A 104,577-nucleotide genomic window follows, 5' to 3' on the forward strand; every position below is an offset into this window, starting at 1 on the left:
AAACAAACCGGATGAACAACTCCAGCCTCCCTGTTGTGTGTGTCGGTGACGGGTGGTTGGTGGGGGCTGACCTGAAGTTTCTGGACAGATGTTCAGGCAGTCCAGTGGTTGTGCTGGGAGCACACCTCTGTCAGGGGGTGCAGCTGCAGCAGGTTTTTCAGTCTAGGTCATGATAATTGGGTCAGATGATTCTAAAAGAAACTGCTGAGGTTCTCTACTGTTTATGTTCTTTATCCTAGCTTCCTGAATTCACGTGGTTCAGGCAGTCATCTAGTTAACTGTATACGCAGAGCCCAGCATGCTGAGGCAGCAGCGTGTCTGTGGCGTCCTCAGTGAAGCCTGGGATCTTCCTGCAGCAGCTGTCTGAGGTGTGTATCTTTTGAACCGCACTGATGTGATTTTCACTCCCGCTCATTAGCACAGGCCCAAACAGCCTCCTGTCAGATAGACCCGGCAGAGCCTCACAGCACAGATTGAAGGAGTGATGTAGCATCCATCAGCTGCACAGACAGAGACAGAACCCCTGCTGGGTCACATGCGAACATTCACAAAGTGTGCTGTGGGCCAGAGAATGGGGGGTGACAGCTGTGATGTTAAATGTGTCACCACCTACTTGTTTGACTCACAGTGCGCACACACAGGCAGCTGAGCTCAGCGGCAGAGTGGCGCACTATTTACTGATGGTGCAGAGCAGGGTGAGGGTTTCTCCAACATGAAGAGCCAGGCAGAGAGAGAGCATTCGATGGGCTTCACGCATAATAAGCACTGGAACATAACTTTGACTCACTATCCACTGGACATCAAAATTTTGGACTTGAATAATCTTTATTGTTAACATATTTAATCAGAACAGAGAAAGACAGGACACATAGGCCTATTACCTCCTCTAATTACTATGTTGCACATTTATTTGTGTATTCTCTCATCTTCATTTAAAATCAAGGGAACTTCAGCTGCATCCACTCCATCAGCAGCAAAGAATGTGAACATGATATCTGCTGAGGATGTGGGTTGGAAGTTCACAAAGGCAAACGGAAAATGTCCAGCTCACAAGGTCTAATCAGACAGCTGTTTTCTGACTCCTCTCCCAGTCTAACTGCATCTGATATGAGCCCCAACGTGGCTGAAGATGATTTCTCAAATACTTTCCTGTGATCACTGGCTGGAAAAGTCATTTCAACTCAACATGTTCATTGAAACATTAGAGTAATTATTTTGTGATACAGTGTCTTGTTAATAATATTGAATAATATAATTTATTTTCTTTTTATATTTTCTTCAATTAAACAGTCATTTACCTTTGTTTGAAAGGTGTTACAGGTACATTTCCAGTTAAATTATTTGGAATGTAGCAGCCAAGAATACTGTGGTCCATGAAAGCTGCTGGGATATTTTTAACTTAAAGCGCCATCCAGTCTAAAGGTAGATGTCCATGTGTTTGTGATTATAAAGCAGGTCTAGGTTCTATATTAATACTGTGAAAGTATCAAAGCCTCAGTCCACAGAGAAATGCACACAGCCTGTATTCAGAAACTGAGCCTTAAAACCAGCCGTCAGGACTTCTGGAACTTTGTGATGTCACAACAAAGCAGTCACTGCCCTCAGCCATGCCCCAAGCCACGCCCACCTTGACCTACCATCCAACCTTGCAGGATTTGGTTTCTTTGAGTGAAATCTGCTTTATTTCTATTGGGTCACTTAGAAAACAGTCAGCCAATCAGAAGAGACTCTTCTGAAGCCTGAGAGAGGAGATGCAAAACTACACTGAGAAGGTTTTGGTTCTTAAAACTTCTGATGGATATCAACACCTCAGAGAAAACACAGGAAAATATGGGACCTTTAAGCAAAACTCCAACACACTTTCCTTTACTTAATCTAAATGCTTAATGTTAAGGGGGTCATTAGTTTTGCTACTATCATGCAATCATTAGCTCAGGACAGTAGCATTGTTGTGCACATTAAGCAAACTCAAATGTGAAAATCAGAGACATAAACCAGGCAATAACATGCAAACTCCACACAGAGAGGACCAGGCCCATGTCCTTCAGCTCTGGATAACGATTTCATCTCAATGGGAGTTGGTTGTTGATGATTTCACATGATGCTGAATTTCTACAGGATCACATTTATGTGGATCTGCTGGCAAAGAAACAAAGCCAGGTAATATATTTGTAAAATATAAAACACATTAATGTTCTTTAGAAAGGTGTCATATTTACTTTAACAAAAATAACCCTGTGTATTCATGTGCTGCATGAATGTGGACCCCCTCAGTGCTGCTTGAGCAGTTACAGACCTGACTTAGCCCAACCTGATGGTTGTTGCTTTGATGAAAACAGCTCTCAGTGATGAATAGAAAACGTGCGCTGTGATGTGCACTGCTGAGCAGTGTTGATGAGCTGATACATGAGCCTGCTGTGCCCTCTGGTGGTCACTGCTGAGGAGCACGATGTGGTTTGACCTCGTGTCCCCTGTGGAGAAAATAAACCAGACTTCCCAGTGAACCCCACACACCAGTCACAGCGAGTCAGTGTTTTCAATCATCTTTATTAAGTAAACTCTACACTTTTAGTATTGCTTTTAATTTTTTATTTATTCATTTCACTCTAAATTAGAACCTTTTGCAATCAGCACATATATAACTTTTCAATCAAGCTACACTTTTTGAGGAATACAAAAATATCACAGTACATTTTCTACTAAGTCATCTTCACCTGTGAGGTCCAGAGCCAATCAGAGAGGCAGGTTCAGGACCACAGCAGCTGCCTGGACAGAGATGGAACGTCAACATGTCTTAAAGTAACAGCACCACGGTCTATGAGCTAACCACACTGAAGAAAAGGGGCCACTCCACGACACTTCTGCGTCTCACTGACAGTTCCAGGTCACAGAGCTCAGTGAAGCAGGGCTTTCCACGGCCAAAACACCGCCTCTCATTTCAATACATCAACATGTTGTGAAAAAAAAAAAAAGAGACACTATCTTATTCACAGTGTGTGACAGCCCCACATGCCACTGAAAAACCAAACACTATGACCCCAACCATCTTTTCTCCCCTGTAAAACCCAAACCATCCTCGTAAACCACAGAGCATAAACCTCAACTGTGGCCACAATGGTCACTGCCCCCTGTGACCAATAAGGGACTTGGTTTTACAAGAGGGAAAACCTGGACAGACATTGAGGACTAGCTGATTAGTTTGGCAAATGTAGGTCGGGTTAACTTCACCACATCAGAGCACAGCTGCTTCCATGCACTTTTAAAGGAAAGTGTGTGGGACTGTCAACCACACCAGCTACTGCTGTCTCTGTGTTTGAACCAGTCAGTGATGTGAATGCATCACAGAAGGGCTGGGTATGGAATCTCAGTACTTTAGGAGATGATCAAAACCTGGATGGTACTGAATGCGTGCTTTCATGTAAAGTTGTTCTCTGACCATATAATGTAAATCCTTATTTTGTTGTTTTCTTTGAGCTGAGATTTTGTACAGTTATATTACGACAGCATCACAGACTGAATCTGACCAATTTGTGGTTTTGGAAATCTTTTGTATTTAGAAAAAAAAGGATTGAAATTTGAGTTTGATAATGTGTGGAGCCCCTAATGGGAAAAAAGTTAATCAGATCTGAAAAAATACATCATCAAAAAAAAAAAAAAAAAAAAAAGATAAACAGCCCTGTCAGGTAATAACACAGGCCTGATCCAGATGTTCTAACACGGATCCAGAGTGATGCTGGAGAAGCCCTTAGTGACCCTGCTTGGCCCAGTAGCGGTTAGGCGGCCTCTGCTTTTGGTCTGGAGCTGTGCTCATGTCACTCCTCAGGCAGGCCGAAATGTAAATATGGATCCCACACGACAACAACACCTTTAACACTCTCATTCTCTTCCCATTCCTCTCTGCTTACATGTCATATTCTATACAAAGTATCAAAAAAGATTAAACAAAATACTGAAAAATCCTCACCCGTACTGACAATATAATTTCTCATATTAAACCTTTTTTTTTCTTGCAAATCTTCTTTTTCTCCTGCAAAGATTCAGATCCATAGTGACGAGCTTTTGGTGAACGAGGCCTCACAACAGCTACCACTCTGGACAGGAATGTTGCAGCGTGAAAATGACTCACACTCACTCATTCAGAACAAAACTAAACAAAACTACAAAACACTGGAAATGAAGTGAAGATGGAGGGTGAAAGATCCCCATCAATATCTTCAGTTTAGGGGAAATGGAAGAGACAAGTTAGATGCAGAAACAAAGGAGTACACTTTAATTCCACAGTTACACAAACAGGAACCATGATAAAACAAGAGTGAGGAGTCAGTCAAGACCAGAGGAGAGCAGGGAGGTGACCTGGCTCCTCTTCTGAGCTCTGGGTTTACAAACACCCATAAAAAAGGAAGTCTCTGTGGGTCAGGGGTACGGGAGCTGATTGTACTGCCTGTGTGCTGTGTTTGCTGAATCCACATCACAAGGAGCAGGCTCCCTGACAGAGCCAGACAGCAGAAATGTGGCCGGCTCAGTGCAGTGGCAGTAGAAATGCTGGAGGCTGAGTAGGTGCTAGATGGGACTCCTCAGGGCCCCGGCCCAGCACGCCCTCGCTCAGCGTGCTGCTCAGGGAGAGAAGGTGGCCATCTCCAGGGAAATGCGCTGCCACAGCTCCTTGGTCTGCTTGCCTCTCTTCAGGTTCTGCAGCACATCGTTAAACTGCATCATACCCACGGGCGTCAGGCAGAAAGCCCCCCGAGCGCTGCGGATGATGTTGACAAAGTCGTCGTAATCAGCAGGTGTCAGGTGGATGAGCCGGTGGTGGATGTACTGCGGGGATAGAGAGGGAGTTGTGAATCTACACTGATCACAGAGCACTGAGACACAGCAGCAGGAGTCAAGAAAGATGTTGCAGGAGAAAACATGGCAGGTCATTGATTAATTCCCCCACCCCCACTCATGCACATCCCGTTTCTGCCCGTAATCAATGAGCATTTGAGTCTTTATTATTGTTACTATCCAGATACTGATTTGTTTGCATTCAAATATAGTTTGGATCCAATAGTTCAGTCATCAAACAAGGATGTGCTACACAAATGTGGTTTAGCTGTTGATGTTGTTCCTGTTCAGTCTAAAGTAAACTAGAAAAATGTCTCAGGCAGTAGCTGGTCCCAGGTGTCTCAGTCGCTGCTCACATCCCTGATTGTTTCATGGATTCTGATTGGTCTGATGTGCTCACTGACAGTTGTTTCTGAGCCAATCAGAGCTTTGTAGGCCAGATTTAGAAGAGCAACATCATCCTTCTTTGTTAGAGAGCAAGAACTGACGGAGAATTTTATCCATGCTTTTACATCGACTACTGTACCTCCCTGTGCTCTGGACTCAGTCAGCTGTCATCGACTCGCCTGCAACTCATCCAGAACGCTGCAGCCTGGTTTTAGACCAGGGGGGAGGGATCACATTACCCCTCCCTCCACTGGCTCCAGGTTCGTTTTAGGACTGATTATAAGGTTCTACTGTTTGTTTTTAAAGCCGCCGCCGCCGTGATGGCTGGTCCTGACAGCTCACGACAGCTCTGTGATGCCTTCACTCTCTGATGCTTTCTACCTGATCTAAGGACGTTAACTGGTTTATTGACAGATCAAACTGCACTGAAGTCTGTACATTTACTCCATTTACTCCATCATGAATGCAGGCGGGGCTGCAGCGTGGGTGCAGTGGTGTTGTACCTGCAGGTAGGCCTGCTGGCAGCGCTGGACGAGCTGGTGGAAAGCAGGTGTTCGGAGGTGAGCATGGATGTGGGCGGGGTTCAGCCTCTGCAGAGCCTCCATGATGATCTCCTGCAGGACAAACGGACTGAGGACACCTTTTGCTGCTCCGACACAGAACTGGTACACGTAGTTGACTCCTGACAGGATGGACACGCAGAGAGGAGACAGAGAAAGGACTGGATTAGATACATAGACAGAGAAATGAGGAAGCGACAGTTAAGGAGGAGGAGACACTTTCAGAGGTGTATTTTGTGTGTCTAGGAAAATATAAATTGAACTTGAAGCTAATTCTGAAGTACAGCACACAGAGTGTACTGATGGGCCTTTATGAAGAGAAAGTGAGACAAACACACACACACTCACACTCATCTGTGTGTGAGCATAACTCAGCTATGCACATGCACGTGCATCCTGCGACTGCATGTGCATGTACGTGCACACGTATGACTCTCGTCCACTACAGTGCTCGTCTTTACCACTGGCAGGTTGAGATTGTTATAATAAGTCTCTGCGTACATTATGGAAATGGTTCCTACAGAGTCTGACCTTTGTGTGAAACAGAAACAGACATTTTATCACTTGGCTCCGAGCCACCAGACTCCAGTGACAGAAACACAGGATTTGCAGGTCCAGTGCTGCCTCCATCAGTTAGTGTACTGTGTGTTGTGGTGTAAAAGAGCCTCTGTCTACTGCTCATGGTGCAGTCTTGTGATAATGACAGTTATAAACTTTTCTGTTACATCAGTTCTCTTTTTGTTCATTGTTGTTGTAGCTGTCTGCTACAGCAGCCATACTCAAGTATGTACCTGGTGCCTCAACAATCCTTTAACCAGTCTAACTAATAAATTCCTGCATCAGCCAATAAAATCCTCCTGAGCTCACCTAGCCTCGCAGCCAGTCCCAGCAGCCATTTGACGTCCTCAGTGTAAGGAGGGCTCCTGGAGAAGTTGTTGGGGTGGTCGTTGTGAGCCCTCCTGCCCAGCATCTCTAACGCCAGCATGCCTTCACACAGAGGAACGACAGAGATCAGGTGTGTTCAGTTAACCTCCTGTACTATATGTTCTCTGGTTAAAGGAAAACACAACTGTAGGTCACAAACTCCTCACCAACTCTGTAGGCAGAATGCAGGTAGTGCAGGCCCTGCTGGCTGATTGGCTGGCTGTGCTGCTCATCCTCTGCTGGGAAAGGAGTGCTGACCAGTGAGCCTGGCTGGGAGGAGAGGGAGGGCAATGATGCTCCCTGGATGGCCTGGATGGTGGGGCCTGCATGGACGCTGCCAACTGTCAATCATGACAAGGACATGATACGTTCACCACTGATTAACAAACTCATCCCATGGCACTGTAACATTTACCAGTGTCAGTATCTGAGGTGATTACATGTAGAAGAACATGTAACTGCTGGACTGCAACACAGTTAGTCCTGACCTGCTACAGTGGTGCTGAGGGGCAGGCCAGTCTCAGTGTGGTAGGGATGGACGGCGATCTGAGTCATGGACGGTACGGGGACACCAGGAAAGGTCACAGCTGTGGCTGCCATGGGTGGCTGGGGGCCAGTGGCCACCGAGAACGGGTACTGGGCCCCGATAAAGGCTGGGTGCATTCCCTGAGGAGGAACACACACAAACACATGCATGTGCACAGACAGTTAGGCTGAGTGACCTGCACTCCACTGTACCATGAAGAATAGGAGATGACTGAGAATGTTTGCGGAGCACAAAGTTTATATCAAGGCATCAACAGATTTAAAGATTTATCGGTAACTAAGTTAGAATAACAAACCTAGAAACTGTATGAGCTCTTCCACTAGTGATAAGGACACGTGTAGTTACTTAAGTTTTAGGTAAATTTCAAGTATTTTCACTATCAATTATCCTAACACTTATTTTCTCAATTCAATGATTCATTCACAGAAAATAGTTCAAATCACAGTTTCCCTGAGCTGCAGCAGACAGGTCGTCTCAGACAACATCCTTGGCCTTATGAAAGTCACTTAGTGATGAATTGTTCATTAAATTTGTTAATGTTCTGTTGATTTACTTATCGATTAATCAACTAATCAGCTCAGCTCTAATGCATGTATGGTCAGACACTGTGTCCACCAACCACTGCCACATCTTCTCTTCTCTTTTCCACCTCAGCTGAACAACACATTGCAACATTTAGGCAGATTTCCAATCTGGTTTTCTTATGAACAAATAGAGAAACAGGAGTTAATTAATTAACACTCTGAAAACCAATCAATCATTAAAGTTAATCATTTAAGTCATCAATATCAAACCTTCTCTGGTTCCAGCTTCTCCAGTGTGAGGATCTGATGCTTTTCTATCACAGTAATGTTTAGTAAAGTCAACAACAGCAGTCGTAGTGAATCTCTTTGGGGTTTGGACAAAACAACTTTAACTCTAGGAAACCAGATCACCAATCAATCAATTCAATCAAGAAAATAATTAGCAGATCAACTGATGAAGGAAATAATCATTACTTGCAGGAGCACGGCTGAGTTTGGTATTCTGAAACTTGATGATGTGTATCAGGTCACGTGCACCGACTGCCTCCTGCCGTTCATGTAACATTGCAACTGTACTTCCCAGCTTTGATGTTTCTCAGTAAAACAGAAATTCCAGAAAAAGCCCAGTGACTGTGAGAAGGTGAGTTCTGACCTGTGGATATGCAGCCCCAGTTACAGGGAAGACGGTGGGTCGGGGGACATGCTGCAGAGGGTGTCCTAGGTACTGAGGGGTGCAGACGGTGGGGAGATGGGCCTGAATGGTGGTGTAGGGGTGGAGGCCCTGGCTGTGCGGGTGAGCCATGGCCTGTCCAGGCATGGTGTGGGACTGGTATATGGTGGAGCCCACAGAGATGACGGGGACGACGGCCGCTGCGGTGACCGAGGCTGTGACTGTTGCCACCCCTGGAGATTCTATGTTGACCCCGCTGTCAAGGACACCGCAGCTGGATTCTGGGGGCCTCCTGCCTGAACCCCCATTTGCCCCACAGCGTCCAGAGGTCTCCCGTTGCTGGCCTGAGCCCCCGCCCACTGATTGCTCATACAGCCAGTACCACTGATGAGCCACCTCAAACAGAACCTCAGGGTACACACCTCCACCCTTGGCTGCTTCCTCCACTGCCATGCAGGCCTTCTCTAGCATCACATTGTCCTGGAGGGAGAAAGGGACAGACAGGGACAGATGAGGACAGACAGGAACAGGGTGGGACAAATGAGAGGGTAGATGGGAGGACGGAGATATATAATGAGTGAAGAGGAAATAACTATGGGTCATTCATTTACTTTATTTACCACAATAAATCATTGGTTTCTTCATCAGCAGGTTCTGGAGAGCTAAATATCTTCACAGACCAATTGAACAGATGTTCAGCTACAATTCAACCAAATTTACTAAACTCGATTAAAGTTCATATTGTGGTGCCACAACTCATTTTAAAGTCTAGTCTTCATGCTAGATTTTACTTTCTGACACTCACAAGTCATTCAATGGAAACGTGCCATGTCACATTATGTTCCCTTTTGTCCTTGTTTGCTTTCCTAAGCTGAAACTCTTCTTTATGATGCTACAACTATTTGAACATAGGTTTTATTCATCTGAATGGTAAAAGTCTCAGGGGTCAAAAAACACACATTTTTTATGACTGTCCCACATGAGATGACATGACCACAAGAAGAGTAAAAAGACTTTATGTCTCTTCTGACCCACAGATACCGTTATGTGCCATCAAAGCAGAAATTCAGACTCAATTTTTTTTGCACTTTCCCCATTTTCTTCCCAATCTAGAACAACTTGTTCCACATCTGCTGTTGGCACTTTGCTCACTTAGAAGGTGAACCTGTGGATTCCAGTCTGATGAAAATTAGCTCAGTCAGACTTAAACTGCGAATGTTTTCTCTTATATATTTTAAAGAAAAATGAATTATCTTGGAATCATGTTGGAACTGAGCATATTTGCAAACACAACATGCTGATCAATTGTTGTGAAGAGTAAACCCACTCCCACAGTACCTGCTCTTTGCACTGCACCAAGGCTCTCTGGATTTCATTAGGATTCAAGGCGTGAGCGTGTGGTAAGCAGCTCAGGGCCAGCTCCGCTGCTGCCCGAACCATGTTGGGGTCCCTGGCCCGTGATGCTCGGTCTGCAAGGGACGCCACCTCTGGAGGGGTGAGGTGACCGTCCCAACACTCCACCAAAATGTTGAGGGCAGCGCTGCCGATCTCCATGGCCTGGCCTGAGAGATGAGGAAAAACTGGATCAGAAAATGTGGGAATCTTACAAACTTTGTCTGTCTCTCTCTCTCTCACACTCCTCCTCACCAGTGATCCAGGACACATGGGAAGAGTAGGTCCTGGACAGCCAGTTGGGTGAGACAAAGTTGTGGAGGCCAAGAGCATACAAGCCAATCTCAAAGGCACACAGGTGCAGGTTTCTGTGGGGCCCCTGGTGGCCCCCGCTGGCTGAGGGCTGGGTAAAAATGGAGGTGGAGGAGTTTCCTCCAGCTTTGATCAGCACTGTCTTGGCCAGCTCAAAGTAAAAGTGGGCTGCTGCCTCCGATGGCTGGTTGGGCACGTGGGGGGCGTGGCACTCTGGACGTCGCCCTTTGTACCTGAACAGGGCAAAGTATGACATGTTAATTGGAATAAATCAGGTCTGCTCCTCCTCAGCTTCAGCTCATCTCTGACCTCTGTTTTATTGTTGTATGTTCTGCTCTCTAAGGTGATTGAATTTTCTGTTGCCCTCTTGCTCTTGTTAGCCAGGTTGCTGTGGTAACTGGTTAAAAAAGTTGTGTTTTCATAATTTCTGCTCCCTTCAAACATGAGGTACATAAGTAGACATCAAATTCAACAGTTTACTGAACGAATTAAAGCAGCAGATGGACCGTTTGAAGAGCATTTAAATGTTGGATGGCAAGATTGACCAGATTTCCTGCAGACATGGCAAAGTGGGGCCCCTGCCTGTACCTCAGTATAACACTGATCATCATTGTGCTGTCATAGTGGGTAATATCTGTTTCAGTCTTTGTCATTGTTAAGTGTTGGGATCTGTGTGTGTGTCTGAATATATATATGCTTGTATGTAAGAGACGCAGCCTCTTTACAGTATCACTGACCTGATGAGGAGGATGTGTCTTTACCTGCTGGTGTCAGTGCTCTTGGCTCTGGCCCCGCCCCCTGCCCTGCGAGAGCCGCTGGAGGAGGAGGAGCCCAGTGAATCGGATGATGAACTACTGATGCTGTCACTGTCCTGGCCCCGCCCCCAGGATGTTGCTGCCCAGCTGCCCCGGAGTGGCCGGCGGCTGAGGGTGGGGGAACTGTCCGAGGTTGTCTCCGGAGCGCTGCTGTCGATACTCGCCATACCTGTTCGAACACCATCCACATCATGTTTCGTGTCACGATTATGTGTGTTGATGTGAAGGTGTTCTAGTACACAGTACGTTTGTACAGAAATACCATACACAGGATTTAAATACTGCCTGTCTGATGCTGTGGGTGTAAGTTCAGTTGATTCTCTGAACAGGTGGAGGCAGTGATGGAGTAAATTTAGTGTTTTCACAAAGATATCATTGCTTTTACAACATTGCTTGCATGCAGAAGAAAACTGTTACATGGAAATCAAGAAATCCACCCAAAGCGTCCTTATGGTCAAGTGACCTGATGCAATTTATGCAGTGAGAGAAGATGAAGGACTTACTCAGGGGGTCCAGAGACAAAGTCTCTTCCATCTGGGTTCCAGTTTTGACATACTTGGGTAAACTTAAATCTATGCCCTTAACTCTTTCGTAGCTTTTTCCAGTTACTATGCTTATCACTTTTATTTTTGCTCTGCAGTTCATATAAATGATAGGGCCCAGATACGGAATCATTCAGGGGTTCTATTTGGTTTCAAATGCACCCCCCAGGTAATTTTAATTTTTCCTGAGGGCACACTCATAACACAGGTATACTGTATTCACTGTGTATGTAATATACCATGTACATCCAGCTTATATGTATATACAGATATTTACAAGTACTCACACAAGGACCTTGACCTCGTTTTATTTCTACTTTTAATTTTAATTTTGTATTTTTATTTAACTAATTTACTTAATCATTTTGTTTCTCTCTTCCTTTGTTCTACGTGAGTGTACCCCATGTTAGGGTGGGTGGGTATGCAGGTATTTGTTGATTGTTTTTAAAAAAAAACAAAAAAAAACAAAAAAAAAGGGGAATACTTTGTTCTTACTGTACTGTATTTTATAACTGTCAATATTTCCAAATAAAAAAAAGATATAAAAAAAATAATTCAGGGTTTTCTCTCTAACTGCCACATCAATCCAAATAGAGATGTTATTGCCACAGTGTGTACCGGTGTGTTTCTTCTTCTGGCGGACAGGCGAGCCCCAGCAGCGCTGGCTGTATCCACAGCGTGCCCCCAGTGCCAGCCGACTGGGCACTGTGGCCTCCAGCTTAAACGGAGCCGTTTCGTTCTGCTGGTCACTCGATGACGGAGGCCTGTCTGATACTGCGAGGACAGAAAACGAACAGAGGTCTATCTCTATCTAACAACACTGTGTTATGTAGCACAGGGAATCTACCAAGGGAGTCTCCCAGGGAGTCTCCCAGCAGTAACAACAGGTTTGGGTTTCTCACCATGCTCCCTGGTCTCAGCAGTACTCTCCCCTGCTGTACTGTTCTGCACTGGGTTTAGTTCAGCCTGATGCGCCACCTCTTCTCCAGCCAGTGTCACAGCAGAGGAGGAGCTGGAGGACGAGGCTGCCACAGTGGTTGCAGAGGAAGATGAGGGGGCGTGTTTGGAGACCCCCCCAGCTGCTCCGCTCACCCCACTGTGGCCGGGGGCGGTATGTTTGGATGGGCTGCGCTGGCTTCCAGCTGCTGGCTTACTGGAGTAGAAGGAGCTCAAAGTCTGGGGCTTATGAGTCTGACTCTCCCTGTCCAACAATTTATCCAGTATCTGGGGATGGGGATGGGGATGGGGGTGGGGGTGGGGGTGGGGGTGGGGGCAGAGAGACACAGAGAGAGAGATACAGACAGAGGAAAGGAGAAAAAAGTCTTCATTAGAGAAACAGAGGAAGAGAAACTTAACTATGTTACACTCCCACAGCTTTCTTTAATTCTTGGTATTCTGTTCAAACTTTCAGTTGAACCTCCTGGCTCATTTTTAACTGCAGTCCTTTAGCAAGATGAACTAAAACCAATGAAGTGACCAATGAAGAAATAAAATGAATAAAAATACTACATTATACAGTTATAGAGTATACAGTGATAAACGGTTGAATGCTCCACTGTATTCACCAGCTGCTCTCTGACTGTGTACTGCCGAGCAGGACATGGACAGTGAAACCCACTGAGCTTTTTCGCTAACAACAGCTGTTGGCTGCAGCTTGAAATGAGCAGAAAGATGCTAAGATGCTTGACAGAGCTGAAGGAAGCTACAGAGTTCATCATTATGATTAACTCTTTAATGCTAAGTGTGCTTTTTTCTATTCTATGACCAGAGTGACCACAGTACTGATGGTAACCTTCTTCAGCTTGCTCTGGTCATCCTTATAGGTGATCATGAGAGCCAGAGCCAGGTCGCCCTTCACCCGTCTGGTTCCTTCACACAGCAGAGGATGCTCGGCCTCGCTGACTGTGGTCTTCATACCTGCAGACACACAGAGGTTGGAGACATGAAGAAGGACAGGAGAAGGTACAGTAGACAGCAGAGAAAAAGACAGGGACGTAAGAGAAGTGGTGAGGAGACAACACCAGATACTGAGAGAGAGAAAAATCTAACCCAGACAGAAATGAAGGAAAGGGAAAATCTACCGAGTGCAGCGACAGCAGCCTCGAAGCCCAGCTCCTCATCACCAGGCATCTCGTTGTTCCGGTTGCGGCTTGGGGGACGGGAACCCGTTGGGGACACAACTGCACAAACAATATGGAGAAAAGTGGGAAAGGATGTTAATTCTTGAAGTTCCCGTATAAAATGTCGTAGTTTAGGCCTTCAAAATCATTTCTTCAATCATTATTCTTCAAGTATATTATATAATTATAGAATATTATATATACTGACTCACTAACTAATTAACTAGAGATATCCATCCTCAACATTCAGTATCAGACAATATTGAAACTAGACAAAAGAAAAAAAAATCTGAATTGTTCAACCTTAGGTTTAAAATGTTGAGCTCCAGTTTAACAACAATAGATCCTTACCTGGGGTACACAGGACATCAAAGATGAAGCTGGCTAACATGAGAGGCAGCACAGGTCTGTAGTCACAGAAGTTTCCATCTCTGAGCTGCTCGGCTCTCTCTCTGATGGCTGACATCTCTACCAGGCCCAGAGGAATCTTCTTCAACAGAGCCACCACCTCTGACTCCTGGTAGGCCAGCTTCACCTGGTCAGCCCACACACAGGCAGTCAGTATGTGTGGTACATGTAACTCATTGCTTGGATATACCATATACAATACACATACATGGAGTTTATACAGGAATAAGGAAGCTCATTCCAAAATGACAACTCTGTTCAACTACACTCATAGCATTTGGCAAACACTCCTCTAAGGTCGAGTAGCAGAGCAGAGTCCTGCTCTGGGTTTCTTTTGATGATAAGATGCAAAAAGTGGATGCATTGGATAAAAAAAATATTCAGTTCTTCATTTGTGGGAAGGAAAGAATGAATTTAATGTTGGGGCCTAGAAATGAAGAGGCTTTGTTGTGCATCATTCTCCATCACTGCACCATCTCTCTCTCTCCCCTCATTTCCTGTCTTCTCTCCTCTGGTCTTAACTGTGGAGCAGCCCACCAACGTGTACAAAGGTAAAGAAGCTCAATTAGTCATTGACATCAATTCAATCAGGTATCGACACTGTGCCAGCTGTGTGTAAAACACACCACACTTTGGAGAGGTGCGATGCTGTCTGATGCTGTGCACTTCTGCCTGAGCAATCTGGACGTATCACTGAACGTTCCTTTTTTCTTTCCTTTTTTTTTTCTATCACTCATTTAACTGCACCAGATTAGATTATTGACAACAGCTAGAAATGTGCATGATTACATAAAAAGCAAGTTAGTACACCTACATCAGGCCAAATCAATGCTACAGGCCTGGGATTGTTTATTTTAGGGTTAAAATTGAATGAAATTAGGATTAAGAAATGATTAATCAAATAATAGAGAATTCAGCAATTTAATTAATTGATTAATTAATTAATTAATTAATCTGATTGCCTTCATTTGAATGCCTCAATGATTTGTCAAGAAAAAATAGTGAAAAAAATGTTTACATGTGATGATTGACATCATTATATCACCACAGACATCAAGACATGTCTCCTTTGTCTCTGAGAAGTTGCACTGGGCAGTTTTTAATTTAATAGCTCAAATAACTATAAAAAAAAAATAATAATAATAATCAGCAGATTCATTGATAACAACTTCATGAAACTGGGCTTATAAAGATTCTGGGGTCTTATAGTGGCAGGAACCCTCTCAACAAACGACCAGTCACCTACAGCAGGCAGCAGATCCTGCCTTGCACACACAATTTCATTCACCTTGATTTACAGTTAAGCATTAGATTATAATGAATGAACAAAACCGGTGTTTCATAGTGCAAGTACTTTGATACCAGATCAAATAAGTGTGTTTGTATGTGTGAGTGAGAGACCTCCAGAGCTTTGGTAGATGCTGGTGGTCTCTGGAGCTCCAGGGAGAACATGCCGGTGCTGAAGGCCAGGTTGTGGAGCTCCAGTCGTTCACTGAGAACCGTGAGGAGGAAGGCGGCTTTAGACAGCGTGTTGGTGGCTACCTGCGTCTGACGGCTTGTTGACACCTTGCTCTTCTTACCCTGCATCCAACAACAAGGGAAATAATGATGATGGAACATGAAAAACTTACACCTAAGAAGCAGATTTCCACTGAAATTCTTTCCTTATTTATAGTTATTATTATTACCAATGGACGTAGTAACACTGCCAATATATAACAGATATCAGAAGAACCTTGTGGCTTCCCTTCATGAAGAAAGGCTCAATATGGTACAACACAGTTCAAGAGACAGAAGTAGAGAAGAGAAGAATGTGACTTGTGACTGACTACCTTCGTCTGTGGCTGCTCCACTTTCAGGTCTGGAGGGTTGGCTAACAGGTCTCTAGCCAGCTCCACAGCCAGCCGGCACGCCTCATTACTGTAGCCATGAGCATGGAGGGCCTCGGCACACGCAAACAGCACCTGCACATACACACACAGATACAGTATTCAGGTCAATGAGAGGAGCAGCGGGGTTTCATCTCTGTGCTGCTGTGTCAGAGCCAGTCAGGTGTAAACACTATGCCAGTAGATGTACAATGAGCAAAGCAGTGGATTCTCCAGCAGTAGATCTGAACGGCCTCATCACTTTGATTTAAAAATCACAGATTCTGTTCGCTTGTGGAAAATACATTTGCATTTTCTACAACCTGGATCTTAATTGGAGTTTGGTCGATCCTTCCCATCACTTCAAATAACATTTTACTCACAAGCTTTGCTGTGAAGACAGATGCACACAGAGCAAGCCACTGGCAGGAATGCAGATTTTAATCTGATTGATTTTAACTCAGTTATCTGAACCACTTATTTGGCAGCAATGCACAACAGTCCAAATTCAAACTTCCATGTGAGCCAGCTGTGAACGGTTTAACCAACACTGGGTCTTCTTCCTTACCTCCATGCGTCCCTCCTGATCCAGCGGTTTGATCCCTGCAAAGATGTCTGGCTCCTCCTCCTGGTGATTGTCTGTCAGCTGTCTGTCGGCTCCCTCCTCTGAGGCAGCACTCAGGTAGTACGCCTGATAGTCGTCCTCACCCACGGCTTCTCCTCCTGCAGCTGCACCTGCCGCCTCTGCTCCTTGGATGGCTGGTCCACTTGGAGCTGCGGCACCGCTCCCTGCTGCTGTTGCTCCAGCAGACGCAGCCTCTCTGCGGCCCCTCGGTGCCTTGGCAGATGTTTGAGTGGTACCTGATCTTGCTGTAGTGCTGGAGGTGGAGGGCTGGTTACTGCCAGCTGAGTCTACATCTTCATCTCTGTTCTGGACGGACTCCATCTCCAACTCTGCTTCCTTTTCTGCAGTGCTGGGCATGTCCATCACACCCACCACTGTCTCCTTGGCAGGGAAGCAAAGTGGAGCAGGCTCTGCAACAGGAAGTGCGGCAGAGGTATGGCTGACACGCTTTGCTTCAAACGCCTTGCTCCCCCCACTGCCGCTGCTGTACTTGCGAGAGTCTCTGAGCAATGGGCTCGGGGAGGGCAGCATCTCTGGTGGCGGGGGGAGGAACTCAAAAGTGTTGCTGGCCTCAGCCCCCAGAGCCAGACTGCACCCATCATCCAGGCTGAGCTCAGCCATGTCAGGCTCCAGGGAGCTGTCCTCACTGCTGGTTCTCCTCTTGGTGCTGGCATGCTTACCACTGGCTAACCCTCCACTTCCTCCAGGGCCTCCTACAGAGGCCCCCTTTCCACCTCCCTGCGTCAGCTTCAGCTTCCCTCCAGAGGAGGAGCCTGGCCCTTTGTACATGCACTTCCCTCCTCCATCTTCCAGGGAAAGAGAGACGCTCCCCCCAAGACGGACCAACATCCCTCCCCCTCCGCTCACTGACAGACCCTTCCTCTTGGTCAGAATGGTCTCCTTGGGTCGCACTGCCACCTCCTGTTGAGACAATCCACTTCCTCTTCCTTTAAAATCTCCCCCAGCTATGCCCTCAGCTCTCCCCCCTCCCCCTGGTTCAGGAGGTTCTCCACCCCCTCCTGCAGCAGCTTTGAGTCCCCTCTGATTCTGCACTGCCCTGGACCAGCAAAATGTGGCACTCTTCTTATCGGCACTACAGTAGGTGATGCCCTCCAGTGGGTAGGCAACCTCCCAGTTAAAGTAGCAGGACTCCACAGCAGGCTTGAAGCCCTGGAACAGTTTGTCCAGGGACTTGCGATGTTGCCCCCGCTTCACGATCTCGATAACCTTGAGGTGCCACTGCTTCAGCTGGCCTGCCAGTTCCAGACGCCTGGAGGAGAGCATACACAGCCTTTATTTATCACTCCAGTCCCTACTTAATATTCACTGCCATCTTAACTGTGTTAATTGATAAATGTACTAATATTACAAAACCTTTCCATGGGTTTTATCATATTTCATATTTTATCATATTATGACCAAATAAAAAGTCCATAACCAGAGCCTGGTGTCTGACCTGCAGGGGCTCATCGTGGGGTCGAGCACCGCCAGCCTCCAGAGCACCACCATCTCATCACACATGCTGGCACAGGCGTGAGCCGCCACCTCCGACTGGCCATTGCTGCGCCCGGTGTGACCACTGGCGCTGCTGTGGGACGCTGACGTCCGAACACTGTACCACCAGCTGATTATCTGAACACACACAGTCAGACAACTCAGTGAGGTGTGTGTCTGTGTGTGTGTCTATGTGTGTGTGTTAAAGAGTGTACAGCACACAGCTGAGGTCACCACGTTTCCAGACCCAGATCAACAACCTATAAATTATTGAGAATTTGACGGAGCGTTATGGCTTCATGGTACTGGTCATGTGACGCTACTCAGCCAATCACTGCGACGCTGGTCAGTGAATGAGATACACACAAAGGTTGGGAGAAAAGATGAGAGTCAAAGAAATAAGTGGGGAAAGGTGGGGGTGTGGGGTACACAGTAAGAGAAAATGAGGTCAAAGCTGTTCAGTTATTCAGTTGCTGTGTTGAGACTGTTTATCATGAAAATGGCTGCAACTGGTAAGATGGAAAATGGAGTTAATGAAGCAGAAACAGGGAAACTGAAGCTACAAGTTTTATTTAATTTTTGGAAAATTAAGCATGTTACTTTGAGATGAGCTCTGTTATGATGTAAATGGCAAATAGACTCGCTTATACAGCTGTTTACTCAAGCCCTTTACATTACAAGCCACATTCACAGAGCAATTTCTTCCTGGTGTTTGTAATATTTTCCCACAGATTTTAAACATAAGCCTCAAAAATCACAGAAAAGACTGCAACATGTATTACAATCCTAAATGTGAGGACTATTCACATGTGCTGGGTGGGTTCTGTACTCTCCCACATTAACAGCAACATGTCGTGCCTGGAGATGTTTAATCTTCTCAGTGGATTACTCTCAGCAGCTGGAGCTCGTGTCATGTTGGGTTCGTACCTGCTCGTAGGTGAGGCACTGCTCCGTGAGGATCTCGAGCAGCGGGGCCGCGTTGCTGTCTCGTCTCTTGAACATCTCTCTGACGATGGACAGAAGGTTCCAGATTCCTTCTGGCTCTCGGCCCCTAAGGGGTCGCAGCAGACACGCCCACTCGGCAGCAGCTGGCGGCTCCGTGGACGACAGGTACATGGAGTTTACATCACTGTGAATAAAAAACACACAAAACACAGATTTTAGTCAAGTAACGCCGAGATGAATTAGCCAGAAAGAAAGAGTGAGTGAAAGTAAAACAGAGTTAAAATAAAGTGATAATAAACTACATTTGTTCAGATATGTCATTCAGGATAAGGGTTTAGCTATTTCCTGTCTTTCTGATGCTCTATGGCACAGAGGTTTGAATGCACAGACAATATTTCTTAACAGAATAACAAGTACTCCTATAGCCTTCCCTCAGTGTGACTGCATTCAATTCAGATTCCAGGAAGTGTTATGGATAAGTTAGCTGAGACAGCAGCAGTTTGAGAGCTGTCTGTCTACCCAGGCTGCACTGAGACACACGGCCTGTAAACAACTGGAAAACACAGCTGCAGTACTTCCTTCCTTTTACTCTGGGTCTGTGTCTTATTTAAACAAAAGGCTGACATGTAAAACTAGCTCCATATTTAGAGACTGAAGTGAATGTGTGGAAGGGGTTAGAGGAGTGTTTGAGAATAGGTCTGAAGAAAAGTTTAGCTAAAGCCTTTGAGAAATGTGTTTACTGTGTTGGACACGTACCTGAAGACAACAGGTGAAGGCCCACAGAACTTGTGCAGAGTTTTTTTGATGTTGTCGCTGAGGGTGGATTCATCCAAATACCAGGTGCTCTGGTCAGACGCTGAAGGGCCTGCTGTTGGGTCTACACACACACACAAGATTAAGTCTAGAGGTGAACAAACTTAAAATCAGCTGTGGTTTTAAGGAAAATTCTCTCTTTTCTCCAATTAAAGAAACATTTTGTAGTTAGACAGAGGCTCTGAGAGGTGAATTACATCTCCTGCCACAACAATAGCATTCCTCTCTCCATGGACACAACACTAGAGTAAACACATCCTCCTTGCAAGAACAAAGGGACAGTGTACAGGAAACATCACTGCCACCTAGCTGCAGAAATATGGAATAATACAGAGTGAAACTGATCCACTGCTCTCCTGTGGGCATCATGTTAGGCTGTGTATATCAGGAACAGACATGCACAGAGAGAACAAGTTAATGCTTGGACAACCAACTGCATATGTTCATTACTGTTACCGTACCTGGAGCTCCACACACTGTGTTGATGGCAGTAGACTGAGAAGACAGCAGCTCGTCCAGCAGCCGTTGGGCTGTAGGTAGGATCTGGAATACAAATCTGAATTAATACCCAACTTGCTTTGTCAGATATATGAGATGTCAATCACATACATGTGTCCTTGGTTTTTCATCAATGGTTTGGTTTATAAAGAGAACAACTGGTTCAGGACATGGACTTTACCTGCTGAGGCAGCTCACTGATGAGGTACTGGGCGAACTTTTGGAGCTGGTCCCGCTGCAGCCTGGACAAAGACTCAGAGACTGGTGCCCTCAGACACACTGCTGATGCCTGCACACACACACATGCACACACACACGCACACACGTGCACTGCAATTAGCACCAACATTAAATTCACAGTTAACAAGTAATATATCCACAGATTGCAAAGTATGTGTCTTCAAGTTGCTTATTTTTTCTGAACCAACAGTACAAAACCCCAAGCTGTGCAATTTACAGTGATATCAAAAAGAAAAGTAAGAAAACATCTGCATTTAAGAAACTGTGATTGCTTTTGCCATATTTCATGACAATATCTTAAAAGAACTGTGGTTGTTAGACAACTGATCAGTTTGACACCCCTCGCCCTCATCTGATGATGATGCGCCTCATACATCATGTGATCTGTCAGTATGTTTCTATGGTTTTCTCTTGATCAGATCATTCGATTTGATAAAATTCCTTTGTGTCGACACAAACTCACATTGTGGATCCTGAAGAGGCAGAGCGCCACCACGTGGGCGCACCATTTGGCCCCAGCGCCGCAGGTGCAGCTACAGGAAGTGATGCGGCAGCGATCAAACATGACCGCCACATTGTAGGCTCCTTTAGACTGACCGGCCTGGCTGGTCACCACTGTAGCACTGAGATGGAAGCCTGATGAAAGAGAGACAAACAGACAATCAAAGAATTACAGAAGAGAACAAAACAAAACCACGGTCTTCCTTCTGTGATGCATTTCATTTAACTCACTCAATTTCATGTTTTTCATCATACAATTTACCCAAACTGCACATGTCATCATTATAAGCTCAAGTCTAGTTAATTATTAACTACACTGTATAAACTACACTGTATAAAGTTACAGTTTAAAGTAGGAATGAAAACTGTCTCTATGGTAAACGACAACCCAACCCACCGATCTGCAGGGGGTCTTTGACAGCTCTGATCCTGTAGAGCTGCTCTCCACGTTGGAATTCATCTGGACTCCCATTAGCCAGGCAGGAATATAACCTGAGGCAGGAGGAGGACAGAGACAGGTGGAGGGACAGCAGAGCCACGGGAGGGGTGAGAGAGACAAGGGGAAAAGATGTGAGGGAAAGAGATTAGTAGGAAAAAGTGGATCATAAAGTATGAGGTATATCTACACTGATGAGCCTTGTTCATCCATCTGTCTGATTTCTAAACCATGTTCAGGGCTGTGGTGGGTTGAAGCCTATTCCAGAACACAGTGGGCAAGAGGTAAGGTACACCCAGGACAGACTGGCTCAGGTGCAGATATCCCCCACTGCCATTCAAGAAAACAGGAGTTACTTCTTGGGAGGAAGTTGACACTTTTAGATAGTAAGACTGTCCAGGAGGAAACATCAGAAGCTTCGTCCTTCGCACGCAGCACGCCATCTTACAGCATCAACGAAATGGAAGAAGAAGGCCTACCCAGCATCTCTTAACATTCTGGCCTCATCTTCTGTGTTTGAGGGGAAGTTGGATTCTGACTAACAGACTCTCAACCTGTTCAGGTTTGTGCAAATGTGTGTGATGAATATGAGGGAAATTAATGATAACGCACATTCAATGCAAAATGCAAAGTGAGGGTTGAGTTCTGAGACTCACTTCCACTTTGTATTTGGTTCCTGTTTAGCTCACACTTATGTAGCCTTTTATGTCAAAACTCTTTTAAAGCAGAAAAGAACAATGTATGAGACATTGAGATAATGTTAGCAGGTCTTCACTTTCAACTGCTGCTGACTGTCACTTTCATGTATCACTCGTCAGTAGCTGACATTCAGGCCATCAGTAACTTCACAACAGGCCAAATGAAATCTTTGTCTGTGGTCTGGTTGATGTTCTCTCTGCAGATCATCTGTGATGGAAAATCAACATAACTATGAAACAACACTGTAAGACAGGAGCGGGCTGTACGTTTTGATGCATTAAAAATTAACAGTCAACTGTTACTAACTACAGGCTTTTGTTTACAACCATTTTGTGCTTAAGAGATTCAAGCCAGACTGGCTGTGAGTCTTGTGGCTCCCTGGACACACACATCCTGGACAGAACAGCAGCAGAGTTAGAAAGCGATGGAGACACTTGCTGTGGACATTTCCTGTAAGGCTTTATTTATATCGAGTTTCCTAGGAGCACAAACATAAACATCTCTTATGGTCCTCAGGGGGATGCCTTTGTTCACAGTACATAATACACAGGACTGGTTAAGTGCAGCTGGTCAGCATCACTGTTATCATTATGTTAGTCTAACATCCTGATTACCCAGACAGACTGTGTTTTTATTGGATTATTTACAAGTGTCACAGCTCAGCAAGCGTAGCTGGCACTTGAGGAAACTGTCTGGCAAAATAAAAAGTTCCTTTATATTTCAGGCATGCAGTATGGGATTTTTGTCTCCCCCATCAGGCAAATAGACACAAATGGCACTGTCCAACAAGGAAAAGCCACACAAGTGTGTTTGTAACCACCCATTACTGTGATCCTTCCTCTGAATGCTGAGTTTCTTTTTTATCTGGAGCATCACAAACTATTCTTTCACCACACCCCTCGTGGCTGAAGCCTACTCCACCTCTGTTGTTAGGGTGGCTCTGCTATTCAGCTCTGGCAAACCAATTATTGCTGGTTAACATAAAACGCATCACTACTGGTGTGCCAACGTGGGAACTTAATCAGCAATGTGTGAACTTGTTTGGCAGCAGCTTGAATATAAAACAGTCAACAGTCATCTATACAGTTATCCATACACCTTGACATCACACCTACATTTTGTTATGTTGCATAGGGGTAGATTTCAGAAAATTAGCTACCGCAGGATGGAAGGTGTCTTTAGGCCCATTTTCACATGAGACAAACAACAATGAACAAGATATATCAGAAATATTTAAAAAATCTCTTTTCTTAGGAAATAGGGAACACACAGCTGACTGGGCATCAGCAAGCTGTACTTGTCTCTTCACCTGTCAGTAGTTTACAGGATGCCAGCAACAGATCTGTAATCAGAGGTGAAGAAAAAACTTTTTTCTGTGATCTCACCTGATGTCCTCTTCGTTTTCGGGGAAGCTCCAGTAGGCGATGCGAAGTTGGAGCTGTTCTGGGACGGGGGGGTAGACCTTCTCCACCACCTCAAATGGGATGTGGAACGCTACCTGCTTCGCTGACAGCTCCACCAGTGGTATCACCTGACCATCTGAGGAAGACCACAGAGGAGAGGAAGATCAGCTCAGTCAGCCGGACGGCAGTGGAGGTTCAGGTACAATGTGTATTTACAGTCCTTCGCTCTGGTGTCACATTATTTAAAGCTGCAAGCTGAAAAGTGTCTCTCTGTGCACAGCCAGCACCACTGCCAGATGTGGTTTGGTGTGATCAGAGGTGTGTGCTGTTGCACCTGTAACCATGCCCAGCAGTGATATCACCATGTACAAAAAGAACTGGAGGTCCAACCATGGACCTGTGTCAGGTTTATATCATATTCAGACACCTGGTTTTGCAGGGTCACCTTGTATTGTATCTCAGGCCTGTAAGTCAGTATGTCTAATACTCAGGTATTAGACATACAGGGACTCTAGCAGCTCTGATCAATGTGTTTTTTGAGGCAGAATGTGTGAGCTGTGCTGCTCTGTTAGTTGTTTGAGGATCATGCTGCTCAACGGACAGCTTTTCACTCCAGCCTGTTCAGACTGGGTTTGTTTGGGTTTTTTTGTTTTTTTAATGTATGAATATACATATCAAGCAGGACCCGATCACATCTGTTCACCAATCATCAATCTGTTTCAGATTGGTTCCAAGGGTTATAATGACACTCATAATCTTTCCTCTGGCACCAGCCTGTGGACAAAGCATGTTGGGCTGAATTTGTGTGAAAACAAAGAAACCAAACCAGTGTGAAAGTTGGAACTTTGTACACCAAAGCAGCACCTTGAAAAACTTGTAGAGAAAGTGATCCAATGCACAATCTGCTACTACACCAGCTTGAAGCCAGAGGACTTGGCTTTGTCAATGACAGATTTCAACATGATCAATATTTGTAAAAAGTGTGACTTATGAAGAAATCTAAATCATTGTGTGTGTGTGTCTACTGAAAAAAGAGCAGCATAAGCACAATGACAGGAGTCTTACTGAGTGCACAGTGGTCTGCCACTGAGAGAAGAAAAAGTGATGGGTCTCAGATTACAGACCTCATTTCCAAGCCACTACTTGTGCTGCTGTTTACCATATATGGAGGAAAGCACTCCGTTCATATGATGCCATCATTGGTGTAAAGGCTCAGGGGCTGATGGTTACAGGCCATGGGAAACTCATCAAGGCAAGAAAACTAGCATCACTCATATGTGTGTGTAATCAGTGAGCTAAGCCATAGTGTGACAAAAAGCCCACACAAGTTTAAACCCAGCTGTTTGCTCAAGTGCATTAGTTGAAAAAAATGACTGCTCATTTTGTCAGTTCCCTCGTGACAGGGACAGGTTAGCTTAAACAACACCTTCTATGCTGTAGACGACAAAAGACAAAAGTATAAAATATAGAAACCTGCATTGTGACAAGCAGCAAAATGCTGTGTCAAAAATCATCATGTTGATGTGAGTGTATCCAAGCAAATCTTGTACTTTCATCAGAGAACTGAGACTGCTCTCATCTCAGTCCTAATCCTACTGAATCTGGGTAATGACTCTGACATGATTGACTATACAGAGCTACTATAGAGAGTGAAAAGCTGCAGTGTCCTGCAGTGGATCAAGTCCTGTTTCACGACAGAAGTCCTTATATTCAATGAACATAATGAGCTCATCTCTGGGCCTCTGTCATTTAAGGTTTGCTTACTTCCTTTTGGCCATAGAACTAAGCATGAATGGCTAATTTGCCTCCTTATAGTAGTCTATAGCCTACAAATTAATAATTCACTATTTTAAAAAGAAAATCCCATAATTCTCACTGGCAGCTTTAACGGTTCATGTCAGCAGTGCCATTCAATAATCAAAGTAGCCAGCTGTAATTAAAAGTCAATAATGAAACCTTTCTTTGGTGATACAGTGGAAGAAGGGAGCTGACAGACAGTCCTGACTGACAGTCCTGTACTTTTCCAACAGCTTGAGGAGGATAAACTTTATCCAGCTGCATTTACCACTCAACATACAAATAAACAATGTTTGTATGGGAATGTTTTTAACTTTCTGCGGATTTTGTGAACTCATTAGACAGTTCAGCCTTTTCCTTTGTTTTTCACAGTTAAATCAAACAATTCATGTTAAAATTACATACATCTTACTAGAGCGGCAATCGAGCGATTAGTTAATTGCTCACAACTTTGACAATCAACTAATCATTTAAATCAATGATTCCAGATTCTCCAATGTGAGGATTAACTGCTGGTCTCCGTTTTATATCATAAAAGTAATCTCATCTTTAGGTCTATTGAAAAACTTTTTCTGGAGCTTTCAATCACATCTCAGTGATGGAGTTTGTGGGTTTTTGTTTTTACCATTTTCTGTCGATTCATCAATTAAACAATGAATTGCAGAAATAATCATTTAGAGCCCTACATGTTCTTTTAAACAGCTGCATTGTTGGTGTTTTTACCTCAGAGCAGTATTGTATCTATATTTATGCAGCATATGTTATGTTTCAGCCTCAGTATAATGTGCAGTAATCTCTGTACTGCTGAAGCAGATTTTCTGTAAGTAATTCAAGAAATAAATGTCAACAACATTAATCTTTTTGTAAAATAGTCTTTTTTTTATTGTGACTAACAATAACATTACTCTTGTATTACTGCTCATTTTTCTAAAAGGCTGAAAGGTGCCACATAATGCAATGATTTCCTTTTGTGAAACAGCACAAGGATTACAAGTAAACTACTAAATCTGCAGGACTGTATTTAAGTCACTATCTTCTGAAATTGGTGACAGTCCTGTCAAACTCCAGCCTGACTGACCAGATGCCTTAATTCAATTCCTGCTAATCAGTCCTCCAAGAACGTGCTGACATCATGTCTCTGTTGTGTATATTACAATATCAGTTCATAGTAAGAAACTGGGACAGTCTGGCTGTCTGTCAGTGAAGAACTCAAGCCTGAAGAGAGAGAGGTGGCTGGGTAGTAACAGAGTTCATGTGGCCAGCCTGTGATTGGCTGTTGTGGGTGAATGGCAGCTTGCTGTCCACCAATCAGCTCCCCCCACAGAGAGACACCACTACAACAGCTGTTCCTTTGTAGCTGGCCCAGCGAAGAGCTGAGGTCTCATTCACTCTTTTCACTGGTTCACTGGCTCTCTCACTGCCTTCCTCCCCCCCGTCCATTTCTCTCCAGAGGGTGCACTCCATTAGTAGGCTGACGAACACCTGTGGTGCGCTGGATGGGACATTCTGCTCACTATTTAAAAGCTGCCTCTGCTGTTACACACACCGGATCCTCTGCTCTGGTCAAGTGGTGTGGAGGTTTATTTTGACCACTCAGCTGATACAAAAACACCAAACTGATCTACAAGCCCTCCTCGGTCGATGAATTATTGATTGATCTATCTATCTATATTTTGGTCTGTGACTTAAGTAAATGAACAAAGCAGGGATATCTACTTCTGTTGTGAATCTCCCACGAACAGTTTCTGCCACATGAAGCTAATTGGATTGGTGTAACAGCCATGCTGTCTTTCCCCCCCTCCTCTCACCGGTAAAGGTTTCCCCTCCATTTCAAACACACACTCAGGCTGCTCTGAACAGCCTCTGTCCTGGTGGGAGGAAATGGAGTTAACCCACTCTCTTCAAAGGAAGAGTTTAGTTACAAAATATGCTTCTGTGTCAAAGTGTCTGATATTTTTTTTTAAATAAAACTACGACTTTGGTATCACAGATATCCTCTGTGCAGCACTGCCTGATAGCAGGTTTGTGATTTGCTTTTGTTTTTTTTGTTTTTAAACCATTGCTTTTATTTTAGTGTGTGACAGATTAGGTTCTTATTTTTCAGCATGATGATGCAGTGGTAAGCACTGTCATCTCACAGCAACAAGGGTCTGCAAACAGTAGCTGATATATCGTTATCTGATAACTTTAAGCCTCAAATATCGACATCAGTCTCAAAAATTCAGCACTGAGCTCTAATGCCTGTATTATAATAATAATAATATATAGCCCCTTTCACACTGGACAAAAGACCCACTAACACTTGCTAACCTGGCTTTAGTCATCATTGTCAAAGTTTGCAATCAGCATCCAGTCCCGGGTCAGAGTTGGCTCCAGCTCCCACCAGCAGTGATAGAAAGGTGACACCAGCACCATACCAACAGGTGAACACACTGAACACACCTGTCACCTGCCCAGCATGGGGCTGTTAGGCTACACACAGCACCGCATGGCTATGCTAATGGTGCCAGCCATGCAGGCCCACTGTGACAAGGATGAGCATTTCACCTGATTTCACACAGTACATACCTGCCCGTACCATACTTGTTCCCCTCCCCCTGTGCACACACCTGTCCCTGAACATGTGGATATGCTCCTTTTTCGTCATGGCAATTGATGTGATAGAGCAATTCTCTTCTAATCTTTTTTCTTCTCAGCTTTGAGAAGGTGAACCTTCAGTTCTATTTGGCATAGATGACCAGTCTCTTTACAAACTGACTGCGGCCAAATACTTCAGCCTGACAGCTACCACACATCCCTCTGGACATTAACCCAAGTATCAAAAAAATTCATGTTAACTCTGAGAAAGTCACGACACTTACAGCAATAACCTTTAAAAAGCAGTGGGCTGACTGCTGGAACTCGATGAGAGGAATCAGAGAGATGCATCATTATTGCAGTAAGGCACTGCCTCACAACAGCCACCTATCAGAGGGCTTCACTAACCAATATTGTTAGAAATATTATGTCAAATGATTACTTGTAATGTGAAAGTGACTAACCTACAGACAATTCTCACCAACTCTATATAAACTGAGCCTCTGAGTCTCTCTCTAAGTCCGGTTTGATTGTGTCTGTACTGTCATCATTGTTTTCAGCAGCAGTTGTTACTCTGAAAAAGCCACTGAACACTACAGCACCAAGCAGCCAGTTAGAGAGCCGCTGGTGAACATAGTGGAGCGTTCAGCAGCTGAGGAGCCTGACATCCTTCTCCGGGGCTGGTGGAGACCAAACTAGAGTTAAAACGAGAGTGAATGTTGAACTTAGATTCATCAGGTGGACATAAACACCACTCTCCAATCGGAATCTAAAACTGACTTGAATCTGATGGTGGTGGAAGTAGAGAATCTGTTTGCTTCCACCCCTTCACCAGCTATTCATGAGATCAGTATCTGAATGCATTATCTACATAATGACTCTGGTCACAGGCTTTGACATTAACACCTGCTATTAATACACATCCTCATTATCTTTATTCCAGCCAGTGTGATTATGTGGGCAGAGCTGGCAGATTGGTCAACACAGACAGTGGTGTATCAGGTCAAGGGAAGTGATCTAGATCAGTCTTGAGGGACTGCTATGACAGTGAAGTAATAGTAATGGTGATGTGACAGAGTCATACACACAACCAAAGGCACTCCTAAGCTATTTATTAGTAGCCTTGCTAACTGGGCTAATGACCTCGTCCAGGTGTCTGGCCAATCACATTCTGATCGCAAAGCATTCATCGTACATTTGCACCAGATGAGATATCCAGATACAGATCTTATGTTAGTACCTGACGGAAATGTGCTCTGTAAAACGATAATATGTCAGATGTTATGAATGTTTGTCTCTTCCCTCCTTCCTTTGTACCTCACTAAGAAGCCAGTAAGAAATGATCAATAATATCCTGCACATTTTGATGAAGGTGTCTTGAATCTTTGATACAGTAGGAGAGCTGTGATGCCTTACAACAGTCATATCACTATTTATTACTGCAGCCTGTGCAGGATAAAGACTTAGCTCTCGCTCCCCCATCACAACATCAACTATACATGTGAACTAAAACACACAATTCACCAAAGCAGTATTTGTTTCCTTGTCTTGAGCAACGGAATTTTTCTTGTTTCCTGTTGTTGTGTCTCACCGAATGTTTCCAAGTTCTAAAATCCACTAAATGTACACACGTGACCATCTCAAACCCAAAGCGAATCTAAAGTACAACTTTACCAGTCGCAGAGGTTAGTGACAGACGGAGAAGTTCTTGGTGCAACATTTTCTGAACGTTTTGTCAGTGGGTAGTTTTAAATATTGCAGGGAGGAGGCTGTTAAGATGAGGAGCTGCAGGCAACAGTTTGGGTAAATCTCAAACCTTCAAGTGTGCTTCTGGTATGAACAGCCAGTCTGAACCTGACGTCATGGGTGCAGATGTCGGTAAACTGGCCGCTGCGGTTCTCATTGTCATTATCTAGCTAGCTACAGACAGGGAGCGAGTGTATACAGAGCTGCTCTTTTTCTGGAGTGGCAGGCAAATTTAAACGCAACTTTCAGGGCTCAACAAATGTCACCTGACACACAAGCAACTTGGCTATCTGTCTTGCTAGCTACCAGTATAGTGCGGTGGGGAGTTATTTTTAGGTGAGTCATTTTTTCCCCACTGCACCACAAGAACAGACCTTAGGTTTCCCCCAACTGTCACTTTCAGCCATTCTTATAACCTGCTTCAAAATGTTAGCAGAAACTTTGGTGCAGTGTAATTCATAAACGTCACTGAGAAACCACAGAATCATATCAAATAATTTCAGTTCATATGCACACCCCCCTCTCCTCTGATCACTCACTTGCTTTCAGACTCTCACCCTCCTCATTGTTCCTCACTTTCTCTTTCTTTTTTCAGGATATTGGTTAAATGACATTGTCAGTGTCACTCAATAGTAATAATCAAGTAATTTGCTCATCTGCTCAAAGTAGCAAAACACCATTTCACCCAAGTCATGCAGCCTCAGACCTGCATCCAACCCTGGTCAAGAGGAGGATCATGAAGAAGGGCGTGTACTCTTTTGGACAGACCCCATAATGCAGGTATGACGCACATGGCCCTGAAAGTCTGAACGGGGAAACAGAAATACCTTTAAAAGTACAGGCTCAGTGACAGTGGGGCGTCTGATCACATTTAATTATGCAAGGTCTCACTCATCTTGTGAGACTCGTAGTGATGGACTGTGTTTATATATCGACAAGGAAAAGTGCACAAACGTGGCTGTGTCCAAACTCTGTTCTCTGGTGGAGTTCATGATCATGACTGGCTTCAGACTCCCTACTCCTACGTTTTTGTTTTAAAACAAAAATGTCTGTCCAGACGACCGTTTTAGCTCCAGATCAGAAACAGAATCTCCATCCATATGACACACCTGAAAATGCATACATATGTTACCATTCACATACACTGGGCATGCACAAGCTGGTGTAAACAGGAAGCAGATTGTCTACTCAGCAGTTGATAAGTTGCACACAATACCACAAACAAGAAACAGCAAAGGCAGTTGTAGCTTTAAAATGCAGAATTTAATTGACAGCTGCTAGCAAAGACAACAAGGTCAGTAACACTTGTATTTCTATGTTCATGTTGCTTTCACCACTGGTAGTTGAGGCTGATAAGACCCAATCAGGGTGCGGCCAAAACTGTCTACACCATCATTTCCAAAGGTCTCAGTTTTTCCCTGTCCAGACTACAACGCAATCCTGGAGTTTTCAAAATAAAACAGGGCCAGCAGCGTTTCCAAATGTCTCCATTTTTGGGGCTTGAAAAAGTACTAGTGTGGACGTAGCCTTAGTGTCTGCAGAAGGAATTCACCACTGTTACTGGAGCAGTCTACCTGCACTGCGAGAGCAAACAGCACATCCCCACAGAGTTTTATCATCAATGGTGACTTCAATCATACAAATTTAAATACTGTTTAGATTGTCAATTATTTTCTTGATTTATTGATTTGTTGTTCAGTCAAATGTCATCTTTGTCCAACCAACTGTTCAAAATCAAACTGCGTCCAGCTTGCAGGGATAAAGAACTGAGAAAAACAGAAAATCCACACACTGGAAGAGTGCAAACAAGAATTTTTTTTTCATTTGAAAAATTATAACACATAATAAAAAATAGATGCCGATTAATTTTCTGGTGATCAACTAAATGATGAATTGACTTAATTTTGCAGCTCTAGTCCAATATACTGTCCAATATTCTCCGCAAGAGAAGCACACCAGTAATGGCCAAATGAGCAAGAAACCAGTAAACATGCAGTGAAACCAGTGAATATGCAGCTTTGCTGGAATGAATAGGATGCCATAATCTTCCACCATTTAACCTTTTGTGTCTTGTCACATGATGCCCCGTCTGACGTCATTTCAGGCTTATGTCTCCAAGACTCAGCTTGACATTTCTAGTACTTTGGCAACTTTGGGATCTAAAAATGAGGTTCTGTGGATCTGAACAATGTTGGTGTGCATGGTATGAGTCTGTAATGACTGGCTTTGATTATGAAATGATAGTTTAAAGTGTAATTTTTTTCATTATCCGCAGTCAATAGGCAGAACAGTTTTGTTTGAACAGTCTTAGTTAAGACTATAACCAGACCACAACCAACAACAAAGCTTCTGACAAAGATGGAGCTGCTTTGAGCACTTGGCACTGTTGCTGTTGGAATACTGTTGTGTTTTCTACTAAAGAACTGCTTGCATTACTCTTTGTTACAAAACAACATACAGCAAGCCATTCATGATGTGGAAACATCATACGTGTGAGCACAAACAAACAGAAATTTTCATCTTTGGGAAAAATGTTAAGAATTTAAACCAACCTTTAAAATCTAATTAAATGCCTCTCAGCGTAAATCAGCGTATTCGGTCCGAGCTTTTATTCTGATAGTAAGTATAGTAAAAGCTGCGAGTGTCATTCACTAGCAGCACACAACTTGTGGATGGGTTTTGTAAACAAAAACATGGAGGAGTCTCTGGAGAATAACCCCAGAGAAAAGCATAACACGCACGCACGCACGCACGCACGCACGCACGCACGCACGCACGCGCACACACACACACACACACACACACACACACACACACACACACACACACACACACACACACACACACACACACACACACAGGCTGTACGCTGACTGACTCTGACTAGTCAGGAAACACATCCACCTGTAGGCAGTGACTTCCACATTCCCAGGACACTTCCATAACATTATAAGCCATGATGACTAAAATACACAGTATTCTGTGTATTTTTTGTTCTGTGTATTGAGTGTGACTGGAATAGTAAAGAACAATAAAGAACAATCTACTACTATATTTTTCTTAAATCTGAAAAAGTTCAGTGACTAATATGCAAGTCCTGCTTTGAAACATATGCACAGTAATGAACTGACCAACCTAGGTGGACCTGATGGAGTGGAGGACTTTTTTTTACTGAGCTGCAATAATATCAGCTGCAGCCACAGGGTTCAAATGACCAAACTACCAAACTAAAGGACTAAACTAACAAGTACTTCTCTCTACTGTATGAACTCAACTCATCTATAACTCGTACTATATATCACAATGATATATAATAGGTTTCCAATAACAGCAACAGGTAAAACTGCCAATGCCCTGTTAACCCTGTAAATAACAGCATAGTCTTTCACACTCATTATGAGATTCATAGAAAGTGTTCAGAATGAATGGAGGTGTATGTGTGAGTACATGTGTCCTTCTCCAACCTTTAATCTTGACAGTAGGGGAATTGGGTCCAGCAGACTGCTTCCTCCATCCCCTCCAGTTCTGACAGAGGCTCTCGGCCTCTGAGATGAAGGAGCACAGAGAGTCTTCCTCGAACCGGTCCGAGTCTTCGAAGGAGAACCTCTCCCCGTCCTCCCACTCGGCAAACATCAGTTCCATTACATCCACTTTTTAACTGCTTCGGAGTCCAGAGGACTGCGACTTGAGGCCACGGCCTTTCTTCAGTCTAAAAATCAAGTGGAAACCCGGCGAACAGTGTCCACCACTCGGGGAGAATCAAGAGTCTCAAGACTGGGGGAGGGGAGGCCACTAGCAACCAAAACACAGCTGAGAGGCTTACCGCTGGGCCCTCCAACACAGCTACATAATACACACTCTGACAAGGCGGTGGTCCTCTGTAAGTCGTCTGTAGAAGATATTCACAACGAAGGTACAATTACCAAGTGTCTACACGCAACTTCTCCTGTGTTTTAGGGGTGGTTGTTATATATTCAATTCAAAGAAGTGGCTCACTCCATGCTGCCGGGCTGAGTTGTGGCTCCCTTTGCAGCCTATCAATCTGAACACTGAACAGAAGGTGCTCTCCTGTTTGACCGTGCTACTGCTGCCACTGAGAGGACAAACGAGCCGAAATCACCAGCTAAGCTCGGTTACAGTCAAACATCCCGAAAAAGCAGCGTGCAAGACTGAAAATCCCCTCTCACAGAGCAGCGACGAGGGCGAAGACAGCACACAGCTTCACACAGCGATGCGATTAGATCTTTAAGTCATGAAGTTGTTTTCCTTCATCCCGACGTCCTACTCTTTTCAGCCAATCAGCTGGACTGCGCTGGATATTGAGATGATCTATTGTTGGATTATACGAACCTCGGAGTGTTTAATGTTTCTCAAAGCAAAATGTTTTGAACGAAGCGAGGTTAAAAACACACGCAGCGTTGGTATAGTCAGATGTCTTCTTTGTTCTACATTGACAGTGCTAGTTGTAATGTTATTATCCTGGGCAGCTAATGCAAATACCATTTAGCCGACATTAGCTCAGAGGCTAATTGTGCTAATAACTGAATATTGAGATAACACAAACAACTGTCATTCGCCGAGGACTACTAAATTGAGGTTAAATTTGGTTTTCAAACCGAAGTCAGGCTTATTCGGTTCGGTTTACCTCCGGTCTGCTCTGGTCCTACTACCTGACATTAGCTATCTGTACTAGCAGTAGAAAGCTAACCCCCAATCGGCTAACTTGAGCTAGCTTGAATAGCTGTTTGTTTACATTTACCGGGGTTGCTAAACACCTATGGATCACATGCTTATTTATATCGCAGACCTTCTGGACTTATGCATTTTCGCAGGTTACATACGGTTTATATTTCGATATTAATCCCCACTCCTAGCTCAATGTTTTCCGTTCTTTGTATTGGAGTCTTGTGTCTGACGTTAAAAGCTGGTTTGTTCCTCCATCAGCTCTGGTGCAGAAATACTGTGAGTCCTTCAGATATCTCCCTTTCCGACTGACACCGGTTGTCCTGGCGTCTCTCACTCGGCTCTGCCTCCAACTGACACCGGGATCCCCAGATGATATCCCGTATCCCTCTCGCCCAAGCTCTATCGGAGTGTATCAGTCTGCCGGGGGAAGATGGCTCACCTCTCTCTCAGCTCCTCCTCCATCAGCTGATCACAGCTTCCGGCTGCCAGCTCTACACGGGCAGCAGCTCCGATGCTCATGAGCCCGGTGTCAGCTAACCCAAAGCACCTGAGCATAGGCTCATGTAGACCGAACTCACTGCTCCAACCTGATAATGATTAGATTCAGTAATGTTGCCCGACTCCTCCGTAAACGAGTCCCAACCTGACCTCAAAATGAATTGCTCCATTGAAGTGCATAATAAGAGCTTCTGGCATGACTTACTGGTACACTTCATAGATGTGAAAGATGTTAGATCCCTTGCTTAAGTATGGGCAGTAATACACATATTATCAGGAAATAAACTATTATTAGGAAAATAAATGTTTGAATAAAAGTGCTTATTATGCAAATTGATACCTTGAAAATATTATAGACCATATCAGTGCATATTACAGAAATCGACGGATTTTAAAAAATGTGAGGAATTTATATCACGGTCTTGAAAGTTTTTGAAAATAGACCTACATAGACATGGGTCATTGTCATCAAGGGGCAGATTTTTTTCAACTCAGTCTAAATAAGTCTTTATTGCTCAGTTTGCACAATATGTTGTTTTGACCAGTCTACCATCACTGTAACACAGCACAATTGAGTGCTCCTTGTCTGTGAGCCCCTGTAAAGCCTCCCATACGCAAATGTAATATATGTATACTACTGTATTGAATTTCCATATATGAAATATCTGTGCATATAAAACAAAATAAAAACATGTAAAATTATATATGAACTCTATTAGAAGTTATGACAGAAACATAAAGTGACATATATGTTTAGCCCATATAAATGTATGTATGTTTATGTACACTGTATACTGTATACGTAAACATATATCCATCCCAAAGCCTGTCAGTATGTGTTGATATTATATAGAGTAGAGACTACTGTCCCAGAATGGGGAGATAAACATATTCAAAATTAATGAGAAATTAATCAGAAAAAAAGGCACACAAAGTTTTGAAAATTTTCAGTTAGGATTTAGAGTCCATCACAGCACAGAAAACAGTTAAGGTAACCAATGCTCTCCTCGTGACCTCAGACAATCCGCACTTGTCCTACTAGATCTTAGTGCTGCATTTGACACCATCAATCACAAGACCCTGTTACAGAGACTAGAACATGTTATTGGCATTAAAGGAACCACGCTAGGCTGGTTTAAGTCAGACTTATCAGATTCCAGTTTGTTTGTGTTAATTATGACTCTTCTATGTACACAAAAGGTAGTCATGAAGTTCCACAAGGTTCTGTGCTAAGACTAATACTTTTCACCCTATATATGCTTCCTTTAGACATTATTATCAGGAAACAGAAGACCAATTTCCATTGTTACTCAGTTGACACCCAGCTGTACTTATTTATAAAGCCAGGTGACACTAACCAGGTAGTCAAACTTCAGGCATATCTTTAGGACATAAATAAAGACCTGGATGACCAACAATTTTTTACCTCTAAATTCAGAAAAAACTGAAGTTATTGTACTTGGCCCTAAACACCTCATAAATACATTATCTGATAATATACTTACTCTGGATGGGATAACCATGGCCTGCAGTGCTACAATAAGACAACTTGGGGTCATTTTAACCAGAGCACAAGAACCACTTCACACATAAAACAAGTCTATAGGAAAGCCTTCTCTATCTGCGCAACATTGTGAAAATTAGAAACACCCCCCTTAAAAAACTAGTCCATGTATTTGTTACCTCTAGACTGGACTACTGTAATTCTTTATTGTCAAGATGTCCCAGTAACTCAGTGAAAAGCCTCCAGTTGACACAAAATGCGGCAGCACGAGTACTGACAGGAACTAGGACAATAGATCACATCTCTCCTGTGTTTGCTTCTCTACATTGGCTTCCTATAAAATCCAGAATAGATTTTAAAATCCTCCTCCTCACCCACAAAGACATTAGAGGTCAGACACCATCGTATCTCAAAGAGCTGATAGTTCCCTATTATTCTAACAGGTCAATCCGCTCTCTAAAGGCAGGTCTACTTTGGTTCCCAGAGTTTCTAAGAGCAGAATGGGGGGCAGTCTCCTCTCCTGTGGAACCAGCTGCTAGTCTGGGTTTGGGAGGCAGAAACCGTCTGTACATTTAAGATCAGGCTTAAAATTGGTGACGCATTTTAAAGTCAGGTGTGAACTGACGTACATGTGTGAGCTGATTACTTGTGATCAGATCACTGAAGACATGTGTTAATGCCAGGTCTGTGTAGGGCCTAAGTTAAACCAATGCCCTTTTTCTCTCAGCACCTATCCCCAGCAGACTGCAATTACGATGTGAGAAACTGTGAGTTATTAGCAGTGGTTTTGGCATTGTAAGAATGGAGGCACTGGCTGGAGGGGGCAGAGCAGCCTTTCATTGTATGGCTAGATCGTGAAAAACCTCTCTTACCTACGCTCAGCCAAAAGACTGAACTCCAGTCCAGTGGGCATTTTTTCTGGGGAGATTTAATTTTTCCTTCACCTATCACCTAGGCTCATGAAAAACCAAACCTGATGCTCTCAAGTGTCTCCAGAAAATTTGCATTCTGACCCTGAAACCATCCTCCCTCTTTCCTCTGTGGTTGCTTCAGTCTGCTGGGCATTCAAGACCCTCTTTTGGGAAGCTCAGCCCACCCATCCTGACCCAGGTAATCTGTTCTCAGTCATTCCTGATTGCATATTGAGTGGATTTTGTCACCAGCCTAGCTCTATCATAAGGTAATACCAAAACTTCAACTTCAGAGACTGCAGACCTCCTAGTCCTTCATGTGTTAAAACCCCACAGCATTCCTCGGGATATTGTGTCTGACTGGGGTCCACAGTTACTGTCCCAGTTCTGGAAAACTTTCTGTCAGGCCCTGAGGGGCTCTTCCAGCCTCTGCTCCAGGTACCAACCCCAGACAAATGGGCAACCAGGATCTGAAGACTGCACTGCGTTGCGTCACCACTCCCCATCCAGCCTCTGGGAGCATTCAGTTTCCCTGGACCGAATATACTTACAATTTACTCACCAGTGCTGGTACAGGTATGTTTGGGATGGCAACCTCCCCTCTTACTGCTCAGAAGGAAGAAGTAGCAGTTTAATCAGTCCGGGCTAACCTTTCTTGCTGCTGCTGGATTTGCAGAGAGTTCTTGTCAGCCCTCCTCTGCTCAGCAGCCCCAAACCAACGCCTTGCTGACCGCCATCGAACCTCTGTGCTTGATAGAGCAGAATCCCATAAGTTGGTATGCCATTATATCGGGTTAGGGTTAGGGTTAGGAGTATGGTCTGGAGGAACGTTCCTAAGTCCCTTACAGCTTTTTGTCTCCCTCATCTGGGATTAATACTGGGAGCATCTGGACTACTCTGTGTAATTCATACTGCCAAAGATAGGTTCCACATGTGCTCTGTTGGGCCTTTATGCAGAAAAGGCCTTTGACGGGCTATAATAAATTCAACATATCCCTCGCTTGTAAGCCACTTTTGGATTAAAAAAAAAGTGTCTGCCAAATGAGTAAATGTAATATAAATGTAAATATAGAATGGGAATACTTATGGAAGGTCTTGCAACATTTTCAACTGGGTTCCAATTCATTACACTAATTAAATTGTTATATAATGCTAATGGCACTATATCATCCAAGTCTGTCTGATCACGCATTAAATTCCAGTTCATTTTATGCCAATGACATATTTTCATACTTTGTCAAAGCTGCAACCTCATTACCTCATATTTTGGATGGTTTTGAAGAATTCAGTTCCCTGTTTGGTTATAAAGATTAAGTTGACAAAATTAGCATTATTTTCATTACACTCAGAACTGGATCCTAGTTCAACATATCCCAACATATTCAAGTTCAACGGTGTAAGTACTTGTGGGTGGACATCTTTCCCTCGTTAGTTAGTATTGCTAATAAAACTTTCAGGGCATCTATAATAAAAGTGAATCAGATCTTGATAGATGGCCTTACCTCCCAAAATCATTACAAACTCACATGGCAATTGTTAAGGTGGAGATACTACCACGAATACGTTTCTTCTCCTACATGCTACCTTTACTGCCCCCGACTGATTACTGGGATAAAATTCACTCCTTGGTGTTTAAATTTATTTCGGGAGGGGGCAACTCTCAGGAAGGTGGCCTTTCAGTTCCTAATTTTAAACATTATTCTTGGTCATTTGTCTTGAGACCAGTAACAGTTTGACTTTTGTACTTGTACGAAACCCCAAAGCACTTGGCTTGGCCCCATAATGAGTTTCCTTTTCTCAGTATGATGTCTTGCTGAGAAGGAATCTAACAGTACATGTAAACTGCATCTTAATAACACTATTCTCTTCTCTTCACATTTATAATGACAACGGGATAAACAACTTTAATAATCTGAGACTTTCTTACAATTTACCTAGTTCATTCTTTTTTCTGTATCTCCAATTGCGATTGTCCATGAAAACATACGATGTGCTACGGAACACTCCGCTGAAGACCCATCCCATGCACTCTATTGTGGACAGCAAAGGGTGAAAAACAGGTTTGGTTTCTCAACTATATTCACTCTTACAGATTATTTCATATAAAGCTCTCTCTATTATACATGCATAGACTACAGAGCTGAATCACTACATTGGAGAGGATTAACTTTACAGGGATGAGATATGGTCTGTGATTGTCATTGCTTCTAAAAACCCAGATCATCAGCAGATTAATTTCAACAATATCAATAGGACTTACCTCTCTCATGAAAGTGCACCTTGTGCCCAGATGGATTTGCAGGTCCTTGCATGCATATGCATTGGGATTGCAAGGATGTGGGGCTTTTTTGTGGTGAGGTTTGTGCTACTACATATACTGGATGTAACTGTGCCACAACTGTGCCACTATGCCACTCTTAAATGATACCTCCTCTTTAAAATTAATGTATTTGAATAGACATTTTCTCTTAACGTGCATCACTATTGCAAAAAAGCTACTGGCTTTAAGTTGGAAACCACCACATACAGATACAAAACCTCAACGGATTAACACATATATTCAGTATGCAAATTATAAAATGACAATCAGGAGGTTCAACTTTTTATCCAGGTGGAAAGGCAACCCATTGTCTCACTGCTCATGACTGAGCACCAGTGTTTGCTAAAAATTAGATATATTGTGACATTTTATATTGATGATGAAATGCCAAGTCAACAATGGAAATGAAAGGCTGTGTTATCAGCTAGCTAACATTTGTTAGCTTAACTGTAACTAAAGGAAAATGTTAGAAACCAGATAATGGGATACGCTGTGGTTGGGTGGGTGGGTGGGGCACTAAGTTTCATGTTATACTGCTGGTATTGTTCTTTAATGTTTCACGTATGATGTCTATATCTAGAGCAAAAGAACAATAAAAAATGTTGATCACACACAAAAAAGTAGAAACATTCCAGATTTATGTTATGATTAAGTTTTTTTTTCAGGGCCATGTCCACAGGAACACAATTAATTAACAGGCAGTAAACAAGGACAGATCTTGTTGGTCTTCTGTTAAAAAAAGGTTAACAGAAGGTTATATATTAAAATGAAAACAGGAAATGCGTGAAATGTTTGGTTTCGTGAAGTGTATGGATTTGATAGATGATTGATTCTCCTTGGTGTGTCCTTGGTCTCTAGACAGTAACTTTGTAAAATCATTTATTTAAATATTACTTGATAATTTATTTTCAATTTGAATATATGTTACCAACATATGAAAATATTGTTTTGTGTTTGAGTACCAAATGGTTGTGTGTTTTACTTTGTTTGTTTTTTTAATTACCTTAATGTGTGCTATTGTTAACACAGCTTTGCTTTGTTATGAGAATTTTTCAGTTTTTGAGCATGGATTGTTCAGTATAAGGACATTTGTGAGGGATTGTGGAGAATTTAATATATGGTTTTGAGACATTTAACGGTTTCTGTAAAAAGAGCAAGGGGTTTCATGTTATGGTTTTGAATTGTATGTTTTGTTTGTTGCACTTTTTGTTCTCTTTCTGTTCCCCCTCCCTTTTTTCTGTTTTTCCCTGCAGAGCTTGTGTGTGGCAGGGGCGTGGTGCAGCACTGGCAGCCTGACCCACCTGCAGCCCATTAGTCATTAAGCCAGTTTAAAACACCCGGTTCATCACCCACTCTGTGCCAGATTATTCCATGCTCTCTCCCTGCATGCTGTTCCCCGGCTACCCAGTCTCCAGGTTCTCTGTCGCTCTGTTTCTCCTGCCAGCCAGCCTCCTGCCTCCTTTTGCCTGCTTTGTTTTGGACTGTTTTTGCTCGTATTATTAAAGAAGTCTTCAGTTCCCGTTCTCCTGTCTCTGTACGTCTCTGCTCCGGGGTCCTAACCTTATAGGGAACCTAACAGAATAATCTGGCCAAGTATGGACCCCGCAGAGATGGAGAGGGTAAGACAAGCCCTCACTGCGCAAGGAGTTTGTGTTGGGCAACATGAGAGTGCCCTCAGCGAAATTATGGACAGACTACTCCATTTGACCGCAAGTATTACTCGGCTGGACAACCGTTTGAACCAGGTCTCCGCTCAGCTTTCCACACTGCCACCTCCAGCTCCTACCCAGGATCCTCCTGTTGTTTCTCCTGCTCCAGCTGTTTCATCTACCCTGCCCAGTCATCCCCGTGAGCCCTTTATCCCCACTCCAGACAGGTACTCAGGTGGTTTAGGGTCATGTAGTCAGTTTCTCCACCAGTGTTCTCTAGTATTTGACCAGCAGCCGTTAACCTATTCCTCGGAAAAGTCGAAGATAGCCTTTGTTTGTAGCTTACTTTCTGGGAAGGCATCTGCATGGGCTGTGGCCATGGCTAAAGCTGGCTCACCATCCTGGCAGTCTTTCCAGTTGTTCAGTGACGAATTTCGTCGAGTTTTTGACCATCCTCTTCAGGGTAGGGAAGCCGGTAATAGACTTCTCTCCTTGCGCCAGGGATCTCTCTCAGTCGCAGATTACTCTGTAGACTTCCGCATTCTCGCGGCTGAAAGTGGGTGGGATGAGAGGGCCTTACAGGGGGTTTTTCGACGTGGGTTAAGTGAAGAACTTAAGGATGAGCTAGCTGCTCGGGATGAGACCTCCTCTTTAGAGGAACTTATTTCCTTAGCCATCCGTCTTGATAACCGTCTCAGAGAAAGATGCAGGGACAGGGTCGTTAGCCAGAAGGTCCCTTCCCTTCTGTTCAAGTCTCCCCCCACCCCAGTTCCCATGGATTCCTGTCCGCCTCTGGTGCCACCCTCTCACCCAGCTGCCTCATCCTCCTCCAGTGATGGGGAGCCCATGCAGTTGGGGAGGATGAGGCTCTCCCCAGCGGAGCGTCAGCGGCGCTTCCTGAACAAGCTCTGCATTTACTGTGGACAAACGGGTCATGTCCTCACCAGCTGTCCCGTTCGGCCAAAAGACCTGGCTCATCAGTCGTAAGGGGGATGCTGGTGAGCCTTTCTGCAGTTTCTCCATCCCCCTCTCGACGCGTTAAGCTTAAGGGTACTGTTGCATGGGCACAGAGTAGCATACCTCTCCAGGTGCTGGTAGACTCAGGCGCTGATGATAATTTCATTGACTCTGGCATAGCTACCCAGTTTGGCCTTCCCACCAAGTCATTGCCGGAGCCCAAAGTCGTCCTAGCCCTGGACGGTCGACTTTTGGCCCGTGTCACTAGACGCACTGCCCCAGTGTCCCTGTTACTTTCTGGTAATCACCAGGAGACTATTTCCCTCTACCTTATTTCCTCTCCGGCTTCACCTATAGTTTTAGGTCTTCCCTGGCTCGAGCTCCACAACCCACATATTGACTGGTCTACGTTGTCCATCTCCAACTGGAGTTTGTTTTGTCACTCCCACTGTTTGCACTCAGCCATCCCCAACACTATTTCCAGTCCTCTGGTTCCCCCCAAACCTGTGGATCTCGCTTCAGTCCCTTGTGAATATCATGACCTCCAGGAGGTTTTTGACAAGGACCGTGCCTTGTCCCTGCCGCCTCACAGACCCTATGACTGTTGTATTGACCTGCTCCCTGGTGCCCCCTATCCCACCCGCAAGCTCTATAACCTCTCCAGGCCAGAGAGAGAGGCCATGGAGTGCTATATTTCTGATTCACTAGCAGCTGGTCTCATTCGTCCGTCCTCCTCTCCTATGGGGGCGGGATTCTTTTTCGTTGAGAAGAAGGACAAGACTCTTCGTCCCTGTGTGGACTTCAGGGGCTTGAATGACATTACTATCAAGAACAAGTACCCCCTTCCTCTCTTAGACTCTGCCTTTGCTCCCCTCCATCAGGCCACCATCTTCTCCAAGTTGGACCTGCGCAACGCCTATCACCTGGTTAGAATAAAGGAGGGGGACGAGTGGAAGACTGGGTTCAATACTCCTCTGGGACATTTTGAGTATCTGGTCATGCCATTTGGGTTAACCAATGCACCTGCTGTTTTTCAGTGTCTCATGAATGATATTCTGCGTGATATGCTCAACAGGTTTGTTTTTGTGTACCTAGATGACATTTTGATCTTCTCTCGTTCATTTTCAGAACACGTGCAACATGTTAGGCTAGTTCTCCAGAGACTCCTTGAGAACAGGCTGTTTGTTAAAGCGGAGAAGTGTGAATTTCATGTTTCATCTGTGAGCTTTCTGGGTTTTGTGGTTGAGGAAGGGCAGATCAGGTCTGACCCCGCTAAGGTTAAGGCCGTGGTGGAATGGCCTGTTCCTACCACACGAAAGCAGCTACAAAGATTTCTTGGGTTTGCAAATTTTTACCGTCGGTTTATCCGTGACTACAGTCGAGTAGCTGCACCACTCACCAGGTTGACCTCTGTCAAGTCACCTTTTGTTTGGTCACCCACAGCAGCAGCTGCTTTTGTTAAGTTGAAGAGTCTGTTTTCCTCTGCCCCTGTTTTGTGTCATCCTGATCCCGCAGGCCAGTTCGTGGTGGAGGTGGATGCCTCTGACTCCGGTGTGGGGGCGGTCCTGTCCCAACGCTCCGCCTCGGACCAGAAGCTGCACCCCTGTGCATTCTTCTCTCGCCGTCTATCCCCTGCGGAGAGGAATTACGATGTGGGGAATCGTGAGCTGTTGGCAGTGGTGCTGGCCCTTCAGGAGTGGAGGCACTGGTTGGAGGGTTCCACTCATCCTTTTGTGGTATGGACTGATCATAAAAACCTGTCTTACCTCCGTTCCGCCCGCAGACTCAACTCCCGCCAGGCTCGGTGGGCCTTGTTCCTGGGTCGGTTCAATTTCACTCTCACCTACCGGCCCGGCTCCAGGAATGTCAAGCCTGATGCCCTCTCTCGTCAATTCTGTTCCCCTGTGGAGGATCCGGCTGAGGACACTATCCTGCCGACCTCCTGTGTGGTGGGAGCAGCCAGTTGGGAGGTGGAGCAGCTGGTCCAGGAGGCTCTTACGGACCATCCAGCCCCCGAGGGTGCCCCGCCCAACCGACTGTTCGTGCCTCCACCTGTTCGGTCCCCGGTGCTCCAGTGGGGCCACTCCTCCAAGGTGGCATGCCACCCTGGTTTTCATCGGACCCTGGCTCTGCTTCGTCAACGTTTCTGGTGGCCCTCCATGTCTGCTGACACCAAGGAGTTCGTCTCTGCCTGCTCAGTCTGTGCCCGCAGTAAGGCTTCGCATCGCGCTCCTGCTGGGCTTCTTCACCCACTTCCTATCCCCCACCGGCCCTGGTCTCACATTGCTGTGGACTTTGTCACTGGCCTCCCTCCTTCAGAAGGTAACAATACCGTTTTAACTGTGGTTGACCGTTTTTCCAAATCGGTCCACTTCATCCCTCTACCTAAACTCCCCTCTGCCCTCGAGACTTCTGCCTTGCTCATTCAGCATGTTTTCAGACTGCATGGCATTCCCCAGGATGTGGTGTCTGACAGAGGCCCGCAGTTCTCCTCCAGAGTGTGGCGGGCTTTTTGCCGGAGTCTGGGGGCATCGGCAAGCCTCTCGTCTGGATACCATCCACAAACTAATGGCCAGACTGAGCGGGCGAATCAGGATCTGGGGGCAGCGCTTCGTTGTGTGGCCTCTCATCACCCAGCCTCCTGGTCTGCCTACCTTCCCTGGGTTGAGTATGCCCACAACTCCCTGATCTGCTCGGCCACAGGTATGTCTCCTTTTATGGCTGCTAATGGCTTCCAGCCTCCGCTCTTCCCTGCACAGGAGGTTGAGGTGGCCGTTCCCTCGGTGCAGGCGCACCTCCGGCGGGCCCGTCAAGTCTGGCGTGAAGCCCGGGCAGCTCTCACCCGAACGGCGGCCCGTAACCAGAGACTGGCGGATTTTCACCGCTCTCCAGCCCCCCAGTATCAGCCCGGTCAGCAGGTCTGGCTATCTTCCCGTGATCTTCCTCTCCATACTGAGTCCCGGAAACTTACTCCCAGGTACATTGGTCCTTACGTCATTGACCGTGTCATTAACCCCAGTGTGGTGCGGCTAAGGCTGCCGCCGTCCCTCAATATCCACCCAGCATTTCATGTGTCACTCCTCAAGCCTGTCTCCACTAGCCCTCTCTGCCCTCCGGCCGAAGCCCCTCCGGCCCCCCTGATCATTGACAATCACCCTGCATTTTCTGTCCGGCAGCTGTTGGATGTACGGAAGCGAGGCCGGGGTTTCCAGTTCTTGGTGGATTGGGAGGGGTATGGACCTGAGGAGCGCTCTTGGGTTTCTCGCTCCCTTATTTTGGACCCTGCACTCTTTAATGACTTTTACGCTAGGTACCCGGACAAGCCTGGTAGGCCGCCAGGTGGCGTCCCTTGAGGGGGGGGTACTGTTATGGTTTTGAATTGTATGTTTTGTTTGTTGCACTTTTTGTTCTCTTTCTGTTCCCCCTCCCTTTTTTCTGTTTTTCCCTGCAGAGCTTGTGTGTGTGGCAGGGGCGTGGTGCAGCACTGGCAGCCTGACCCACCTGCAGCCCATTAGTCATTAAGCCAGTTTAAAACACCCGGTTCATCACCCACTCTGTGCCAGATTATTCCATGCTCTCTCCCTGCATGCTGTTCCCCGGCTACCCAGTCTCCAGGTTCTCCGTCGCTCTGTTTCTCCTGCCAGCCAGCCTCCTGCCTCCTTTTGCCTGCTTTGTTTTGGACTGTTTTTGCTCGTATTATTAAAGAAGTCTTCAGTTCCCGTTCTCCTGTCTCTGTACGTCTCTGCTCCGGGGTCCTAACCTTATAGGGAACCTAACATTTCAAGTAAGAATAGAGACAAGCTAGGCTGCATTATGAGTCCTGTGGTTGAGACACTATTATTAGATACTATATTGGACACGAATATACAGCCTACTGTATATTAAATGTCCCAGTAGCATGGTTACTTACAGCAATGTAGTCATTTCTTTTGTCTCATAGTGGAATGTGACCATGTTAAAATTAACACAATTTAAATAAATACAACTCAACAAAGTCAACATTGATGTTTTTTCCAAATAAATTACAACAATAAAAAAAAAAATGCATTGGCCAATGCAGAACAGAACACAATATACACTGTTGTAAACACCACAGTTGCACACACACAGTGTGGCATAATAGCTATAATACTGATGAGAAATATGTACAAGTGCTGTGACAAGCTCCAACTGTGGGCACACTGACAACATGCTATTTTCAATTTGTAACGGGCAAAAAGTCAAATCAAATTAACGTGCTGTTCTTCCCCATTTATGCGCATCCAAACACAAGTACAAATTATTTTAGGATTATTCACCATGTAAGCACAATATCAGCTGAAATGTTGCTTTTACACAGGGGCCCTCTCTAAGACAGGGCCTAAAGAACAAGTAACACGGCAGGACCCACCTTAAGGCCCTTACCATCAGTTATCCATTGATAGTTAGGGTTAAGCAAATTACCACAATTCAATAACTCAGTCTTTGGTTATAAGCCTCTCTAAGCCACATGTAGACAGCCTGTCAATTGACTTGCACCTTTAACACTTTTTACTGTATAGTAGTTGCCAGTAAATGTTATTTTATAGACCTGTAATTAGTTTAGTAATTGATTTTAGCAAACAGAAATACATTTGGCAACAACGATATAATTAATGGTTAGAATAACAATAATGAATAATAATGATGACCTGTGATTCAGCAATGTCATTCAACTTGCTATATGACTGTTTAACGGTATCATATGTACCCAGTAGAGGTCCTTAGCACTATTTAACTGTGTCGTATATATCCAGTAGTTCATGGGTCCACTTGACTCCTCAAGTCTGACAATGTCTTTCTCTGTTACACTCTGTTGGATGGGCACTATTCTGGTTGGAGAATAGCGCATGCATGAATTTTTCATGTATCAAAATTTTAATACATCAAAATTTAATCATGCATGTTGGGCTCAGACAGATTTTTCTCCGGTCCAATATGGGTCCAAAATTTTGGACCCAAAGTGCTGTATTATGCAGCCATGAACATATGCATTTCCATGTGGCCTCACAGTTGCTTGGGAGCTTAGCCAAACCACATACAGCAACAAGCTGTACCTTCAAACTGCAGCTCCTCCACATTAACAGCTTTCCAGGCACACCACTGGAAGTCTGGTATTGTGAGGCAATACAATCTGACTGGTCAGCAAAGCACTGTGGATTCCTTTAATAAAATCACATTTTTTAGTGCTTTTGTGTTGACAGATCTGTTTTAAAAACCCTGTAGTGAGTGAGGAATGATTGGTTGGATGAAGAGGTGCAAGAAACAGGCACATATAGCAAATGTAAAATCTATAACACATCCTTTTACCACTCCCTGTGTGCTCCTCATTGGCTCCGATCATGGTCCTTTTAAGTACGACACAGCACAGGTGTTCCCTACTGTATGGTAATGAATTCACACTGTTAGAATATTATACAATGCCATTCACATGCTTTCTGAAGTGACTTGGGAAAAGAAACAAATGATCTGAAGAGCTCAGTGTAGAAGTCCAGGAGGCACAACACAGAGGCTTAATTCTTACCAGTCCACACCTGCTGCTACAAGCCCTGACGCCACTGAACAACACTGAATAACCAGTGTTCTTTATCCTGCATCATTAGTTCTTGTAGGGTTTGTTGACGACTTTCTCAATCCATCGTAGGAACCTGCTGACACGGGTGTACACCCCAGGGAAGGAGGGATTACCACAGCCATGACCCCAGGAGATGACTCCTGTTAGCACCCAACGGCCCCCCTCCCCCTGGCAAACCAGAGGACCCCCACTGTCACCCTGGCAACTGTCCACGCGATGGCGCTCTGACAGGCTCCCAGCACACAGCATGCGGCTGGTGAAGCGGTCACCGTATCGCTTCTTACACTTCCAGGCTGGAAGCAGGGGGACCCAGGCCTGGAGCAGAGTCCGGGAGTACTCTGAGTCTGGACAGAAGAAAAACAACAACTCTCAAGGCTGTTGCTTCCATGTTGCATCTTGTTTATTTAACATGCAGAAATACAAATGTACAAATAAGAAATGGTTTGTTAGTGCAGTGACTACATGCAGCATCTCAAAAGTCCTGAGACCAACCAGCATCGCATGTTGTTGGGTTTATGCTACTTAAATATTAGGGAAAGGTGGTGCTTTGGTTAATATTGGAAACCTATATGCTGTTGCAAATTAGAATATAAGTAAAATTTCTAGGTGACAGGGTTGGACCGATATACAGGAATTAAACTGTTCATGACTCTGTTCACCTGGCTTAAGATACTAATGGCAAAATATGTTTGTCACTCTGTGCAAAGTTCCCCATGAAAAACAAAGTGAAGTTGTACAGTTATTTTATTGATGTCATGATCCAAGCAGTGAAGTTACCTGTGATTCCCCAGCCAGTGATCACACAGGCAGCAGGCCTCTTCTCCCACCTGTTCCCCGGCTCTGGCAGACACACTGCACCAGTGTGAGGGTTGAATGCCACACAGTTACCCTCTGTGCCTTTGAGCCTCAGCAGGGCGATGTCATACTCCCAGCCCTGACTGTGATACTTTCTGTGGATGACGATGCGTTCAGGGGCCAAGGTGCGTTCAAAATCATCCTGTTCCTCGGTGTGGTAGTCACCCAGGCGCAGCACGTAGCGGGTTGGGTCTCTGCCAAATCTGGAGGAGCAAATTAAAAAAAAAAAATGGAGAGAGAGTCTTAATAAATGCCCATCAATTAATGTGTTCATAGACAGCTCAGGACGGCTTTCCTTTTGGCAGAAAACAAAGAAAGTCATAACCATTAAAATGCTGCAAAAAGGTGAATACAAGTGAGTAGGCTGGATTTGTAATTAACATTTGAGTGACTCAATTAAAAAACATATGGTTTTGACTTTCATACTTGGTTTTGTGTGTTTATTTATTTCCCAGGAAAAACCTCACTTTCATCATTTCGTCATTAATGAAAAAAACAAAGACTGTGTGACATCAGTGTTTTTCAGTTGTGTGATGTGTGACCATTAGAGGGAGCTGTCTCCAACCTCTTGAAGCAGTGGGCAGCGGTCACGACCCAGCAGGGGTTGATGAGCGACGCTCCACACAGAGGATGATTTCCTTTAGACTGAGACCTGTGCCACAGAGACACCTGCCAGGGCCACTCACCTCTGAAATCACACACACACACACACACACACACACACACACACACACGCACACACACACACACACACACACACATTATTACAATAACATGTTTGTTTTTCATGGCTCTACAGGAGCTTAAAGAGACAGTGAATCAAACTCATATTGATGAGTGTGTGTGAACACATTTCACTGAGTTGTGTGTGTGTGTACTAACCTCAGTGACTTATCTCCGCCTATGATCCTGCGTCGACGACGCTGATTATTGAGTCTCAGGCCACAGGTCTGCATCGCCATGGCACCGTCTCTCACAGGATCCAAGGTGTAATCACAGATGACGCCTGCATCCTCACTGTGGCGACAGTCATGTCCATCTTGACCAACAGCTGCACATTGGCCTAAGGATGTCTCTGTGCCGGAGCATCGAACATTATCCAGATGGATGGGACCCCGACCCTCACCGAAGTACGCCATGGATCGAGCTTTAGCCGTGCCGCTGAGAGGACAGCACACACAGACACACAACAGCATTATTACTTGTTCCTTTTTGTTCTATTTGCTTGACATTTCTTAGTTCAGCTTTGCCTGCTTTGTCGGTTGTTTTTTTATTCTTGAATTACCTTTTTCCCACCCTTTTTATTCTGTCTGCATTTGGGTCCAGTTATCTTAAACCTGTGACATATAAAGGTATAAAAAAGGTTGTAATGAACTGAACTGGCTTATTCATTGTCATGAGTACCTTAAGGTCAAAAGCACCACATCAGTTTTTTTTCCCCAGATCTATTTCATTTTTGATTCCAACAACACAACACAATTGAGAAAATACAATCTTATCTTACAGATGTTAAAAAAATGGACTCTCACAAAACATTTTTCACTTCAACTGAGATTAATGAGATGCTGTTATCACAGGACCACTGATCACACTTCTCCCCTCAGGTTCAGTGTTAAATTCTGTCGTAGAAACCTTTGGGGTGTTATCTCTGACAGCAAGCTTAGTTTTACTCATGTTTCTCCTATATGTCATCTTTTTTTTTATCTTGAAAGAAAATAGAATACTGCTGCCATTATTTCCAATTGAACATTAACATTATCCACCTTCAGTTCTGTGTCCTACCATCAACATCATCTGTCACTTAGCATCTTTACATGACCACTAGTCCCTGTTATGTATCATCCTGCTTTTAACCCTATGATTCAGAACATAACCTGACTTTTCATATCACCGCATGATTCTGCCATCGGATTTAAACAGACACTACTTTACCTCAGGATCTAAAAATGCCAAACTACCAGCAGCACTGTACAGATGTGGTCACCTTCTAAATATCACTGAAACAGATGCAAACAGCTGCTTGTTTGCTTCCCTCACTGCTGCTGTTTTACAACCGGAACTAACTTCATATATTTAGCTTTACATATATATATATATTGGCTCAGTGAGTCACTCTCTCCCTCAGTGTTTTAACAGAGCACAGTCATTCCAGGTGCAAACATCTGGATTTACAGGTGAGAGGCTTCCTGTGTGATCATGTTCATTTCAGAGCAGCCTCGTGTCTCATTGAATCGACCAACTCACTCCTTACAAAGGCACACCAGCACACATACAGAATTATCTGTATCCTGATTGTGAGTTATCCCAGTGTAGATATGTATATCATAATGTTTGCATTGAACATAAGTAACCTGGTCACTCATACGTGATTCTTACACAGCAGTGTAAAAGAACAAACCATGAGAGAACAGCAGGTTTTGTGAGTCAGCAGAATGTCCTCCTATAGCCTGTCTAAAGTCTGCTTCAGTATCAGCTGTTAGGTACAGTGTTTTGTTTTGTTTTTTTAACAATGTGAGCTGGACATCAGTGACAGACTTTTAAAAGTAGCCCAGGAGTCTGCCTCCTCTTTGGTGGCCCTCCAGATGGTGGTTTCCTAAGCAAACACCTAGATGGCCTCTGACTTAAGCTAGTCCTGTACAAGCCATGTTATGTCTTCGTAAAGCACACACAGTACTGTAGTTATTATTATTTATTTTTTAAGGTGCCAAGACCTATTACATGTGAAACAGCACATTTTATGCCTCCACACTGGCACCGGCCAGAGCTGGAGCATTATGTTTTCAGGTTGTCCGTACCATTCTTGTGAACGCGGTATGACAATAACGCCTCGATGGGACCTCTTCAAATTTGGCGCAAACATTTCAGGGATGAACTGATGAAATTGTCCAATTTGGTGGTCAAAGGTCAAAGGTCACTGTGAGCTCACAAAACACGGCTTTGGCCATAGCTCACAAATTCATACACTAATTATGACACAATTTAACTCAAATGACTGTAAGGATAAAATGAAGTGATGACATTTTATATCCAAAAGGTCAAAGGTCAATGTCAATGTGACACCATAATGTTCTGCAGAAACACCTCTGGCCATTATTAAACAGTGTAACTCAGGAAGGGGAGATTGTGACCATATTTCCTGACACCTGGCTGGTTGGCGGAGGGATTCAACTGTGAGGCTGTAGTTCTAGTTTAACCTATTTTTATTTCCTTTGAACTATTCTGTTAGTTCGTATTTCCACATGATTTTAATGGTCCCTGACTAATCATCTTGTGTCACCATCAAGTGAAAATTTTCCACTTGCACATTAGTCTTCTATAATGCTTGTGGCCTTGTGAAGCTGCACAGATCTCCATGAAATTTCCTTCCATTTTGCAGGCGCCATGAGCTTTTGTCTCACTTTCCTCAAGAAAAATATCAGAGAGGGTATAGAGGGTGTAATCATACTCACGTGAATCCTAACTGTTTGCAAACTACGGCTGCACTGACGTCATTCCAGCCATCATCACACACACTTCCCCACTGGCCATTAATGAAGACCTCCACTCTCCCCTCCTTCCTGCTCTCTCCAGCAACCAAACGCACCAGAGGGCCTGCAAACAAACATCACAGGAAAACTCCTGTTATTGTGTTGTGATTGTTAATCATGAGGTTTTCAGATGCCAGCAGGTTTATGAGGGAAAAGTTCTTTCTTCAGTACAATGTGTGTACTTACCAGCAGGAGGCAACAAGCCTGGTATCTCATTGGTATCGACTCCCCTCTCACAGCGGACGCCTACGTCCTCACTGTGGGAGCAGTCATGTTGGCCCCAGTCAGAGTGGGTGCAGTCCAGTAAACTGGCCTCTGTTCCCTGACACTGCACCTCGTCCAGCAGGATCAGCCCACGACCCTCCTCATACACCCCATCAGGGGCCACTTCTGCTTGGCCCCTGTACACACGACCACAGAAGACATCATCTTTTATGCACAATTATTTTACTGGTCACAAAAACACTGGTAAATATGAGAAGAATACTTCTGTGCAAATACCCAGATTTGCTAAGTGTTTTATTTAGGTTGCAGAAAAATAACAGAAATAACAAAATAACAGAAACTTATATAATTTGGACAGATTTTTTTTCCAGAATTTGAAGGATACAAATGAGGATTTCTTTTAACTTAAAAACTCAAACTGCTGGTTCTCTAGTTATGAAATTTTTTTGAAAACACACAAAAAACCCTGCACCGCTGTTGATTTACAGGACTGATCTCTGGTGTATATGTTTCTAATAATATGGCAAAAATGAGTCCAATATGAGTCAATTTGTTTGTTTTAATTCAGCAGTCAAATGTTTTTGTCTCATTCATTCATTTGATCAGAGATTTACAGCCATGCACCACTGCAAGTTCTGTGTCAGCATCTATGGGCTGATTCCGATTGATTGAAATCCTCTGATTGAAGGTAACAATCAGCAAATCAGCTGGTGATGTTAACCATCATCATCATCAGATTTGTTGATTGTAACGTCGGATGGTTGGTCTGTCTGTTGAACACTGGGCCTCCAGCAAAAAAATCACTTCAGTCTATTTTTTGTCCCACAGTAACAGTTCTGGGTCCTGCTTGTGTCAAAGTTGTTAAAGCATTTCTCCAAATGCGATTCACTTAATCTGCAATTAAACATTAAAAGTATCAAACATGGTTAAATGACCTTTCTTGAAACACCACCCACAGGCAGAACTGTCAGTCTTTTACACAATATAATATGTAACAAAATGGTGAGTATGCTGTGGTGGTTCAGGGTCATTCATGGGGAGCTTCTCTTTTTTTCCTTGTGTTTCTTGTGTCTCAAGTTCACATCTTAGTCGTTCTCATGTAAGACATGAGGAGGAGGAGGATGTTTTTACTGAGACATGTCCTCTGACCCGTCAGCTGAAGTGACGTCAGGTCAGATGGATCAGCTGTCCTGTCAGTCTGCAGATTTTACCTATGTAAACCCAGGAGTTTGGCTTTGCTCAATTAATGAAAACGACCACTGCCAGCGCAGTGGTGCAGTGATGTTCTCAAACATGATGAAAGTTAATGTGAAATATCTAATTGCATATTTCCCTTCAAACAGTTTGAATAGGATCCACACATTCATTAAAAACCTGTATTTTGTGATCAGATCTGTGAAACCACAGTTCTGCTCAGACACTGATAAGACAACAAGGCTTTATTTACTTTATTCACTATTTGTTTCTCTTCATTATGTAACTATTGAGATAATGATTATGACCAGAATGCCTGGTAGAAATTATTTTGTAATTATTTTGGTATAAAACTGCAGTGATGCAGCCTCAGAGGGGAGCATCCAATTACTGACAGATTTCTAATGAAGTGTCAGTCCAATAAAACGTGAAGGACAGTCTGTTTTCACTCGAGCCTCCTCCAGGCCTCCTCACTCTTCAAACAGAAATAAAGGAACTGAGTGGTCCTTCATGGTGAGCTGAGCAGTGAGCAGACATGAAATAAGGCAAATCATGTTCTCCAGTGGAAGAATCCTGTTGACTGTGCTGATTCTGTGGTCTTTTTTCTTACAGAAAAATATGTCATGGCAGATTATCATGTCATTTCTTTACCTCATTCATTTTTTCCAAGAGAAAGAACTGCTCTGAATTTGATTCACAATTTGATCTACATCCCTACACTCAACAATAATCAAGGTCCCTGACAAAAAAAAGAATGAGATCACAAATTTGAGAGGACGAAATTAGATTCTCTTGCAGGGTTTCTTAGAGTCGGATGAGGAGCGCAGACATCCTCGGAAAGAGTAGGTAGTTAGTGTAGGGAGAAGGAAGGTGTAGAACTGCTGCTCTTTAGCACTGAAGGGAGCCAGCTGAGGTGGTTGGGCATTTGGTCAGGATGCCTGATGGGCCGTGGTAATCCAGGCACAGACACTTTGAAGAGACCCCTCTGCAGATGCTCAAGGGTTTATACTACAGTATATTTGAGGGAAGTATTTGGAGGCTGGGAAGAAGAGGATCTGGGCTACCTTGCTACTGGGCCCGAGATATTAGACAGAAAAATGGATGGATGAATAATCATAAGCCTCTTTCTAAGAGCTGCAGAGCCAGGTCTCATTCACAATGAACAGCAGCTGTAGCTGTCCCAGCTTTTTGAGTCCCATGTGTGAACAGCTCATATGGCAAAAAGGTGTATTGACTCAGATGTAGTAGTGCACTGACCTGAAGCCCAGCTGTCTACACACTACCTGGGCGTTGAGCTCGGTCCAGTTGTCATCACACACAGTGCCCCATTCTCCCTGGTGGTAAATCTCCACACGGCCCTCCCAGTGACTGTCTGCTCCCACCAGTCGCACTGCACCGTCTGCAACCACACAGGAAAATGCTCAAACTGTATAGATTTCATGCTCAGGGAGTGCATGACTAACCTTATCTGTCTGAGTGCTGGTGTTACTCTTCTCTTTTAGTGCCGTTCAAATCATAATCACATGTCTGGAGGATTTTCAGTCTACGAGGTCAGAGCATATCTAGTCAAAGGAAACTGGGCAACTGTGGCTCAGGAGGTAGTGCAGGTCATCCACTAATCAGAAGGTCGGCGCTTCAATCCCCAGGTCCTCTGGTCCTTGCCCATCCTTGGGCATGACACTGAACCCCAAACTGCCTCTGATGGCTGTCCCATCAGCTACAGTATATAAGCAGACCATTTACATACTAGACTTCTGAAGACATTTTGCCTCTCATCAACTGACTAGGAGGAGTCTCACTAACTGTAGGATTGTTAACATACAGCAAGGAATGCACAGACTAGATTAGGGCTGCAAAAGACCTACTGAAAAAGTGCATGACCCAACACTGGGGGAGTCATGCACATCTACATCTAAAGGACATCTTGTGGACGGCAGTGTGCACAGAGAGAGAGGTGGAGGTCATCTATGTCAAATTGGAACAAGTGTCATGGAGGAACTGCCATGTTCAGACCAACACAGTGACAGGTCTGCAGCCATGCTAATGGCTCTGTGAGGCTGTACTTCCTCATGCTTTGAGATAAATGCTAACACTAGCATGGCAACACAATGCTAATATGCTGATGTATAGAATCGACAGAGAGTCTTTGAGGTAGCACATCTACGTTTCACAGTGATGCCTGTTACTAGAGGACTGTTGCTTCAGTGTCTTCTAATCTGAATGTGTGAGTCAGTGTGTGTCTCTTTGCAGGCTCTGACCTGTGTGTGGGTTGCAGGACACCCCCGCGTCTTCCATGTGGTCACAGTTGTGTTGCTCCCAGTTGTTATGAGGACACTCCTCTAGAGACAGTTCATTACCTGTACACTGGACCCCATCCAGCAAGATGGGACCAAAACCCTGGCCAAAGTGGGCCCATGTCCATGCTTTGGCCACCCCCCTGTCGGTCAGGACAAACAAACACCACCTTTTATATGTAGCACAAAGGTCAGTTAAACCCAAAACTGCCACATTTTTATTAATACCATGAGGATGGATGCTATTATTTATGCCAATGTGCACATGATAGTTTACAATATTATACTGAAAAGTGTATGTTGTTGTTCTTCTACTCAGTTTATATTGTGGATATATTAAAAAATCAACACCCAGTGTGAAAAGTACCCAGCATGCAATAGTGCAATACAAAAAGATGCCAACCATAGTTAAAATTTAGAAACAGCATGATAATACATCCAGGATGTGTTATTGCTTGGATTGTGGAATAAAAAACTAATAAAACCTGAAATATATTCCTGCATTACATCTCACGGTCGTTTGACGTTTTGGTTAATGTTACATTAACATTTCTTAAATAGAATAGAATAGACTTTATTGTCCCCATAGGGAAATTAGTTGTGGACTCGGAGCTGCACATCTGAATGCTCTCACACCACAGCAGACGCACAGCACAGACAGAACAGTGTTGGCCAAATCAAATCACAACAACAAAGACTTCACACTGACAAATATTTATGTCAGTCAATATTAAAAAAGAGTTTAGTGTGAAAGATTCAGTTTCAGTTAAATATACACTTGTATGCAAAGGTTTCTACACTAAATTTAAATATTTATATATATTTATATATCTAGTGGTGCAACAGTATAAAAAGGAATCAAAAAGGAATCAAAGCACTTCTAGCTTGAAATTTCGGAAATGTCATTAAGAAAGGGCAGATAAGCGGAATTGTGGAAGTCAAGATATGATCTGTGATTATTACCATTAAAAACGCAGAATAAAGCAGTTTCACATTTAAAGTCAGAGTTTTGCCAATGCTGTACAGTGGACAAGAGACGTCATGGAAGGGTATAATTTATGAACCAGGCATTCAGGAAGGTTTTACCTGCAGCTGAATTATCCACAGAATTGTTCTTTTGTCCATAACTAACAGACCAGCAGATTTAAACCAGTAGAAACAACGAATACAGCAGTTTCACTTTAGAAATCAGTGATTCACCGATGCTGTTCGGCGGACACCGGACGTCTTTAAGGGGCTGGGAGCTGAGCTGTCTAACATTTACTCAGCTTTTTTCTCTGATAACTTAAAATCCAGATGTCCGATGACAAAAATCCTTCATCTGGTTAAAATATATAGTTGAAAACGACCAAAGTGTAAAAAGTTCATCTTAAAAATGGGACTTAAAACTGGACAAAATTAAATTTTGATGCTTCTGATAGACAACCACAATATATAACATAGGTCTAGTTATTTTTAGACATGTGGGACAGCTACATACAACTTTAATTTCACTTCAAACATTGACAATACGTCATTTGTACAGGACGTTCCAAACCTTTGCATACAGGTGTGTCTAACATGGTGTGACAGCAAAATGTACAAATGTAAATGAGGCTGTTTTTAACCTCTGATGGAGGTTACAGACCATTATAATGTTGCGTTCCTCTGAAACACCTGCGTGAGTGGATCTGGTCCTAGGCCTCCTAATAACTGTATGAAAAGGGCTATTCTGCATGATCACTACTATTACTTTTAAAACTGAAGTACATTGTCTGAAACTTATTCTATTGTTTTACTTTAGTGAAATTTTGAATGGAGCTTTACTTACAGTGGAGAACAAACTTTAACTAATAATGGAGGTAGTTAAAGTTTTAAAAGGTAGTTTTGTCACAGTATATTGATACATGAGGTTATTGATTGTCTCGTGTGCCTGTGTGCAGGTCGACTCTGATGCCTCTGTATTCACTGAGACCACCACACTGAGAGAGATTCAGATTAGAAGAGACGCAAGTGAGGATGGGAGTTTGATCTTCTTACCCCAGGCCCAACTGTAGGCACACCACCTCAGCGTCAGTGTCATCCCACAGGTCGTCGCAAATGGTTCCCCACCTGCCATCACGGTACACCTCAACGCGGCCCTCAAAGTCCTCCAGGCCTCCCACCAGCCTCAAAGGGATGCCAGTGCCTGAGACACAAAAGGCAAAGCAACATCAAAGCCAATAATATTCATGTTGAACAAATATGGTGCTGCTTATGGAAAGATTTCAGACCCTGGGTCTCTGTGTTGGTGGGTACATTCTCTTAGACCTGTACGTCCCCTCGCCTGTGTATTTCAGTCAGCTACAGTACTGTGCAAAGGTTTGGGACATTTTAGATATTGAAATTCTTCTTCATCACACAGTCAGGATGTCTGATCAGCCCTGGATTCATTCTGCAGCAGGACAATGAGCCTGTAGCAGCTGGTCTGGTCCCCACAGAGACCTGATCTCAACAGTCTGGGACCACATGAAGAGACAGAGACACTGAGACAGACTGAATCCACAGACGAACAGTGACAGGTTCTTCAAGATGCTGGAACAACCTACTGTACCTGAAAAACAGTGAGAACAGATGTTGTTTTCAAGGGGGGGGGTGGCAGTGATTGGTCAGTTTGGGTTATAATCTATCACTAGGTGCTGAGGCACTAGGTGCTGAAGGAAAGCTGAAGACTGAGGCAGTTTGGGCTTTGAGACTATTCTGAAAAAAAAAACCAACTGATGCCAACAACACAAAATCCTATAGTCCTGTTTACATATGTCCAGCAGAGCAGCTACGTGCCATGTGTGTGTCTGCTCTGATCTGTTAGTGATGACTTTGTTTATAAAATCTGAGGCGACACCCTGGCCTCACCTTCAGGTTCAGCACAAACCACTCCCGCTTCATTGCCATGGTTACAGTCACCGGTGATGAACTTCCGGCTCCGGCACTCCAGTAGGGATTTCTCATTACCACGGCAACCCAGGCGCTCATAGTGGAAGACAGATCCTGGCCCGAAGTAGGAATGCTGCAGGGCTGTACCGATCTCACTGCACGGACAACAGACACACAGAGAGACTCTCCTCTTTTAAACACACACACAAAGCAAACATCATACAAGGCCAATGAAGAAGCCACAACGAACTGCACAGAGAAAACAGAAAACAGTGGTAGCTCACTGACAACAGCTGGTGACTTCCAAAGTCTATAAGGTCCAGCCTCAGTGGTGTAATCACCTTCAGTTTATTGAGCTTTAAGCCTGGGGTGAGAAAAGTCAATGAGCATTGGACGGAGGTCCCACTGTGTCGACCCTCGGTGACCTATGGTGACTGGAGCTGGCTTTATGGTTGATGCAGGGGATTAACATGAGTCCTGTGGTGTTGACTGTGTTTTCATTCAGTCATTTTTCTGATGCACAGCTATGGTACAGGAGTTACATCCAGGCTACTGCTCCTTCTCCTCCTGTCCTTATGAATCAGGGACTGCTGCTGCAGTGGAGATGTTTTTATTAGATGTGTGTCAGATAAGTGAGCCTTTATTCATCTAGCTTCATGCTGTGATCCCTACCACCACCAGAAACATCATGCAGGTCAAGCTGAGTCACAGGTCTTGAATTGGTGTCTCTGTAGCCTCCATAGCCCGATGTTAATTAGGGTTATAGTGTAGCTACAGTGGCTCTATGCTTCATATCTGTAGCTACACCATGATCACTCATTGATCTCACTGAGCAGTAATAACAAGGATTTCAGGTTCTACTCTGAAGTTGATGAGGTCACAGTATAAACATATCAAAACAAGTGATGGGACCTTTTAGTTGATCAAAACATCTATCGGCAACAGTGTGTACAGTAAATAGTATTTACTGTTGCAGTTGGTTGAAATGGAGATAATTTAAAGTACTGAATTTCCTGTAAAGTAATTTCATTCATATTTTATAAGATCAGGTGTTTTGCAGCTGTAGCTGACAGGTAAATGTAGAGGAGTAAAATGTTCTTATTTCCCTCCGAAATGAACAGAAACAGAAGAACTGGACTTAAATACAAGTGTCTCAAACATTGTATAGTATTGAAGTGCAGTACTGTACTCATGTACTACATTCTACCACTGCAATAAGAGATCAGATCAGGGGGACGGTGTCACAGCTTCCTCAACATTTATTTGTAGATCGGGGTCAGAGCAGTCACAAGGAACAATATTTGGCATGAGGCCAACCAGAGAAGCTGTTTGTCACCTTCCAGAACATTGTGGGTAACAATCTGTACACCAACAGAGTGATGAGGCCCCCACCTGTAGATGTAGCAGCATTTCAGACAAAATGTCCAAAACCAAAGAAATGTGTGTGAGTGTGTGAGACTGCCCTCACCCCAGTCCCAGCTGTCTGCATATGACACTGGCATCGCGGTCAGTCCAGTGTGTGTCACATACTGCCCCCCACTGGCCATTCAGGTAGACCTCCAGACGCCCGCTGTTGCCTGATGACCCCCCCACCAATCGGGCTGCACCTGCACACGACACAGGAAGAATTTCCACAAGTAAACTTATTCTAATACACTGGAGAAAAAAATCACACAAAGATAGAGTGGATTGATGCAGTAAAATGGAAGCTGATTGTATCTGTCGCCGTCCTAAGAGGAGAATGTGGGTTATAGCTCTTAAATTTTAGACTGCAGGTTGAAACAGAGGTAGCTGTCAGTAAAAGTATGCTGAGTGTACACATAGTGCTTTAAATAAGAGAGAAACAGTACGTTACATGAAGGGAAATTTCAGCTGTCTTCACTGATCTGTTGTCAACCAGATGCAGCCATCAATGTAGCTGTGTCAGCTTCTGCCACTTTTCCAGTTACCTGTCAGTAACCCCTATTGCGACCTGGCCTATCACCCCCAACCAGCAGCCCCATCTACCTGGAGACCCCCCCCTCACTCACCCTGATCGCAGTCGCAGTAGGCCCAGCTGATGGCACCAGAGGTCTGCCTGTAGAAGCACCAGGGGTTGACCTCTTGGTCTGGGTTTCGGCATAAGTTGTGGTCTCCAAGGCCTCGGCCGGGGTACTGCCGCACGTAGTCTGGGAAGTCTGTCCACTTGAGACAGGAGGAGCCTGAGTCCGTTTGGGAAACTGAGCCGTTATAGTATCCCAGCTCTTTAAAGCCTTCTGAACAGGAGAGTGGAGCTGCAGGCACAGACCGTCACTCAGTCAGATCATCACACAGTCTGTGTTCACTAAACCACATCACACGAAGAAATGAAGCAATGTTGTCTAAGTTGTTAGAAAGAATTCAGTTTCATTTAATTCAAAACACAGACAAATCTAGTGAGAGATACGACTGGTTCTTTGTTATTGATTTGGTCAAGTTAGTAACACACTGTCCTCTCACTGGAAACCTGCACACACAGAACAAATCACAGCAGCTCAGTGTGATTGCCGGGTCTGCCAACGCTTTGATTCACAGCAGGATTTGCGATGCACGTAACAGCCTCTAGGGGCCACTAGTGGAGCTTTTTTGTATTAAGATAAATTATATATATTTTTTAAATTATAATGTTGCCCTAAATAAAGGTCTGTTCAAATTAAAAGCCCTTAACTGCAGGGAAGAAGAGGGGGCCCAGCTGTCTGCTGCTCAGGATCCCAATGGCGGTGCTGGGTGGTTGTGCTGGGGCCCCTTGCTACATGAATACAGTTTTTTTTTTAAATTGTATTATTATTATTACTACACTTTATGAAATTATTACCATATATAACATACATTATATTATTATTATATATTAACATTTCATTATTGATTATTATGATACTGTCTGCATGTATACGTGTAATGTAAATATGTGAATATACAATATTTTACTATTACATTATTATGTTAGTGACATAGTTAATCATATAATAGTTATTCGTTATATTATTATTATTATTATTATTATTACTACTACTATCACTAAAATGATTATGATTACAGTATATGATGCACTGTCATTAAACATCCCACACACACACACACACACACACACACACACACACACACACACACACACACACACACAGACACACACACACACACACACACACACACACACACACACACACACTATCCACAACCTAATCCAACATAATTCAATCTTCACCACTAAATGTTATTTTACACACTATGTCACGTCACAATGTCATCTTTGTCACTTTCTGGTTACCGTGTTTTTTCACTAATAAAAAGGAAAAAAATTAAGAGAAATGATTCCAGAGAAGAACTAGTTTGTACGACGTGTTGTGGGGAGGAGGGGTTTCTGAGGCTGTTTAGATTCTACTCACAAATTATGTTTACTCTGCTGTTGTGTGTATACAGCTCTGTATTTACTGCAGAGGTAATGAATCATGGCTCAGGGTGTTCGTGCTGCACAACAACAAGGAAAAGTGGTCCAGCCTGCGTCTGTGTGTGAATTCATCTGTCTGGGCTACTTTGCTGAATCATACAGTCTGACTTCTATGCAGATTTAAGTTATTTGCATATGTGCATGAGTGTCAGCTCAAGATGTCCTACAGGAGGCACAGTGTACCCGCATGTGCACACAGTAACAAGGATCCTCGCAGCAATCTGGAAATTAATCAGTGTTTATTTTAAAGAATTAAAAATAAATGAAAATACAGTTTTAAACAAATGTGTCATCTAATCTAATTGTAGTGCAGACACAGTCAGTTCCAACTCTTTAACCTCACTCACCTGCTGGGCCGTCACACTTTTGTCTGCTCAGTCTGCTCATTCATCCTGTCATTCATTCAGTCCAGCTGCTTGTTCATACATGTTCTAATTCTGCTGTCTGTTCACCTGTAGTCACCTGCTCCTCCTCCCTCCTCCCTCATCCCCTCATTAGCTCACTGGTATATATACAGGTCACTTTCCCTTCACTGCTCTCTGCCAGATTATCTGATGAAATGGCGAGGCCATAAAAAATGATGTCTAGTTTGAAATATTTCCCTCAGTGTAAACACTACGCAGCGTTATATTTATGATACTGTCAGACTGAGCTGAATAAGTTCATCATAACAACCTTAATGCTCCTTAAAGGAAAACAAAAAAGGGGAAAACCTATGGGTTAAGGGCTTAGACCGCGCTGCTCTGGGTTTCTGTGAAAATCGGTTAAAGCAGAAAAACAAACAAGTCCTCGGTGTAAGACATTCTTTGTATCTTGTATGCTTTATAGTGTAATGGATGTCCTCAATGACACTTGTCTACGGCCACAGACAAGCATTGGATTAGCAACTGACAGTGAAATGTAATTATACATTCCAGTCAAATCTCATGGCAGACCTCTCTGCAGTGACCTCAGGTTCAACCATCAATAATAATGTGATGATATACTGTAATGTATATCATCACATTATTATTATCATACTGTGATGTAATGAAACCGTCTGCATAAGTATTTTTGCTTTTTACTTCAGCAAACATTTTTACTCATGAGAGAGAAGTTTTACTTGGTGGTATTGTTACTTTTACTTTAAGTAAAGGATCTGAGTACTTCTCTACTTGCTGACATGGGCGTGTGTTGGGTCAGAGATAAGAGATATTTTAACAGGACTGGTCACTGATGACAGGCCCATAAATAAGCCTGTAAACTTGAAAATACTTCTCTGCTCAGGTGATGACTGTTGTTGAACTGTTTATTTTTTGTACTTTAGGATCATTAGCTTCAATAGCTGCCTGCTAGTTTCTTCATATTTCATCAGTGGGATCACAGGCAGCTTCAAAATGCTTCCCCATGTGATGAGACTGGAGCAATAGGTTGAAACAAGTTCCATGAAGATGGTTTACATGTAAAACATGACACGTTTGTCTGGTGGGCAGATGGTGGTTTAACAAGACAATGTAGCTGAAATACAGGGAAGACACTTAATAGCAACCAGAAGCACTGCCAACTGTAAAACTGCTCTATAAAACTACTTCCTGTGACTGGTTCACACACAAGAACCAGCCTGATGTACTCCTACAGTCAGTTACTCAGCTGTGGCACATGTAGGTTCTTGCCGACACAGCCACCAAGAATAAAATACTCAAGGGTCAACTCTAAGAGCTCTGACAGCTCTGACAGCTCTAAAGTCAGCAGAACTTTTCCCATTAGTGGTGAAACCTCACTGCTATGAGCCATGAAGCAAGACAGTCGGGTATTCTGCAGGAACGCCACCGCTTTAACTGTTACAGGCACATATGGATTCACAGGCTGCTGCTGCTGCTGCTGCTGCTGGTGGTGGTGGTGGTGGTGGGGTGGAGGGCTGGGGGGTGGGGTGGGTAAAAACATGCCGTGACTGGAGGGGAGATGGCAGGAAGCTGAGGTGATGAGACAGACAGAAGAAGCATAAAGGCCAGACTGCAGGCAGCAAACTAGATCAGACTGGCTGGCTGAGAATGCACAAAACCTCTCAACCTGTGACTATTACATTCACAGGTTTGTCTTAATGCATAGTTTCATGTCAACTGAGAACAAATCTCTACAAGCTGACCTTAACTAATTATAGATATGAAATAAGAATAAGTGAATCCATTAGATTTAACCCCTTAAGTTGGTGATGAGACCTGGTTCACAGGTGGTGTTCCCGTTCATCCCAAAGGTGTTGGAGGAGGTGGAGGTCAGGGCTCCATGTCTTTATGGAGCTGTGGTGCAGCCTGCACATAGTCTGCAAAGATCTTTTTAAGCCCTGACACAAACTCTGGATGAAACTGAGGTGTGGACTAATGAACAGTGTTGTTTTAAAGCCATCACTTCTGTGTGGCCCTGATTGTGCGTTTGGGCTCGTTGTCTTCATGCTGTTGTGTTTGCTGCACATCAAACAGTAGTGTTGTGACCAAACAGCTCAGCTTTCCACTCATCAGACCTCAGACCTTTATCCCCAGCCCGTGTCACGTAACGGTTATGTACTATTGACAGATGTAAACAAGAAGCATGACTCAAATACTTTTAAGAGGTTTCAGATAATTACTGTAGTACAGAGAGATGTCAATACATGACTGAGTCAGATCCACCGAACAGCCTGGAACCAATTTCTCTAACAGCACTCATCATAGCAGGATGTCATGATGAGTGACATGATACAGCAATGATATAGTGATCAAACCGTGTCAGTCAGAATCTCTCCTTACATAGACTGTCAAATAACACCACCACTGAAGCCTGAACAAACCAAGATGTAAAATGAACCTTGATTATAATCTATAGACTCTTCAACATTTTCAAACACTGACAGGCTGTTACGCTGGATTATAACTGAGTCAGTACCATTCAAGTGTGGGAAAAAATAGTGACTTTTATTCCACTATACACTGACCACCATGTGGTTTTTAAAAACAAGTACATTTGCACAAATGTCTTGTCTGTAATACAACACAATGCCAGAAACGATGACAAACTAATCCTGTTTAATCTGAGTTTCTAACATCAACATCTTACAGAATGTAAACCTGGACCCTGATCCGAAACCACTGATCATAACAGCCTGGACTCTTGAAAGGTGTCAGCTGACACATCTGATCATTATTATACAGAAAGATTTCAACTACAACCACTGCTCACTGTTCAACAAAAGCCACAGCCAACAAATCCATTCTTTAAAGTTAAACCATAATATGGGCAAGTGCAATATCCAAATCTAAGGAGCTGCAATTTTTCAATAAAGTAAAATAACCTGGCCTAAAATCATATTCTCCAGATGTGAAGGAACACACTTGTTTCGTACAGACTCCAGCCAAAATCACATCATCATCATTTTTATATTTCTTTCAGTATAAACAAAATGAAAAATTGTGACTCATATCACAATACCTGTCAAAATAATCACAATACGATTAGTTTTTCTTATTTGTCACCTCTGCTTTGAAGGATTTGGTGCAGAGGGTAAATCATATGTTTGTGGCTGCAGGTGAGATGGGACATCCAAAAGGAATCATAGTTTTAGACCAAACCATAACTGAAGTAATTGTAACCTGTAACAACAGGTTAGCCTCAGTCCCACATCATGATTTGCTGCCAACCAATCACATTATCACCAGTCATGAGACGACACATTTCAGTAAATGTTCACTTTCCCCCAAAACAGACACACACATGGAAAAAGTTTTTTGAGAAGATCCTTACCTGCACCCTGCACTGCATTCAAATCTCCACCGTCAGGGCCCTGCGAAGGAAATACAACATGGAACAAGTCATGTTGGGATTCATGAGAAGAAGAAGAGAAGAGAGCAAGCAACGAACAAAACACACTTATTATACTGCAAAGTTTTTACACTGTTTTCCTGCCGTTAACCAAATTGTCACCTGATGCTCTGAAGACCCTGGACCTCACATCACCAAAGTGTACAACTGATGTCAGCTTTTCCTAAACTACATGAGCCAGTTTCAGTGTTATAATGACTGAGAATGAAGTGAGCCCCCTGTCCTCCACTCACTGAAGTCAGAACCTTCACTGTGACACGTGATGAAGATGAAACACAGCTGGAGGTGGTGGAGTTTATTTTCATCTCGAGACGTTCAGGAACCGAATGATCACCCAGATCAGTGGAGAGGCTGGTTATGCTGCAGGAGCTGTTTGAAACTATCTGTAGATGTTATAATATTTTGAGACATGTTTTGCTGTAGTGAAACCAAGCTGACTACAGCTGACAGATTCCATACACAGGAGCAAGCTACACACTTTTCAGAGCCATCTTTCAAGCCTGCAGTATGTGTGGAGTTTTCTCCACAGAGATCTTTTTTTTGCTGCTCTGATTTTGTTGCTTTGTGTCTTCAGGTCTGACCTGAACAAGCCCTGAAATCAACACATCTGCAGCCTTTTGTGTGATTGAGGTTTAGTATCAAATTAAATCTGACAGGAATGAAGAAATGAAATAAAAATCATGACCAAAATGAAACTTTGGGTTGATCAGGACTCTCTCAGTTGCAGGGCTCATGTATTTCATCAGGCAGCCACAGGCTGCACGGACATGAATATGATTTCAGATTAAAATAATTCATGAATCCAGGACATAGTATGTCATACAGGAGCTGTCGTAAGTAGTCTTCAATAGAGCGGCAGGTTATTAAGGATGATGGAGGAATAGTTTGGCCACCTGGGACATAATCCAACTGAGAAGCTGCTTGGGGCCACAGGGCCACCAGAGGGCCCCCAAACTAGAAAATTGAAGTCTTGTGGTCACCTCTTATAGTCGATATTTAGGTAACCTACTTTCTGTTCTCTGAGTTTAGGTTTACCATGTCAGGGTCATTTCTTGTGCATGATTTCATTGGATTCAATTGGTGTTTGGGTGTGTTTGTAAAGTCAGATTAATTCCCTCCCAAACAAGCTCTTCCCTGAGAGGGCCGTTCAACTGTGGTGTGTCACTTGCACACTTATCTGCAGTGATGTGATATAAATAAAAGTGTGTAGACTTTGACCTGCTGATAGTATGAGGCAAACAGACCAAACACCAATGAAAGAATGAATGAATAAGTCAGACTGTAGTGTTTGGCTTTCGTTATGTTTTCTCTAAACTCCAGCACCTTGCACCAGTGAAACAGTGATCTTAAAGAGCTGACTCTCAGCTTGAATCCATTGACCTCGAGGCTGTTTAAAAGCACACTGGCTGCTGAGTGCAGTAGTTACAGTCTTTTCACTGTCGTCTGACACTTCAGGACAATGCATCAGATGAGGGACATGTCCTGCACTGTTCACCCAGTGGAGATGTGAACACCTTAAAGCTGACAGCCCCCCTCTTTACATTAATTTTCTTTCCTATGTTCTATTATAAAACTATTGTTTCTCCTAATTAGGAGCCGACTAGAGTCCAGCTCATCTGGTGCAACAACACCTTCAGTTAAATATCTGATTCTGAAATGTTGTAGTCAGTGTGTTTATGCACAGCGCAGGTTGCTTGGCAGTAAAATGTGGATGACTCAGGGTAGGAAGAATAACAGAAAACTGTCAGGTGAAAATCCTGCTTGGAAACTGACCACAGCACCAGTTTATGTTTCTATTTATTGATAAAAATCTTGAGCAAGGAGACATGGAGAGAAAGGTAAGCACCAGCCTGCGGTTCCCACAGGTGATCAGTCATCAGCATTGTTATATTTATCTATTCAACCATCTGGTGAGGATCTATGTGTCAGTACATGTGTTGAATGGCCACCGGGTGTTTGCAGATTTTCTTTCTCAAGGTTCCTGGACGGGAATAGTCTAGTGATTATAGCCTATAGGGAAAATTGATAATTGATAACTTTTAAAGTAAAAGCAAACCAAGAGTCAGAGGTCTAGTCTTCCAGTGAGCAGCAGGTTTTCCTGTACAGAGGGATTAGGAAATGACAGAGCCAGAAGATGCAGTTCTCCACTTCACTGGGACCGTGGCGCTAAGTCGGATGGGCGCACGAAATCCTCCGTGACACTCCTCCGTGACAAAGCCTGGCCCGGGCTAAGTGCCACACTGTTAACATCAGCTCCAGGGCGAGCAGCCCGCTTACCTCTGCACAGACACACAGGACCAGTAACAGGCAGCGGGGGACGAACCCGGGCACGACTTTCCTCCGGTCCATCCTGCTGAAGAAACCATCTCCTCCACACCCTCCACACACACCTTCACCGCCGCCACCGGCTCCCTGCAAGCCTCTCCTCCCCGGGCGGTAAGACCCGCACTCACAGACACCGGCTCCGGCCGTGGTCCCTGCTGAACCCGCTCCACACACCCGGCCGGCGGCGGAGCTAAAAATGACGCGCTGTTGTCGAGGAGGGGACATAACTCTCTCTCTCTCTCTCTCTCTCTCTCTCTCTCTCTCTCTCTCTCTCACTCACACACACACACACACTCGTATCTCCATGGCTTAAGGGGACGTTACATAGACTTACATTCATTTCTAGGAGACTTACTTTAACCCGAACTCTTACTACAACTTATCCAAACCTAAACCTAAACCTAAACCTAAACCTAACCTAGAAATATGTCTCCACGTCACGCACTGACTCATGTTATGATCAGTGGTGGACAGTAACGGAGTAAATTTACTTGAGTACTGTACTTAAGTACATATCCAGAGGATTTGTACTTTACTTGAGTATTAGATTTCTTTGGTACTTATTACTCTTACTTGAATACATTTCCAAGACAAATATTTTTACTTTTACTTGAGTAAATTTCTAGGAAGGCTGAAAAGTACTCGTTACTTTCAGGTCTGCTCTTTTTTTTTTTTTTTTTTTTTTTAAATTCTAAAATACTATTGGACACAAGCTGTGTTTGTCAAAGAATGAAACCTATCACAGTGCACGCTCTCCACTGGGATCTACGTAAAAGCGGATAATAATATCGGGACATGGGGAGACAAGACAGACATGGGGAGACAGACATTGGGAGAATGGCACGGAGACAGACAAGACAGACATGGGGAGACAGAGTTTGTTGTGCTCCTATATTGTACTGGTACATGTCCTTCCTGGAAAGTCAAGTGACTTCAACATTGAGTTATTGAAAGCAGAGATGTAGTTTTTTGTAAAGCAGTGGTTCTCAACCAGTGGTCTGGGGACAACATTGGTCTTTGAGGGGGTTCCAGTTCCCAACTTAGCTAAATGATAGAGAGTTAGTTGGACGGTGCAGGTTCATTTGGTTACAGTTTTAATGATTGTTAATAAACACTGCATCTGCAACATCTGCTGTCCTCTTATGATCCCATTCATTGTATTTGTTCTTATAGGTGTTTCTGCAGGCTTTATAAAACACTGTGGTTCTAAAAGCAGGCACATCAGTGCAGGTAGTTTCAAAGAGTTAATTCTCAGAAACAAGACTTAAAAGGTCCTTAAATTCATTTAGAAAAAATTATAGTAATTCATTGATGTGAAAAATAAGAAGTTTACTCTTACTCTTACTCTTACTTTTACTTAAAGTAAATTTAAAAGCATGTACTTTTTTACTCTTACTCGAGTAACATTTAGACTGAGCTACTTTTACTTGTAACGGAGTAAATTTTGACCGGTAGTATTTGTACTCTTACTCAAGTACTGGGGTCGAGTACTCTGTCCATCTCTGGTTATGGGGAGCTCCTTTTTGTCCCATAACGTGACTGTAAACAGACAGCACCCACAACATGGGACCTCAATCTGATCACGCGCACGCGCACACGCACACGCACACCCACGCGGAGGCACCGCTTCACGTTTCAAAGCTGCTTCTCTTTTAACTCAGAGCTGTGAAGCCCTCAGGCTTGATCAGTGACACGAGGGCCCGTGGGAATAATTCATCTGTGCTCCTCTGACAGTCTGTCTGGAGAGGTCCCACGCGGCTGCGCGGCGGAGCGCAGAGCAGCCCTGAGTCCCTGAAGGCCGCATGAGGAGCAGCAGAGGAAAAGTTCAAGGTGTGACTCCGGTGTAAACCAGTGAAGAACAGTAACACACACCGAGCCTGTTCCCACTGTTACAACTACAGCAACAACTCTCAACTTGACTTTATCACCAGTGACTCATGACTTTTGAATTGAACAGACATGATTCCTCCCCAGGATCAACATTTCAAACACTGTAAAAAAAAAAAAAGAGCTCAGCCAATCGGCTCCTCATGAATCTGACAACAGATGTACAGTCCAGTTTATTAGGTACACCTGCTTAAAACTACTGCAATAAGGCCAGTCCTTTCTTGTGGTTATAATGGTCACTTCACTGGGATCAGTTTGGAGGATGTGGCTTGTGGTAGGTTTACTGTTGAATTATTAATTAATAAAAAAAGATATATATAATCACCCCGAACAAACATCTCATCATACTGACCAAAGACTGGGGATCAGATGGAGATAAGCAGTGCAGTGCCATGATTTCTCTCCAGATAATAAGACTGGCTGCACTTCAATAGGTCAGACTGGTTGTTTTCTCTGGAAATCACTCACAAACACAGATGACCATAAAGCTTGATCTTGATTGTATTATCAGAACTTTTCAGAGTGCCTCCTGGGGAACAGCCCTCAGATGCTTGCCAGATATTTTCACAGATCCCGCTGAAACAGCTGAGAATTTTCTGTGACTAAATCCCAACAAGGCCTCTACAGGGGCCCAACAATAACAGAGAGCACCTCTGGGCCCTGAGATGGTTTTCAAAGGCAGCCAGTGATTAGCTTCATTTCTTGTTTACTGAACAGTTTGAAGGGTAAATCAAATAAACTGCTACTGAACAACAAGAGTGAGAGATTCTATCTTAGTGCCGTGTCAACACTGAGTAGATGTGGATTTGGGTGTAGTATCATTACTGTGGGTATTAATGTCTGTCTGGAGCAGCTCTACAGGTCAATATATGGAGGAAATGTCTGCAGCGCTGACGTGTTTACAACATAACCAACAATAGACCAGTGGTGTTGTATTCTTAGGATTTGTGTCTGTATTTGTCTTCACCAGTAGTGGGGTCGCATTTCATGTGTGCAGTTGCCCAGTTTAGACCTATGTCCTCTCTTATGTAAGGATGAACATTTGTCAGCCATGACAGAAAAATGATCAAAATCAAAGCGTCAGTGGACAACATATCCTGACTTTTAGTCCCTGAAAGTCAAGCTTCAAAACACTGGATCCTATATTCCCCATAATGCAACTCAATAGCATGTCATTACAACCTCCCTGCCTCCTAAATACCCTCATCTCCAGTTTGTAATGCAGGCTTTCTGTTACAAACTTGTAAGACTTCAAGCCCAAGGGGAGATTACTGAAGTGACACAATCTAAGTAAGTTTCCTCCAGAGCCTCAGAAACTGTTTTCATAGGCTGAACAATTCTCCCCATGACTGATAAATCCATGTGTAAGACTGATTGAATGGCAGAAAGGGACACAGAGAGAATCAGACAGTGTCTGTAGGCTACATTCAACACCTCTCCCCACAATATAAGACTGCATGTTTCTCTCACAGCTGTGAAGAAGATCAATAGCTAACAGGAGCCCTAGAGAAACAGATGGAGGAGGATTTACTCAACTCAGAGTCCCTAAAAATTACAATCACGTTGGACAATTCTGCACATAATGACTTATGTCCAGTGCCAAAGTTCAGTGCAGGAAGAATAGTTTGAAAGTGTGCATCCTGTCACAGACCTGCAATCAGTATTTATTAACCATTTACCTTAGTTATCCAGTCCTTACAAAAGTTCTTTAGTGTAAAAACAAACACACACACACAAAAAACCCAGCACAAATAAAGAAATCTGTCAGGGGAAATAACCAAAACTGAAAAACAGAACAGGTTTTCTCAGGACCTTTCATCTGGTCATTTGTGTTTGAAGGTGACTGATCTGCCTTGGTTAAAACGTTGAGGGATTAGACGTGTCATTGACAGCATTTCAGCACAAGGAGCTTCTGTAATCTAACGTATTACAGTGACAGTTTACTCTTCACATGGGGGTAATAATTAGTAGATGGTAGCTTCATCACATCACATCATCACTGTCTACAGAGCATCACCAGCAGAATCACTACACATAAGCTAGAATTGCTGTTTCCTGGTGACACTGCACTCAGAGTTACATTTATTCATTCATTCATTAAACCCACCACCTACAATCACTTCCTCAATATCAGCAACTCTAGATCCACCCATCCCCTCCCTTTTCCACTCCTGGTGTCTGAGATGTATACTATAAACTGCTCCTGTGGTGCGTGCATGCTGTGGGGCGTCAGTGGTAAAGATCGGAAAACAGCAAAGCTGCCTGTCAGATTCTGTCCTGATATTTTGTTGTCAGGGCTGCTAGAGTGGATATGAACGTTTAATGAGATGTGAACATCGGTCTAATCACCTTCTCTACATGTATTACAAGAAATCAAAACCTGTTCAGTGTGGTACGAAGAAATGACGAAGCTGAAGACATCAGAGTGAATGAGTGATTGCTGCAGGCTGTGATGGAGTTTCCTCTGCGGTCTAGACATTTGGGAGGAAGTGATAAGCAGGGTGGGGAAATGCTTCTCTGTAATGACGGGCAGATAAATGGGGGCACAGCAAAAGCTCCACATTCTGACAATGGTGGGTGCAAACATAGCCCAAAATCCTTCCTGTGCCTCAGACAAAACATGAAGCCAAATCCACACTTACATCATTAGCACAATGTCAATATTTCTGCCAGAAACAACAGAGAGAATTAAAAAGGGAGGCAGGTCAATAAAAAAGTCTGACATCAAAGGAACAGTCCAACTTTAAACGTGCTTCTTGTCATCTCCAGTCAGATGAGAGCAGTGACATGAATTTTATGTTTGCTATTCGTATCCACTAAATATAGTTTAGCCTGGTTTAGCACAAAGACTGGAATCAGTGGGGAAGTGATGCCAAGCTCTTATGAAAAAATCACAATGGTCCAAAAAGTGTTAATGAGACTCTTGTGTTGAAATATATTTTTTGTGAATGAAACGGCCCCTGCTTGATCATATATGGGCATGGGACAAATTCAAAATCATATTTGAGAGAAAGTGTAATATTAGCATATAAATGTACTTCAAAAGTAAGGACCAGTAATTGCCCCTTTTCTGTTAGCTGGAAAACTGTTAGCATTTCAGCTAACAGCAAGCATGCTAACGCTAACTGACTTGCAGCTCTGGTAAGGCAGCACAATGCTAACTGTGATTACCTGTGTGGAAACTAAAGCGACCTGTAATGTGATGCTGTGCTGGAATGAAGCTTCTGCTCCGAAGAGTTTTTTTCTTTTTGTGCTCTATTTTCATTGATAAAACGGACGTGAAAGCACGATCAGCCTGTTCACGTAGACTGCTGCCACGCCTCATGGATTCTGTGGGGAAAAGAAAAGATGAAGGAACTGTGTTGGACCTTTCTGCTGAAGTCTGACTGTTCTCTGTCCAGCTCTCCTGGTGCGTAAGACTGTGATGTTACAGTTGTGCCCACGGCCACGCTGAAAAGAAACCTGCTGAAAAAAATGGTTTTGGATGGTCCTCCCATGGGGGAGCACCTGCTGACCCGACTCAGACGGTGCATCATGTCCTTTGCAGGTGAGACATCTTCTAATTTTATGCCAAATAAATGAATTAATCTCCCTAAATGTAAAACAATGACAGAATGTCAGTTTCCCTCTTGGGGAAACACAGTTTTGATTGATACTCAGTGTTTTCTTGGTGTAAAACTTTTATTGGACACTAAGAACTAATGTGCTCAGCTTCCTGGGACAGGTGTGGAATGTGTTAACAATTGTGTATTGACTTGGAAATACTGTTATTCTACCAAATTCACAGAATTTGTGTCAAAAATTCGGGAAAAGAGATGACAACTGGGCCTTTTTTAGAAAAATGCCAAAAAATATTTTTTTGCTGTGACCATGGAGACTAAGGAACAAACCAGAACTCTGTCTGAAGAGTCCAGTTTACTTGTTGGGATCGTTGAAGTTTAGCTTTAAATGTTTCCAATGACCTTTAAATTAAAGGTTTATCACATTTGTGAACTAATTACCAGACAAACTCCCAAAAACACAGCAACAGATCAGTGTTGTAAGTGAATAAAAGAGTTATATGGTCTGAAAGAGTCCATTGATCGACTGTTATTGATGCCTGATTTATTAAGATGCCCAGCTTTATTGAAATGCTATTTTGCTATGTTATTTTGGAGAAGCTCTGTTGTTATTGATGCATGATTTAATTAGATGGCCGTTGTTAAGTTAGCACACTGATGGATGCACTTCTGGTTCAAGACCTCTCAACTGTCCACACACGTCTTCAATACAAAAAGTGACATTAAGTGTAATTATCAGTCGGAATTTACAAAATTTATAATAAACAGTTCACATTGTGGGTTATGCACAAGTCTGTATTTTTACACACGGAAATGGTCTCTAACATTTACCCTCTCTGCTGCTTTGTGTTCTCATATTATAGTTGTACCTTTATTAATATGTTGGTCTATCTGGAATATGTGCAATATAATTAGAGTTTCATTTTGAAATGCATATGAGAGTTATTTATCAGGGATGGAAACCCTTTTTGATTAATTCAAAGAAAGGCTTTGTGTAAGGGGGTGAAATCAAGTTTTAAGAATTGATAGCAATAATGTAAAGTCTGTATAGTGCAAAGGAGAAACTTCTCTCTAGGCGTTATGTCATTTAATGACCTGGGGGACAGACTAGTTACAACTGTTTTGTCCAGCTCCGTTTTAGGCTGCACTGCTCCTTTTACTAATGAAGAATTTTGGACCATGGCCTATATTTTAATAAATGATTTACTGCTATACTTCCTCCGTGGCTGTTTGTCTCAACGTACTTCAACTCATTGTTCAATTCAAATTTTGAACCAGAATGAGACAAAAAGTTTTCTCTGAATTTCTGCACCTCAGCACTGTGCCCACAGGTTAGACTGGTGTACGCCTGTCTTTAGCTTTGGGCAGCCATGACAACTTGCCTCCTAAATATGAATGTCTGTGAATGAGAAAACAAACGAAGCTGCTGATTAACCCTGTAATGCCTGACCCCAGAAATAATGGACAGAAAATTCTGATTTCTTGAATCTGGAACCTTTATTTGGCCCTTTCACAAATTTTGAAAAAAAAAAAAAAATTATTTGCATATAGGTTTTTCCAAATTTTATACACGATTTTACTACATACTAAAATGCAAAAAATTCTGTAATTATAACTTGCTTCAACAGATTAAGTTTTCATGTTAGAATATTACTAAAAATTTCAAAGAAAATGTCACTGGAAAATCGTAAAAATCGCAATTTTCTTTACCTTGATCCAGTGAGTTGGGAACTATCTGAAGGTGGCCAACCTGGATTGTCCCATGTACTGTGTTTGAATTGTTGTAGTGATAAAGGGATCCACCAGGGGTTGGAAGACAAGTATCAGATTGGATACAAGAGGGTTTTGAGTGAAGTTTTTACCATAAGGTGATACAATAGGTTTCAGAAATGCTTGTATCAAATTTTATGCATTTGGCATTATAGGGTTAAGTGTCTGAGTCAAGTCAAGAATTAAGATGTAGTGATGAATGAGTTAAAACAGGCCCCAACTTGCTTTGTCTGTCATAAATACTCTGATCCAGAGGAGTTTCAATTTTCCTCCTGATGTTTGTCACAACAGTAAAACTAAACATGTGTGGATGGTCACACCCTCAATTATGCAGAACTATAAGCTTTAATAAAATTTAAACTGATGAGTTAGATAAAAATTCACCCCTTGTACAGTTGTCGTGAAGGGGGAAATTAGGTACCAAGACTGTTTTTTGTACCAGGCTGTAAACATGTTTATTTCTGCTGTAAAGTTGGGTATTTTAACATGGGAGTCTATGGGGGTTGATTAGCTTTTGGAGCCAGTCACCTCCGTGTTGGCTTCATTTTATCGGAGGTTGCCACATGGGATTTCCTGAACCTCTCAGTCCTGTAGGGCAGTGAGATGAGTCCTTGGCTGCTGCTGTAGCTATTTCTCTGGCCTGCAAAGATGTTATGGAGAGGGTGGTAGATATTGTTGGTTTTACTGGTATAATGGACTAAAATATACACTGATCAGCCATAACATTATGAGCATTGACAGGTGAAGTGAATAACATTGATTATCTAGTTACAATGGCACCTAGCAGTGGGTGGGATATATTATGCGTGAACATTTTGTTCTTGAAGTTGATGTATCGGAAGCAGAAAAAATGGGCGAGTTTAAGGATTTGAGCGACTTTGACAAGGGCCAAATTGTGATGGCTAGACGACTGGGTCAGAACATCTCTGACTGGGCTGCAGCTCTTGTGGGATGTTCCCGGTCTGCAGAGGTCAGGACCTAACAAAAGCGGTCCAAGGAAGGAAAACCGGTGAACTGGCGACAGGGTCAGGGGTGGGGAGCGAAGCCTGGCCCCTGTTGTCCAATCCAGTAGAAGAGCTACTGTAGCTCAAATTGCTGAAAAAGTTAATGCTGGTTCTGAGAGAAAGGTGTCAGAACACACAGTGCATCACAGTTTGTTGCGTATGGGGCTGCATAGCTGCAGACCAGTCCGGGTGCCCATGCTGACTGGTGTCCACCACCAAAAGCGCCTACAACGGGCACGTGAGCATCAGAACTGGACCACGAAGCAATGGAAGAAGGTGAGCTGGTCTGATGAATCACATTTTCTTTTACATCATGTGGATGGCCACGTGTGTGTGCATTGCTTACCTGGGGAAGATGTGGCACCAGGATGCACTATGGGAAGAGGGCAAGCCAGCAGAGGCAGTGTGATGGTTTGGAAAGAGCTCTGCTGGGAAACCTTGGGCCCTGCCATTCATGTGGATGTTACTTTGACACATACCACCGTCCTAAACACTGTTGCTGACCAAGTACACCTTCATGGAAACAGTATTCCCTGATAGCAGTGGCCTCTTTCAGCAGGATAATGCCCCTGCCACACTGCAAAAATGGTTCAGGAACGGTTTAAGGAACACAACAAGAAGTTCAAGGTGTTGACTTGGATTCTGAACTCTCCAGATCTCAATCCAATCGAGCATCTGTGGGATGTGCTGGAAAAACAAGTTTGATCCACGGAGGCATTACAGGACTTAAAGGATCTGCTGCTGATTGCTCGGTGCTAGATACCACAGGAGGATTCCATGGCTCGTGGGTCAGAGCTGTTTTGGCAGCAAAAAATAGACCCACTCAATGTTAGGGAGATGGTCATAATGTTATGGCTGATTGATGTAATTACAGTAATATATGATAATGTGTATACTAGTTACATGCCTGTTTATTCATATAATATCCATTAATTAACAAGTCAAAGATTATTTGTCTGTCTCACTAACCATTATTTATTGCTCTGTCTACTGAGGACAGAAAAGGTGAGTATGAGAAAGTGACCTAGTCTATAGTACAGTCTGTGAATTTTGTGTTATTGTGTGAACCTGTTTAGTAATTTAAATGTTTTTGGGGGGTTTTTTGTCTCAAACTATTATTTATTGTTCTTCCTTTTTACCACCTGAGCTGCTGCTATAAACTGTGGACGAAAGGTCTGTGCTCTCCTTTTACTCTCATGTAGAAGGATTATCTTGTTTTATTGGGAGTTTAACAGTGTGTGGACCAACTCCTTAGCTGGAGGAAACTATTTGCCATCAAGCCTTAAATGTCCTTGAATCCCTAGATTTTAGTGTGAGGTACAGCTGTGACAGATGTTAAGCTTTCTTATGATGTTTTCCAGAGGGAGTGTAGCAGCACAGAACTGGCCCCAAGGTGGACCCTGTAGGTGACGGGGCAGAAGCAGAGGAAAACTGACCTAGTCTATGAAAATGTCTAAGAGGATTTAAATCAGTTTAGTGCTGTACCCTTAATAGTAATCCACTGACTAAAAGGATGTCATGATCCAAAGTGTTGAAGGCAGCACCAGGATCTGATAAAACCAGGATGAGTCAACAGAGAGAGACCCTGTTTGTCACCCTGTTGTGTGCTGTGAAGGGCTGTGAACCCTGGATGAAATGGATCAAGAATCTCATTGAGATTCAGAATACCATTGGCCAATAAACATTTAGCATGGAGGTTATGGTTTTAGAGCAAAGGCTTGTTTAAAACATGCAAGGCAGTGCCAGAGGCTAAGCAAGAGTAAATGAAAATTAGAATGCTTGACCTAGATATATCAAGAGTTTATGATAAGGGTGGGCACATAATGGGGGGAAGCTGTGACTGTGTGCCTCAAAAGAAACAGGTGAAATGAATTAAAGGTCGCTGGGCCCCATGAGCAGTGGGGTGAGATGTCAGAGAGAGGAGAAGAAAACTTGATGCTGATGCTTCAACATCTTGAGAGATACGAGGAGGATTGTGATTGACTTAAAGCTGCTCTTTATTTTAAAAAAATTCTCTGACTAAAATGCTAATTGCATCTTAAAAGTTTTCACTTCACCTCTCTGGTCTTTCTCACAAACTCCTGCAGATCATATCATTACCAGAACCCCTTCTGTAGAACATATCACTCCTGTCAGCTACTCTTAGATCTTCCTCTTCTATTAATCTCACTGTGCCCCCTGCCCCTTTGACCACCCTCAGAGTTTAGAGCCCTCAGCCCTCACCTCTGGAGCTCACTCCTACAAGACATCTGTAATATCCTCCCACCTCAAAACACACCTCTTCAAACATGCCTATTCTGTTTGACTTTAGCGATATCATTCTACTATCATATTTATTTTGTACAATTATATTTATTTTGTTGGATTACTGTCTGTTGCTGTATCTTTCTCCAACTGTCTGTTGTAAGGCTTGAGTGCCTTGAAAGGCACCTCTAATTATGTTACGTTACGTTACGTTACGTTATAGTTGGTGAGCACATTTTGCAAATTTTGCAATGTGTGTATGAGTGTATGGTACAAATTGAATGAATGGAATGGAAACATTTACTTATACTTATCTTATCTATTTATTATCCTTTTTTTATATTTGTATCTGGTACTGGAGTGCACCTGAATCTCATTGTTTGTTTTTTTTGTAAAATGACAATAAACAATCGTATCTTGACCAGTTGCTACTGGTTGAGGTGGAGCTGATGCTGACCATTTTATTTACTATTGGTTAGTTTCATATATATCAAAGCAACATATTTTGTTAGATGATTGGATGTTATGTAGGACTTTAATATAAATGACTTGTCGTAGCACTTAACTGAGTAGTGGTCATCCTGTGTTACTCTTTCTTTCAACATATTCACCAGATTTTCATTGTTGGAAACTCCAAGAGCGAGAGGAGAAAAACTCTGACTGCCAAGATAACATGGACATTGTATTAAAGGGTCAAGGTCAAACCCTGAAGATGAACAGTAAACAGACATGAAGCTTGAGCCTTGATGTGAACTGAAGGTCTCAGATGTTAGAGTTTCCCATCAGCAAAATAATGTCATATTATGACACATACCTTTAACAAAACCGTTCTCAGACTGATGCACTGTACAGACCGTGACTACAGAGGCCAAGGCAGGTCAGCAAAAAGCAGAAGCCACAAATGCAAATTAAGCCACAACAGAAGTTAGGTCACAGTGGAAGCGAGCAGTGGTCCGTATGTACTATTACTATAACAATAAATGTGAAAATGAAAAAGTATGACAAGACTACATACATATGAATATATAAATACATTGACAGACATGTTCACTTATGACATCAATCAGTTGTCTTTATGGTAATGTTTCACTTTCTTCTCAAACAGCTTCAAACACTTTTTCTAGTAAAAAATAGTGTGATTAACTTGAAGCTAACTTAGCTTAAGCTTGTGTGGCTAACTTGAGCTGAGTGGTGCAGAGTGCATGCCATTTCCTGAGCAGTGAGTCTCTGGTTTGACTCCCAGCTGGCCTGCATTCCTGTTGCTTTTTGTATTTGAGTTGTAGCTTTTGCATCTGTGTTGTGGCTTCTGCATTGTGTTGACCCATCTGGACCACTGTAGTGACCTGGGGTCAGCAAAGATTCATAAATCAACAACCTTCAGTAGGACATGTTTGGTAGAAACGAGTAATGTAGCAATAACATGCTATGCTCCATTGTGTCTATTTATCAAACAATTCTTTCAAACAGAATTGTGTGATTTTATTTTAAAATGGCCACAACACGTACAGACATTCTTACATCAGTCAAACTCTGGAATTATAAAGTCAATTCAAAAAGTGAAAAAACATGTTTTTTCATGTATTTAATCATTTTCCAAGATTTTTCTGAATCAACAGCACACTCCAAAACCTGCAGTTTTCCATTAGTCATAATCACTTTTTGAGTTTATGGAATTTTGTCACTTTAGAGTGTGAACAGACTACACACTCTGAACAGCTTCTAATTAATGTATAGTATGGACCTGGGACATAATCAGAGAAAGAAACTGATGAATGATCACAGATCAAAACTGTTCAAATCCGCTCAGGAAGTTCCGCATCAAGCACACCAAGCTTATTGGTGACCTATGTAACCCGGTCTGTCTGATAGGCTGATGTTAACCACCATCTCAGCTTCCACTGGAGTGATGAGTCATCTCAGTGTTCAGTGATAATGGTAAGTTCCCGGCCAGGAGCCATGAAACCCAAGAAGAATAATTCCATCACAGACACTAATAACATCTCTGCACTGAATGAGACCACTCTGCTAAATTGGGTTGAGACAAGATGGTGTCATTTTCAATTCAGGACATGAGGAGAAAGTCACATTATACTTCAAACCATAAAACAGGGTGTTGTGAATACAAAGACTGCAGCAGAAAACTGAGCAACGGGAAATGAATATGAAATAATGAAATAACTGAATAACTTTAGGAAACCTGAAGCTACATACTGAAGGAGTGATGTGAGGGGTGTGTGTGTGCGTGCGTGTGTGTGTGTGTGTGTGTGCGTGTGTGTGTGTGTGTGTGTGTGTGTGCGCGCATGTTCAAATCAGATTTGCTCTTTGCTTTATTTATCTAATAAAGGTATATGGTATGTGATTGTTCTGTCAAACAGACATATTCACACATCTGCCAACACGTAAATGTGAAGAAACCCAGTTCCACGACTCAGTCCAACGGTCACATTGAGTCCATACAACAAACGCATTGAAGAGTGGGCTTCCTACACCTCAGTGCGCAGGTTGGGGTATCTCTTCAGCAGGACTGTGGCTTGTTTTGGGTGCAGACGTCCTCCCTGGATGCTGCTCTGATCAGATTTACTCTTCATCGAAGCCTGTTAAAGACGAAGATGACCTGTTACCAGAGCTTTTTAGTGACCTTTGCATTTATCAAAGTACAACCAGGAGGCGTCTGCGCTCTGGCAGCACAGTCGCAGTGTGCTCCACCACTCAGACACTCTGAACATCAGGTTAGCAAACATGACTGCTGAGGGGACAGGCAGAGACAGTCTCCATGTGTCACATGTGTCAGTGTTGAGGACATACTAACTCACAACTAGCTTCACAACGGTTTCCGTGGTAACAATCAGAGAAACCTGCCGACCAGAAAACATGGTAAAACATGGAGTAATGAGTAGGAGACAGGTTTTTAGAGAGCTCAGTACGCTGTTGGAAACACAGCAGTGAGGGCAGTCAGTGGTTTTTATTCGACCAAGGAAACAGCTCCGAGCCTGATGAGTCAGCAGAAGTACTGACACATTAATCCACAGCAGCTCAGCTCAGCTCTGCTACGCCTGCACTGGGCTGAGGATTTATAAGACTGCAAGGTTTTGGATTTGCTAATGTTGTTGCATCTGGTCTCGACTATAACTAGTCTACAATGTGTGTCTTTCTTTGACTAAAACGAGACTAAAATGTTCAGAGATTAAGTCGAGTAAAAACTTACTAAAAATGAAAAAATGTGAAGTTGACTAAATATGAATAAAACTAACGTGGACTTTTATCTCAGGACTACGACAAACACAGTATCTGACAGTACAACAATCTACAGCATGTGCTTCTGTTAAAAGCTTCTTTTTTTCATGTTAAGAAGATTAGTGATATCCAAAGAAATAAAAATATACTGATCACATAAAATCTAAAGTCAAACAAATTTCTCCTGCAGCTTCATTTACACTGGACATGAAATTATTGATTGCTAATTAACCTAGAGGAAGGAATCAAAGTGACTGAATGAATTTCAGTATGAAATGTATGAAACTTCAGTAGGTTCTTCAGTTTCACAGTCCCCTCTACACTGTACTTTACCATTAGTTTTTCAGTGACTGGCTTTTCAATACGCTGACACTCTGGTTCTGGACAAACATCACTGACATTCTGCTGTGAACAGCACCCACAGACTGATAGATAACTGATTAATCAATAACAACTGAAAGTGTTTTTCTTTGGGTTTTGTTAGTTGGCCATTAATGGCAGTAACTGAAGACTAAACAGAGATAGGTTCAACAAGAGGTTTGAAAGTAATAATAAGTAGATTTGATAATGTAGTCAGATAGCATCATTTCAACAGCCTCAAAAGAATTCAAAGATTCTGTGCTATGTTTTCATTTAGAGATGCTGGTGCCTCTAAAAGTAAATGTTAAAGTCCTGAAATATGAAGATTAGCTGCTTTTCCTTGTTTTAACACTATTGGATTGTTGGTCGGACAAAACGAGCTGTTTACTGAGGTCCCCTTGGGATCAGGGAGGCTATGATGAGTATTTTCAATTGTGGTCTGATGTTATAGATATAAGTAATTAATAATTAATTAAGAAAATTATGCACTGATTAATAGATTATAAAAAGTTTCAGCTCCAGATATGTTACTTTACGTGGAGATGGTAACACAGCTGAGAGAGGATGTGCCTCATCCCAGGAAACAGCCGGACTCTGTTGTATGTTCACTGGCCTAATGACACTCTACACAGTCTGCTGCACTGTATGTACACACACACACACACACACACACATACACACACACACACACACACACACACACACACACACACACACACACACACACACACACACACACACACACACACACATACACACACACACACACACACACACACACACACACACACACACAAACACAAACGGATGTTTAGCATAGAGATCTGATGTGACTTGATTATTTCTATTTGCAAACATCAGGGATGATTTAGTGAACTCATGAAGGGATGCTTCCTGTGAACCTGTTATTTCCCAGTGTCCATTGGAGGAAAAAGTTTTTCACGCCACTTTAGGGCCAATGTGAACGTACCCGAGCCTTCTCGATGCAGCTGTAGAAGGCCTTCATCTCATTAGAGCACAGATCGTCCACAAAGTTGTTCTGCTTCCAACAGGCCATCAGGACGGACATCTCTGTGACACACGTGGCCTCTGTGGAGAGAAAGCTTCATGTTTACTCTTTAATCCAATGTGACTGAGGACGTTCACAATCAGCAGCATCTCAACCTAATCTCAAATGTTAACTAACTGTTAATTTTCTTCCATAGAAAAACAAGTTTACTTCATTTTTTTTAACAGGTTTGAATCCTCAACAACAGAGCAGAGATTTTTTTCTCCTCTTCTCCACTGCTGGCTCTGCTTTAATTTGAAAAGTCGGGGAGGTTATCCTGCAGAAACAGAGACACCTGCCTCGCCTCCTGATTGGGTCTTTAACCATAATTGAGGTAAAAGATTGAAACACTCATGATATTGATTTGAAGTCATATCATTCAGCCCTAATGTGTGTTACTGCTTGGAACCGCTGTTTCTCATTTAATACCAAAGAACATAATCAATATCAAAATGATAATATGGGTCAGAACAGCTCATCTTCTCCAACTGTTCAGCTTTATATGTCATCAAAAGAAAATTTAATCCATGTGATACTAAACCACACCCAAATAAAACTCATCACTGTCTGCCCCCTCCTGTTAGAGGGTCACTGGCTCTACACAGCTCCAGTCAGAGGAAATGAAAAGTTGTTGTAGTGCAGGGCAGCTGAAACCAGGAAATGGGCAAATCCTGTTTATCACTGCCCATCTTATACAAGCTCTCTATTGGCTGTGCACATGAAATCCACCCCAGCTCATTCCTTTGTTTAAACTGCCAAACAAATAGAAGCACATTCAGGGATGGACACCAAATCCCCACTGGGCCTGATCCTGTGAAACTAATATACCACTGTAGTGAGGCCACTGTGAGATTAGATTGTATCATGGGTCTTGGAGATTCAAGGGGGGCTTTGTGCCCTGCGCCTCTGACCTTCTTCAGACCAGATGTTTGCAGGGATATCCCAGGATCTGATATCAGAGCCAATCAAGGCAACTTAACAACCCTTACGTCATGTTCCTCTGTCCACACCAGAGGGAATACACACGTCAAAGAAAACTATTTGATACTGAATACCAAAGTATGAACGATATCAATAAACCAGTCCATCAGCCCAAGAATTATTCACTCAATAAATGTACTTTTCTGTCTTTATTGCCCGGGATAAACATGAGCTGGTGTGCAGCAGAAAACCAATGGATAGGTTAACCAACTATAAAAACTAAAACTTTGTATTTCTTTTCTCTCCCGTAGTTTGTGCTTCTTCTCTCTCTCTCTCTCTCTCTCTTTCTCTCTCTCTCTCTCTCTCCTCATTCTGCAGGTCTCTCTGCCTCTGGAGCAGCAGGATCCAGATCCACCACTACTCATCATTACTATTAACCACTGTTATCTGTCATCATTATTGATAACACCATTACCTATTCTATTCTGTCTCTCTCTCCTCCCCCCACCCCCCGCTTTTTTCTCCTCCTAAATCCAACCAGTCGAGGCAGACCCCCCCACCCTGAGCCCGGTTCTGTTGGAGGTTTCTTCCTGTTAAAAGGGAGTTTTTCCTCCCCCCTGTTGCCAAGCGCTGCTCTTTGTGGGAACTGTTGGGTTTTTCTCTATAACAAAGTTAGCCTGTGAATATTCTCATTTGTCCAGGTCATAATGTCTCAAAGGAGTTTTAAATCTAAAGCAACTGGACTTGGTTATTTGTCTAGGAAGACGTTTCACCTCTCATCCAAGAGGCTTCATCAGTTCTTTCTGGTCCAGTCCAGTCTTCCTAGACAAATAACCAAGTCCAGTTGCTTTCGATTTAAAATTCCTTTGATATAACAAAGTAAGGTCTGGACCTTACCTGAATTAAATTTGAGAATTGAATTGAATTTAAAATGTAACCCATTAATGTAAGGTGAGATGTCTGGAGAAACAGTGCTGGAGATTTTCCAGACAGTTAGTTCTAAAATCACATAGAAACATTTTACAACTAAAGTCACAGTCTAAGTCCAGATGGTGGAAACACTCAAGTGTTTTGTACATTAAATCTAAGACTTGTTCTGAGGAAACCTAGGTGAAAGCTCTTTAACTCCCTACAGACGCCCTGTTCATTACATCAGGAGGGTAAATACAGAAAACCAGCACTGATTCAGGGATTAGCAGGAGTCCATTCACTGGGTCAACCACAACAGAAACATTCCCTCCTGGTTACTTTAACTACAGTAAATAATAAACCAATAAACCATGTCTACACACCAGGATGCAGCTGTAGTCGCTCTGCCACGAAGTCTCACACTGTGTGTTGGTCTGGCCGGGTCGTGTTACCGTGTTTGCTGGACAGTGTGTGTGTGTGTGTGTGTGTGTGTGTGTGTGTGTGTGTGTGTCTGCTGTCAACAGTGTGGCTGAGAACAAGCGGAGAGCCCCAAGGACACCGGCCTGCTCCTCTCTTCGTTCCTACCTCCTTTCTTGAGCTTGCGGTTGGCTACAGCGTCTCTCAGAGCCAGGGTCCTGTTGGGTTTCAGCACCGGTTTCCCGTCCTGTCTGCCGAGCAGCTTCCTGACCTTCTCCAGGAACGGGGCGCCTCCCTGCGCCGCCATGCCGCCTCCCGGAGCCTCGGCTGCTCCTCTGCACCTGTGACTGAGCGCGGCGGGGAGCTGGAGGGGGACAGAGCTGAGTCCGGACGCGAAGAGAGAGGACACCGACAGTCTTCACCTTAATGTCTCACTCCTTCACCGAGCTCATCTGTGCAGCGCCATGTTTCACCGTAAAACGCAATTCATTGTCGTAAAACCCATGTGCCGCTTTCCTTCCTCTTTAGCCACTGCCGTACTCTGATGCTGTCGTGATTCTCAGCTCCGGTTCTGCGCAACGCTGAGTTATTCACCTGTAAAAGGCGCCAGTAATATGAACAAAAATATGGAAATCATGTAATATTGGGACATGCTACAGCACCACTGCTACTACTGCTACTGTTACGGCACCATATTCATACAATGATACACACAGAGATTCACCAATTTAACAAGATTGAGCTTAAAGAACAGAGGCTGTATTTGTGGCCCTGTCTTGCAGAGGTGCCACATGTCTACATGATACATATTTTGACCCTTAATAGATCAGTCTGGCCATGTTCAAAGCTACATATTAAGAGGGATAAAAACTGAGATCCAAATGTCGATGCTGAATTTAAATTTCATACGAAAAGGCATTATTTTTGTCTGATGGAAACGTGTCAGTTCAGGGTGGGTTGTTTTATCCTGGTTTCAGTTTGGCAAAACATTGACATGACCCAGCTTCATACTTTCACAGAGCTTAAGAATCATCAACTGTAAATTCAACAGTTTCTTGTTCTCCATGATTCCTCCTATTGAATGGATTTTAATCATAAATTAATCATTAGAGGTAACACACACACACACACACACACACAAATCAAAATAACAACAGAAGTCTTTTTGATTTATGACAGAAGGGCCAAGCAATATATTTGACTGGACCAATTTGTGTTTGCATATATTGTGTTTTTATGTTTGAGGGAAAAAAAGAAAGAATTTCAGACAACATAGCATGATGTCTTTAAATTCAAGTATTGATGCAGCATCATCCTCAAAAATCTTATTTTGTTTTAATGAAATATTTACTTGAGTAGCATCACAGTGCACAGTGCTGTTCTCTCAAACACTGTGTGAACATTTATCTTTGCAAATACCACTATCACACTATCATATTTTTTTTTAGGGCGAGCTCACTGCAACATGCATTCATCAATTTGACAAGACACACACATCTAAAAGGAATTTAAAAGGAAGAGATTACTGTTGTTGATACTAAAAATACATGATTAAAAAAAAACAAAAGATAAGATAAGAAAGAGAATCAGCCCATTAGCGGTGCAGTGTGATTTTTAAGGAAGGAAGCTGTCTGATGGTAAATGTAGACTAATGGCTTAATTACAATCTGGATTATGCCATATATCTCACATCCTTCTTGTTGTTGTTGCATGGTGTTAGTGTGTGTTACCAGTAACAGTGATAAAAAAAAGGTTGTGCACAGTTTCCTGTGGAAAAAAGCCCTCTGCTCTGCGTTTTTCTGGCACTTGGCCTTTGGCTACATGACATTCAAGGAGAATGCAGGGCAAGTCATAACATCAGCCTATCTCTGAGGGCATGTTCAGTGTGGCTGCAGCGTCAGCACCTATTAGAGTCAGTACCATGTCAAATGAGTTCAGGTTCAACTTTATTGACCTTCAGAGGAAACAACACACCCACACTCTGACACCGTGGCGCTCACATTTCTAATGTCTGCAGTTCAGACAGATATGTAAGGTAACAAAACTCACACTCACTCACACTATGTACTGTAAATCGACTTGTGAACCACTTAAAACCATTCCTACAGATGTGTTGTAGTATAAGTTCCTGTTTCACCTTTGTGTTTTGTCTTGTTGTGTGCTCAGGGAAAGGGTTAAATAAAAAGGAGGCACCTCTTCCATGCAGTGGCCGGTATCCTTCATTAGAGGGTCTTGTTGGATGGTTGAACAGCTTCTGAAACCATTCTGACCTGTGACTTGTGATTTATGGAATTGTTATCAAACAGTTGTTTATTTCTGCATCTAGCAGTTTTAGAGCAACGGGATTATTCATGTGGAGTGATGTTTGTGTCACCTGATGTATCTAAATCCAGTATTCCTTCTCTTTTACCTCAGTTTTTGGTCTCTACCACATCCACTGATTCTTTAGCTACCAAATGCTTCACTGTGTTCACCATCTGCTCTCTAAATGTGTCAGTCTGCAGCTGCAGCCTGCAGCTGCCTGCTGTGGCCAAAAAAGACGCCATGAGAGCAGTCAGAGTGAATCAGACAGTAAAATTATGTCCAGACAGATAAACAATGAGCTGAAACTTAGCTGCAGATCAGCTGATAATTCCCTGTAAGTTCTCCACTCTCGGAGGCACGTTTCACATTCTCGTAAAAACTTTGATTATAGCTGCTTTTATTGACTAAATAAGATTTATTTGCTGAGAAAATACTTTTTCATATTTTTTCAGATGGAAACTGTTTGTGTTCACCCTCAGATTCCAGAGGTGGCACATTCCGGCCGCTGTTCTCTGTGTCTCTGCATGTTCTTCACCTGGAGGAAACCTGCTGTATGCAGCTGTCTCTGCACTGGGAGAAATATGGGCTTGATTCTGTGCCAGGATCAACGTTTATCCACTGTGATTTGACACTTCTGTCTTAGGTCCTCAGTACAGTACAGCACATGCTGCAAATCAAGTTCATTTCATAATAACTTTATTTCGCACAAAAACAGGCTTTACAAAGTTAAAAAAGAAAAAAGAAGAATTACCAAACAATGTTAAATAGTAGTAGAAATAGTAGAAAGTAGAAATAATGCAGAAATAAAATGATTGAAAGTGAGATTAAAACAAAATTCTACTAAAACATAGAGTAAAAACATAAAACTGTTAGAAAAAGAGAATCCAATTCTAAAAAAGTGTCGTCTGCATTCAGGCAAACCCCCCCCAAAAAAATCTAATTTAAAATCAATTCTAAACATACAGGTAACCAGTGTAGGGTAAGGGTGAAGTATGCCTAATTTGTGCTATATGGATTCTTTTATAGGATTAAGTGAGTAGCCCTGCTGCAGTATTCAGATCAGATGAGTTTGGACAGGCTGTACTGGCTGAGACAGGAATACAGCAAAGCAGTATCCAAGTTATCTGTGGATAAACACATCTAATTTTCAGTTTTTATATTTTGCCCAATTGTGTTGTGTTGTTTGAGTCAGATCTGGGAGTCATCTGCATGGTGCTTCTGAAAGATTTAAGCAAGAGGTAACATAAAAATGGAGAATAATAAAGGGCCAAGGATTGAGCCTTGAGGAACTCCAGTGGATGAATTATCAATATTTCAAACAGAATTTCCTATTAGAAAGACAGAAATAAAGCCAATCTCAAACAATAACTGATACACCTGACTAGTGTTTAAGATGTTCGATTAAAATCACAAGGTCAGCTGTATCTGAGGCTGCAGTAACATCTAAAAGCAATAAAACAGATGTTTGGCCTTAGCCAGCTGCTAAAAGAATATCTTTAGGAACTGTAAGTAAGTGCTGCCTCAGTGCTATGGCCAGACTGAGATTTATCAAACAGCCTGTTGCCATTAATGTAATCAATGAGCTGCTCAGCAACTACTTTTTCCAAGACATTGGCCGAGAAAGGAAGTTTAGATATTGGACCAAAGTTACCAAAGGTTAACAAAGGTTGGGGAGATTCTGGGAGGGCAGAGAGATTCTGTTCCTAACAGCCTGAATCTTATTGATAAAAATGAGAAAAAAAACTGTTCTTAACTCTCAGCTGAGAGCTCATTTGAAAGTGGGGGAGGGATTAGAGTCATTTTTGAGCTATAAGATCAGAGAAATACTTACCATTCACATTCTGATTTAAAGTTTTCTTTATTAATTAGATTTAATTGTTAATGCAAAGCTGAGGGGACATTTTGCTCTTCTTAAGCCTCAGAGGAGCAATGCTCACTTTAGTGGAGTTAATAGTCATTCACTGAAGAGCTGAACTGGAGGTCAGAAAAAATGTACTCACTGACGATGATTAAATATACAAGTGTGGGTGACTTGTGCATTGCAGCTATCCAAAGAGGAAAATGAATAATTGAATAAAGGTTTAGGGTTTGGCATTTCAAGCTCTCTATATAAGATTTTATCAGCATATCATTGTATTCAGCAGTTCACAAACCAATAATGAGACATCATGAGACAAAGTTCTGAAAATTCTTCAGTGAAACCAGCAGTGGACTTGGATGGCCCATATACTACAACACAAATAATTTTAGGTTTCAAATGAAGAAAGTAAACTGAGATCAGATCTAATCTGATCATTTTTGCCCAGAATGAATCAAAATGACTGATGAAGCCATGATCAGTGGCTGTGCAGAGATTCTGCAGCCACTGGTCATTGCCATAAAGACAACTGAAGCACTCACAGGCAGCAAGTCAACAGTAGAATGAAGTTTCAGGACAGGAGGGATGTATTCAACAATATCCAAATTGATTGGTAATTTGACCAACCTAAATATTGAATCACTGATTCTCTCAGGGTCTCCACTGGGAAGGAGATCAGCATGGTCTATCAAAGTGGTTGAGGCAGCTGTGTCTGCAGGTGTGTTGTGGCAGTTGTGACACTCAGTAGTGGAGGAGGCTGCAACATGGGACAGTTTCCTCTTGGGAGATGTTCCAGGAGAGCGGGGAGAGTGACCCTGCCTCACAACCCATCACCCGTGGGGTCAAAGAGAACAGAGACGAGAAGAGAGACACCATGAGGCGTATGTGCTTGTGAAAGCAAAGCTTTAATGTGTGCCAAAGCTTCTATTTTGATATTCTCTACAACACGGGGAAAAAAACACAAAACACAAAGTAAAAAACAGAGTAGTTCTACTGTTGTACTGATTCTTTCCTGCTAACCCCCAGCAGATATGGGCAAATATGCACATTTCATGTTTGACACAAAAGTGCACACAAAACTGAAACACACTCTAAAAACAACTTTTTTTTTCTTTTCACATCGTGAGATTTGACTTTTGTCAACATTTTATAGTTTTTTGTTTTCTTTTAATCTGTTTCAATGCTCCCTGAGGAAAAAATTGAATTAAATCTCAGTGTCTTCTTAACTAAACGATTCCTGATGATTGAGAAGACGCATCATGTTATGTCTGTGTTTTTTTTAAGCATTAGATATAAATGAATCATTCCACAGTTATGAACTGATCCACATAGGTAGTTTCCGATGAGTCAGGTTCAAACAAGGTAAGACTGTATAATTATGAAATAGTTTTGATAATCTTCATGTTAACAGGGAAGATGATTGTGCCTGCCAATATGTGTCTGCCAGTCACCGCAGAAATCTTTTTCTTCTCTGACTGCATGATATACAGAGAGCAGGGAGACACAGCTCAGAGTGTGTTGGTGGTTATTGGCAGGAATGATGGGGGTGGTAAATCATTTCTGTCACTTCTTTGTAACAGACAATCCTGCATCATTGTAGGAAGAGTTGTTGTTTTCATCAGTACATTATCACCATTAACCTGAACTTCAAAGGTGACAAACTAATAGGCTTTCTGACATCTCAATGTAGAGCTGCACACACAAATGATACAATGCTGGAAGTACTCACATACTGTACTCTTGAAGTCAAAATAGCAATAACACAATGGAAAGACAGAGAAAATCAGCGAAACTTTAGTCGTTTGATCTTGAAAAAATCTGCAGGCAAAGTTACATTGCAACAGGACTGGATGATGGTGAAAATACTGAGGAGGTGGAGGCCCAGCATTTGTGAGGAACCATTTTATATCTGCTGTGTCGGTGGACAGAAAGTGGACCAGTCCAGATCTTCTGTCAGGAGGCTCTGTAGCCTGGGTCTGCTGTCCAGTTTTTTATCAGTTGACTAACTACTCACCTACAAGCTTTGTGCGCAGAACTGCAGCACCTGTTAGTCAGCTGTAAAACTTGATCTAATCTGTTCTCATCTGTTCATGTTAAATAGATGCTGAGTCTGAAGTGCTGATATCTCAGAGCAGTTTATGGATCCTGTGAAAGAGCAACTACTGCTGCAAATCGAACACTATCAGCTGATCCACCATTGTCCTTCGATTGCCACCTAACCAAACCTTTTCTATAGCATGCTCACATCAGAAAATGATGAGGTGTAATTTTTCAACATTGATTTTTAAAAGTTAATTTTTGGCATATCTCTCCTGAAAGCTACGTCAAAGACACAAACTGTAATGTTATACTGTTAATATTTAGTGAATATTTCTCAGTTGATCCTGAGATGTGTTTTGTTAGGAGACCTGTGTGAAGGGTTTTGAAAGAGTGAACTCAGTAATCACCCTAAAACTCACACTCCATGTAACTGACTTTCCACATAGAAGTTGAAAGAATCAGTGAAATCAAAAGTAACGGTTCTAATTAGATCACTGCTACTGCATTTTTAATGAGGGGTCCAATGGTAATATTGACAATTTTATTTATCAGCCAATATGTGTTTTTAACATGAACTGATTACATAAACATGTTTAAGAGGATTCCTGAAATTTAGTTGTAAAGGGCTGTGACTAAGCTATGCACTGGGTTACATTACAGCTGGAAAATAAACAGCAATGGTTTGAATGATTGAACATAAGATGAGAGTCAAATTAAAGGCAAAAGCTCAGTAAATGAGTGTTGAAGAGTTACTGAACACCTATGGGAGTTTTTGGACCGACGTGTTAGACAGTGCTCTTCACCACCATCATCAAAACACCGAGTGAGGGGATCTCTTTAGGAAGAATGGTCCTCATCCTCCAGCAGACTTCAGAGACTTACAGAATCAATGCCAAGGAACACAGAAGCTGTTCTGGTGGCACACAGTGACCTTACTAAGGTGGTTTTATCAGCCATCTGTATGTTTGGCATTTCTGTACTGCATTTTATTATTATGTATCTGCCTGGCACTATCACAGTTCAATGATTCCTGGACCCAAATACAGACACACAGAAGCAGGTACTGTTGGTGCAGGGAGGATATTTTAACATCAACAGAGAATTTCCAAAACTTACTGACCGACTGAAACACTGGAAAAAAAAGACAAGACATGAGAGGGAACAAAGCAGGAATTTGAACTATGACTCCAAGCATGTTACAAAGCAAAACAATGGGAAACACTGGAGAACACGAAGGAACCCTGGGGAATACGGGGTAACACTGGAGAACACTGGGGAATGCTGGGAAACACAAGGGAACACTGGAGAACGCTGGAAAACCAGGGGGTACACTGGGGAAACACAAGGGAGCACTGGAGAACACTGCAGAAATACAAGGGAGCACTGGAGAACAAGGGGGAACACTGGGGAACACAAGGGAACACTGGGGAACACTGGGGAACATGATGGAACACTGGAGAACAGTGGGGAACATGGGGAACACTGGAGAACATGAGGAAATGCTGGAGAGCACAGGGGAACACTGGAGAACAAGGGGGGAAACATGGGGAACGCTGGGGATTTGATAAAGAGAGAGGGAAATACAGAGACTTAAATATATGAGAGGGAAAGACAATAGGATACAGGTGGAACCAAATAGGGTGGGGCAAGTAATCACACAGGTGGGAGAACAAAGACAGGAAGTTAAATTACAACAGACACAAAGGACAATCATTTCAAAATAAAATAGGAATTGATAACAGAGTCCAGGAAAAGAGTCGCTCATGTGGCTGGTCATGACAGACAGAGATACATCTGTGATAAGCTGAAATGAATGAATAATAATACTGTACTGTACTGTACTGTAGGCTCCTGTGACAATCTTAAATTATTGCTTTTGGACGTTGTCTGAATTTATTGTACAAGCTTATGTCACTGAATGCCTCCTGCCCCCCTCAGGACCTGTTCGGTACTGAGAACAGACTGAGCCAGGAGATTGAGGAATGCCTTTCAGCATCTCAGCTCTGCCCTGTTTGTGTTTGTGGCTCTCCAGCTGTAACATGACCTTTGACCCTGTCTGCCTTGTTTGCCTTCAGTGCTGCAGAGTCAGCCCTGAAAGCCCTCGGCAGATCTACATATTTACCAGTGCATTCTGTAGAAGGCCAGGCTGGGTCACTGCTGCTTTGTTAGCTCTGACTTCTCCTATAGACATGAGTCTCAGCTACTGCAGACAAAGATCTGAGAGAAGCTGCGTCTCCCCCCAACTAGAAACAAAAAGCAACTGTTTTAATTTTATCAACTGAATCTCTCTTTTTTTTGTTAACAGTCACAGAACATTTTTCACTGCAGGAACAAAACATATTGTAACGTGCAGTCATTTTTACATCAGTGGTTGTTCCCAACATGCATCAGCAGAAGAACTGAAGTGGTGGGTAGAGGTTTGGAGTGCCATTGTCCCAGTTCACTAGTATTGTTGTTTGAAGGCTGTCTGTGAATACATGACTGATTGATTTTTAGTCAACATTCACACTCTCTGCCGCCCATACCACTTACTGTAACATTTAGAACCAAGTCAACTGATGCTAGGAGTCCTTACAAATTCACATACATTCACACACACACACAGACCATGGTGTCTCACACATGTCCGCACTATGAGCTAAAATGTTGTTTCATGCATGATACTTGGAGATCAGCACACCTCGCACACCAGTCAGAAAAACTTTATTGATCCCTGCAGGGAAATTGCTTTGTTACAATCACACAACTCAGTTAGGGAAAAAAATTAAAACTATTAGAAAAACAATAATATTAATAAATACACAGTAAGTGAATAGAAAAATATACAAATGCAAATGTATAAAAGGAATGTGTGAGGTTGAATCTCCAGGCTTCTTTAACATTAGCAGCAGCAGCTCCAGGGTCTGTCACCTGAGATGTTGCAGAAAGTTCTGGGCAGAGTCTGGAGTCTCGAGGTAACAGAATGGATGACATCACAAATATGATAATATAACAATATGACAGGCCCATCTGGGCTGACCATATGAGCCAACTGTGCTGCATGAGGAGAGAGCTCCCTGCTGTGTGTGTGTGTGTGTGTGTGGTTTCTGGTCTTTTAGAACTGAATAATTAATGGGGCCATAGGGTCTGGGGAAAGCAACAGCTGGTATAGTGCAGAAAGCGGAAGGAGGAAGTGTGTGTGTGTGTGTGTGTTGGAGGTTGGAGGGTATTCACCTCGCCCTGCCCCCCTGCTGAGTGCTGTTCCACAGCCACAGCTGTCAGAAACAGAGAGAATGAATGGAGTAGTGTGTAAAGTGTGTGTTAAGGCGACAACACATCATAAGCTGTGATGAACAGCCTGAGCTGGGTGACAAGTCAGTGCTAAGAGCTCAGCCAACACTAACACACCAGTATAATCAGACAGCTGCCAGCTGTACTATTAGTGGTAATACGACACGATCAAACAGACTACACTTTGTTGCATAAGCACTATCAAATAATTCAAAATTTAAATGCAAATGTAATATTTTAATAATGAGAACATAGTTACCATAAGTGAAAAAAGGTATAGAATCATCAGACCAACATGAATGAAATGGAAGAATCCTTTAATAATTTAAGCCCTGATGCTATGATATTGTGACTTATTGTGTGCAGTGCTTGAAGCTACAGTATCTAATTAACAGGTCACACAATGGACGGCTTCTGGCTCCTGAAATGAGCTCTGATACACTTAAAGGGGGAGTGTTGGGGAGAATTCCTGCATAGTATAAAGGCTTTAGTCTGCAGAAGGAGCTGTGTGAGGTCTGCTAAATGTCCTCAAGTGATGTCACTTGAGTCAGCATTGGTTGGGGCTGAACACTACAAGTCTGAAAGCAAAGAATCTGGGGCTGTGGAGTTAGAAGGAAGTGAGTTTACCAGACCTCTGTACCCTCTGAGTCCTGCTCCTCATCTCTGCTACTGGCTCCAGGATACATGAGCCTTGCTGGCATAACACACTACAATCCCCCAGCCGACTGTCAGAGGTCCAGGTGCTCTGTGGGTAATGTAGGCTCCAAATGCTTAAAGGAGCCATTTCTAAGTTTTGCTACACAGTATTAACAGGTATTTACTTACAAGTCTTAGCAATATGAGAAGTTATAATGTGTTCTCCAGCCAGCGTTACTTCTTCAGCCTGGACGCTGCAGTGACTCGCTATTGGAAAGTGATGAGATAGTCCAATCCCGCCGGGGCCATCTGGTTAGCATGCTAACTTCAGTACATGAAAAGAAGAGATATCAATAGAGGGAAAACAAGGGGGTTGCTTTCCACAGCTGGAAACAGATCTTGGTAAGTAAAGGAGTGAAGTTTGATGATGAACACACAATGTTTCCTTTAGGCAGATAAGTAAACATTGGTTAATGCTAATGTTGGCTATATAGCAACAGCTAAGCTTTCAAATAGCTCCTTTAATGTGTGGAATAAAAAATAGGACATCTCCCATTCTGCTGCATCAATTCATATTTTTCAAAAACTGTCCTTTGTGAGTTTGACAATGTTACATCAGTGCAATGCTGAACTGGTGGTGTACTCTTTTAAAGGAAAAGTTCAGCACTTTACTTAAGTTCCCTCTAAAAGAATAGAGAAAATGGATATCAGTCTCAGGTCTCTAGGTTTAGAGCTGGAGTCAGGACATGGTTAGCCTAGTTTAGCATAAGACTGGAAGCAGAGGTCAACAGCAGGCCTGGCTCTGAGTTCAAATATACACTAATCAACAGCTAAGCATATTTACCAAAAATGTTATGTGGGTTTGGTTTAGACACACACTAGATACTTAACTGAATGAACATAATGTCTTAATTAGATTAAGATTAGATAAAGATTACCTATAACCTAACATCTGGGAAACTAATTTCATTTCTGGTATGAGCACTGATGGTGATTTAAAGAATCATTGAGGAGATATGTCAGCATGTGGAGAGTTTGCATCAGCCAGTCATGGTAAGATGACATCAGAGGAAGTAGCATGAATCTCCTAGAGTTTTCCAAATAAACATCAATTTGACATAAATCATCAACACTTTGTTGTTACACACATTATAACACAGCCCACACACGCCAAGGTCTGCGGGTGGTAATATAATGCATGGCTATTCTCTCCTTTTACTATTTAAGAACGAAAAGAAAGATTAAGATTAAGAAAAAGGCGCGAACAAAACTGCAGTTTTGTTTCACCTGAAGTACCCAGTACCTACAAGAATACTTATTCCTTCCGTATTTATTCCTTCTTTCCTCTAACATGTCCAGGTGGTACTCCCATAATTTATTTATTTACTCTGTGCTTAACTTGGGAACCAGTCAGTATTTCATTGCTCTAATTCACACAATGAAACTGTAGCTTGCAGGCTGTATTATAAAGTGTAACCATCATTTCAGATACACATGCTGCTGAATAGGCTCTGCTCCCAAGGCAATCAAACTAGCTGCTAGGATATATAGCTGGTGGCTCCACCTGCTGATGAAGATGATACAACATGGTTGAAAGCTCCAGAAAAAGCTTGTAAGTGGAGTTTGAGAAAGATTTGTTCTGTGCAGTTCCCAGGTCAAGAATGAACTTTTACACTCTCTGGAAATGCATTTGGCTGTTCCGGCAGCTTCTGTGAACTGAATAAAATGGACCTGAATTAAATTTGAAATAAGAGCAAGAACAGATAAACAGAGCAAAAGAAAGAAAGAAAGAAAGAAAGAAAGAAAGAAGAAAATAGTGGTCAGTACTTTTGGGGAAGTGAGTTGGAGCCAAAGGGAGGTGAAGGACAACGTGGTGGGAAAGCATCCGACTGTCTGTGGCTGTCTGACAGGCTGAATTGATTATCCTGAGAAGACCATTAGCTAATGAAGGACGTGTCTGTCTGGAGAATACCCGAGTTTTCCTCTGAGAAATCACCATCCTCCCCCTTCATGCACCAACAACTGCTGCATCGCTGCTCCTTTATACAGAGGCAACAACATTAACCATCCACATTCATATGCAGATATAAGCAGCCATGAGGAAACACTTTACACCTTAGAAAGATTGAGTGATCTTGCATAAAATCAAAGGATTTCTCTTCAACATCTGCCTTAATGTCCCGTTAATGAATGACAAAGCTGCTCTTATAATGTGGATTATTATGTTTTTTGTTCCTGTGTGACAAAGAGGAGCTGTCTGAATACTAATGGCTACCTGTTTAGAAGAGTCCTTGTACTCACAGCATTAGGTAATTTGTTTAGTGACTTCTCAAATAGCTTTTCTTTGGCATAGAAGGAAAACACTTGGCATTTAACATTTTGGCAGATATTCTGTCTTTAAAGAAATGCCACCATTTGTACTCTGTCTAAGAGTTAGAGATATTAGTCTTAAGTGCAGAGCTACAGTCAGGATGTGGTTAGTCTAGCTTAGCATAAGGACTAGAGGCAGGGTAAAACAGCTAGTCTTGTTCTTCAAAAATTCACCTGCCAAAACCACCACCACCAGCAGCTCGTGAATTAATTCATGAATTAATTAATATCTAATTTGTTTAATATGAACAAAAAGAGAAACGTGAAAACAACAGTTTGTGGTTTTATGGGAAATGATGTGTGCACATGAAGTATTTCTTGACAAACAACAGTGACTCTAGGACTGACAGTGAGGTTGCCAAGGTTGGTAAATATGGCGCCAAGACCTGAGTTCACCGGCTGGATCTAGAAACACGTGCTGCAGCCGCAGACACTGCACAGAACCACTGGACACATGGATCCAGTGTTAACGCAGTTTGCCTTGACATTTGCTGCACATATTCACAATCCACAGAGGATCATTCCCACTGATGCTGGTGGCTGCCTGGTCCACAGTTTCACTGACATGAAAAAAATGTAACGGGCTGATGAGGGAGGTTTTCTGTGCTGCTCCTGCTCTCCAGAGGACGATTTTAATGACCACCACTATGTTTTTCTCTTTGTCTTCTTGTGTGGAGTGTATGCAGAAAACATTACACACTTCTAATTCCTAAGAGTGGTAAATATCTGGAATAGCCATTGACCTGAGACACAGGAGCTTCAGTAAAGACATTTTAACAAGATGTGCTGAAATAAAAGAAAGGCAGAGGAGAGGACAGACAAGTTGTGTCATGGCTGGGGTGCCTGTCGGAGAGGTGGGAGTATCCCACCTGTGAAAAAGATAAAACAAGCCACACTAAAAAATGTGCCACCAGAAACCATATCACAGTCAATATGGCATCACCAGCTGTAGCACTACAAACAACAAGAGACTGATTTAAAACCACGCTGTGTAAAAGCAAACCAAAAATGAATAACACTGAAAACAATAAGACAAATAAGACTAAAATTGTGTAGTAAAACAACACTAAAATAAACAGCAGTCCTGCACCAGCTGTAGGCAATTAACTCTTTTCAGCTTCTCTACCAGAGCCACAAGTCTTCCTGTGTGTCCACAAAGACAGTATGTGTCTGCACAGAGAGTGTGTGTCTGCAGAGACAGTGTTTCAGCTGCATTTTTCAGTTGTATCTCTCACACACGTCTAATGGAACAGATGCACTCCTGTTTTAATCAGTTAGCTGTGGACAGTTGTGTTATAACTCACTTATGATCCAGTTAACATGACCCTGAACACCTCCTGTGTGCTGCTGTTCTGTTAACATGCAGCTCACACTACACCTCCTGTGGAGACACGGTGTTTCTGTGTGAGGGCACCTTGCAGCCCTGCACACCAACAGCCTTTGAGCCCCCTTATTAGTTTGTGGCTCATCTGACTGGTTAATGCTAATTTTTCCATTTTCAACCCTGTAGTCTTCAGCCCAAACCAATGCTAGACTTCACACAGCTCCCTCTGAGGACACTAAAAACTTTATACTATTTTCATATACACAGGAAGACCCTCCCAACACCTGGAAACCCGAAAGTTCCCCTTTAAGATTTCTCACTGCATTACACTAATTTGCTCAAAAGTAGATAAAAATGTGTGTTGAATGGCTCATTCCCTCAGGATGAATCCTCAGTGCCTTCTCACCCTAAAATTGAAAGTGTGTGTAGAGAGTGTGTAGAAATGTTCAGCCCATGCAGCACACGCATTGAATCTGAGCACAATTAGATTGTCTGCTATAATAATTTGGTTAGCCAGAGGGGAGCGCACTCCCTTTAGAATAGAAAGACAACAGTGTTGCATTATGTTATCAGACTGTGTTCAAACTCCAACTCTGTTTCCAAACAGAGTGTGTAACATGTAAATAAAAACCGAATTTGCAAATCATGTAAACCCACATTTAACTGAAAATAGAACAAAGACAACATATCAAATGTTGAAATGATGAAATTTTATTGTTTAATGAAAAATATTTGCTCAATTTGAATTCGATGCATCAAGATGTTTCAAAACAGTTGGGACAGGGGACACAAAAGACTGGAAAAGTTGTGTAATGCTAAAAAAACACCTGGTTGAATATTTCACAACTAATGAGGTTAACTGGCAACAGGTCAGTAGGTGATTGGGCATAAGAAGAGGCTCCAGAGAGGCGCAGTGAAGATGGGGAGAGGGTCACCACTCTGTGAAAGACTGTGTGGGCAAATAGTGCAACAGTTTAAGAATAATGTTCCTCAACATAAAATTTCAGCATCTACGGTTCATAATATCATTAAATGTTTCAGAGAATCCAGAGAAATCTCTGTAGGCAAAGGGACAAGGCTGAAAACCAATATTGGATGGTCATGAGCTTCAGGTTCTCAGGCAGCTCTGCATTAAAAACAGATACAATTCTATAGTGGAAATCAGTGCATGGGCTCAGGAACACTTCTGAAAACCATTGTCTGTGAACACAGTTTGTTCCTTCATTCACAAATGCAGGTTGAAACTCTACCATGCAAAGAACAAACCATATCTAAACATGACCCAGAAACATCTCTGACTTCTCTGGGCCTGAGCTCATTGAAGATGGTCTGAGGTGAAATGGAAAACTGTCCTTTGGTCTTTGGTCTGATGAATCAAAATTTCAAATTCTTTTTGGGAATCATGGAGGCTGCATCCTCTGGGCTACAGAGGAGAGGGAACATCCAGCTTGTTATCAATGCACAGTTGAAAAGCCAACATCCGTGATGGTGTGGGGGGGGCATTAGTGCCCATGGCTGGGGTAGCCTGGGAAGGCTCCATTAATGCTGAACAGTATATTCAGGTTTTGGAGCAACATATGCTGCCATCCAGACAACGTCTTTTTCAGAGAAGGCCTTGCATATTTCAGAACACCAAGCCACATTCTGAGTATTACAACAGCATGGCTCCATAGACACTAAACTGACCTGTCTGCAGTCCAGACCTGTCACCCACTGAAAACATCTGGAGCATCATGAAATGAAAAATACGAAAAAAGGGCCCCCGAACTGTTGAGCAGTGGAAATCCTGTATCAGACAAGAATGGAACATTTCACTTTCAGAAGTCCAGCAGCTGATCTCCTCAGCTCCCAAACGTTTATAGAGTGCTGTTAAAAGAAGAGGTGATGAACACAGTGGTAAACATGACCCTGTCCCAACTTTATGAAACATGTTGCTGTATCAAATTCAAAAGCAGATATTTTTCATGAAACAATAACATTTCTCAGTTTCAACATTTGATTTGTTGTCTTTGTTCTATTTTCAGTTAAATATGGGTTTACATGATTTATACACCATTACATTCTGTTTTTATTTTCATTTTACACAGTGTCCCAACTTTTGTGAAAACAGGGTCGTATCAACAAAACGTCTCATGTTCATTACATTATTATCTCATCACAGACCAAATCCCCTTTTCCCAGTTGCAGTATGAGTACACTGTGATGGAAGAAGATCATATTCATTAAGTTAAGTAAAGATACCAATACAATTGTGTAAAATATTCCACTACAAGTAAAAGTCCTACAATCAAATTCTCAAATCCTACCTAAGTAAAAGAACAGAAGTATTATTCTACATGGTAAGAAGTATTTTAATTGGAGCTGATTTACACACTGTTCTGTAGTTAAATCTACAACAATGCATCATAATTACAGGGTGATCATATGTTTTGAATGTTACTCTTAATCTGTAACCAACTAGTAACCATAGCCTCCAGATAAATAAGCAACATCTAGAGCTGGTTATGGTTCCCAGGGGATTGAACTTCTTTATTCCTCTGATCTACTTACTCCCAAGAGCTAATTTAATGATTTAAATTAGCTCTTGCTATTAGCTCTGCAAAAGGCTCTACACACCCATGATCTGCCCACCCCGGTAACCTTTTGCCCCAGTCAGACTCTTTCTCAGGACTGTGTGGGGTTGTAAAGACTGTGATATTGACATGTCTCTGATTCTCCTCTTAGCTTATTGCACGTGTTTGTGTGGGAAAAGTAAGAGCAGGAAATGCTGACACCCCAACTGTCAATCAAAATGCACCTATTATTGCTGTTTCAGCTCACAATGACACAGATCAGTGCAGGAGGTGCATCCAGTCAGAGTCAGCGTATTATTAGCATCATAATAAGCTAATGATGGTAATAATGAACAAATGATCAGTAAGAGTTTTATAATGCAGATTCAAGTCCGGCGTTGGATGTGTGTGGCACATCATACCCCTCTCTCTCCTTGTTTCTTGTCTGCCTCTAATATATGTCCAGTAAAGGCAAAAAATGTTATGGAAGGCTTCTATTGCCTGAGGTACAAAAACTAAAGTCATGTAATAATAAATGTAGGTGGATCAAACTAGTCTCTAATGTTTAAGAAGTGGTCTAGCAATTATTATTTTTGATTGAATTATACAGTGTGTTTAATGTCTGTGTGTTGTAATGTAATGTGTGGCTTTTCTCCCCTTTTCACTTTTTAACCACACAATAAAAACAGATTGCTAACACTATTTCCCCAAAACTTCAGGCAGTAATATATTAGTACCTGACTGATACAGTTAAACAGTGTCACTGGCAGGCTGTATTATAAAGCGTTACTGAATAATCTGAAGTATTAAGTACTGTAAATGGATTTTCTGGCTGGGCAGCATCTGTGGCCTGGCAGTGCCAATAACATCTATAACTGACCTTTGAAATAAAGCCAGGGTCTACTAAATTAAACTCTTAACTGATGCTCTAATTGCATTTCCTCACATTCTCAGTGCTCTCAGTCACATGACTAACATGAGCCAAAACATAACCAGCAAAGCTAATTATGGGACATTCTAAAAGGTCATGACAGCAAGTCACAAGTCATGTGCCACTTTTTGTGTAGCTTTTGTTTTTATACTTATATATATCACCTTATTGTGTTATTATACACAAGAACATATATATTCTGGTGGTAATATATATAGATGGGTGACAAGCGGTATGAACATGTGAATCATATGCTGTGGCCTTCACAGTCGCCACATCTCAAACCAGAACACCTATTCACCCACCATCATCTAAACACCACATGAGGAAACATGCTTTAGAAGAATGGTGTTTATTGTGTGTGTGCGTGTGTGTGTGCGTGCGTGTGTGCGTGTGTGTGTGTGTGTGTGTGCGTGTGTGCGTGCGTGTGTGCGTGTGTGTGTGTGTGTGTGTGTGTGTGTGTGTGTGTGTGTGTGTGTGTGTGTGTGTGTGTGCATGTTTGCATTACCTCACCTGAAGTTTTGACAGGCAGTTTATAAGAAGCTGCAGGGTTATGTCATACCTTGTAACCATACTGATATCCAGATGATGAAACTGGGAGTTTTGTGATGGTGGCCACCACATGTAGGGCCAGTCCTATGTACTGTCCTCCACTGAGCAGATGAAGGCACAAGCACTCCCCCTGCTGTACAGAGAACAGAAGCAGCAGAAATCCAGCCACTAGCTTCTCTGGCAGTGAGCACTTGTTGTTTTATTTAATGGGTTTTGGAAGAGGAAGGAGGGAGAAGGAAGAGGAGAGGTCAGTGTAAGACAAGACTGTAAATAAACATGCAATCTCACTACAGTTTTGTGAAGCAGCTGGCTGTGAAGCCTGGGGCCTTTCAACCAAGCACACATGCTGTGAAATGTACCTGTTAAAGCTGCAGCAGTCAAAGAATCAAATGTGTAACACAAACAGAGTACCAACACCAGCTGCAAAGTGCAAAGCCTTTGGGCCTTTTAGCTCATTTATTTAGTTCTGACCACTATGAAATACACGACAAAGGTCACATGACCAGTGAGGGCAGCTAATCTAGCATCAGTTCCAGCAAACTTCTCCACTGGCTCTGATGACCTGCTTACAATCGAAGTAACATGAGCCAAATAAGTAAGCCTCAATCTTTCAGCTGTGTCCGTCTGTCACATGACCCTCATCTTAGTGGTCCCTCAAGGGGAACCCACATCACCTCCCTTCACCCAAGATGCATTGTGTGTGTCGAGTCCATCAACCCTGCCAACCCAATTTGCATATTTCACCATCAAGATAGCAGCGTTCAGATTCAAGATAAGGCCTGTGATAGGATGTGGTTATCCCAATAACACAGACAGAGATACATACAGTTCATACCAGATGAAGATAGGGTCAGGATGCCAGATAAGGGACCCCCAAAGGCCAAAGAACAAAAGAAAACAAAAAATATAAGGATTAGAAAATATAAAAAATATGTTAAGGATTTATGTTATGAAACTATAATGAATGAATCTAAGTGCTGTGTTAGTGG

At 42.9% G+C, this 104,577-nt stretch overlaps 3 protein-coding genes and 1 long non-coding RNA gene across 6 annotated transcripts; 1 reads left to right on the forward strand and 3 right to left on the reverse strand.

Annotated features, from left to right (window-relative positions):
- Positions 1-2,527: 2,527 nt before the first annotated feature.
- On the reverse strand, positions 2,528-35,017 carry zswim8 (zinc finger, SWIM-type containing 8). Of its 3 annotated transcripts, XM_071481619.1 has the most exons (27): positions 33,667-35,017; positions 33,135-33,559; positions 23,533-23,686; positions 21,410-21,504; positions 20,975-21,147; positions 20,453-20,560; positions 20,235-20,316; positions 19,717-19,837; positions 18,943-19,144; positions 17,978-18,153; positions 16,465-17,791; positions 15,861-15,992; positions 15,430-15,609; positions 13,972-14,155; positions 13,582-13,689; positions 13,293-13,417; positions 12,403-12,724; positions 12,119-12,274; positions 10,905-11,127; positions 10,087-10,376; positions 9,778-10,001; positions 8,422-8,919; positions 7,187-7,364; positions 6,866-7,039; positions 6,642-6,761; positions 5,718-5,896; positions 2,528-4,818 (listed from the first exon to the last, which is right to left on the reverse strand). In XM_071481619.1, exons 2-27 carry the CDS (start codon positions 33,310-33,312, stop codon positions 4,615-4,617), a joined length of 5,913 nt encoding a protein of 1,970 aa, XP_071337720.1. In that variant the 5' UTR covers positions 33,313-33,559; positions 33,667-35,017; the 3' UTR covers positions 2,528-4,614. The 3 variants fall into 3 exon arrangements, with proteins under 3 accessions (XP_071337720.1, XP_071337719.1, XP_071337721.1); XM_071481618.1 differs by having other exon boundaries at positions 33,135-35,017; XM_071481620.1 differs by having other exon boundaries at positions 13,582-13,680; positions 33,135-35,016.
- Positions 35,018-46,185: 11,168 nt separating this feature from the next.
- LOC139623403 (neurotrypsin) lies at positions 46,186-68,798 on the reverse strand. The gene is made up of 14 exons (XM_071481637.1): positions 68,350-68,798; positions 65,995-66,034; positions 60,806-61,048; positions 60,244-60,382; positions 58,755-58,930; positions 57,903-58,050; positions 55,848-56,026; positions 54,847-54,988; positions 52,357-52,571; positions 52,093-52,234; positions 49,526-49,804; positions 49,209-49,331; positions 48,566-48,846; positions 46,186-48,132 (listed from the first exon to the last, which is right to left on the reverse strand). The coding sequence occupies exons 1-14, from the start codon at positions 68,620-68,622 to the stop codon at positions 47,813-47,815; spliced, it is 2,700 nt and encodes an 899-aa protein (XP_071337738.1). The 5' UTR covers positions 68,623-68,798; the 3' UTR covers positions 46,186-47,812.
- On the forward strand, positions 68,379-78,114 carry LOC139623406 (uncharacterized). Its single transcript, XR_011691501.1, has 3 exons — positions 68,379-68,508; positions 70,132-73,831; positions 77,980-78,114. It is a non-coding gene; the product is annotated as an uncharacterized lncRNA (long non-coding RNA).
- A 1,177-nt stretch (positions 78,115-79,291) lies between these two features.
- On the reverse strand, positions 79,292-86,247 carry chchd1 (coiled-coil-helix-coiled-coil-helix domain containing 1). The gene is made up of 3 exons (XM_071481638.1): positions 85,920-86,247; positions 83,427-83,545; positions 79,292-81,456 (listed from the first exon to the last, which is right to left on the reverse strand). Exons 1-3 carry the CDS (start codon positions 86,056-86,058, stop codon positions 81,346-81,348), a joined length of 369 nt encoding a protein of 122 aa, XP_071337739.1. The 5' UTR covers positions 86,059-86,247; the 3' UTR covers positions 79,292-81,345.
- Between the last annotated feature and the right edge of the window lie 18,330 nt (positions 86,248-104,577).

This window comes from Trachinotus anak, unplaced genomic scaffold, assembly GCF_046630095.1.
Source record: "Trachinotus anak isolate AG129_WGS33_773 ecotype Australia unplaced genomic scaffold, CSIRO_AGI_Tana_v1 ptg000007l, whole genome shotgun sequence".
Classification (NCBI taxonomy): Eukaryota; Metazoa; Chordata; class Actinopteri; order Carangiformes; family Carangidae; genus Trachinotus; species Trachinotus anak.

What these genes read in the sequence shown, in the direction of transcription:
- zswim8 (XM_071481619.1), bottom strand. Translation starts at nt 33,312, where the DNA reads ATGGAACTGATGTTTGCCGAGTGGGAGGACGGGGAGAGGTTCTCCTTC. An exon ending in AGTGCCTCACCTACGAGCAG is followed by an intron (nt 18,154 to 18,942) that starts GTACGAACCCAA and finishes GTGTGTGTTCAG; the next exon opens with ATAATCAGCTGGTGGTACAG. An exon ending in GCATTCTGCCTACAGAGTTG is followed by an intron (nt 6,762 to 6,865) that starts GTGAGGAGTTTG and finishes CTCTGTGTGAAG; the next exon opens with GCATGCTGGCGTTAGAGATG.
- LOC139623403 (XM_071481637.1), bottom strand. Translation starts at nt 68,622, where the DNA reads ATGTCCCCTCCTCGACAACAGCGCGTCATTTTTAGCTCCGCCGCCGGC. An exon ending in GGTTTGTGCTGAACCTGAAG is followed by an intron (nt 58,051 to 58,754) that starts GTGAGGCCAGGG and finishes TTTGTGTCTCAG; the next exon opens with GCACTGGCATCCCTTTGAGG. An exon ending in AGGCTTGTTGCCTCCTGCTG is followed by an intron (nt 52,235 to 52,356) that starts GTAAGTACACAC and finishes GTTTGTTTGCAG; the next exon opens with GCCCTCTGGTGCGTTTGGTT.
- chchd1 (XM_071481638.1), bottom strand. Translation starts at nt 86,058, where the DNA reads ATGGCGGCGCAGGGAGGCGCCCCGTTCCTGGAGAAGGTCAGGAAGCTG. An exon ending in CCGCAAGCTCAAGAAAGGAG is followed by an intron (nt 83,546 to 85,919) that starts GTAGGAACGAAG and finishes TTCTCTCCACAG; the next exon opens with AGGCCACGTGTGTCACAGAG. An exon ending in GCTGCATCGAGAAGGCTCGG is followed by an intron (nt 81,457 to 83,426) that starts GTACGTTCACAT and finishes CGTCTTTAACAG; the next exon opens with GCTTCGATGAAGAGTAAATC.